Source organism: Paralichthys olivaceus, chromosome 19, assembly GCF_024713975.1.
Source record: "Paralichthys olivaceus isolate ysfri-2021 chromosome 19, ASM2471397v2, whole genome shotgun sequence".
Classification (NCBI taxonomy): domain Eukaryota; kingdom Metazoa; phylum Chordata; class Actinopteri; order Pleuronectiformes; family Paralichthyidae; genus Paralichthys; species Paralichthys olivaceus.
The window spans coordinates 1,132,674-1,276,852 of NC_091111.1; the positions used below are offsets into that span (position 1 = coordinate 1,132,674).

A 144,179-nucleotide genomic window follows, 5' to 3' on the forward strand; every position below is an offset into this window, starting at 1 on the left:
TCCCTCTAGTCAAAAGGAAGTCAGAAGTCTTTTCCAGTGAAAATAATGTCTTGGAGTAGAGGCTGTGCTTCTAAAATGTAAATTTTAAACCAAGGATAATTTGCACATGGTAGTGAGGGATGTAATTAGATTATTATTATTTTTTGTTTGGCAGCCCTGTTTGCTAGGTTATGGATGAGGAGGGGATCCATTAGGCTCTTTTGTGACTAAATCACATATCTGCACTCACTCTTTTGTGTGTGCAGAAATGAAGTGGTCAAATTATTATCCTGGACAAGTGTCATGATGTGTACTGCATGTGGAAGTAGCTTTCAGTTACCATAATATAAACACACTTCATGTGGCTGCTGCAGAAGTCCTGTCAAATAGAAGGCCAAGGGACTTACAAAGTCAAAGATATCAGAAAATAGAAAAACACGGGAGTTCAAACATACAAGGAATGTTCACCATCTATTCCTATATTCTAAATGCTAAATGATTAGCTGAGTCCATCATTCAATAATCTAGCATGTGAAACCCTGTAACCAGCAATGCAATGCTCAAAATGAGCAAACAGCCATGAAGACAGACATGCACCCATTTCAGTGAAGTTAGCGTAACGTATGTGCTGACCAAGGCTGATATTTGTCACACTGAAACAATTCCCCTTGTGTAGTATTTTCTTGATCCTACTAATTTTGGCACCCCTGGGACAAAGCAGAGAATAAACAATGTACATCACAGTCTAGAGACCCACACTTTTACTTCAGCCAGCTGCACTAACTGACTGTGTGTTTTTGTGTATGTGTGTGTGTGTGTGTGTGTGCTGTTTCCCTGTTAAATTGGGGATTATTAGCAACATTTTAGGTGGATGTGTAGTAATTTGTTTTAAGTTGGCCCATTCCAAACAAGACTGGCTGATAAATTTCTGTCCTGCTGTAGTTTTGTCAGCCCCCAACTCATCTGTACAATGACCTGCCTGAGGAGAGCAAGAAACCCAACTCGTCGTAGTGCTCTATTTATATAGCTGCTGGTGTTGTTTTTACAACAAAAGCTTATAAACCACTTTCACTCACACCTATACACACTGACGGCTCAGCCATTAGGAACAGTTTGGGGTTCAGTACTTCGCCCAATGAGGAGCCCAGGAACAGTTGATGAGGAGATGATTTGCTCTACCTCCTAAGCCACAATCACCCAACTTGTCACTCCTAAAACCTCACTTAACTTCCAATTCATTTATTTTATTTCAAACTCTTTTCAATGTAAAGTAAATTGTTCCTTGTTTTGAAAAGAGCGGTATAAATAATTATATTACATACAATAATGATAATAATAAACTGCATTTATTCAGTGCTTTTCAAAACAAAATGACAAAGTGCTTTACCTGAATAAAGGATCATATTTGCTCATATATCTCCTTCAGGTGGCAGAGCTCCCAGTGAGCCTCGGTGAGTCTGAAAGCAAACACATTATAAGATGGTCATGACCAAAGAGAAAATGTGTCATAGATGTTAAAAAAAGACATGAAGCTTGAAAATGATGTAGCCCACAGAGGTGGTGACATCAGTGTCACTGCTTGAGCCAAAAGTGTCTCAGCTGGGACCTGCTGGGAAGTGCACTTCATTTGAACTCACAGATCATCCCTTTGATATTTGAGTGACATTTTTACAAAAACATAAACCTGCATTTTCAGGTCAGGTTAGTAGTCTGGTCTTGTTTTAGAAGAACCTTGCAGGCTAGCATGACTAATGGATAACTGATACAGGGGCCAGAGACCTGAGTGCTGAGTACAGACACTGAAAAAGCATGTCACCATTTATTCAGGTCAGTCCTAGAAGACAAATATCAAAAGCTCAATGTTGGAGATAGCCATGCATTTTATATGGATTCACGGTCCAAGCACAATTACAGGCATGTGGTACAGTCTGGGCGATACAGCTAAACTGTTGTGCCATTATACCTCTCAGAAATTCCATGTAATGAAAGTGATTAACAGCACACACACACACACACACACACACATGTAAAATCTCCTTTATTCCTACACAGTGGCTATATTTACCCACAACAAAGAAAATAGACTTCAGGCATAAAACTATGTCTTGAGTCATGTCTAAGTGCACATAATGCCAGAGTAGAGGAAACATTCACAAGGCCTGTCAGCTGGATTGGTTAATATAGAAGCAAATCTTTTATGGCAGCTGTGTGTGAGATGAATGACTGAAAAACATGGCCCCTGTGCATAATGTGAGACTGTGCTGTAGATTAGAGAGAAAGGACACTGAAAACACAGCTCCACCAACATGAACATATTGGTGTTTGTGATAACACATTGTAGCAACATTGTTCATATTACAGGAGTTTGTCCAGCAAAGACTTAACAACCAGAGAAGGTACTGCATTCCTGAGGAGTGGTTTTTGACTAAAGGTTTGTGTGGGGTGTTTAATTTGTAGTTGTCAAATCAAATCAAATTAAATTTTATTTGTATAGCCGAAATTCACAAAACACATTTTGCCTCAGAGGGCTTTACAATCTGTACAGGTAGTGACACCCTCTGTCCTTAGACCCTCGGTTCGAGTGAGGGAAAACTTGCCCACAAAAAAACCCTTTTAACAAGGAAAAGAAGGTGGAAGAAACCTCAGGGAGAGACACAGAGGAGGGATCCCTCTCCCAGGACGGACAGACGAGCAATGGATGTCACGTGTACAGAACAACGCAACAGAAACATATTGTACAATTACAAAAATTACAATTACAGTAGCAGTCGTTTGCAGTGGTGGTAATATGTAACAATGCTATAATAATAAACAAGTTAATATTAATGTCATGGAATTATGACTAATAGTTATAACAAGAGTGGATGTCAGGCAGGGCCATGGCAGTAGTGGGAACCACGATCCAATACAGGGAGCAGCCATGATCCATGAGAACCTGCTGGACGAGAGAGCACAGAAACTCCAGGGAAGAAGTTTAGTTAGTAACATGCATTAACGAGACATGTATGTTTAGAGATGGGGATGATAATAGAGAGGGTGCAATAGTCCAGCCTAGAAGTAACAAATGCATGGACAAGTTTTTCTGCATCCGCTTGAGAAACAATGCGTCTAATTTTGGCCATGTTACGTAAGTGGAAGAAAGCAGACTTTGAAATTTGTTTTATATGGACATTAAAAGACAGATCCTGATCAAAAACAACTCCGAGATTCTTAATGGTGGAGCTTGAGGCGAGGGTGATCCCGTCTAAAGTAACTAAGTCTCTAGAAAGAGAGTTTCTGAGGTTTTTGGGTCCAATTACAAGAACTTCAGTTTTGTCTGAATTTAGCATCAGAAAATTGTCGGTCATCCAACTTTTTATATCCTTAAGACATTCTTGAAGTTTAGTTAACTGATTGCTTTCATCAGGCTTGATCGATAAGTATAATTGGGTGTCATCGGCATAAAAATGAAAATTAATGGAGTGATTCCTAATAATGTTTCCTAAAGGAATCATAGATTAACTGAATAGAAGTGGTCCTAACACAGTACCTTGTGGTGACAAACTTTGGTATGTACGGAGGATTCATCATTGACATGAACAAACTGAGATCGATCTAGAAAATAGGACTTAAACCAGCTTAAGGCGGTTCCTTTGATGCCAATTTGATGTTCCAGTCTCTGTAAAAGAATTTGATGGTCAATGGTGTCGAATGCAGCACTGAGATCTAACAAGACAAGTACAGAGATGATGCCATTAGGAGGTCATTTGTAACTTTGACTAGTGCAGTCTCTGTGCTATGATGCACTCTAAATCTTGACTGAAAATCCTCAAATAAACTGTTCTTAAGGAGTTGTTGGGTCTAGCTATAAGAAAACCCTTTATGTCAGACACTTCCAAGATAATGCTTAACTTAATCATGGATCAGAAGCTGCTTCTAAACTCTTCAGGTACAGAGCTGAGAAAAATCTAACAAAATGTGTGATCTCATCTCCTACTGCCACTACCTATTAAGGACCTTGACCCCTTCAGCAGCTCCAAGTGTATCCAAGTGGCATAACACTCTCAGACAATGAAACATGCCTTTCTATCAAACTGACAATAAAACAATCCTTGGTCAACTATTCGTGGAAGTATTCAATTATCAACCATTCCATCTCTCTCACTCACCTCACAGGCCATCTCCTACATTAAAACAAGTGTAGCTTACTTATGACTCCTTTGCCAATGAACTCTCCACACATAAAACAATGTTCCTATTGGCAGTCTTGGATTAGGAAATCTATGGTGCAAGAGTTCAACGCTTCTACCCTCAGAGACGTATAAACTGACCATATGTTTCTGGTTTCCCACAACCTACACCAAACCTTTAGCAGCTAAGGAAGCTGTTGATGAGCATGCACAGGTGAGGCCTATGACTCATGGCCTGTGTTATGTTAATCACTGTATTGCAACCTCTTCAATGGCTGCCTGATTATATCATGGACCAGTGCTAACCTACAACTAAAACTGAAATTGCATGCAATCAAAATAGAATCATGTAATATCTGACATAAACCAACAATGGAATTAGCTGAGATTATTTTTGTTTAATGAGAAATTATTCTTGTTTGTGTGCCAAGGAGTGGAGTTTTTTTTTTATTAAATAAGGGGAGAGGTAGAGATAACTTAGGAGGTAATGATAACTTACGTACCAACAACGCCACATGGGGCCTTGCACCCCAGGATATAATGTAAATCAAAAAACATTGTTTAATGAAAAAAAACCTAAAGGGATACAGGTTCGTGACTGAGGAGGCAAAGACAGCAAATAATATAATGCAAATAAGTTTATTGGGAAAACAATTCAAAGAAATCAGGACTGGACCTAAAAGAGAAGAAAAGAACTGGAGCTGGTGGAGACAAAAAGGAAGTTCAGACGAATATAAGGTATGTAAACAAAAATCACTATATTAACAAAACACAATATCTAAAATGTAAGCCGGCTATAACAATACTAAAACCCTAATGACTATAACAGAAAACTAAAATCATTCGGCTGGGGCCTCAGTGGGAGGCAGACTACTAGAGAAGTGCCCCTTCCCTCTAGCCTGGGGTGCAACACTACAAAAAATCACAGCAAACATGCACTAAAAGTGCCCCAGTGCTTACTTGCATGCAGCAGGAGTGAGGTCCTCACCACGGTGCCTAGCCCCCCCACCTGATGACACACAGTCCACACTTAAAATCAAAGAATGAAACAAAGAAACTCCCTGAAACAAAGAGAACAAAAAGTTTACGAAACCAACAACCCAATTGATAATTAAACAAGATCTCAAAACATACAGACTCAAAACAAGGAGTCAAACAGAAATGTACCTAAACGAAGCAAACTTAATCAATCTGGACCAAACGAGCAAATCAAAACTACAGAAACGAGGAAAACAGTCAAAAAAAACACAAACCTAACAAAAGCTGAACAGAACAACAGCAAGTGAGCCACCTTTAGTAGATAACCACCACCAGGGACCAGCAGGAGGCTGAATTGAGCCAGCTGATGCCTTTTATACTGCACCTAGGCAGGAGAAGGAGCTATGGGAGGAGTCCAAACAAATTCCATGTATGTGTAAAAAACTTAATTGGCAATAAAAGTTTTTCTGATTCTGATTCTGAATCTTGCTGGACTACCTGGGCTGTGTTCACAACGCTTCACTACATTCGCATACCAGTTGTCACACAATCACAGGACACAATAGTCTGTTTTTTACAATAGCAATAGAGTTTGCAAGATAGAAAAATCATAAAACACACTTTCAACAACCAGTCTCTACCCAGAAACAATCTCTCTACTTTTAGTTGCTTCTGAAAATAGTTAAAGGATGCATAGCTCCGTCTATGTGAAGATAACAGGTGTGGGCCTCCACAAGGAAAATTCTTTTATTTTGTATTTTTTATTCAGATTTAAACTGAAGGGAACAGGTAGGCAGTCAGATCAGGCAGAGGTAAAAAAAACAACAAGGCCACAACCCATGAACACTCCAATGAGTCCAACGAAAGCTCCCCAAAGATAAATCAACAGGTCCATACTAAGTTCAAAACAAACAACCTCAAAAGTTCATGAGTCTCTTCACAGGTGCAGAATCATGACACTGCTGTGGTGTCAGAAGAGACTTATGAAGAGACATCACTCAAAGTGCACACTCATCTGTGAAAATGGCCATAAGCACTGTGTCCAATTAAAAGTATATCAAGGTAGTTATATAATCAAATATGCACTAGAAACAAACAGATTGTGTATAGATAAACAGGTTGGTAAGAAAGAGCACTAACTAATCTGTAATACACTACAGAATATAAAACAAGGCCGTCTGTTGCCCCCCCCCCCCCCCCCCCCCCTCGTGAGGAATGGGTTTGATGTAGATCCGTGGCTTTTCAACCCAAACAAAGAAGAAGATGCAGAGGTATTAGGTCTCATGTCTACACGCTGCAAAACAATGTCACAGATAAAATTACAATGTAATCACCCGCTGACCTATACAATCTGCTGTTGTGATGAGTTGATAGCAGTCTGACTCACATATGCATTGCAGCTTGGGGCTTGACTGGGACCAATTGGGACTGCAGCCAGTCCAGGCTGTTAATTGGGTAAATGGTAAATGTAAAGTAAAGTAAGGTGATATGATTATGTGTGGTACATACACATTAGACATGTCCCTCCATACTGACAGACAAACAGACAGACAGACAGACAGACAGAAAGATCGTCAAAATATCATCCACCCTGTTTAAAAAACATGCTTCCTTCTTGTTTACCTTCAAAGAGACAGCTCAGTGTGGAAGTGACATTGTGACATTATGAAAGAAATGCTGGATCTGGACTCTAGTTTAATGTTTTAGACCGCCTGTTGGGTTCAGACTTATTTTAATTTTAATCACAACATGTAAAATTAATCTGATCCCAGCTCAATTCCCATCCCTGAGAGCAGGAAGCAAATATACCTGAAGGGGAAGAAGTCTGACAACATGCTAAGCAGCTGCCTTATCTTTACAATAAAAATGAGGTGCACAAAGCAAAAGAATCAGAATCTTGTTAAAAGACTAAGACCATCCGCAATGTGGTCACAGTGAGTAAATTCCACAGCAGGAGAATGGTGCCACTCTGTGGTGAAGCTGCAAAGACACACAACAGCTCTTAGGGAGGTTAGTATTATACTGTATGTCCCACTCCACAACAGACAACAACATACAAGGCCAGTTCATAAAGTAATGCTTCCATTCATCTCACTGGGTTCACTGAAAGCTCTGATGAGGATGAAAGCAGTTTGTCCTCGCGTCACCACATCTCAACCCAACTGAGCACCGAAGGGAGATATTATACAGCTTTATTAGACAGTGCTCTCCATCACCATCAACTACAAACCACATGAGGGTCCACAAGGAGTCTCAGGGGTAAATAGAGTTGCAGCAAAATCTAATACAATTGAAGTATATGGTCACTCCTCCTTCAGACATAATAAAACAGAAAACAACATTAATTGCCTCCATACTGCTCCTGTGGTGTCATCTAAGTGTCCAGGAGCTCAAATTCAAATTCGGCTCGAAACTGATCATTTACAGTGTTTTAAGCCTAAAAGTCTACTACTGAAAGTAGTGATGCTAGCAGATGTAGTGATGCTAACACACACCCTGCATGTGCCCTTCGGTGAGGGCTTGTGTGCAGTTCAGTGTTTCCAGTGTGTGCGTGCAAATGTGAAAGTGGCTCTGAGGAGGATATCAGAGGCTATTTAGGCTTAAAACATGTGTATATAGTGCCACTTCAAGTCCAGATTGAATGTCGGGGCGCCCGGACACTTGAACGACACCACACGAGCAGTATGGTGGTATGTAATGTTTTTTTTTCTGTTGTTTTATTACGTCTGAAGAAGGAGTGTGAGGGAGTTGATATGAGGCGATAAAAATTTAGTGAGTGCCAAGATTCACCCTGAGCCCAGAGAAGAAAAAGTTCATCTTTGTCACACAGTATTCAAGTGTAAATGTGACACTTTTCAACAACACCACCAGATGCCGCTGTTCTTTTGGGGTACCTCTGTGACTGCAGCAGAAATTGGGGTACAGCTGACTCAGAGAGGGGAAGCCATCTTGTTTTGCTGCAGTTGCATCCTGTAGTATGACTTTTGCACTAAATAGTAAGTGCTGGTTTTTAAAAGTGTTTGGATACAAAGATATTAAAAGGCCTAGTACTGTCTGATGCAATGTGGACTGGCCCGTGGCAGTGGAAACGTTTGTATTTTGTGTATGGAATTCTACCACCATCCTCTTAATTAATCTCTAAAGTTGTCCTAAACCGTTTCTATACAATTTAGTTTTTTTGAATTTAAAAGGTTAGTATGCTGGAGAAGGCGTAAGTGTTGTAGGACCAATGCAAACAGATTGTACTGATTCATATTGAATTGGGAAAAATACCAGTATCCATACTTGATTCAGCTTCATAGAGCCAGCTACCTAATATTTTGTTAGGATAATAAAGCATAGGATGTTAATCCACTGTTATAGGCAGACTTCATCAATCCACCAATCACAACCCCTTAATCACAAATCACAATTTGTCTCTAAAGGGCTTAACAAGGTGCAACACTCTCTGCACTTAACCATCAGCGTGTTCGTTGACTTCATATAATATATTTAAATGTACAAATTCTACATATTAAGAAATAGATACATATTTTTTTTTTATCATATGCGTATTCGCTGTTTCTATGAGCTGCCACATTGCACCTTTCATACATTTTAGTGCAGATCAAAGTGCTACAGACATCAGCTGATTAGCCAATGACAAGACAAAACAAGTGGAAGATGCTCACAAATTAAATACAAAAAATTGATTTTGAAGGATATAATATAATAAGTAGGGTGACAAAAGCTAAACATCATGTAAATGTTTGAGCTGTTTTACAATAAACCTTACAAGACAGGATTGAAATTACAGACCCTCCCTGCTCTCCCATAATGGTCTCTTTTTTTTTGGCAAAAAGAAAAGAAACCTATTTTTAACTGCCACCAAACATACTCATGGGTCCCTACAATGCATGTATGTGTTTTTGAGGATGAAATGACTGCGATGGGATTATTTTGTTTGTACATCACAGGTGTTTGACAGCATGCAGCCCCTTGTCACACACAACACAACAGATTTGTGTTGTTTATGAGATTGTTGCTAAGAATTTTAAGAAAGAATATACAAGAATATCAAAAAACATTCTACAGGAAGAAACCCAAATATTTTTGTTTTGTCATAAATGGTACAGGAACCGTCAGGATGGAGCCGCAGTAATCTTCTTTTCTGACAAATTGAAAGTGAGACTTTTGTTTACAATGGAAGAAAAAAGATCCTTCCACACTCTCTGCAAACTGCCCCTGGGACATGACAAGTCCTGGACACATCACTGGCTACAGCTCCATCTCTGTGGAACGATGCAAATGATGACAAATTCCTTCATCCCTCATCACGCGTGTGCAGCTAATCGGTGTAACACACAGGGATGGGCACGTCTTGGCACTTGGCTGAGGGGCTGAGCTGCCTGAGTGAATCATTCAGAAGTGGCCTGTTATCAGAGTGCTGTCAGGCCGCTAAGCGCTCTCCTCTGGCCAGGGCCTACGATCACTTGCTTTCAGAAGCAGTGCTCTGCTGCTTACATTATTCCCATTTATCACAGGGTGAGCTTGTCAATTCCATTCAGATCTTACATGTGTCAGTGTCTAGCAGAGGACTGTGCATTTCATATATCAGTGGCTGGATGATGGTCTGATGGAAGATATCACTTTTGTGTCCCTAACCCAAAAATATCACTCTAATATTCCCATATCTATGTCTACAATGATGCTTTCATATCTCCTGTAATCATTATCACACCAGATCTGAATTAATTTCATGACGTTATTTTATTAACTTTGTAAGAATTTGTCAGGTTTTGTCTCTAGCTCCCTGCAGTGCTCCTCTAATTGTAACAAGCACAATCAGTTTTACAAATGTGAAGAGAAACAGAGTTCATCCTCATCAAATTTCTAAATAAAGCTGCTTAGGGCCAAGTAATAACATTATGGATGCTGTATTCAACACAGGTGCTTCACCTGGTAAATCCTGTATCATCAAATTATCAAATAATTACAAGTCCTCCAACTTAACTGATCATAGAAGTGCTCATCTCTACCCTGTATTACAATGTACATACAGCATGAGATGTTACAGATACACTGTTGAAAATCACTGGAGAGAAATACAAATCTTTACCTTTTGACAATGTGACAACACTAGGTTATAGGAAAAATCACAGACAGGTCTTTCCTCAGACAGAGAATGTACAGACCCTGGATCTCTGCTATGCCAGCTTAAAGGTCCAGCGTGTAAGATTTAAGTGAAAGGGATCTAATGGAAGAGGGGTAATAATCCTAGCATTGTTATCACTAGTGTGTTTCATCTAAATTGTACAAATTGTTGATTCTTTATCCTAGAATTGCACCTTTATATTTAAATACTTTATATTAACATCAGGGGGGGTCCTCTCTACGGATGCCCTGTTTATTACAGTAGCCCAGACTGGACAAACTAATCACCTTTTGAGTTTTCATAAAAACTGAGGGTTTGGAAGGGGAGGGTGAAGTAAGTGGTATCCAGCTGGAACATGCAAATTCACCACTAAATTCTACACACTGAACCTTTAAGTCAGAGGCAGTAAGAGTCTGTCATACATGCTGGTGTTAAGCCTGATCCAAAGCCCTTTCCTGCTCAATGGATCAAAAGCCAATAAACTAAAGGCCTCCACAACATCTCCGATTAAAGTGATCTTATGTATCTCTTAAGAGACTGCCTCGCATAGCAGGTCTGGTCAGTGTGGATAACAGAAGCCATCAGGGATGGTAAACCCCTCCACACACTGTCTCTAATAACCTCTGACAGGTCCTTCCTCAGCTAAGACCTGAAGAGCTTGTGCACTTTTTCCAGAAGCTCTGTGCTTCCATCAGAGCAGTGCAGTTCAGCCAAAGACAGAAGAAAGATTAACAGAGATTAAAACATCAGAGCTTTAGCAGAAGATTGAGAAGCTGATATACTGGAACTCTAGACTCATTAGTACACATCCCATTCTCTAACCATAGTTTACTTAGGTCACATAGTTTACATAGTTTAATTCCTTGTGACCTAAACCATAATGTTGCCTTTTGCAGGTAGAGATAAACTTTAGAATATTTTTCATTGAACATAATAATAATAATAATAATAATAATGGCTTGAATTTATATACCGCCTTTCAATCGACCCAAGGACACTTCATAAGGTTGTGAGGACAAGACAGAAGAGAAAAGAAAAAGTAATAATACAAAACAGGATCAGATTTAGCAGCAAGGTAAAGCATTAACTGTGGCCAAAGGCCTTGGTGAAGAAGTGGTGCTTGATAATTTTTTTTGAAGATTTTGACAGAACATATCTTGTGTTAACAATTTTAATCTTTATAGCATTAGTCTTTATAGTGTGATTGCTTTGAGCTATTTTCCTGTATTACTGATACAGCATATGAAGACTATTATTCAAATCAATTACATTTTATCTATTCAATTCATTTCAATTGTATGTGTATATATCAATAATTAATTAATTTAATATGCAGTAATACTGTAAATAGGCTATAGATCAAAAGAGAAATATGGCTTTGATAATCCCCACACGTGTCGTGGCGAGATTGATCACCAGAGGGCAGTAGAACGTCATTGGGTGCTGCCTGATCGTCAATGTATCCCACACAAAGACATATCATCCTTTAGATTGGTGGAGAAGCAAAGCAAAAGTCTCATTACTTTACAACCTCTCAATAATTCGTAGTAGAAACATTTATATAATTTATTGCCCTATTCAAAAGATTGATGCCATTTACAACACTAATTAACAGTGGCTATAAAAGGGCATTCACGATTGCATTACTTCCTTAAAAACATCCAAAACACTTCGCTCTGCAACTTGGGAACTCTTCCTGTGCCCAGACGCTGCCTCCACCCTATCACCTCTCTCTTGTCCTTCCAATTAATTCTTACCCATGACCAGTCTCATCTCCTCCGACATGGCAGGACAGGGCCGGCCGTGATGGATGTGACATTAACGGGAAATGAAGCTGGGGAGATGCGACGCCCCAGTCCAATAGTGGCATTTGTCACTGCCCTGGTCATGCAGATTGGGCCAGCCTTGCCCGCTGACTAAGATTAATGATGACGGTGGCCCTGTCTTTGTCTCCCTGTGTGGCTTTCCCAAGCAAGGCACAGTCTCCAAACATGACCCGTCTCATATTAACCCCACACAGATCCGAGACACAACATGTAAATATGGGTTCCTATCTTAATCCCTCTTTCATATTCATTGAGGGTGAATAGTGAAGGGGATATGTTGGTTTTAATTAATTCATGATTGAATGAGGCAATTTTAATATGCTAAGAGTAAAACAAGGACAAATATTTAAAGATGTTTTCTGAAGTATTCTGAGTATATGGACTGGTGTACAGTACACGGGGAGGACCACATCCTGGCTTTGTAATAAAGAAATGGAATAACCTTAAGCATCATGCATGGCTGCACAGAAAATGTTTTTTCCCTGACAGATGAGGTAGCTGGGGCAGGCTCAGATGGATGGGGAATTGGGCTGGTTGTATAAGACTTCAGGGATGCAGCACATTCCCCTGGTCATCCATCATTCGCTGACACATCCACTTATATCCGCACCACACATACATACAGATGTAATCCTCCGTTTGATCAGCAATCTGGCAATTCCTACACAGCACACGTTCAACTCTGGTCTATCCCTGCGTCTCTGTGTTCTGTGTGTGCAATGCATTTATGATTTCATAGAAATTAAATCATTAAAACAGAATTTGTCTTGATGAACAGTAAGGTAATGATGGCTTTATAGTTTCACCAACAACAACTTTAATTATAATAATAATAATAATATTGATGATGATAAAGAAAAAAATGTATCTTTCTGTGTGGAGTTCTCCCCGTGTATGCATGGGCTTTCTTCAGATACACTAGCTTCCTCTCACTGTCAGAAGACATAGAGACTGGGGTTAGGTTAATTGGAATCTCTAAATTAACAATAGCTTGAATGTGAGGGTGAATGATTTCTTGTTAGTGGAGATTTTTTCAAACCAGCTGGTTTAGTTGGAGACCACTAGACAGCTGGCTGACACCTACAGAAGACTTATCTTAGACAAAACACAATAGGGAGAGAGGTCTGAGATGTTCAGAAAACTGTCACAAGATTGAACTCTTTCAGGGGTTTTAGTTGGTTTTTATATGACTTGTATGCAGCAGGAAAACAAAATGTAATAAGGAAATCTGGATAATTATATGACTTAATTGTTTGCAAAGTCATAAATCAATTCATCAGTTATTTTTATTTGCATGTGGTGCAAGTGCACAGACACTATCTGAGAGCAGAAACCATTCTTAAAAAAAAGCATGTGTTCACTGCAGACCCCATATAAAGAGGTAGGGATGGGCAGTATTTGTGATACATTTATTTCAAATACAAAAAGGAATTTTGTAATTTGTATTTGACAGGTTTGATGAAAATTGATAGTATAGTATCCTATAGGCCAAATTTAAATGTAGGTGTTTTAACTAAATATTTAACGTGAGTAACATTAGCAGCCCTCACAGTTACTGTTAGCTTGCTACTTTCAGTCTATGTTAAGTTGTTGTTGGTTGTGCTAGGGGAAAAAACTATAAAGCATTTCAGAGTTGTTGTACAACTTTACTTTATAATGCCACATGACGGTTTAACTTAATAAATGCACACATTTGGTTTGCTGGCTACTTAATAAGTTCAGTTATTACTTTCTGATTATATTTCAAAACATATTGATCATTTAATAATTGTTGATTAAGTGCTCAAATGTTTGTTTTCAACTTCCAAATAGGTAACTATTGCTAACTAAATAATTGATTGCTAAATGACCATACCCTAATTTATTTGAATCATGCATTTGCACACCATTGCATCATTATTTTTGTTGTTTATTTTGAAACATGGCATGGCTGCTGTATTTTGTAGTTTATTTTGATACACTTACAATTATTCCCTGCCGATCCCTGGGTGAGGGTCAAGAGCAGGTTGGGTCATAGCAGGGGGAGATGAGCAACTCCGGAGATCCACACCTCCCTCGACAGTGCTGTGTTTCTTTAACCAATCCCTGTCATCTTGAGCACCGCAAAACCCAGGAAGCAGCGACTGAAATAAGCACTGAATAGCCGATGCGGGTAGTCAGACCAATGTGTTAACAGCATAGAGACTTGCTGCTCCTCACAGCGGGGGAGGTATGCAGGGCAGATGACGCCTCAGCATCTGGGATGTGCTGGACACATGCATGAGAGGTTTACCAACATGCATGAATGATAATGAGTTAGTCGTCTGTGCAGCAGTAGTGAGGGCTCCACCCTCCTGTCACATAACTGAAAAAAACTCTGAAAGTGTGAGTTTGCCCCAAATCAGAACAACTTTGTTCTGGAGAACTGACAGTGTCCTCTGTGGACACTGGTCTTGGAAAGAAGAATATTTGCAGGAAGAGATGGGAAATAATATGTTTTTGTACATATTATTCAACTTTTTGTATTGGAAGAACTCAATTTTTAAAGGTAAATGTTAACAGTTATAATGCACTTTGAAACTGTGGATTTAGTCAGTTTGGTGATTTCAGTGAGACAGGCTTTCAAATGTATCCAAAACTTTCTACTGGGAATTATTGTTTTGTAACGCATTGGAAATGATTTGTCAATATGAATCATCATGTTTTTAAGTGTCCCACAACCATTATAGCAGTGTGCAAAGTTGCAAAGCAACAATAATAAGTAATATGATTATTGTTTATGAGAATAATTATAGGAAGAATAAGAATACAGAGACGAAAAAGAGATTGCAAATGAGTACATAAATGTACATAAATGACTTTAGTAATGAAACATTTTGTTTAATGTCTAGTTCTGGTCAGTGTAACACTGTGATTACTGCTGCCAATGAATATATATATATATATATATATATATATATATACAAACATCAAAACTTAACAGGAACGGTTAAGATTTGTTTCTTCTTTTGGATCATTTTCTGAACATCAATGTTCTAATCTCAACAAGCGTGGACAAATTATTGAGTAGACACCAAAAGAGGCTGCATGCATTGATTTTCATTTTATGCTGTCATCCGTAGACGTCTCTCAAGAATAATTTTACGGTATTATCAAACTACAAAAAGCAATTTGATACAAATTATGAAACCATTTTCATCAAACCTTTCAAATAAACATTTAAAAAAATACTATACTACGTAATTTAAATACATATATCAAAAATACTGCCCACCCAGGCAACTCCATCAGGGCACGGTAGTGAGAGGAGAGCCGCCAGGGGTGTTGCTATACTGTTCCTGACCCCTTTGTGGCAGGTGGATCGATCTTTTGCTCCCCAACCAACATTCCCTTGTGCGGTTAATTTGGCAACACCATGTGCAGTGCAGGACCCAATGGGGGGGGGGGGGGGGGGGGGGGGCACCATCCCCAGTGAAGTTTAAGAGAAGGTAAACAGTGACGCCTGCCAAGAGGGCCCAGGGGATGGATCTAATGTGGCCAGGGTGGTAGAGCAGTGAGCTCCTGCTCCGTCCCCAGGGGATATGAATGTTGATTAAACATGTGCTCAGCCTTGGATATTGAGTAATTGGACGTAGAGCAAATGTCAAGCGTTTGTTAATTTCAGCGTTATGCAGGGGTTTATAGTCTGTGATCAGTGGAGGGAGCTGGGCTGAGAGCTGATGAGGCGTGACCAGGAAGTTGAGGGTTGAGGGGGCCGACAAACACACCCTCTCTTTTAATAGGCAAATTGCTGTGTCCTTGGTCATTAAAAATGCAATAATAGCGCAACGATACTCTATGAATAAGAAGTACTTGGTGTGTCTTCGTCCACTACACCTTCATGCCCCAGCAGACCAGTTCACAGAGGTTCAATACCAATATCAATTTCAAGTCTGACTATAATGTTGGACTTTTTTTTTCAATTTGGACTTGGGGATGATACTGAGGATGAGATAAATTCACAAAGATGCTGTCAATCATCCATCACCACCACCGGTTCATTAGGAAGGGATCATGGCTTAGGTCAAAATAAACAAAATTTGACTGCCATATATGTTTGTCTTCAGTGTTTTAGACACATGACGTTCTGGGTTTGTGGATCTGTAACATCGTAATATTTTGGTGATGTCACACAGTCACTAGAGGTCAGGTATATCTATGATAAGTCATTTGTCTTTAAAAAATTACAACAGATGTAATGTTGTTGTTTGCTCTTGAGAGAACATCTTCCCTTTGGCTCTATTGTAAAAGATGTGCAAAACCAACAAGAAAAAAAGCTGCTTAACCAAATTATAACTAAAACCATAATGAATACATTTTAGCTTAACTGGCAGTGTTGCTCTTATGATGACAAAAATTGTTCAAGATTGTTCAGATTTAGGTGAAAGGGATCTTTTGGCAGAAATTTAATGTAGAATAATCCTCATGATGTTTTCACTAGTTTGTTTCATCTAAATTGTACAATTTAGATTAAACAAATTTTCATCACCACAAAAGTGGGGTGGCTGTGGCTGAGGGGTAGTGCGGTCGTCCTCCAACCAGAAGGTCAGAAGTTCAATCCCCAGTCTTCCCACCTGCATGCCAAAGTGTCCTTGGGCAAGATACTGAACCCCAAACTGCCCAATAGAACAACAAAAAAGTGCTAGCTATAGAAGCACTGTATGTACGAATTTACGTGTGAATGGGTGAATGGAAAACTGTAGTGTAAAGTGCTTTGAGTGGTCATCAAGACTAGAAAAGCACTATATAAATACAACCATTTACAAATTGTATATTTCTTTACCCTAGAAAAGACCCTTTATATTTAAATACTTTATATTTACATGGAGGGGACCCTCTCTATGGAGGCCACCATGTTTTTTACATTAGTCCAGACTGAACAAACTAAACACCTTTTGAGTTTTTATGACAACAGAAGGCTGCCAGAGGTTCTTTTTTAATGTTTGGAAGGAGAGGGTGAGGTGAGGGGTGTTCAGCTGCACTAGATAAACACTAGATATCACTAAATTCTACACACTGTAGCTTTAAGATATAAACATTGTATTTGTAAAATTTGTACATTGCCAGTGGGTGTCTGTGGTGTAGGAGATAGAACAGTGCATCTCCTAACAATAAGATTGGAGGTTCAATCCCCGTCTCCCCCATTCCCCATGTCCTTGGGCAGTGTATGATTAATGTATGATAAACACAGTATTAATGTTTTTGTGAATGGGTGGATGGCAGGAGTGCTGTAACAAGGTCATCAAGACTAGAAAAGTACTATATAAGCTCAGACCTATTAGTTATTTACTTTGTACACCCATCCATGGTGCTCAGTAATCACTGATCTATCAAGCACCATCAGCAGCTCAGACTTTTCACTTACTCACCAACATCTAGCAAATGGATTTGCAACACAACTGGTGCAGATTTTAATGATTCCCACATGATGAGTCCTGAAGTGTCTTTCATTCTGTGTGTGTCAAAGACACAATGTAAAAAGATGGCTTTGTACTTTGTTTTCGCTTTGTTTCATTCAGTTGAAAGTTAACACTATATTGATCTTTTACCTTGAATCTAGGTGATCATATCTCTGTCAAGTTCTGTCAGTACTTCCTCCATGGTGTTAAAAACTACTTAATGTGGCAGCACTGAACCTGCAGCAGTGCCCATAGATACATTGTAGGAGTTGTCCCTCTGCCTCCCAAGGTGCACACAACAAGAAGAAAAAGAAAAGCTCTGCTCCTCTTCTTCCACCAACAGAACTCTACACACCTCACATATCTGTCCTCTGCATTGTTTGTGTGCTCTAAATGTGAACCCTGGGCTTGTTTTATTTCTCCCAGTCCAATCTAATGAGTATCATTTCTGTCTAGGGATGCTGGCTGAGGCTCTCCAGTCTCCTTTGTGTGGCTGGACAGGTGTCTAACCGAATGATGAATGACCCTGTTTCTCCCCACATAATTGGCTCCTCGCTGTTTGGCCTTAGACTGGCTACATGTCTGCTGGGCAGCCACCTCCATCTGTCAATCACCAACCTGCTGCTGCCTGGCTGGACCTCTGATAGCTATGCTAATGCACAGTCCTCGCGCCCCATTGGCTGAACCTGCACTGGTCCAAGCTAATCCATTAAAGCTGTGACAGTAATAATCTCCCCCCAAACACAGGGTTCCCAGTGTGCTAAACGTTATTTGACCGTTCCTGTCACGTTGGCGCTGCCAGGCGAACCGGTGAGGTGATGGATGAGCCCGGCCCCAGCCCGCTCATTCATCACCTGCTGACTTCTGTTTGTGTGCTGTTTCAATAATTTAAAGCTTTCTGTGATTTTTGATTAGTTTCAATAAAGATGTGCACTCCTGCCTCCATGGTATCTGGGAAGCAATTTTTTGGTGAAAGCCATTATTTTCTCCTTAAAAAGTTAAGACTCATTCATTGTAGGAATATTTTATTTGATAGGAATAGATGTTTATGTGATGCAATGATGCCAAGTGGACAGGCTGATGTGTTTATTTTTAGGAGTAATTGTGCTGGCTCACTGTGATAGATGTAATCAGCATCAAACGGCCTCCTCTGACAAGACCAAATACACAGCCTGTGCACTCTGGAGCACCCCCATTAACTCCACTGGTTTATTTTGCTTTCTCTTTCAGCAGCTGTGGATGGACAGTTACACTCTTCTCTTCACATATTCGAAGGCAGCCTCCCGACTGTAAAGGAATCTCTATACTCACTTAAGGTGCCAGTTAAAAAGCTTGTGAACTTGCTAGTTCACCAGCATTTAGATTGGTTTCCTATAAGCCTCAGTTTCACACAATTCTGTCTGTCAGTTCCGTCCACAAAAGAATAAAGGGTGGATTTAGGAGGGACTATCTGAAAGACAGGGCAGAGTTTTCAGGGAAAACAAAATCTGAACATGACATGAAGAAATGAAGCCCTCAAAATCATGGTCTTAAATAAAGACAGGAGAGAAGCTGAAGTTTTCAGAAGTGAGTCCTGATTCCTTCATTCACACTAAGTTGTAAAAAGTTATGTCATCTCTCAATTCCTTCAAAGATGTAAATGAAAGTGGGATGTAGATCCCTATGTGGCTGGTTTATGTGTGGTATGTCAGATCACTTACGATTTGGCATCTTGATTTAAAACTTTATCAATAAAACAATAGCCTTTTCTCGCAATATTCTTTATTGCACAGATCCAAGTTGCTCAGAAATATAATTCACTCACAGCTCAACATGCCCATTTTCATATTTACAAATGAACCTACGGTGTAATACATAGATTAGCCCTGTAACTCATTTTCTTTCATCTGTTCATACTAAGACCAATGTGTAAAGATGTAGAATCGTGTTCTCACTACACTCTAAGAAAAACTAGTTCTTCACAAGTGCTCTGGAGCACTTTGAGTGTTCTGGGGAACGTTTTCTCCCGAGAGAACCTTTTTTATGCCTTTTGTGGTTGTTTGGGGATCTGAATTCAAAAGAAGAGTTTGTCAAAACATATCTAACTTCACTTTTGGTGCTTTCATAACTTTTTCAAGTTAAATCCTCTTTTTGGGGAGGACGATCTGATCTGGAGCTGGAGGTGTGTAGTCAGGGTAAATTCAGTCTAACAATGGGGTGAAATTATGTATCTGTGGTGGAGTCTTAGTTAACCATGGTTACATTTCAGACAGAATCCCATTACCTTATTGTAATGTTTTTGTCTCACATCGTTAAGTGAAAGATTGAACTAAACATTAGTCTGCTAGTTAGAGTTAGCCATATTAACTACAAATAATAAGTAATAAACAAGCAGGTCACACCAGATTTGTGGACAACAAGAGAAATATCACTAACCTCTTCATTTGCAGCACTACTGATCAATGAAGCTTTGTTAAAACTTCAAGGTAAAATTGCATTTGGAAGAAATAATATTGTGAAAGCTAATGTCAATGTGCTCTTGGCTCAGATTCTGTTGAAATACAAAACATCTGTGGTCTGGGACTCAGAATACAATCCATTGATTGTACCTCCGATTTTAACATGGAAATATTGCTCAGCTAATTCCTATTGCAGGTTTTTTCTGACAATTGGTATACTTCCGACTTGGCATTAAATAAATAAAAATATTCATGAGTATAATGTTATTGTGACCTACTTTGCAATGGTACAACTATCTAAAGCTGTTGAGTCTTAAAATCTTTTCATCTCTGAAACAGAATTCATGCTGTGCTATACTGTATGAAGGCAGCATGAACCCAGAAAACTGCAAGTAATATCATAGAAGACCTGACCAAGGTGTAATAATGACTACAGCCAATTGTTTCTATCAGTAATGATAGTAGTGATTATATTGTGTAAAATCTGAACTGACCATCACAAGACCTCTGAGCCCGGTTTTCTTTATGTATATTGAAAAATATGAAAACATTTTTTGCATCTGCAATTTTTTTAATGTAATTTGTGAGATGTTTGTTATACTGAATAACAGAGATCTGATACCATCGCCAGAAACCATGAATGACAAAATACTGAAAGGCAGAATGTGCTTTGTCAACAGATTCCTGTTTTGTTATGGCAAGTCGAACTACGCCACAATTCTGCGATCAGTCTGCAAAATGAGTGAGAGATTCTCACAGAGGAAGTTAATTTATTGTGGGGCCTAATATTTCCCAGCAGAACTCCTCCCTTGACTGCACAGGTCGAAGCCTGAGCAGCTCTGAGCTGTTTTCTGGCGGTTCTACATGTAGGAGTCCCAGTGCACACACACAAACACCACTTGTTGCACCAGAACCATCTAAAATCCAGTCTAATAAGATTTTAGGATTTAGTAACACTTCACTTCAGATGCTATCCCACTGACATGCAGGCAGTGCCATCAGCGCAGCAACACTGTGGTGTCAACCCTGTGATATGAGGGTCGAGGAGAAGATGGTTGTGAGTTTAAAAAATTGCAGCTGTATTCAGAGTCCTGTCCCCTGCCCCCCGAGGGGCCGTGCACATGTTGATCATCCGTCAGAGCAGACCCACTCTGCTGCTGCAGTGGACCAGATGAGCCCACCGAGGTCCCTTGTTCTTCTCTCTCTTACAGCCATCTGACCTGGGGGAGGATCACAGTGAGGAGGCCCGGGCTGGGATCAAGCATCTGAAGCAATGAGTTGTACAGTCACACATGTTTAGTAAGTAAGTTTTGGAATGCTGGATTTGAAAACACTTGTGTGGCTCATGATAATCAGCGCTGTGATGGTTTGGTTTGGTTTGTGTGAAAAATCACTGCCATGGTCCTTTCAAGTTGAAATGACCTAACATGGAAGGCTTTTGATCATAAAGTGAACATTGCAGCAAGTGTGAGTGTAACATATGAGGAGGTAGGGCTGTAACAGTTTAGATGTATAATCTCTCTCTATCTATCTCACTCTGAAAAAAAAAGCATTTGTAAAAAGTTTCAAATATGGATCAAATTCTGGATAGAGTGACTGGTGTCCTCCACCTTAAACCCTTGAAATATTCCATGGCCTGTTCATCATGGAGCAGGCGACAGTGTACCTAAACAACCCTCACGGTTGAGTCCCTCAGCCTCCCTGTGATTGGCCTGACAGACTGACTGTTTGTGACACGTGCAGCCAAACACAGCCGCCTGCTAATCAAAGTCGTATGTGTGTTCTCAGAGTTTGGCTTCAACCCTGACCTTTAATTTCTCATTAATTTATGCTGACATACGATATCTCATTTGTCAGTGCTTATTCGGGGCACAGCATTCCACATGTGGGAGTAATTAAGTTACATGTTAGATGCTAATTTCCAACCCAATTCAAGTTGCAGATTGCGATGTATATATTCTTTAAAAGCAGCCTCGGTCACTGAAGTCAAATTGTCCATCTTGTGCTTTAAATATTCTTTGTGAAGTTCTAAATCTGATGTTGTTTCAAAGTGCTATATAGCTACAAGATGGTGAAATAATTTACTTTTCAATCTGATGCTTTATTAACAACATGAGCAGATGGTCTCTCATTCAACAGTACACTCATTTTCTGTCCACAAAGCATCAGCTTGTACAACAATAGTCAAAAAAGCCACTTCTGAAACTTTTACAAATATATAGAAATGGGGTAATTTTCAGGAAAAAGGAGCCGGCATTAGCAGTTATATGTTGAAATGGCATCATTATTATATCACATCAGAAAACACGGTTATGGTGTGTTTCAAGAATTCGTAAAAGTTACTGAGCACAGGAGCAACCTCCACATGGTAAAAATCCAGATTTTCTGGGGGTTGGGGCTCTCCTTGTTCAGCCTGTGAGGGTCTCTGTGCCCAAGTTAAAGGTTCATTCAGCTTCTTATGATCATGTCGTCTCAAACAGCAGCACAAACCTCTAGATGCCTGAGGAAAAGCACCGTGTACATGGTCCAGGGAAGAACAGGGTAGATCATCATCACCACCACTGCTTGTGGGAGGCTGTGACTGTGTGGAGTGGAGATATTCCCTCAGTGGGGTGCTTGAAAGCAGCATACCCCCACTCTGTGATCAGCAACAATCACTGCTCACAGTCCTGGAGGGTTAGGCTCTCTTGATGAAGTTCTTAGACTGTTAGACAAATACTGGCGCCTCGGATTTGTGTGGTCGATAACTTTACACATCATTGTATGACAATCCACTTTAGGTTATTGACCATCTTGCATACACCACCATCTTGGATTTAGACAAGTCAATGAGGAAGTTTGCAGTATGTATTGTGGGATAGTTTAGAGAGATCGCTGCAAATGTTAAAGTGATTGATGGAGAAACAAGGAACACTTTTTTTGTTTACTTCTTTCTTCAGCCATCTATCCATCTTCTTTCTAAAGTTTGCTTCACATTTCCATCCAACAACCTACGTCATTGGCTTGTCAAAATCAAAGGAGGCAGGACGTGCAATATGGATAATGTTAATATGGATGGATAAAGTTTCCCACTGCCCTCGGACTTTCTGAACAAAACTTTCTGCTGCTGTAGTATGAATGTTCCACTCTTTTCAAACACCTCTGTAGTTAGAGTAGCACAAGCTCCAGATTTATCCAAACTTGATTTTATTTTATTTTATGTGAAGCAATAAAAGATATTAAAAAATAATTCTGAGATGACTTGATGCCAATTTTACCTTAAAATACCTATATTTTTGCACATAGTAATGATATTAAATTAGCAACTAGAGTGGCACTCAATAAAAAGCTTATTTAGAAGAAGGTCCCCTTTAACAAGCCACACCCTCATACTCAGAGATATCAGTCTCTTAAATCTGATTTTTTTTTCATCAATCAATGCGTTATTCTTGGGAAATCAGGGCAAATGCTAAATGTTCACCTCTTTGTGTGGATCAACATTTAATGACATCATTGAAATCCATCCAGTATTTTGTGTCTAATCCTGCTAATAATACTAGTAATAATGTTAAATAAAGGATAAACAATTTTGAAATTATTTATTTGGTTTTCCTTCAGACCCTGATTACTGATAACGATTTGCCTTTCTCTGGTGGTAAATAAATGTGCTGCTGCTTCCTGCCTCTACAGTACATCTCACCTGGGGGAAGAAAAGAGTAAGAAAGAAAGGATAAAGGTCCCTGAATGGAATTTAATTCACATCCTTAGCTTCTTTGCAGACTGGCCAGTAAACAAAACAACTAGTGTTGAATGTCTTCACATGAGGAAGAAGGAGGGTTTGATTGGTGGGTAGGGGCAGCAGGGTCGGGGGTTGCAGAGATGTGCCTAGTGTAGTGTGAGGGGCTGTCACACAGGCTGGACAACAGTGGCAACAAAAATGTCAGGTGAAGGACCTGGGACGACATGTGTCACTTTGATTCCGGAGCAGAGGCCAGTGCTGCAAGTCCAGTGTCCAGCGTGTCTGTCCAGATCCTCCTCTGCACCCCCGTAATCTGAAGAAAAACACTTACATCTAGAGTCAGATGGAAAGAGCTGCAGGGGATGAAGGGCCTGGCTGACAGAAAATACTGATTTCTTTGTAAAACTAAGAGAGTGGGACACTGATGGTCTGTGTCTGGCGAGAATATCTTCTACCGTGAAGACACTACTTCTGGATAAAGCTATACACTCCCAGTGCTTGTGTCAGTTCAGAATGAACACAGGATACTGAGGGTCTGACTGTCTTTACTTATTTACGCTTGAGAAAGATCCTGTTTCCAGGGGTCGAATAATGGCTGCTCCTTTGTTAAAAAACCAAACAACTTTTAAACTTTAACTAACTAGCTACTCTCTGACTCCAGAGCTGCTGGATGTGACACTATCCAATAATAATACAAATTTGTTTGGTCTTCACCATCTCCTGACCTCACTCTCAGGTGATCTGGCTGCTAAATGTTTCACTATGTTCTCCACTGCTCTCTAAGTTTGTCTGTCTAGTGTTTCCTTCTGTGCAGCGAGTGGACAGAGCACACTGTTTTTATTGACTATTAATTGCAAACGTCTCCACCACAGTATGATGGCTTTAATCAGAGTCAGTGAAGATAGTGTGTGTCAAACTAAAGGTCATTATAATGGCTACATTATGTGATCTGAAACTTTTCATCTCTTCAGGCTTCCAAGTTATTGTCCCAAATGTTACTTACCAATACCCTAACAAGGAGCTTTCATGGCTGTGAAACACATTTTGTGTGGTTAGAAGGTATGATCATTTTTCATAGTGTCTGCTAGGTATGGTTGTAGGAAAATATTTACCAACCAGTTCGAAAGTATAGTATATCCGTTTAGAGCTGCCTGCAAGAGACCAGAGGAAAAGTCTGATTTTCAACATGCTTCCATGTATTTTGGGGTACAATTATGTGTGTGTGTGTGTGTGTGCCCCAGAACCCACCTACCATACTACCATCATTTTAGTCCAAAGTCCTAGGTGATGCATGGTTCTGGTATACTTGAGAAACATTTCCTCTCTGTTAAGTGTGTGTAAGGCAATATTCCAGATGTAATGCAATTTAAAGGATTACAGCAGAGTGAGTGTCCACAAAAACTGACACATCAAACATTGCCATCAGCCTCCCAAGAAGTCTACAGGCTGCTCTGCCACTTTATCAGCTCTGACTTTTGACCTTTTCAGGGTATTCCCCCAAATACAGTTGGCATGAAAGCCTCTGTCTGCACCTGATTTTCCTTACTCCAACTTTAAACTGCAGGAAATCAAGTTGTTACTTGCATACACAATGAAAATGACACTTGACTTCACTCCACAAAAAGCAAATACATCATAAGAGGTGAGAGTTTACAGCTTCTCTGAATTTCTAAAACGCATTTTCTGAAACGTCTTCTCCATGTCTCAAAACCGTAAACAGAAACCCCAAAAATACAAGCTACACTAACGAAACCAACCACTGCCAACAGATAACACACAAAACCAGCAAATGCATAAACACTACTCAGCACTACACAACTACATAATCTTAACTGAAAAAACTGAAATTACACACCAATTAAAAATGTGTAAACAAGAAAACCGGCAGTAAAAATAAAACAACTGCGCTATGTTATTTTACAGTGCAATGTGAAGCATTCAGCATCATGGGCAGGGTCAGACCACAGGACTACATCTACATCACAGACAATCCTCTTCCTTGCTGAACAACAGGAGAATCCTTTTTTTTTTTTTTTTTTTTGTTGGAACGACAGTGGACACTCATATTTTCCAGATGAGTCAAAGTGGAGTCTCACTACCAGTGCTCCAACACAAGGAACATGTGGGCTGGACTAAAAACCATCACAGACTAGAAAAGGAAGACCAGCAGTGCTGAGGTTATGTCTGCATCTCTCCCAGATGTACTGATTGACTTTTACACTCGCTTTGAAAGCAACTCCCCGGCTGTGGAGGTACAAGAGGCCCAGGAGGACCATTGTCCACCTGTAATATCCAGGGCAGATGTGTGGAAATCACTTATGCAGATCAACACACGCAAGGCACCTGGACCTGATGACATCCCTGGCCGAGCTCTCAAGGTGTGTTCAGATCAGCTGGCAGATGTGTTCACAGACATCTTCAACCTGTCATTGCTCCAGTCTGTAGTCCTCACATGTATCAAGGAAACCATCATTGTCCCTGTTCCCAAGAAAAACAAAACCCTCTGCGTGAACGACTACCGCCCAGTAGCACTCACCTCCACCATCATGAAGTGCTTTGAGTGGTTAGTCAAATCTTCCATCCCCTCTCCCTCCCTGACTCACTGGACCCACTGCAGTTTGCCTATAGGCCAAATAGGTCAACTGCAGATGCCATCTCCCTCACCCGTCATACTGCCCTCACCCACCTGGACCAGAAGGACACATATGTGAGAATGCTGTTCATTGACTACAGTTCAGCGTTCAATACCATCATGCCCCTGAAGCTCGTCACCAAGCTCAGAGACCTTGGGCTCAACGCCACCCTCTGTGATTGGATACTGAACTTCCTGACGGGCAGACCCCAGGCAGTGCAGATAGACAGCATCACATCCTCCACCCTGATTCAGCACCGGCGCCCCACAGGGCTGCGTGCTCAGATCTCTCCTGTACTCCCTGTTCACGCATGACTGCATGGCCACCCACAGCTCCAACACCATCATTAAATCTGCTGATGACACAACCGGCATAGGCCTGATCACCAGCGACGATGAGATGGCCTACACAGAGGTCAGAGCCCTGACATCTTGGTGCAAGGACAACATCCTCCATCTCACCATCAGCAAAACAAAGGAGCTGATTGTGGACTACAGGAAGAGACAAGGAGTAAAACACCCCCCCCCCCCCCCGTCTCCATTAACGGCACTATGGTGGAGCGAGTCAGCAGCTTCAGGTTCCTGAGTTCACATCAGTGATGACCTGACCTGGACTCGCCACACAGACTCAGTCACAAAGATGGGATATTTAATCGTTCCTGTACCAATTAAAAATTGGTCTACATCACAGACAATCCTTTTCCTTGATGAACAACAGGAGAATCCTCGTGCTGAGCTCTATCCATTGGCAGGAGGAGGTTTTGTTCGGTATAGGGGCTCTGTTTGTACACTTTCTGAGTGTGTAATCTGAGTCTCTGTGGCGCAATTGGTTAGCGCGTTCGGCTGTTAACCGAAAGGTTGGTGGTTCAAGCCCACCCAGGGACGATTTTCTCTCCTTTACCACTCAGCTCTATGGGACTGCCTCAGCACTCGCAGTTGCTGTGTGTTCCAGGAAAACAACATCAACACGGGCATCTGTAACATCAGCAAAGGTATCGATGACCTCTTACAGACAGCCAGTCAGCGGCTCCTCTTCCTCCACAGGCTCAACATGGATCTCAGGATTCTGTGCAACTTTTACAGGTGCACCATTGAGAAGATCATTAAAGACCTTGATTACCCAAACCACAAACTGTTCTGTCTGCTGCCATCTGGCAGACAGTACCACAGCATCCGGGCCCACACCACCAGACTCAGGGACAGTTTCATCCCCAGGCTATAAGACTTTTAAACTCCTCCCATCTGCCATAATTTGTCTTCTCTGCACCTTATAATATAATATTTGCACTACTTAGGTTGAATACTTTATTGTTATTTTATATATTCTATTTCATGTTTTTATATTCTATTCTAATTAAAAAATTTATCCTGTGTAATTTTTCAGAGCATATCTAAAGGGGAGCCTGGGACTCAAGCATTTCATTGCCAGCAACTGCTAAATGTAGTTGTTGTGCATATGACAATAAACCCTTGAATCTTGAATCTTGACAACATAAACACGATGCTCTGCCTGCTCATGACCTCTCTGCTCATGTCTGAACAAATCAGTCCGTAGACCTTCAGAATTAATAATGCTTAGTGTTGTATGGTCCTAAAGTTACATGATTTAATATCTGAGTGATTGTGTGTTAATGATGACAACAAGAATAAGAATAAGATGACAATAAGAATTTGTTTTTGCAACAGGCATGATTCACATTTGCAAAGATGAATTGTGTTTACAGTTTGACCAACAATCTGATTGATCCGACAGTTGTTTTGCCAGTTGACTATTTTGTTCAGAGAGTGGGGGCTTAGTGTTTTGGCAATTCAGAAAGACTGAATCCCTAATCAAAAAATGGATAGCAAACACAGTGAAAACGTGTTGAGCCACTTTCCCATGTATCCCTATAACTCTTAGTTGTGACAACTTCATGTCCACCTTCTGCCTTCAACCATCAAACACAGAAACCTAAGACACAGTTGTAAATCTTCATATATTTAGACTGTCGAATATACTAACTCAGAATTACTTCATCTAAACCATCAACTTTCTCATACGTCATTACACCTAAGCTGCTCAAGGAAGTTTAACCCTTGTTCAGCAGTTCTTCACTGCATCTGATCAATCTCTCTTTATGTATCATAGTCCTTTAGCTGAGATTAAACCTAGTTTTAAACATTTAGTCCAGACATTTTAGCCGAGTGATAACCTATCTCCAAACTTCCCATTCTCTCTAATGTCCTCAAGAAAGAAATTAATTTTCATGCAATGGAACAATATCAAATTGTACTTGTGAATGAAGACAGAGGTATGTGATCCGGGGGCTTCACTTCCAGCATATCTCTAGGGCATCAACATCTGGACCTGACCTGTAATGTTCTGCTTGTACAGTAAACTCAGACAAAAATGTAGTTACTGAAGTCATTGCCCCCAACAGCTTAGCATTATTCTGTTATGTTGTATTATGTCTTCTTTCTCTGTCTCAGCCTCCCTCTCTGAGTTTGGTTCTGTTCAAGGTTTTGTCCTGTTGCTGTAAAAGGATCTTTTTTTCAACTCTCATATGGATAATGGGTTTGGTTTGGGTCTCTGTTAATGCTCTCATAGTATTGGGTGTCATATGAACAAATGTGACCAAAGTTGACTATAGGTTCATGTTTTGAATGCAGAGGTTTTGCTGTGAAACCTGGTTAACTGATATACATGCGGCAGACTGACATTATCAATCCTGATGAATGTTCATGTAAAATAATACATTGCTGTAATAGAGTCATTTGGAAATGGTATCTTTGTAAAGATCCTTATGGGAGGGTTGTAACAAGTTTAATGTATAAATGCTGACATGATGGTCACAGATTGCATATACAGTATTTTAATAGTATCTGCTGTCAAAGTGGTAAAATGGTTTGTATTTTATATATAACTTTTATAGTCCTGATGACCATTCAAAGCACTTTAATGTACCATTTTAGATTCACCTATTCACACACTCATTCATACACTGTACTATGTGCAGCACATTTTCTATGAGAAGAGGCAAATTGGGGTTCAGTATCTTGCCTAAGGAATCTTTGGCATGCAGACTATGGGGAAGACTGGGATCGAACCAATGGCTATCTGGTCAGAGGATGAGCACTCTAACCCCAGAACCCCACAGTTGAGAAGAGAAGAGATGAGAAAAGAAGAGAAGAGGAGAGGGGTTGTGGTGGTGCACACACAGCATGTATTAGGTAATGTGTGGCGGTGATGTCAGCAGTAAATATCTGGGACAGTGGCTGTGACTTGTTGACAGGATGAAGACAGGATGAAGACATGATTGAGAAGATGAGTGCATGTCGGAGGACTGAGCTACCAGCATCACCATCTCTCTGCTCCTCTGAGGACACCAGCACTACATGGCTTGCATTGAAAGGACGTCATTCCTTTCAATGCTGTTCATTCTACTGTTTTATTTTAATATAAGCTGCTATCACTGATTACATCATTACATCTATAAATATCACTCTTACAACGACAGTCGGTGCTGTCGGGGAACTGTTGGATTTGTCTGTGTTGTTTCCACATTTAAGGTGCCTTGAGATGATATATGATATAATATGATGAATATTGTTGACGAGTCGCGAATACGTTGATTAACGTTCTAGAATATTAATTATAGAACATTGATAAGCATGTCTGTAGGGACTGCAGCTTTATGAAACTCATCGGAGCTGGGCCAAACAGCACGGAGGTAGAGACTGTATGCGCCCGTCATGGATAAATGTAGCTTCATTCATGCAAAAACGAAAAAAAAGTCGTTGCTTCGATTGGTGTTGATTGATGACTGTTGATTTTTCTGTCTTAATTTGATTGTTCTTTTTGGTGTATATCCAGGCTATAATATGTCTGGGTTGAATACGAACATTTATAATGACATTACAAATAATATTACCAATGCAAAAGGAAAACTGAAATACATTTTTTTTCTTTTTTTGTTAAATATATCACAGTTGTATTTAAATTTAAGATTTCAAATATTCCGATGACGTGAGTTTGGCCCTGTGAGTTTTTATAAATGTAGAGATTTGATAGTGACTCATTTTTCATATCGGCCTGTCGCTGTAATATACTGCATCTTGTTTTACAGTAGGCCTATGAGTTCACAGTGACCTATATCCACACGATGTCTTGATGTCACGAGGAACCCAGTGTGTTTGAATGCAGCGTGCTTTGTTTCTCTCTCTCTCTGCTGTACACCTTCCGTCACTCACTGCTGCTGTGGTTCGGCGGGACAGAGAGTAAAAAGCAGACTTTGTGCATCATGTGATGAGCTTTCTGCTGGAGCTCTGACCCATATTTCATACGGATACGCGCCTGTTTCCGGCAGCCTTCAAAACGGATTTGTCTCCAGCGCAGGCGGCGGGGCTGAATGAATTAGGCCTGTTAGAGCTGAGCTGCACAATCATCCCTCTCCCGCAGTCCTCACTCTGCTGTACACTGGCTTCCTGCTCCGAACAAATGTCCGCTATTGTCGCAACCCAGTCTGTGGGTATTTATCGGCTGGAATAAAAGAGAGCTCTGCAATAATTATAAAGTGGGAAACAGACCAATGTCAATCACACAACACGCAGTGATGGATCATTTATTTTCTTTGAGACTCGAGTTGATTCTTTCGATTGCATTAGTCTCGGCCTGTACGCTCTCACTTTTTAAAAATGATTTGTATTTCTATGTTTTATTTTAATTATAATAATTGCATTGCACCTTTATGCGGAGCGACTATACCTGAGGCCATAGGCCTCGCAGCAGCTCGCACTAATGTGGCCTGCGCGCTTTCCTTTAAGCAACGAATATTTACCTCACGGCGTCAAATAGCAGTTTGCTTCAAGTGATAATTAAAAAGAGGAATATGGCGGGGGAAATGCCGTGTTTGTTTTATTTGAAGACAGTGAAACAGAGGGAGGGTGTCGGAAAAACGGACTAATCCTCATCCTCTGTAAAACTCAATAATAACAACAACAACAATAACAACAGCAACAACAACAACATAATTATTATAATAATAAAACCATAATAATAATAAAACAATAATAATAAATCATCTTGGTGTTATTGTTATTATTTAGACCTATATATCGTATTCATCGTCTGAGTTTAAAGTGATGGGGCGCGTGTTGCTGCTGATGAAAATGAATATTCATCGATAATAATGATGAAGGCTGGTGTGGACCTCGTGCAGCTCTGCAGCTCTGTGTGTTCTGCCGCCGCTCGTCAATACAAACCGCAGAGGATCGTTACAGGCTGACAGTGATAAATGAGCTCCTCGGCGCCTTTATTTATTTATTATTTCCTACTTTCTGTGTTTATTTGTTTTCTCCTGTGAGTGTTGGGGGCTAAAACTAAAAATCATCAGTGTTCCACTGCGACCAAGAGGTGTATATAGGCCTATAAATATATATATATAAATGTGTGTATACATATATTTCAATGGGACTTGAACACCGCTGTAACATTTTTTTTAATTCTGTATATTTTATGTCAGTCGCACACACACTCTTGCACGCACACACACACACACACACACACACACACACACACACACACACACACACACACACACTGTACAGGCTTTATAGAAACAACAGCAGTGAGTAAAAGCTGCCGCCGCTGCAGACTGGGCTGATTTTGTAGAATTCGGCGCCCGGTCATCCATCATCCCTGTCACCATCAATCCAATAACAGCAGACAACTGCAATCCCGTCCCATATCGAACCAGAGCTGGATACGTGACCTGCTCCAGCAAACCGATGTTGCTGCTTAAACCACCGTGTCTGACGCCAACACACAGAAGCACATTCACATAAACCACGCTGCTGCTGCTGCTTCCTCAGTCAAGTCTTTATTTTGGTTTTAGTGCAGACTTCTTCTCCGTGTTTTGGTGCTATACGAAACTATGTAAAACATTGTCAAAAAATGACCAGAGTCCTCCGCCTGGTCCTGCTCCCTCAGAAAAGTCTTTTCATTTCCAGTTTTTTTAACACACGTGGGATGAGATCAGCAGGGGTGCAGTGCATGGAGAACAGAAACTAAACATTCACATTTTTCTTTTCTCGGCCTCAGTCGGGACTTTTAAAAAAAAAACATGTCAATGAAAGATCACTCTAACTTCTAATGGTCACAAGCGCAAACATGGACAGAAATAAAGAGCACAAATCTATACAGCACAACAGCGAGTCCTCTTATTTTGAAGAGTTATTCCACAGTGTTTTCTCTTCTGGCCTATGGAGGAGAGGATGGTGGGCATGTTTAGGGGCAAAGCTTTACTTAGAAAGGAGGAGAAACACCGTCGTCCTGTGGTTGTAGAAAAATAAATAAATAATTTAAGAGGAGATGGACGAGTGTCACTCGGCTTCTCTGCGCTGCGGAGTCCTCGCTCGTCGCTTTATTTTTCCGTGCAGCAACGAAGCTCCTCGCCTCGCACGAGTCTCTTCACGTTCAAGTCCAAATCTGTGAGGTGAGGCGTTTCCATGGTGATCCTGTATACGCGTGCACCGTGCGGGCTCGGGCAAGGTGAGGTGGGAGTGATCAGGTGGGTGTGACGTGGCGACTGCGGCTGAGCTCCACTGCCAGATGGAGGAAGATCCCTGAGCCAACCATGGAGGCCTGGACACAGAGGGGACAGAAGACAGAGGGTTAGAGGACGCACAAATCCAGGCCTGCCCTCCCACTACCACAGGACAACATCCACACACATATATATATATATATATATATATATATACATAAATTACAGGTGGTTGAAAGAAAAGTGGACCCAGAGTTCAGACATTAAAAGTGAGAATATACTGTATGTCAAATAAGGGCAGCACAGGCTGAACCCTGCTCAGACAGAGCTCCTCCTGTGAGCCCTGATGTGGAACCCTGTCTGTAAAATCCCTCTTGTGTTCTCAAGACCTCCCTCCATATTTAGTGTGGGCCTTTGTGAACCTCAGGTCTACAATCAGTAGAAAAGGTAAAATATCCTTATGAACCCTTATATGTGAATAGAACTCTGAACTCAAGGTCCATATTATCTGTGCAATCACATCTTGCCATCTTCTGTTCAGCTGTCATCAGCTGACTCACTGTAAGAATATCACTTAAAATAGCATCATAATGCAATAATTCTGTTGTTGAGACCATGAAATGCAGTCGGAACCTCCAGAAAAACCTAGAACGTGGGGTTCTTTTTTCAAATCACTTGTTTTAAATGTCAAGAATGAACCTCCACACATTGCAATTTATACATTGCAATTTACATTTTATATTTTTACATTCCTCCTTTATCAGAATAATGTCAGGGAAAATGTGGTTTTGGTCTCGTTGCACTTCCATCATATGGAATTCTGAAATGAACTCTCACATATCCTCTTTGACAAACATGTGAAGCTGAGATATAACATATGGTGGAGCAAGCTGTGCTGTGCAGCAGAGAGGAGAGTAAAATAGTGCCGATTCAGTCATGTATTCCATAATGGCTAAATGTTATGGCTCGGGCTTTATCGTGCATGGAGAAGCCTTGTATGACTCTAAACATGGCCCTCTTCTTTCCTGCAGTCCTGGGGGAGATTTACAGCCGCTGTCAGCATACGCTCTCACCACAGATCAAATTAGGGGAGGCAAAAACACCCAGCTCTACTGAGCTATTACTGTAACTAGTCAATGATCATTCAATGAGAAATAATTAGATTAAACACCCTGAAAAAACATATAGGCAGCGTTAATTCAGACTGAGAGCCTGATGTCTCTGTGCAGATCTACATGTATTTATTTCTTATTTCTTAGATGAAGCATCACTATCTGCTCTTTGAACTTCATTAGCAAAGCTGAGGGAATTATTAGACAGGGAGGAGGGGGTTGTGTTACCGAAAATTGGCCCTGTTGAAAAAAAATGAAGCAAATGCGGCTCCTATTTACATATAAAGAGCTCTATTAATCAAGGTAAGTGTCATTACAGCGAGGCTCATTGAGCAGTGGAGAGTGGGTGTTAAATAAAATTCTCTGTGCTCGGGTGCCTCCGGCAGGCGATACGTCTTGATTTGAGAACTGTCAGCAGTGGTGGGGAGCTGATAGAGGCTGGAGGCGGGGGGGTACAGGGGGTGGGTGGGAGTATTACCCTGATTCTTCATCAGATTGCAGGTGGAGAAGAGATGAAGGAGAAGAAAAATGGAGGAAGAGGATGTTAGAGTGATGGAGAGGAAAAGAGGAGGTGGTGTGAGAGATAAATATGTTGCCCACTCACTGAATTTGTTTAGTCGACCCACACAGACAGATTTACCTCCCACCACCCCAGTGGCTCACAGCTGCCTATAATCTTAAATAAAAACATCTCATATACATATACAGTGTGTTTTAGTGCCCTGGCCCATTTGGAGTTCTGTGGTCTTATTTTAGACATGGCGTCATCTACATAGCTATTGTCCATCATGAACTCCAGAGAATAAAATAAGATAATCCTCGATCTAAATATGCATAATTTATATATTATATAAAATATTATATATATATATTTTTTTTTTAAATATTACAGCAGCAGTGTCAAAAATAGTATCAGTAAGAAATAATGAGTAACATGCAATACATAAGTATAAGAATAATAATACTTAACTTTAAGAATAATAATACTTAAGTGTAAGGAAATATAGAAAATATAAATACATGTAAATGGAATAAAAATTTATATATCCAGTGACAAAAAAGAAAGTAAAATATGTGGTGTGAGAATATGTACAGTGAATGGATTGCACATGAATCACTGTATTGTACAGACAGAATGAATATTGGAGAGTTAATAGACTTAAACTAGAGTTCAAGTGCAGTCCATAATGGGTACATGTAGTTCTACTTGTACAGTGTTACTGCTGAATGTCCACACAATCGGGTTCAGACTTTTCTGGAGGTGGCCTCTCACACATGAAAAACGCAGCAGGAGATTATCCACTCATTTACGTTCACAACAGCAGAGGACTCTCTGGAGCGTTCAGGTGAGGGGTGGTATAGCAGGCAGAGGCAGCATGTAAAGTATTTCATTCTGTTTTTGTTGACAGCACATCGACATCAGTGTATTTGTATTCTGTCTTTTTTTGCATCTGACAAATGTTCGAAATGCCATCAACACCCTGTAGAGGATCTCCCACATTCTCCAGAGTTTTTATTGTGGGGCTGGCCAGATAAACGTCTCATTCGGACATTTGCGTTCTCACATCTCTCATTGAAGCAACATCACAAATTGTGTTTTATTTTCTTAATTTTGTCCACCATGTCTATCAGTGCAGCTGAAATCTGTACAGTTACATGAGCTGAAAATAAATGGTCACATCATAAATTAAAACCCTGTGTGAATTCAGACTTAATTCTGGTGGGGGAATAATAATTATAAATTATAACTATTATAAAAAAAAAATTAACTGTAGAACCTGTCCAGGTTATGCTAAAACTTCCAAAGTCCCAGAGAAAGAGACAGAAAAGAAAAGAGAGGACACAGAGTCCTCAGTGTCTCAGAGTCCTGTGTTATTGAAAAGAAACGATTGAATTTAAATTAAGCTGTTCTAGTCTTATTTAGGCAATTTTAGGATTCTGTGTCTTGCCCACATGCAGACTGGAGGAGCTGGGGGTCGACCAACTGACCCTCAGGTCAGCAGATGAGCCACTCTACCTCCTGAGCCACAACTGCCCAGATAGACTACGCCAGATTTTAGAGCTGTGGAACACTGATGCAGAGAGCGTTGGACATGTTTCCAATTCTTTCTTCAGGCAGACACTTTAAAACAGTTTTAAGTGTATACGCCAATCATTCTAAAAATAACTTTCATGTTCCGAGAGAACTAATGCTCAACATTATGGAGATCATAGTAATTATTATTATTATTATTATTACATTATTATATTAATATAACTATTGAGACTGATTATTACCTTAAAATTGAAGCAGAAAGACAAAAGGAAACTGGGATATTGAAATAATTACTTGAGTGAATCTGCTTCTTTCATTAACATGAGAATGATTGGCTCGGTGAGGAGGGGGAGTACTGAGCAGAGGTACTGAGAAAAGACTACTCACTTCACCCTGTTGTTGAGGCTCGCCTCAGTGGAGTGGTTTTACATGTAGTGCCACTGCCCGTCCATGCCCATGTTCATACCCATGCCACCCATGGGGCCTGCAAACGAAGCGAACAAACACTGTTAAACACCAACAACATGACAGACCACTCAGACAGCACTGCTCTCTGACATCACTGCTGTAGCTTCAGCTCTGATGGTAACACAACCTAAGACCAGCCACACAAAGGTAAAGAAGCAGAAGCACATTCTCTCACTGAAGAGCTCATGTGAATCACAGCCCTCTCATCTGAGTCAAATTGGAACCTGCCATAGGACTAATGCTTTATAATGTTCCATGCAAGAGTAGAATAATCCTAATCAGCATACACAGAACATCCCATGTTACCTCATCATATTGAGTCATTCCTTTTACATTTGCAGGAAATGATGTATTACGTTTGTAGTAGGCAACTGCTATTACGTTTGTGCGATTATTACATTAAAAACAGATTTGTACTACAATTGAGGTTTATTGAGCGTGTGGGCTGTTATTATGTTCCAGCGCTTCTTTCTTGACTGGTTGGAGACTCAGCTAAACAAAAGTAGAAAGTGACGCTGGACATTTTGTCCTTGGTGGTTTGATACATGTAGGTCTTACCTCCAGGTCGGAGACCCATGTGCTGCTGCCCATCAAGAACAAAGCCTCCCATTGGCTGGCCATCTGGACTGTAAGCTGTACCCTGACTCACTGTAAGAGGAGAAACCCGACTGTCAGAGTTCCTTAATAACCAAACATTGTGCACATAAAGTTTCACGCTGCACCTGCACTACAGTATCTGTCCATTTTCTCACACGGTCTCTAGCTCCACAGTATAGAACAGTATAGAAAGAAATATTCAGTACACTGAAGAGTGAATGAAGTGCAGCTTTACCTGCTCTGTTGGACTGGTCAATCATAGGCTGGACTATTCTCCTCCTTGCATTAATAAACCTGGGAAAAAGAAAATGATCATGTTAATTCAGACTTAAGAAAATGAAAAGAAAATTGAAAAGCGTTCACATTTAGTACACATGTACCTCAGCGAAATTGTAAAGTTGGAACCCAGGTATGTGATAAAATTAAGGGTCATTTTATAGCTTTTCATTGGTTTCCCCCTGTAACAGAGGAATTCCAGTGATGGAAGTTACATTCATTCAATAAGGCCATGAGAAATAGTCAAAAGCCTTAAAAAATATTTGGTTGTCTTGTTATTTATTAGTTGTAGACTTAAATCTATGTTGTGTAGATTATGTTAATCAGTTCATTACAAAATTAAGGAAAACAAATATTCTGTCTTCCTTCTTAAATTCAAAAATTATTATTAAATTCTTATTAAAAGTGTGTCTTTGCTCTGTCCTTTGCTCCCCTGCCCCTAACATTATTGTATAAATCTAAAATACACAGCATTTACAAAAACTGTCCATTTTAGCTTTTGAAGAAGTGGAGCCTCACCGTGTCTCCAGGGATCTGACAAATAATCTACTTTATTCCGATTGACATAATGTGGGGTATTAAGAGAAAGTCATATAGCTGGAAAAATCTATTGATCTGGGTTAAGCCATGTAGCCTCAGGCTGTGATGGGGCTAACTGCTTTGCCAATGCTTTGCCAATGATACATCTAGCAGTCAGACAGTACGGTGATTTAGCATGCTTTGATATCTGTGTTGGATTAAGCCTTGCCGATAGACCTGTGAATGTTGGTGGTTATGGAAGTTAGTCTGTTGGAAAGATGAGCTATACAAATAAAATAGCCAGCCATGGATGTATCGATGCCGAACACTAGCCTCACTTTGATCCTTAAGAAAAGGCTTCATCTGATGATCATGAGCCACAGTTCCACAGAGCATATCACACTGAAAACAGCTAAATGAATGTGGTGTCTGTGTGTTTGCATCACAGCCCAGATTGAGATGAAGAGGAAATATGCACTTTGTAGTTAAGTCTGTATGTTTTTTTAAACTGTGTATGAATGTGTGGCTGGATCTGATCTTGAGAACAGTCACGTGTTATGTGACAATGCAGATATTCAGATCTGACTTACCAGTTGTTCACTTGAAGGATGGTGAGGCCTGTGTCTTGTGCTAGCTGCTTTTTCTGTTCCTCTGAGGGGTACGGGTGCTGTGGGCCACACAAAAATGCCACAATAAATAAATACAAGAGATAAATGTTGATGTTTGCATTAATTTAGAGGTCTCCACATGTATGATGACAGGAATCCTCCCACTCAGGAGGTGCTTGTCCCTTCCAGGAGCAGTATTTCCTGCAAGTGAGTTAACAGGTCAACTCTGGAAAATGGAAGCTAACCACAGTTGTGGCCCCAAACACTACAGGCTGAGAGCGCGTGGCATTGTGTGACAGTATTTGACATTGGTTGACAAACGATCGGGTGGGATATAAAAAGGCACAATGGTGGCTATTGTTTTGGGCCCCGATATGGCCAGGCCCCCTGTCACCTACAACCCCTCCCCACCTTGCTCCATCCCTGTCCCTGTCCTGGTCCCTCCGCTTACTCTGTGTATGAGACAGTGGGAGGGGGTGGCAGATGGCAGACAGAGGTGACCTGTACACTGAGAGCAGGGTCGTGCGCCAGTCCCCATTCTACTGCTGTCAGATCAGCGGCCGCCTCCTGTGGTCATCAGTGAAGGATGAGCTTCCAAGCACTTCATTCTTAGAGTCACACACACACACACACACACACACACACACACACACACACACACACACACACACACACGCCTCACTATAAGCGATCCTCCCAGCTCTGTGAAGCCAGACGTGAACTAAACAGAATCGGGTCCGGACTTTATCTGGTGGCTTCCTTGGACACATTGACATTGGTTCACTCTAGGAATCAAGGTTCACTCTTCAGGAATCTGTTGAGGCAAGGGGTGTGGAGCAGGCGGAGGCAGGATGCAATGTATTAATTCTGCTGCAGAGATCAGGTGTTTTTGTTTACAACACATAGACACCTTCATTGGCCTTTATTACCAAAAGCTCTCTTAACATCCTGCCAGTGTCTATATGTATGGCACTGCTTTTTCATTTTTTTATCTTTCTTTAAGAAACACACCCACTCGCTCATGGTGAATTCTGAGGACTATCTCCTGCTGTGTTCTCACATGGGCGCATTCGAACATTGTGCTTATAAGCGGGCTGGTCGGAAAAACTATTGGCCATTAGCAGCTATTTATATGATTGGACAGAGACCATAATGTTCCTTCAAGGAATAAGAGGACCATGTTGAGCCACTGTATTGTCGACAAATGTATTGATATGTAAACTAAAACAAAAAAAGGAATTGGGATAAATGCACTCTTTTGGAATGAAAAACTTTGTTGGGAACAAGCGGTACATAGTTTAGTTTTTCTTATTGGATTTTGGCATATTTGTATATAATTAAGGCATCATAGATGCACAAGAATCAACAAGTAATCAAAAGTTATATCTCCACAGAGAGAACAATCAAAGTCCAGCTCACTCTGTCAGGATACTTGTGACCTTTAGTGGATTCCAGGTTTACTCCCCAAACTTCAGTCTTTCAGTGTGGCTAAATGCAGGGTTGCATGGAAACCAACAGTTGCGACCAGGCTAATGGGCCAATAATGAATAATATAATGAATTGAAACCTTTCACAGCTGCTTTCTTTGTAGCTTCCTCAGAAGGGGATGTTTTAAGGGGTTTTCAGAATAGATGACAAAAGCATGAGGCTACAGCTAGCTGTGGACTCACCCCCGCCCCCAACTACACACACACACAGCCCACTGCGGGCCTCACACTGAAATGTCTGACAAAACATAATCCCGCTCCTTTCACACCCTCAACGCCCGATGAATGCCTGATCGCATGGGTGTTGCAACAGGCCTTTCAGAGGCCAAAGTCCCCATACACACTTTTCATAGGTACATCCTGCCATGGCAAACACTTGTGCAGAACAAATTAAGCCTGAAAGGGGATGAGGAACAGCGAGGGGATAATTCAATTATCCTCCTTTTTTATCTGGAAAATCTAAAGGTGGCCTTTGGAAAGGAAGGAATTACCCCAAGTACAGGACCTGTGTGGGCCTTTTACAAACCAAACAACTCAGTGGATATACGACATCTAAGAGCAGCAGAGAAAACGGAGGAAGAAGCAGTGGTGGTATCTTTTGGACCTTGGATAAAAGGTAAAGCTCTCCTCATAGGGACTTTCTCTCCCCCTTGTATTGAGCTCCAACACGCCGCGGCTGCTTCTGAATGGAATGCTTCTGATGTTGATTTCGGTACAAACGCTGTACAAACCCGAGACTGGTATTTCAGAAAGGACCTATACAGTTCATCTTTCCTTTGGTCTCTTACAATGGAACAAAGACAAACTTAGTTCCAAGTTGCTTAGGGGGAATTTAGCCTGAGCTCATTCTTGGCCGCAAGGGCATCATTTCAAACAACTGTTGCCTGATGGAGGGCCTTGGGTTAGACAACATCCATGTCTATCATTGAGGTGAAATCGGTGTTGAGTTATTGTTAGAGAGAAGATGACAAATCCTGTGTTTTGAATCTATAAAAAGCTACAGCTGGATTTGGCTTGAGTGGAAAAGGAACTCATCAGGATCCAGAATAGATTCCCTTACCGTAAGGTGCTGGAAGAGCCACGCTCTCATAATGTTTGTGGCCACTTTAGGGAAAATGCCTCGTTTCTTCTGCCTCTTCTTGTCCTGGTCATCCTCATCTCCTGTGCCCGGTGATGCCAGGCTGTTGTCGAGGCCGTCTCCTGCGATCAGAGACAAGAGAAGTCACGTTACGAGAAAGAATTAATTTGGCCCTGTCGCCTTCATCCTCCTCCGCAAAATTGTGCTGTGAAAAGGCAGACGGAGGAAAATTGCATTCCTCCGTGGCACGGCACCACAAGATTTTTCCTCTCACCTCTGCTTGACTCCCTGGCCACTGGATAATGAAGAGGAGTTTGTAGTGTGGAAGCTCAATAAAAGCAAGAGCTATTAATTCAATCTGAGCCACGCGTTTGACATGAGGTAATGACTGCAGGAGCTGTGTGCCTGTCATGAAATAATGAACGTTCAAACTGCAGTCAGACTCACTGCTATGTAGGCAACTCTTATTTATATGTGACCTCTGTTTGAGATAAGACTAATGATTTCCTTATACATAAAGGGGGGAAAACAACAACAAAAGTACAGCCTTTGAATGGAGTAGAAACCCAGGAACATCAAACCCAATGTTGTTTGAAGTTGGAAGCAAGATATTCGCTTGGGGTACTGAAGCAGAATGAGGGGGGTGTGGGTGGGTGAGTCTGTAGGACATGAAGCCATCACCCTTGTGTTCTCACGTGTTCACTGACCGACCCTCTCCCACCCCCACCCTCAAGACAGCGTCTGTGTTGGATTGTCTGCGGCGCTGCATCATGCCGGGCCCTGGATCCTGCCATTAGTAGCATCCCTGTTTGATTTCAGCAGGAAGCAGGCATGGATCGAGCCATAAGGCTTCCTTTAAGCTGAGATTTCCGCCCCTGCTAGCTAACTCTCTCCATCTCGCAACACAAGGGGCGCACCACTCCCTCTCCCTCTCTGCCATTAATTGTGCATCAGCCGAGATGATTTACTTTTAACAGTGGTGGTTATTTTTCTTGCCCTCGGGGCAGAGAAGCCTTGAAAGCCTGCCTGGAGGGCATGTGAATAATGCATCTGAGAGACTCCTCCCCCGAGGCGGGACAGGAACCCTACTTTTCTTAAGATTTGCCCTAGCATGTCTTTTTGTTTTTAGAGATGCATCAATCAAGCACGCCTATATGAGCCATATTCATACATGAATATTTCAGCTAATGAATATTGACATTAAAAAGGATGTGATCTAGGGTCGGGGCTGTGGGGGTTGTGGGAGTTTTGACTGATGGTGTCCAGCTCTGAGATACAGAGTACGGATTTCACACTGCCCCTGCCCTCCACCTCTTTCACAGCTTGTTGGTTAAGTTACGTCTTTCAGAGCGCAGGTTCCCTCAGGTGCTGCTGGGGGTGAGAGCGAGTCTTTTTTAAAAAAATAAAATCATCTAATTCCGCACTGTCTAGCAGTACCATACTTTTATTTTATATTCTGAATCATCTTGTTCCAGCTTTTCATTGCTTTACTTACAACCGCTACAGGAAGTGGAGGGTTTGAGCACAACGAGTTAAAGTGTTCCCAGACATCTGAATAATTCCTTCCAATCTATCGTCAGTCAGTCTTATGATGGATATATATATATATATATCCTTCTATCACAAGCAATTTCTGTTCATCATGTACACTATCTGTACACCGCCCACATCAATGTAATATATTGCAACAAAAGACAACAAAAAACAAAATGGCAGTTCAGTCTGAGGCTTTTTGCAAAATGAACACAGAAAAGTTAAAGGACATTTGATCTTTTTTCTAATATATTCTTCAAGACCTGCTTGATGTAACTGATCAGAATGGTGTTGAAGAAGAAAAGAAGTTCATTCAGCATAGCTATAATTGCATATATCAAAGAGAGGACGCAATAATAAATAGTGTGCTAATGATGGCTTGAGTGTTACTGTAGTGTGATTCATCATCAGACCATAAAGCTATACTGTGTGCAAAGAAAGAAAGAAAGAAAGAAAGAAAGACGTGAGCGGCCTAATTATATCTAAGGAATAGAATATATCTAAGGAAGGCATGTTGTTCTCCATCTCTACCCCCCACCCTCGACACCCCACCCTAGTCCACCTCCTCTCCTCATCCCTCTTTCTTCTGCTCCAGAGAGAGAGCCGCAGGGCACATCCTACGCTACACTAATCGCTTCTGACTGTTCCCCGGCAACTCGGCCAATCTAACCAGTGTGTGACGGTGCAGTCTCAAAGTCATACACCCATGCAAGTCTCTCATGCCCCCTTCACCTCCGCCCGCTCTTCTCTCTCCACATCCCCCTCCCCTGCTCCACCCTGCCTGCCAGTGTCTGCACGCAGGACACTGGAGGGGGTGTGTGTGGTGGAGGGTGGGGAGGTGGGTATTACCGCAGGGATGGCTAGAATATTGCCCCGGGGCTAAGAAGAAAAACACACACAAAAAACAGCACCCTGAGATATGAAGAGAAGTGGTCCTGTCCTTTCTCCCCTCCACCTCTGCTGCTCTTATACACTCTGTTCAGCTCTGTTCTTAAAATCCTCTTCTCTGGTAAGACTCTGCCAACCCTCTCACTTAATGGCTTTTCTCTTTTCTGCTCTGCTCCCTGCCACAATTAAAACATTCAGAATCAACCAGAGAAATCTCCATCTGAATTCACATTTTCCTCAGTTAGCTGCTGATGAATAAATTCAGACAGATTTTATGGTGGGCATGAGGTTAGTTCTGTAACATTCCAACTCTAAAAGCTTAGCCTGTAACTCTCTACAATCTCTTACTGACAAATAATAGTTCTGTCTCCTCTATGACCATTGTTTTTGTTTCTGTTTCTTCATTTTTTTATCTCATAAATGCTTATTGATGTACTTTTTGTTTTCCAATTAATTTAGCACAAATTCAATTTGTTTATGATCCTGTATTATGTCTTGCTCTTTGCTGAAGGTGGTGTGTGAGTTTAAATGGATTAGAAATTGGTGGATTAATGTGAGATGTATTTGCAATTTGATGTGTACAATGTCATTGTATAAGATGCATGCAAACTGTTGTGCATCAACATGTGACTAAGTTATTAAAGATAAAATAAAGAGATATTCATTATAAGTATTCAAAGCCTGCCTGCAGTCAGATCATTTAAACTGAGTCTAAGAAGATACTTATGCGTTTGAATAGAGTTTGTGAAGCAACTTTTCTTGAAATGAATAAAAAGTTTGATATACATGTATTTATGACTACAGTGGCACTCAGCTAGTAATAGAAAGGGCTCAGCAATAGAAAACTATGATTTGGAAAGATGTCTAAAAGTTTGCAGTGTAAATTTGCACTTGCATTGGATTCTTTTTCATCAGCAAAATGCTTCATCTTCTTTTTTGTTTTAATTATAGTTTAATAACACCGTAGACAAAACAGTAAGATCTGGACGTTTAAAACTATATTTCCAAATGCACTTCTATTTTCTCATTAGTCTCCTCTGTCTGTGGACCAGTGGCTGTTACGCTGGGCCAGGCAGTCAGCGGATGACGTGTCCATAAGACAAAGTGCAAAGCGTCTGGCAGAACTGATTGCCGCACCCCCAGCTGCATCAGTGATGCAAAGCCGTCGCAGTCTGCTTAATGAGCTCAGAGGGGCCCTGATCCATCATCAGTGACACCTTTTGGCTCCTCCCCTTATTAGACATGATACATACTAAATGCAGTGCTCTGGAAGGCTTCCAAAACAAAGGGAATCCTCTGTGTGAGGGGGCGAACATGATGATTAGAAGCTGTCAATGGGGAAATGCAACTGTTTAAAGCTTAATATAAGTGTCTGTTTGTGTGTGAATAATATTTTTATGCACGTTGGAAAATAAAACATAGTTCTTCACTTAAATCTGAACTTTGTTTATGGTGCTAACAGCACTGAAAATAGGTAAAAACAACATATCTATCCAAAACATTGTCCATTCATCTGCTTTGTTACTATAGTTTTGTACTATGGACAAAGGGATGATCTGGAACTGGACCGATAAATAATTGTGCACGTCATCTGGTGCCATTTAAAAATCAGACTTTATTTAGAAGTGTAGGCCACAAGTTAAAAGTAACACCTAAACAGCAGTATCAGGATTGTTTTTGTTGTAGTGTGTGTGACCACCAAATGATCACAAGCCTTTTTCAGACACAACCTCAGAGTAAAATCCAAACAATTGGGTCCGGAGTTTACCCAGAGTTTACCCAGAGTTTGCCTCCCACACACGGCCAACGCAGCGGGAGGTTTTCTGCACAGACGCGTTCACAACATCATCAGAATGATCCAGGTGAGAGGTGGAGCAGTCTGGTGCAGCAGACAGAGGCAGGAAGTGACAGATTAACTCTGCTGTGTGGATCATGCAATTTTGTTTACAGGACCCCAACACTGTCGTCAGCTCTTATCACCACAAACTCTCTTGACATCTTTGTCGGTGTCTTCTACATGTGTGTCTTTTACAACCAAATGGATGCAAAGAGTGGTGCAAGAACTTTGCAGCGGCTTTAATTCCCTTGAACAGGCAGACATTTTATTGTCTCTATTTCTTTACTAGGAAGCAGCTGAAATTAATCTATTAACAGTAAGGTGTAAATGTTGTTTTCCAAATGTCATTTTACGTTGTGAGCAGTTTGGATAAAATTCAGTTCACCTAAATTATGCTGGGGTCGGAATTTAGTTCGAAAACTAAAACAAAAGTAATGTGTGAAAAATATGCTTTTTGTTATTGGGGGAAATTACCATTTAATAATAAAATATGCATTTCTTGATAAAAAAAATATGATTTCTTGACATCTTCTTTTCTCTGAGACCGAACGCAACAATGTGCTCTACACAGCCAGCACTGATTTCCTTTTCCCCGTCTTCTCCCTCCCTTTTTCAAACATTTCTGAGATCGACAGCATGACAGATGCTATAGCAACATGAGCCTGCGCTCTATGTGATGCTGTGATGTCATTGGCATGTCAGCACCTACACTGAGCCTCATTCCTGAACCCGCACTGCAGCCTCGGGATGTGACAAAAAAAATGCAACACATCCTGCTCCTCACATTCCATTTCTACACACCAGTGTTCAGGATCTTTCAGGAGTCATTCCCATTGCCTTTTGTTTTATATTTGGCCCTTTGTGATGGACATTTCAAGCCTTCCCCTCGTCCTCCCCCAGACCCCTTCCAAACATTCCTGGGAGAGCTCAGCCCCTGTAGCTGTGGTCACCAGCAGTCACCCTGGGGGTTGAGCTATCAAAGACAAACCTCTCTGCATATCACACAGCTTACAAGGCAACTACCAGAACCCGAGAGCTCACGGGGGAGTAGGCAGCCATGAGTCAAACCACCAGCCACACACTAGGTGGGTCATCTAGCTGTGGTTAGCCTGGGCTGGAAGCCACAGCACCACTATTTTACTGCTCTCAAATGACAGTGGATTTAAAAAGGTTTCCTCAGACCATAGAGGCATGACGAATTCAACATACTACCGCAAAATCTTACATTTTAAACTTTCATAATCGTTCTGCCAAAGGAATATTTGGAGCAGTGCATGATTCTTAATTATTATTTATTTTAAAACTGGTAATTCAGTTTGATCCCTGAACATTTGTTATAGCACAAGGCTACAGACTGTGACTGTTACCTAACTTGCTATTCCTACAATGATTTGGTCCAGGGCATCACTGTTGGATGTGGTAAACTCCCAGTCCCGTCTTTACTTAACATGCCTTGCTACATACCAGGCACACTACTTCCAGTACTGCCAATGAACGGTGCAATCTGGTGCAACATCTGTGTAATTAATTTCATTGCTGACTTGGAGCATGAGAATTTGACTAAAACCACAGTCTTCACCAAGTGTTTCAGTCAGAAAAAGAATAAAACATTATCCTGACCATCAGTCCAGCGTAACTGTTTTCACGACCTCCAGAAGATGTCCAGCTTTTGCTTTTCTCACATGAACATCACAGAGAAGACTCTCTGCTCTGACTCGTTCTTAACAACAATGAAATCAGGTGAGGTGTGGAGCAGCAGGCAGAGGCAGCAGGCAGAGGCAGCATGCAGCGGGTTAATGCTGCTGCAGAGATCACATGTTTTTGTTTACAGCACATCAATACCAGCTCTCTTGATTTCTTCGTAAATGTCTTCTACATGTATGGCATCCTGAGATATTTGTGTATTTTTTTTCATGCTGCTGTTTCACATCCTCTCCGTCTGACATTCTGTTGACATTCTGCAGACTTATTACTAAGGGGCTGACCACAGAAATTCTAAACAAAAACTCAATCGTACAAAGCAGTTAATGAGAACATCAGATATCCTGGAAAAAGCAAACACTGCTGGGGGGCATCCAGGAAGCAATCAGGATTTCTGCAACAGGTTTTAGGTCTGGTAGATGATTCAAAAAGTATGAAGTCAGTGCATCTGTGCAAAGTGACAAGGGACACAAACCTAACAAGCTAGTGCTAAAAGTGAATGTTCAGGCCATCAATTTGTTTTCTGTAAACACTGATGCACTATGGGTAGTGAGTAGATGTGATGTTTCAAGATTGAATCACTAAAATATGCTCACATGAGTGTACCCCATTGAATTGGGTGACCATCCAGTTCTGAACCCATCATAAATGTCAAGATATCTGTAAACCAACATGATTGCATCTCTGTGTATCTACCTGCTCCAAATGAGATTAGCATGATATGCCTGTGACTGTCCTTTTAGGTTGTGAGTTTGACTTTACCCCAGCATGAGAATAGGGTGGAAACAAGGCAGTGAGGCCCGGGGAGAAGCAGCAGGAAGCATGCAGCAGATCCTGGTGCAGCAACCAAAGCTCTGATCATTCTGCCCTCTTCTCTCCTTTTGTTCCTCATACATAAAGTGCTCTGTCCTTACATCCCTACAGGGGGCATTCTGCACCCCCATCCTCTATGCATTCTCTCCCAGGTCAAAAGGGCATGGACCTTGGGTTTTCCCCCCACTGTTGTTTAAAAAAAGCCTAAAGGAAAGAAGCTAGTCAAACTTTAGTCTTTCTTGGCTTCAACATAGACTTCTGGACCAAATTTAAAATTTGCAAAGTATACATCACAATCTGAGTGTTTGTTAGGTGAAGCTGAGAAGCTAAGATGAGTTTGAAAAGCAGATCCAGAGCACTCGGTCTGTTTCTGATAGTCTCTTAATCTCTTGTCTTGCAAAGCATCCTCCTATTGTTCTCGTCAATGCTTTGCTCATTGATGCCTGATGGGCAGAGGGTGGAAAGTTGCTTTAAAGTCCATTCTATTTTTACTACGGCCAAAGGGGAGAAAAACAAAAACAAGCCATAAAACCCTTATAGCCTCCAATTAGCACATCAGAAATCACATTAAGTGCAGGAACACCAGGACAACACAAGAAGGAGCAGGGCTGGAAAGCAGGAGAGGAAAAAGAGAATACTGAGCTGCCACTGAGTGCGCACATTGACTGTAAAAAGAAAATTTGTGCACGAGTGATTTTCTTACTTGAAGTCAAAAGTTGGATCCTTAACATCTGTGTAATTAAAAAAAATAAAGAGGCATCCATGCACAAATCAGCATAGCTATTAAAAATAAATGTTGGATACATACTATAAAGAGTATCTTTTATATTTGTCTGACTATATAAATACAATCTTGCAATCTTTGCTTTCTGTTAACAACTTTCATTGACAAAAATTTAAACAGTCTTTCAACAGCTGCTCTGCACTTGGTCAGGACAAAATTCATTTTCTGAGCACCATGTGCATTGTTAAATATGTAGTCCAACCCCAAGTTGCTCAAACTCTTAAATAAGGTAAGAACATGGCAGAGTCTCTGAGAGTGTCTCTGACTACTTCAGCCCTACTCCCCAGCCTGAGCCAAGTCTATGTAAATCTTTCAAAATAGAATTTAAAAAATGCTAAGTAATATCCTTATTGCTCAAACAGAAGGTACTATTTTGGGAATATTTTCTTTATGTGAAGCAGTCCCCACTACAAGCAGTCCAAAACTCGTGTTTATGTGTTTAGATCAGTGAAGACAAGATGAAGATGATTCCCCAGCAGCCAGGCCACCAGGCAGCAGGGCTCAGAGAGAGGTCACAGGAAAGTCAAAGCTTTGATATGGAAGAGGACACAGGACAGGAGGCTCTTACCGAGTTCACTTGTGTTGTCTCCACTCTGGGAGACGTGTCCCCCGCTGGACGGTCCCGGGGTGCCCACGGAGGGCGTGGAGTGGGCGTCATCCAGGTCTCTCCAGGATGCTGGATTCTGTGAGGTCAGGGAGAGGTCCACACACCAGGGGACAGGAGATAAGAAAACAGAGGAGAGAAGAGAGGAAAGGGGAGAAATAGATGAGGAAGGTCCAGTAAGTCCAGTATGAGGTCCATAGCAGTTTTCCAAAGACACAAAGAAAGCAGCATTGCATGATTAGCATAGTAAAGCAGGAACTAGGTTGAGAAGAGCAACATTACCATTCTTTTCAACAGGGACGTTTCAATCTAGTTGCAGAAAGAGTTCAGAGGTTTACAGTTTAGCAGCCCTGCAGCATGTGGACCCTCCTGTATCTGTGCTGTGTCTGTGACCAGTGTCGGGGAGGAAGCCTGTATTTATCAGGCTGACTGGGCTGGCCACTCAGACTGTTGTAAGCCCAAAGCAAACAGCAGATCTCCCTCTTCAGCCTCTTGGCGTCAGCTGTTTGCCGGATGGTGATCAGATGAAGAGCTCGGCAGATGACAACAAGAAGTGTGGGGACAAAGGCGCAGCGTGAATGAGGCCTCTCACCGATGGCCCCTCTTTTCTTATCCAGCCACACAATAATTACAACTCTCATTACACACAGCTACTCAAAGAGGTGCCATGTGTTTGTATGTTTATCAGGCAAATGAAGGTCTTACTTCCTCACAGCCCATCTGTTCAAACCCAGTAAATAGGAATGTACATGTACATGTACCTGATGACGTTTCTAAAAAGCGACGGATGGAAAAATAAAAAAAAAACAAAACAAAACACATATCTCGGGATGAAAAAGGGAAGCCATACACGTAGGAAACACTGACGGAGATGTTTGCTTTTGCTGATAAGGGCCGACACTAGTGTCGATGCGCTGTAAACAAAACACGTGATCTCTGCAGCGGAACTAATACTGAGGATTTGTTGTTGTGAATCCATGGGAGAAGAGAATGCTATGTTGTTCATGTGTGAAAGAAAACCTCTAGAGGAAGTCCAAACCCAATTCTCTGAGTTCCTCTGCTTACTTACAGCAGTGAACCGTCAACATATGCACAAGCTCTGAGTTTTTATGGCACAGATTGTAAAGAAAAGGGTGTTTGTTCAGCACTATCAGGTCAAACTGGGCTTCATTACATTCAATTATTAATCTGCCAGTTGTAGTACTGTAAAAAAGACAAAATTGTCCTACAGACTTGTAACTCACCAAGGTTTGAAACTAAATCATACAGGAAGATTATCTGACTATGAAAATATAAATTACCGGAGCTCAACAGAGAAAATTCTCAAACTGGGATTTTTATTAGCAATAAGTAGTATGACGCCTCACAGTCTGAGGATTCACCCATACTAATATGTTTTTATTTAAAAATGCATCAACTCTGCCTGACGTCCACACTGGTCAGATATTTCAGAGCCGCTAAAAAAGTTTGTAATGGGACAGGCTCCATTTTAGTTTAAAAAATGCCACTAAAAAGCCCACAACACAGTAGGGTCAACTCATTTCTGCTGCTGGATCACAAGTGGGCACAATCATGTTGTCAGCGGGCACACAACTCGCCATACAAGTGGATGCCACTCTCACTTGACACAAAATGGCTACCACCATTAGGTGGACAATTCACAAAACAAAAGTTATTACATCTACCTAACACACGACACTAGCACAGCTGACCAACACAAGAGTGAGTGCAACAGCCACAAACCAAAAGGGTTACAAGTAACCCTAACCCTAACCACCTACAAAGTTGCTGCCATTAACAAACAGCTAATCACAAAGACCCCACACTGCTACGGTCATGACGTAGCTTTGGCTGATTTGTCAGGCTCCAATCACATGACCCCCATCTGGAAGAAAACAACCGGTTCGCCTCAGCTACCAATGTGGAATGCAACATGGACAACTGCTTCTATGAGCTCACATGCTGCTTTCAGGTCTGGTACATGATGAACATTGTGAAAAGGCAGTTCTAAGGAAGCCATTACCATCACATCAACTGATGGCCTCACACACACACACACACACACACACACACACACACACACTGTTAGGAACAAGGAGAAAGCATTAACACAATATTTAGATTAAATTTCCTGCCAAAATATTTAACAAATTATCTTTTGGCACTGAAAGAGCCGAGAAGTTTCTCGTATTTTCTGCAACATGTTTCTGGTATTAGACGAACATTTGTCATACCTGTGAGTTTCTATGTATATTTCTGTGGTACTTATCTTTTATTTTATGATTGAGGGAACTGAAATATCCTGTATCCTTTATGTCCATATATGTCCGTTATGTTATCTACCTACAAATTCCACAAACATCTTTCTGTCTGTCTGTACGTGGATTGCATGTCTCACAATCGGGGGGGGTGGGGGGGGGGGGCACCTGATAAGACCCCCCTCCTCTTAATCCTGTTGGTTGAGAAACAGCAGACTGAGAGGGACTGAAGCTCAACAGCAAACACAACACTAGCAGCTGCACTCTGGAGAGAATCATCATCATACTTTGAGAACTACTGATCAGCTGACATTTGCTAGAGTAAATGACACGCATGTTTTTGTAGCTGCCCCTCACCAGTAACCACAGTATGTCTGTTTTAGCCTGGAAACCAATTTAACATTAGCAAGTCATAGGAACTGCTCTGAGATATCTAAGGATTCATGCGGGTTGATGTAAGTTGATACTTAGTGTGAATGGTGACAGTATATATGACTATAGTAATACTAATAATTTACAGTTTTCATTCTTTTTCCATACTGTTTTAAATCACCAACTACCTCCACATACATCAAACCTTTTAAAGGTTCAAATGTCATAATGTTCAGCTTGCCAAGAAAATTCCTGCTTACATACAACTTTTTTTAGATATTCAGTTTTTCCTGCAATTTTGGGATTTTATGAAAGGTGTCAATCTTCAAACAAGGATGTGTTGACATTATCATGAACTTTGTAGTGTGATATCACATTCCTGTGATCTTTGTGGAGTAACATCATCCCCTATGAGGGTCGACTGATATCTTCCCCCTCAGTTACCCAGTATGAGGGCTGATTTTCTAAATGCCCAGGGTGTCTCACTGAGTAACGACACCATTGCCATCCAGGACCACAGTGATGAAGAAGTCAACCATCACTTTGACGTCCTGACCGTGAAACCCACCTATTGACCCACAAGCTGGAGGTGGTGGAGATCACTCTGGACCAGTGTGGCCCATAAATTGGCAGCCTGGTCTACAGTAGAGCATGGAATGATCCTGCTAACATGCTGTGAGGAATCCAAGACAAGCAGTCCACAGTGTGGTACAACCCAAGTGTTGTCTTCACTGACAAGGAGCAGCTGCAAAAACAATGGCCCTGTACACACCTGGTATTAACATGTGGTTTTTGTGATCTGATCACAAGTGGACAGCTCTAATTACAGATGTGAACGCACTCCGATTGTATAGTGATCCTCTTTGAGCAGTGGGAACTCAAATCTGTCCTCGGTTACATGAAGGACCTCCTACTCAGCTGACGTCCTCTGGCCCGCTGCACTATGAATCAAACAGATGTTTTCTCTTCTTGTGAATGATCACCACATAATGATTGAAACTGTCATTAAATTGGTCAAATCTCTCTTCACATCTGAATGAGATTCATTTTGACTCTCCTGACTCGTCTCTCTACCTCTCTTTCGCTCGCTTGCGCAGACACACACACACACACACACACACACACACACATAGACTCATCTGTATACTCAGACTGGCTCAAACCAACACTGTTAGGTCTTAACTAACACAATTGACATACGTGTTAATTTGCATGTAGAGCAGGGAAGTGGTAACAGGAGACACATTAAGTGCGCATTTTAATGAAAGGTGTGAACACACGTACTTAATGCTGGCCACCTGTGATCGGATCTCTCAGGACGGATGTTAATACTGGGAGTGTACAGGGCCGATGTATACAGGGTACTGCAGTGACTTCAGCCAAGCCCCCAACATTCTGAGCTATGTTGGCACCAAGGAGACATTACACCAAGGAGACATTACACCAAGGAGACGGTTCACTGGTGTATAGCAGTTTACCTTCCCACCCAGCCTTGTTCCCAAAATCCAGTGCCTCTTCACGTTGGGAGGATGCACTGCACCTCTGCCGCTTTGCCAAGGACCAGTGTTTGTGGGCATGTCTGGCAATGGCAAACATGGGGCTGACAACTGCAGAGATGACCTAAGCTGCCATTGTAGATTAACAAGTTTGCAGTATGTCAATTTTATAAAGAAGCAGCCATGGAGATGGCTGTCAAACACAAGACTCATGTGGACACCGGGCTGGCCCAAAGTGAGAAGTTCCTCCAGAAATTCGGCAGGAAGGAGACAAATAAAAGAATCCTGCTGTGTGGAGGGGTAGATGTGAACTGGGGGAAAATCCAGGTGAAGATATAAATGGAATTGTACAAAAAAAGAGAGAAAGCTACATATGCAAGGAGCAGCGTGGGTGCTCAAGGTTTATGTCTCTCTCTCTCTCTTTGCTCCAAATGATATTAAATTTTTTATTGCAAATAAAAAAAATAATAAAAAAGTTACAATATGATTTAAACAATAAATATCCTCTCTCCACATTGTGGAGATTTTCCTCAGCATGAATGACAGACTCACCATCAAACCACAGCAGCCTTCAGCCAAAGACATCACAAAACTCAACAACCTGCTTTATAGGTTTAATCTGTGAAATACTGAAGGAATCAGACTCTAACACCCTGTCAGTAAAAAAAGAGAGCATGGGCTGCTGATGTTTTGTCTTCAATGGTTCATGAACTCTCATAAGGCAGCTATGTCCTCTTGTGTCTCCAGTCGCTGTGCATATATTGATAAATTGTGAGAAATGTCACTATTCTAAATTCTTGCTCTATTTTTACCTGAATCATTTTTGACAAATGGATGGGGAAAGGTTTCTGGCATTTAATTTTAAATGAAAATTTAAAAAAATAATAATTCTATGTAACATGTTATTTTTTGTCCTTATGTTAAATTATTATTATTAAGACCCTCATGAAATTGAACTTGTGTGTGTGTGTGTAATCACAGTAAACGCGGCTCTAGAAGAGGATCTGCGCAAGGCTGCGCTTCTCTGTGGACTCGGTGGTTTGACTCACATGATCTGCGAGGTTGGTCGAGGACCCTGAGAGGTCGTCGAAGTCCGACTTGCACACATCTCGCTCCTCGATGACCAGGTCGATGGGCATTTTGCCTTTCAGACAGCTGATGTACCGGTGGCAGAAGTTGTCACAGAGCTCGTGAACCTGCGTTATTGAGAATGTCGTTGAGTTTGAGCCCCAGAAAGAACAGATGTGATCGGTGTCGTTAAAGGACTGAGGTCACCAGAGAGAACGTTTTTACCTTCTCTAATTCCAGGAGGTGAAATCGAAGGACTTGAATCGCTTGAATCATCTGAAAATAGAACACTTAGAAATCAGTCGCAGAAAAGGGTCTCGGCTTTATTATGGAAAGTGTCTTGACATAATGTATGTTACGATTTGGCGCTAAACAAATAGTAGCAATGGTAAATGTGTGTATTTATATAGAGTCTTGATGACCACTCAAAGCGCTTTACAGTTCAGTTTGCCATTCACACACACAATCATACAGTGCATCTATTAGCAGCGCTTTTTGTTCTATGAGGGGCAATTCAGGGTTCAGCATCTTGCCCAAGGACACTTCGGCATGCAGATGGGGAAGAACTGGAGGACGACCGCTCTACCCCTCAGACACAGCCGTGTGTTAAGTACAGACTGAAGCTGATTTGAATGGGGTTGGATTTAATTGAATTAAATTGATAATGGAACGGGGCATGGTTGAGACGGTCGTTATAAAGACGGTTTGTGTTTTACCAATATATTTTTTTCCCTTGATAACAAAAACCAATGCGTCCTGAATTGCCGCTGCGCGCACAAAACACAGAGTAGGACGCGCTCACCAAGTTATCCAGCTCCGGGTTGGACGAAAATAAAGGTTTCTCTGCGCGGATCTGAACAGAGAGAAGAAGTGGTGCTTTAGTTTAAATCAGTTTGTATTCCACAGAATAAATCACAACCCTTTCACTCCAACACTGCTGGAGTCTGGGTCGTTACAGCCCTGACCCACTGAGCGCGCTCCTACCTGTTTGGCAAACACGGCGATGTCTTCGTTGAAGGAGTCGGAGGAGCAGACGTCTCCCCCGGCCACCCCGGGTTCTCTGGGCGTGCAGGTCGCCAGCTCACACTTCTCGAACACCAGAGCCAGCAGAGGGAAGAGAGGGTGTCTGCAACACAGCGGAGAGCGGCCCGGTGGATTACGGTCAGTGTTGGGCCTGGACACAAACTACAGCACCGGTGGATAACATTTCATATGAAGCACAGCGACTTCATCAACAAAAATATAGGAAAAGAAAAAAATCCCTTGGAACTGTCGCAAATATTAACGTGATCCCCCTTAATTAAATTACATCATTGCGCGTCCAGTGTTGCATTAGCAACACAACAAAATAAATCAAATTGGAAATGCATGGAAAATGATGGCCTATAATTCCACATTTCCACGGTCAGAATGAATTGTTAATTATAAAGTAAAAGGAACAATTATACGAAATTTATATTAAATGTTTTTTCTTTCCCTCTTTTCTTCACAGATGAAATTAAATGCGTTGTGTGCCTATTAAATAATATCAACAACAGGCTATATCACAGTTATCACCATCAACAGCAAAAACAACAACACATAATAATAGTAATAATAATAATCATTATTATTATTATTATTGTACGAAACACACACATTTGTAAATATATACATATATAATATTTGATACGGCCCATTAATACATTGTTTGATATTTAATAGTTGATATACGGTATCTATTTCTTTTGTTTATGAATTGTGTGTATTTACTCTTGCACAATTCAATTGTTAAACTGATTATTGTTTTTGTAAGTGATGTTATCGGGCTGCTATAAATTCCACACCCGTAGATCTGGTCCTTGTCTCTCTTCAGTGCGTCGTTGACGGCGCTGCCCATGCTGCTGGGCATGATGTTGTGCGGTGCGTGGGCTCCGTAGTGCTGGGTCGGGTGCGGGGGCGGCCCGTGGTTCAGGTGGTGGACCTGGGGCAGGGGCCGGGGGGCGTGCGGGTCTCCATACATGGAGGTGGGGACGCCGACTCCGTCCATCGCGCCACCGTAATGAGCCAGCTCATCGTACTGGGGTGAAAGTTGCAGATGACATTTAGACATGAACAGGTGGCGGGAAACAAACGTCTCCTCAGTAATAAACAGGAGCCGACCGTGGGTTGAGCCGCCAACAGTATCAAGAGCATTCTTACGTTTACTGGATTCACCAAAGGCATCAAAGCTAGATCCCACACGGACACAGTTCCATACATGTTTTTATTTTACAGTGTTTATGCTACTTAATATTAAAGTGTAAATCGTTCTCAGAAATCTGAGAATTCAAAATAAATCGAAATGAAAGAGACCTACCCTCTGCGCCATCTCCGCGCTCGACTTCCAGCAAGTTAGGTGATGATGAGAAGTGAAGTTGATCAACTGAAGTCTGTTAAATCCAAGAGGGATTATAATCCGGTCCTATTGTGAGGCTGGAGCAAATCAATGCAAACGGGATGTAAGAAGGGTCCTCGCGCTCGAGAGCCTAAACGCGCACTGTTGACTGACTTCCTTCAGCGAGGGGATCAGTGGTAATCTGCCTCGTGTGAGTGTGGGATGTCAGTAACGCTGTGCGTGCTCTCACTGCGTCCTCGTGTCCATGTCTGTGCGCGCCGACACGCTCACTGTTCGCAGGGCTGCAGCGGAGACACTTATAGGAGCTGCGGGACGCGCTGATGACGGAGGGTGGAGTGTGTGTGTGTGTGTGGGTGTGTGTGTGTGTGTGTGTGTGTTGGGGTGGGGGGGTCATCAGCCCATGCCTGCTGACACGTTACTGTGGTTTTTTTTGTCATTACTTAAAAGACAAACACAAACCCTTCTGCCTCCGTTTCTCCTTTCGAGAAACATGGATCATTTCTGCATGTAAAAAACCGCATGGGTTAATTTAATTGTAGAAATTGTAGTTTTTAAATGGAGGCAGGTCACATGTTTGAATTTTCAATGGCTCTATATCAGTTGGCCTGTGAACAGGATCTCAGCCCACCTCCTGACTCCTTTAACTTTTCAACTTAGTTAGTGTTGAGTCAATGTGCAGAAAAACAAATACATGAATATTTTGAACCTTTCTGCATTTGAAAGAGAGATACTTTTTTATATTAAAATTTGACTTTTGAATTATAAAACATCCAGTTAAATTTCATCTGGCTTTAGCGTTCATACGGAATCCAGTCATTTTCAATTTGAGTTAATATTAGTTATTACAGTTAAACTAAATCTGTCAATGGTAAGATTTCAGCATGGAAGTTAGCTCAGTCACTCCTAAACACCTTCTCTGAGATATTAGTAAACTTCCTATGCCTTATTTTAGCTCAGAGGAAAGGAAGTTTGTGTGTGTGTGTGTGTGTGTGTGTGTGTGTGTGTGTGTGTGTGTGTGTGTGTGTGTGTGAGTGAGTTGAGCTGGCAGTGCTCCACATGACGTTCCCCACAGTTTGATACTTGTTTATTTAGAGGCTGCAAAGAAACTCAAAGGCTTCCAAGGTGAAAAGCTTCAAAAGCTAATGATTAATGACTATGCATATATTCATACTATATATGTGTGTGTGTGTGTGTGTTTATTTACAGTAATTGCTGCTTTTGCATGCTGTGACAGTCACTGTCTGAAGTCAGTGTACCCTGGAAATATGTTAGCAAACATTCCTCTTGTCTTCCTGCCTGAATGCTGGATGGTGTGTATTGTGTGATGTTCTATCAGTGAAGTGCATGTACGATGTCTGTCTGAGAAGTTGCTGACAAACCAGATGAAGATGACATTATTTTAAACAGTGCTTGAATTTGAAAAGAAAATCAATATAATATGATAATTAAGGCCCCTGTATATAGTGTGCAGACCTACATTTGCAAACAAACAGACAAAAGTCTGTGTGTTTTATTAGTTTATTAGTTATGGTGATTCTTCAGTGAAATGTAAGTGTGTTTGTGTAAATGAAGGGTTAAATGTCAGTGAACATCATGATAAACATTCTGTTGACTGCTTCAAGGGTATAGAATGCTTCCAGGAATGTGTAACAAGCACTCTTAAGGTAAGAAGTTGTGTGTGTGTGAGTGACCATGTGGATGAAAGAGGGCTGAAGAGGGATGAAACTGTGGCACACCATAGGCCTGCTTCTCACTTCTCATTGGCCGAGACACTACGTGACGCAGAGGAACTGTCAGAATATGTGAATGTAATAAATAAATCCATGAACAGGTTATAGCCTAAACTTTTATGTGTACAGTATAATAATAATATAATAATATACATTATCTCAAGGCACTTTACATAGAAGGTCAAGACCAAAAGGACGATAGTTACTTACAAAGTGTGAAAATGTTGTTTTATAGTTAATACACAGGTGATCACTTCATTTTACCCTTGTAACAAGGCCATGTGGTCAGGTATACATATTTTGCTTTTTTAATGAAAAGAATCAATGAATTTAAGAACCCTTTAAGTCTTATGAACCAGGTCTAAGTCAAGTCTCAACTCTAAAGCTCTGAATAAACAGAATAGCCGACAAATCTTTTCTCATAACCCCCCTTTTATTCATATTTATTTGGGCTTTTTTAAATGAGAATTATGTAAAACTCCTGAACACATAATTTAATATGTGACTACTGTAAAAACATGAATTTCTAGAATAAAGTTTTAATTTAACAAGAAAAAAGTCATAATGATGAGAACAAATAAAAAAACACCTTCATTCTGGATACCGTTTCTTGCTAAATCTTTTCAAAGTCCTTATAGTTATGATAATGTGATGTGCCAAAAGATTATATGTTAATATTTGTGAAACTTATACTAGAGTGTAACTTGACGAGATGCTCTACATTCTTCATTTCAATGCAGGGAGCCGGTTGATTTAAAACTCAATTCAGATGTAATTCTTGAAATCCTAAATATTTTCTTTCTCTTTAAATTACCCGAATACTGGTTTTATTTTATTTACTTTTGTTGCCCAGAATTGTATTATAGGGAAAAATTCAGCATCTGTTCAAATCTGCCATTTTCAATCCCCCCAGCAGATGTCTCCAGACTTTATCCTCTCTCTTACCCACATACTCACCTGAGGTTTGCTGCCCATTCACATACCTTTCCTTTAGCTTAGAATTTATAATGAACCTGGTTTTCTCAAGTGCTACTGCCAGATTATCTGTGTCTGTTCCTGTTTTTTTGTGTATTGACCATTCTTGCATCCTGTTTGCCTGTACTGGTCTGGTTGCAGGCTCAACCACAAACCAGTTACAGATTAATTACTGTAAGGTTCCCTCACAGCATCATTCGCTTCTTGTTATTGTGAGTTTGGCTCCTCCCTGTCTGCCATCCTACCAGTCACAAGTGTCTTGATCAGCTGTCTCTTCCTCTTCCTTATTCACACTGATGAAGCATCCACGTGAAGAGTGGAATCTCTCCATCAGGTTACTTTTTTAATCAGAAATATCAAATGTTCTTTCCTTTCATATATCTCATGTGAATTATTTAAGGCATATATTTGAATTATAAATACACTAACTATAGGGAAACAGGCAAAAACATGCACCATGCCCCAGGCTACATCTCTCCGTAATGCATATCATTTCCATGTAGTCTCCCTCTGTTTCCTCCTCTCCCTGCTTTCTCCTCCTTTGTGTTTACCCCTACCCCTCACCCCCTCCATCATGAGCACACACCCGAGCACACCCCCTCCCACCACTCCGGCTAGCCAATGTGATCTGAATGGAGGCTGATTTAGGCTGTCAGGCCCTGTCTTAAATGTAATAAATTACCATCCAGCCAAGGAACGGTGCATCCCTCCTGACACATTACCAGGGAAGGGGCCTGCACACCACCATCCTTGACCTCTTCCTCTACCCCTCACCCACCTCACCCCCCCACCCACACACACATATACACACACACACACACAGTCTTCACACTCTAATCTACACTCTGCCCTTCCGTCATCAGCCAGCCCTGGTCTGGCTGGCTCTGTCACCTGTCATCCTGTGCCCCAGTGAGAGTCATTAGCATTGTCGGAACTGGCTGGGAAAGGAGGTCAGCAGAGACCTGGGTGGAGGCTCTGTGTGTGTGTGTGTGTGTGTCTGTGTGTGTGTGTGTGTGTGTGTGTGTGTGCGTGTGTGTGTGTGTGTACAAAAGCGGTTGGGCTGATCAATGATAAATATCGGGCATCTGGTTTTTTGTCTCTGCATTTGGCGGTAAGCTGTGTGAGCTGAGCTCTGTTGATGAAAGGTGCAGAACTGGTGTGTGGGTAAAACATCCAGAGCACAGCTGGAGTTTTTACTGATGGTAAGATCGCTGTCATTTTTCTGATAAAAAAGAACTGTGTTCTCTTCAAGTTATTAATTTTTTTTTTTTTAAATGTCTGTCCTCAATGATGATTGTTAAGATATGGGAACATGCTAACATCACCACTGAGCTTGTTAGGTGTCTTTGACCGAGAATATATTCTGTCTAATCAGCTCAGTATGTTCCGATTGAAGTCAGAATGCTGAGGGAATTTGTATCCAGTGACAGCAAAGCTGTAATTCTAAATGTGGGTGATGGAAGGGTGTGTACACATCCAGAGTTCGTTCCATCACAATCTAACAGTTACAGTAATGTTTTCTATCTTAACTATAACATCAGTGTTTTTGTAACCTGTGTGTGATATGTGAGCTTGATGTGGACAGAATCATTTATCATATATGTTTTGAAGATATGCCTGAAATGCAGAGAACGTGATTAAGCTGGGATAGTTGGGTATGATAAGCATTGAAACAGTTTCAGTTATGAAGACCATGTGTGCTTGAGGCTGGTTATGGGTGATGGTTGCTTGGTTTCCCGGCAGGGGAGTAAATTGAATATTGCAGCTGAAACAGTGGGACTGTGTGGTAAAGCTCATAGATCGCATTCGAAGGAGAGTAAGAATCGGAATCAAGAGATTTGAATTTTGAAGGCAAATCAGAAGCAAACTGTCCTCCCCCATAGCAGCCACAGAAACTTATGGAATAAGTCATGTCTGTGTGAAGTTGAATGTCCTTGATGAAGTCATCATAGTAGAAAGAAATGCTGTTGCCATGTATACGTACATTCCAGTTTTACATTCATCGTCCAGGACGACTATCAATGAGAGAAAGTTCTGATGCAGCTTTTATTAAAAGCTTAACAGGAAGGATTTGGCTTGAGGAGTAATGTGGATGGTGTAATTGAGGTGGCCAGGAGGGGCCAGTAATTAGAGTTTGATGCCTCCAACTGCCAGGAGATTTGACAGTTTGACAGGAGCAGAGCTATGCTTTGAATTTCTCTGAAGGAATATAGAGTAACTCCTAGCTTAGTAACTTGGAAGCAGTGATGGGCTCAAACCAGAAGGTTGGAGCTTCGAGTTTGAACCATGATATAGAAAATGCTGCGGAGAAACTCCCAGCATAGGACATTTAGTAACATTTGGCGGTAACATTTATAGAAAATGCTCCACATGTGTGATGTACTGTATGAATGTGTGTGTGAATTAGAAAACTGTACTGTAAAGTGGGCGGCTTTGGCTTAGGGGTAGAGCGGTCGTCCTCCAACCAGAAGGCCAGCAGCTCAATCCCAAGTCTTCCCCATCTGCATGCCGAAGTGCCCTTGGGCAAGATATTGAGCCCCTCATTGCCCATACATCTACTGTATGAATGTTTGTGTGAATGAGAGAATGGCAGTAAACTCTACTTTAAAGTTATTTGAGTGTTCATCAAGACTAGAAAGGCATAAATAAAAAACACAAACCATATACAACAACATCTTGACCATTTAAGTCTCTTCTTCGTCCTTCGTTTGCAGGTCCTGGATGTGGCCACATCTTGGATTGTGATGGTGGACTCTTTTCATGAATCATAACCGTGACGATGGATTTTGATAGGGATGGTATCAGGATTACAACTAGAAACTAAACTAAACTAAAAAAAAATCAGTTTTTTACAGTTTCTTATGTACAAATGCTAAACATTGTTACCTCTATTCATTTATGTCAGACACTATATTTTTTCTCATCATTTTTATAAATATTGATAATTTATTGATGTGCTCTGCTACACGTGGCATCTATTGAACTTCTGTCCATCCTGGGAGAGGGATCCCTCACACGTTTTTATCCCCCTCTTTACCTTATAAATGAAACAATTCCCACAATGAGCAGCAATTTAGCGACTATATGGAGAGAAATAATAACAAGGTGCTACATGGTTTGTAGGAAGTGTTGATTTGAAAACTCTGGCTAGACAGTCCAGTTATGTAAGACAAGTTGGTTTTAGATTAGTATTTTCATCGTCTGTCCTGATGTTAAGTCAAGACAATGCCTGAGACCTAGTCAGACTATACTAGACTAGACTAGAAGGCCTCACGTAGAGTGAGAATGCTCTATTTCACAATGTTAAAGTAAAGGGGGGGAAAAAATCTTAGATCAGCCCCCTTAATTATATGTGCCCCAAAGTATGCATCCTTGTCTCATACCAAGTTTCAAGAAAATCAGTTTAGCATTTTTTTGTGTGAACCTGCTGAGACAAAGAAAAACAAACAAACAGCAATGAAAACATAATCTCCTTGGCAGAGGCAAAGATGTATAATTGTATCCTCCATTAGGATTCATCAGCAGCTGCAGCCTGGTTCCTCTGCAGCAGCACTAAGTTGGACTTCACCTCTAGTGAATGCACATATCTCTCACAGATATTAAGGCACTCATTGTTAAGCTTTAAAAAAGGGCAGCCATCATTATTTCCATAAACCATAAATCAAAGCTTACTTATTATAAATCTCTAATGCTCTAATGCAGCCTGTGCACACCATTAATCTTTCTGATAATCAATCCTCTGCATACTATTAGTCATTACACTACACCCTGAAAAACCCGAGTAAAACATTGCCTGTGTGTCTGACAGGTTTTGTTTTTATGTCCTTCAACAAGACTTTGATTCAGAGTTGGGTGTCCGTACAGATCTTCAGTCCAGCTGTGCTCCTGCCATGTCCAGTTTTCAAGTCATGTTGTGTATTGATGAACTCTTCATGTAAAGGTTTGATGCATCAGAGTCTCCAGATCATTTAAAAGGTATGATGGGTTAGGTTAAATAAACTGAACTATCCCATCACCAATCCAGAGCTTCAGTGTCAATTGAACTAATAAATCTTTGAATTGTGTGTCCAGCGACTTCCCCAGTGATTTATCTCTACACTTACTGTAAGTTTGAGGACTAGCCAAGCTATGCTGATATTTAGTCCCTTACAGGTCATAAAACAGGATTACACTTTTCCTACAATAGCATATTTCCATTCGACACCCTCTGGCAAAAATAATGCAATAAAGATATATATAAATACAAATAACAAAAACATTGAAGTGATGCCTCAGTTTTTATGCTGAATCTAAATCACTTGCCAGTTTCCACTTTGAGCCTAATTTACTATCCCACTGTCCTTTATGTTCCTGAAAATATATTTCCGGAATATCTTTTAGTGCCAGTCGAGCGTAAAACCTATAGATTTAAACATGGTGTGTAGTCTGTACACAATAAGTGTAATTATGAATATCCATTTGCTTCTGCTGAGATTAAAACCAATCAAAGAATATTTACATATTGTGAGCAATAACTCTCACGTTAAAGCGTGTGAAGGGAGTTAGAGAAGGTGAGGAGTCAAACGATGTGCAAAGGTTATTATTTAGTGCTCCAGTTAGAGCCTGTGATTACTTTGTCTTGCACCTATGGTGTGGGGGCAGAGTCATGAGAGGAGACCCACATTGAGCCTGTGTGTCTTCTCCTCTAATGATTAGCCTGTCATTGTTCAGTGGTGCGCCAAGGTGGCAGACCAGAGAGCTCAAGTCCTCATGCTGTGCGTGTGTGTGTGTGCGAGCGTGCATGTGTGTGTGTGTGTATTCATGCGGGTGTGTGGCTGTTTGAGAATGAGATGCCAAGGCGTGTGTGTGTGTGTGTATTCTTCCCCCAGTCTGAGCGTCAGTATTAATGAGCCCAGATTTCATTTCCGATGAGCGATTATTTGACTGTTCATTTGGCTAAGATTTATGATGAGGCCCTATATCTGTAGCCTGCAGCACTGCTCTAGTCTTTAATAATGGGAAATGAACACATTAATCACCCTGTAGCAGTCAGCCACAGAAAGCACAGGAGCACCGTCCAATCTGCATCACCAGACGAGAGAGAATATCACCTCATATTCATTCAAAAGGCTTATCTAGTACATGGTAGTAGGAAAAATTACCTGTCCTATTGAATATGATTTAGCATCCTAAAGATTGGACAAGAGTCCCCCCCACACACACATGGGCACACACACACACACACACACTCATGGTCCTGATGTGATCAAAGATTTGTTTGCCTGCAGTTAATCAGCTGAGGAGAGATAAACATGGTAACCACAAAAAACCTACAGAATTTACCCCCAGTGGAGCAGGGCTGCTGACCACAGGACCTCATTAGTCACTGGGCTCCCATTCACTTACCACAACTGACACTGGGCCACAGCTCTGAAAAGTGAACAAAAGATCACAGACAGCGCTGCCTTTTAACCGCTCTCACCTCGGGAGCAATGGCAACACTCACACAACTGAGTTATAACAGCGACTTCACCTTTCATGAAGTACAGCTCATCTGATTCCATTGAATCTTACAATCCAAACTGCATCGGATCATCTATGTGGGGTAACAACATTTACGAGTACTGATCGGTCAGTAGGTGGTGCTTTTATATATGCTGATCTGTCATCTCAGCTCTGGAGCAGGTTAGAGGTGTAACACCAGTTATCATGGCAACTGTAAGAAATGAACCACTGACTTAAACCTGAAAACCGAGAGTTAAACCTGTAATGGCCTCGCTAAAGATCCTGACCTCCACCTCTATACATTTTTACAGGATACATCACTTCCTACTTTGACACTGTATTTTGGCACTAGGTATAAATTGTTAGTTACAGATTAATCCAAAATGAACTTGAGTCCTTGTGAAAACTGTTTTGATCCCTGGATGAAGCAAAACATGATGTGAGCAGGTTCTGCTACCCTTGCCGAACCTGACAGACCACGTTGTTCTGTAAACCCCAGGGCTTATTAAGATGTGGTTGGGTGGAGGGTGGATGCCATCCCCTTTAAACCAAAATGACCAAAAAACAGACGATAAAACACTATCGATGAGTTATAAATTGTGTATTTTACCATTGTAATGGCAAATTCACTTGAAAAAATGCAAAATGCTGTGTGTAAGAGTGTGTGAGTGGTGTAATTATACCTTACAGTGGGAAACAATATGAACAGTTGATAAAAACTGATGTGTTTTGACTGATGAAAAAGTTACTACTCAGAGATCAACCTCATTTGAGCCACTTCTGGTAACATGAAAGCCCTCCTCTATGAGTGTTTACATTATTTTGTTCACATTGGCTGGTGGGTGAGACCAGTTCTCATCTTCACGTCATGCTGTTCAGAAAATGAAGAGTTATGTATAATTCATGCTAAATTGTTCACTGTTGGTTTTTTGTTCAAGGCATAAAAGCAACAGAATTAAGAGAAGCAGGCCTTGTTGCTTTATCTTTGGAAGAACTTTAGTCCAAATAGAGAATGATTCATCATCTTTTTACCCATATCAATCATGGATATTCCACATGTTTTACCTTCAGACTATAGTTTGTATCATATAAATTACCCAAAAAATCTTGTTTTTGTCTTTCATTAGTTTGGGGCCTGCTCCTCTGCTTTGTACTGTCACTAAAGATCTGGTTGGTCATTAACCATTCAAAGCATTGAAGTGTATGTGTGTGTGCATATGTGTGTGTTCCTTTTTTTCATTCCCTTGGGCATTGTGGACAGAAGCCAGCTAGCTCATTATGTCTCCTTTGGAGGATTTTAATTGTTAATTCTGAACAAAGATTTGGCTCACTGACCACTTCTGCACACCATCCCATTGTGTGTGTGTGTGTGTGTGTGTGTGTGTGTGTGTGCGTGTGTGTGTGTGTGTGCGTGCATGCACATCAACTCACATATATACTGTACATCAGCCATGTTATAACCTTGCTTTATGTTATGCTCACATTGCCTCATTTGTTGTTGCAGTGTCTTATCCCACAGAATATTATTTACAGAGTGGAAGGTTTCAAATATAACTGTAATTTTGGTTCAATACTTTACGAATTGAACCAAAATTGTTTATATTATCCAAGCTGCTCTCGGCACATGCTGTAAAATGACTCTGTTATCACTGACTCACCAGTTTACTTTAGACCATTTGATGACTTGGGATGACAGCACTATGAACTGTGTAAATACAATGGGCAGATCAGTCCTGGGAAGAGTAATATATTTGAGACTGGTCAATCATACTGTTAAAGACAAGAGCAGTAAATGTCATCGACACAAAGAAACATACTTAAAAGCTCATAATCGTTTTCCAGCCCCTGGCACAGAGAAGGACATAAATTTAGTGCTATCACAACCTGACTTGTGCCTTGCATTTTGATGGGATGAGTGTTCCCCCCTAATGTGTAAGTGCCGTTAAATTGCCTGCTGTGTCTGCCCCCTGCTGGATCGACTGCAAACCAACATTGTCTGGTTATTAAGCTAAACATTACCATCTACTGGACGTAAACCAGTAACACCAGTGTTGAGGGATGAGGCTCTGTTGCTGCTCCAGAGCTTATTCTTATTCTTAGTCAAGAATCAAACGTGACCAGATCAAATTGTAACAGTGGATGAGTTGGAAAGGAAAATGTGTTTGAGAAAATATTCTGTATGACTGTGGTAAGTATCATTACGAATCTGCTTCAGTGCAAGAGTGGTGGAAAACTCAGTCTCCACAATTTTTCACCAAAACACAGGTTATAATGTCTGTTCAATATTTTATATCAGGAACTCAATCAGCTGTGCTCAATCAAGTCTTATACACTTTTAAGGCAAAGCTTCAAAAGTGACTGGGACGCTGAGATTCCTGATTTAGACATGTGGACATTGAATGACATCTACACCAAACATTAAATTAAGAACTCGACAGAGATACTGGGTAGTTCCTTCCACAGCCCCATATCACGTCATTAATTCAAAAATAGGTTGGCAACTCACCAGCGTTGGTGAGTCTGTGTCAGCAGCTTCAGAGTTCAGTTCTTGACTGACAGGATTGGAACCTGGCTTGATCTTCTGCTATTATATAGGCCATCCACCTCAAGCCTCATCCGAGATGCTTTTCTGCTCACCACTGTGAAGAGTTATCTGAGTTATCTGAGCCTTGTCAGCTCCAATGAATCGGAGTTGATTCACAGAACCTCTTACTAGGTGTTTTTTGTTTTGGGCTTCATTCTGAGTAAAATCCTTTGAAACTGGTGTGAAGATGTCTTTGTGTACATTCCTTTTCAACCCTTTTGCTCTGTACTCATGTGATCACCAGCAGTCTTAACATCTTCCTACTAATTCCACAAATGTCTGTCTGTCTATCTGTCAGTCTGAGTCGGAATGCATATCTCTCAAACCATTTAACTTCACAGAGTCACTTCCCGTTCGGCACTTTGTCTTTAAAGTAAGAGCACAATGTTCATTTTGTTGCTGCAAAGCTTCATACTGAGTGGAAAAGCAGAGCTTTAATTTTGAAAAGTTGTGAACTTGGATCTGAAGACTGTGTCGGCTGATATACAGACCATGGAAATAGCCGACATGGACTGTATGAAAACAATTCAACTCCATCAGTTCAGAAAAACATTGTTTATAAAATCCCCATTGCAGATAAACAAGGAAGGATGAAGGAAAATGTTTCCAACTGCCCTCTGCACCATTCATTTTATTAAAACAAAAGCTCTCACAACACACAACATCCAGCAAATAACCAAAACAAAGAGACAGCATATTGTACAACTGTTTGAGAAGGACTCACTCTGAAGAAGCTCCAGAGCCAAGCGAACAGTCCATTCCAAACAGGCAGCTTTAGAACAGGCACTGAAGTAGTCCAATGCAATCAACAGTTTATTTGACCTTCTCCAGACCTTCTCATCTTTTAAATGGTGATAAAAGTCCTCGCCTAACTGATGTAAAGACACATTTAATAGTGAACAAGAGAAAACATATATACCTTATACCACTGACAAACCCACACCCCATGCTCTTTTAAGAGTGGGACATGTTTTGTTCGCAGCAATAGGACAACTCATCATTTAAATACATGTTGTTTTGAAGCCAGGAGAGTTTGACAAGAAATCTATGTGATGTGGTGAGGAAACCTCAGCAATGACCACCATCGTGTCAAAATAAATACACCATGAAATAACACCTTCATGTCTTTATTACATCTTTATCTCTTTGCTCTCAAATGTGACGAGGAGTCCCTGTGGATACCAGTGGGAAAGATCCAGATGTGTGTAAGTGCGGTGCCAGTGAGTGAGGCCTGCAGGCTCATGCTGCTGCCTCACTGATCATGGTAGTGACACTTGGCCTAATTAGGTAAATAGGAAGCACAGTGTCACTGTCCTGTCATGTTTCACTGTCTGAAGGAGTGCAAATGATCTGCATGTGTTAACGTGACAACCTGCCTTCAGCTATGTGTTTTAGTGCATGCATGTGTCTGTGTGTGTCTAGAAGAATTGCCTTTGCTGTTTGTCATTGTATTTGTGATAAGTGTTTTCTTATTGCCCTTCATTCAATCTGTTTTTGTTTCATAAAGTGAACTTGGGAAATAATTATCCCAAAGGAATAACATATCTTTATGCCACCTATGGTGGAAACAGATTTTCTGTCATCTGCTCCTCCTGTGCTGTATCTACATGTCTTGAGCTGCTATGACCCCAACAACCTCCTAACTTACAATCTCAAGTTGTTGAGTTGAATTATCTCTACCAAAGAATTCAAATGCACAATGCCTGGTTATTGTAAATGATCCAATTTGATTAACTATAGTTAAGAGGCCAAACTTACTTTCTTTATGTCTATTGTTGTAGCATCTCATTAAGTTTCATGTTCATTTCATTTTGTTTTATTTTGACAATGCATCTCTTGGTTCCTAGTTCATTCACAGTGCCTATGTTTTCCTACCAATAAACTCTTGATGTAGTATCCTCAGCCTCCTATTGTTGCCTCCCTGTGAATGAATTATGCTACCTGGTTTATGGCTTTTGGCCTGCCTCTGGTCTGTTTTAAATATCCCACTCAGAACTGATTCCTTCTATTACTATTTTACACTGCTCTTGTTTGTGAATATAATCATTCATATATGTTCAACTGAGTTTACACTGATGTTAAACATGCAATAAGAAAATGACTTTAAACTGATTTGTTGTATGTAATAAACACACAGATTTACACAAGTTGTGTCTTCACTCTTTCCGATGTGGACGGTGCAGGTATGGGGAATCAAGCCCCCTGGGGTCGTCTGGACGAAGGCTCCTCCTCCAAGGCGTCCAAACGTCACTTCTGATTGAGAATTCTTGCAGCTCTCAGATGTATGCATAGGTTTTTTCAGGGCATATACACGCTGTATCATATGGTATTCTTTTTACACAGCCTTCTGAAACTGAAATCACTATTTCAACCATTCAATATCAGATATGCATCTGAAGTATTTTGAGTGATGATTGTGCATGAAAATAATCACTTGCATACAATATATGGACTAAAATGTTGGAGTATCCAAAACATAAAACATAAATGTAACCCTTCTGCAGTTTTCCTTGTTAGTCGGTTTTGCTGGAAGTTGTAGTCAAGAGAAGAAGCCTTCTGCCACATAAACCAGGGTACTGAAAGCGTAGCACTTGCTTGAATGCATCAGAATACAATTGTAGAATGCCTCTAGAACTGCTGTTGATCTGATTGAGACATTAACATATGTTCAATTTTATAAAAAAGCACACATATCATTTTCAGATTTGTAAATAAATGTTGCAATGCGTGAGCGGGCCTGTAATGCACAGTCTCGTTGACTCCAATAACTGGAAGTTGGTCATTAGTGCTTTCTTTACTGCTCCATCCATTGTGTTGAGGCTGAACGCAAAGACATGATGAAAATAAAAAGTAAATGAAATAAACATGATTCAACATAATAGCAAAAGAGAAATCTATAACATACATTATTCAGCACTGTCATCCCTCTGTCTGGCATCTTCTGATGTGATTCAGTCAATTCTATAATAACACACCTATTCAGGAAACAGTACCTTAATAGAGAGAATGCTAAATAGTAAAATATTATATTAGGAAATACAACTTACACGATGTTTAAAACATCCTCTTTAATGTCTTCCTCTACAATGGTCATAAGCTGTAGAACACAGATTACACAGATATGTAAAATACAGCATTTCATTATGCCCCCACTTTAAATTGCAAAGAAATATTTAAAGTTTTATATTAAGGTTTGGACTTTTTGGGCCGACACAGGAGAGGAGATGAAGGAGAATGTTTTCTAATGGTTTTACTATGAAAGGCACAACAAGGCATGAATGAATCAAAGCAAACAGAGGTCAGAGTTCCATTGTGTCAGAAATTTTAACAGGCCAGGTTTAAGAGTCCAGGTTAAGTTTAGAGAATATGCGGAGCAAGAGGCAGGTGTCCAAATACACTGTTCAAAAACACTTAAAGGAACAATCTTTATTGATATACATGGTGTAATAAAGAACAAAGTAAGTTAAAATCATTAACCCCTTGAGAGCTGAATTCAAAATCCCACTGAAATCAAAGTGAACATTTTAAATCCCAGGCTGATCAAACTTTGAAGTGAAAATTTTCATCACAACAATTTGTAAGGTTGTTCAGTTGTTTATTCGGGCTCTGCGTGCCTGTATGCAATCCCAACATCGTCTGGGCATGCTCCTGATGGGATGGCAGATGGTGTCATAGGGGATCCCCTCCCAGACCTGGTTCAGGGCATCCGACAGGGGATCAGGGGAACGTGAGGGTCAGTCAATGGCATCAGTGCTTTTGTCATCCAGGAACTGCCTACACCAGGGGTCACCAACCTTTTTGAAACTGAGAGCTACATCATGGGTACTGAGTCATACGAAGGGCCACCAGTTTGATACACTCTTCTGAAATAACAAATTTGCTCCGTTTGCCTTTAGTTATATATTATTATTAATGATAAAAGATACTCATCTATGTGAAGACACTGATCACATTAATGATTTCACACAATAATTATCAACAATGACTTCACAAGGTGTGAAACAGATAATATCAATATTCAACACTTTATTTCTATTAATCTCAGCAATCGTTTACATTTTCAGGTGATGACTTCTACAACATTTCATAAGAAAAATGTCCCATTTTCATGAGCCACTGACCAACCCTTTTAACAAATCAGAGTCAATTGTCAACTTCAATATGAGAATACAAATTTGACAGTATAAAAAATAAGTAATTTAATTTAATTATAAACACATATCAAGCTCACTGGTAAATTGTGTTATTTTTAGAACAGGCCTGCAGGCGTTTCATGTGGTCCTTGGGGGCCGGCACCGTGTTGGTGACCCCTGGCCTCCACAGTCTGACCACAGGGTATCGCTGGCTATGACATGGAGGTGTGTGCAACCCTCCAAGGATATGCCTCCCCAGACCATCACTGACCCACCACCAAACTGATGAAGCTGGATGATGTTGCAGGCAGCATTACGTTTCCCGTGACGTCTCCAGACTCATTGAGAACCTGCTCTCACCTGTGAAGGTGATGGGGCACCAGTGTTGAACCTGCCAATTCCATTGTTCTCTGGCCAATGCCAATGAAGCTGCACAGTGCTGGGCTGTGAGCACAGGTCCCACTAGAGGACGCTGGGCCCTCATGTCACCCTCATGGATTCTGTTTCTCACAGTTTGGTCAGAAACATGAACACATGTAACCTGCTGGAGGTCATTCTGTAGGGCTCTGACAGTGCTCCTCCTGTTCCTCCTCACACAAAGGAGCAGATACTGGTCCTGCTGCTGGGTTGATGCCCTTCTACGACCCACTCCAGCGTTCCTTGTGTAATGGCTGGTCTCCTGGTATGTTCTCCATGCTCTTGAGACTGTGCTGGGAGACTCAGCAAACCCTCTTGCGACCGCACGTATGGATGTGTCCTCCTGGAGGAGCTGGACTACATGTGCAACCTGATCCGGCTGCAGGTACCACTCCATGCTAGCAGTAGTGACAAGGACTCTAACAGAACACAAAACTAGAGAGGAGTCAGTCAGGAAGGAGAAGGCGAGAGCAGCTGTCTGTGGCCACCACATGTTCCACTACTAAACACAGGTAACACAACAAAGGCAGAGAAGCTGGTCAAGTTGTTTCTATACTCCAAGTGTTAATCAATGATCTGGCAGAGTTTTGGTGGAGAAACCAATCCTTCTAAATAGCAGCAGGTTGAGGAATTGATTAGGTGAAGCTCAGATGTCAAGATGATTCGGTGGGAAGAAGCTACACTCCCATGACCACATAACGACACACAGTAAAGACCAGGAAGAGGAAACAAAAATGCAAACAAAAGGAGGAATCCATACTAACACAAACAACAGTAACAGTAAGATCAAGACAGAATGGTACATTCTGCTGTCTGAACAGTGTGACCATTGCCCACAACTAACGTTTTTTATTTTTTCATTCTGGAAAGTTATTTTTTTCTTCATTTTGAAACAATGACAGCTCAAATTGTAGGTTAAACAGCATATAATGGAATGTAATATAAAATGTCCTATGCCTGTCACTGTAACAGATTTGATCTTCTAACCTGCAACTTTGGCTCAACTTTTAAATTATTCATTTGATTCTGGCAACTGTGGAGGGAAAAAAACTTAACTGAAGGAAAACTCCAACAGAACCAGACTCCAGATGAATGCCAAGAGAAGAGACTAAGAGACCAAGAGCAGCTCAGTGAAAAAATTTGTGTTCAAATGTTTATTGCAGCAGTAGAACAGGTTTGTGTTTGGCATCTAGGCTCTAAATTAATCACTCCCTCAGATATGATTACATAGATATGATGGGAGTGATGAGCAAATACTTGTACCTACAGATGGATGCTGTGGTGCTGGAGGGGCTGAAGTAACTGGCAACAATACTGACCCAGCAGCAAGGACAGGTAAAGGGAGTGATGGAAAATGTTCTCTGCTTAAATAGGTCGCCTAATAAGGTGGGTGTGTATAATAAATGATTGTGGAGTATGAGGTGTGTCACATGATGTATGTCACATGATTGGAGCAGCGCAGCTCTTTTTTTATAATTGTTGTAATAGGGTTATTAAAGGGCAAAGCACAAAATATGGTTAAGATAATATGCAAAGTTAAAGACATGCAGTAATGTGATATATGGGAGATAGAGAAGTGCTCAGGGCAGAACAATCATAATAAACTTTATATAGCAATATTGTAATTCCCTCAAAGCATGGGCAAACATGAGTGGTTTCCTTGCTGGGGAAAAAGAAGTGAAAAAAAAGGCAGTGTAGGGAGTTCTGGACACAGTCAATGAGAACGCTGCGGCTCTCTTTAGATTGTTTTTACTGTAATGATGTAGCATGAAACAAGGACTGCTGTTTACATCCTCTCCCCAGACCACTGTGCAATTCAGGACCATAGAGCAACAAGTCAGGGCTTCATAGATCAAAATACTCAACATATTCATATAAAAATAAAGATACATAAAATATGAACCCATTTGTCAGTAAAGACCATGTTTGAACATTATTAGAACTGATTTAACATAACAATTGAGTTTTAAATTTACACAGGTACGAGAAATCCATACTTCCCCCTCCATCTATTGTGAGCAAATGGAAAAATCTCATAACACACATATCTTTGCAGGATGCATAGCAATGAGGTAATGTTTTGTAATTCACATTCTGATCACATCCATCTCGTTTGCAAAGACGTGGGGGTGGTGGGGAATGGAGTGCTGGTGTGCATTGGTCAGCCTATAGCGTACGGCCAGCGACAGACATTGAGAATAGTTTATAGAAAAAGCTCATTTTCACCCTGATTTTCTCATTTGCTGTTTGTCGGTCATAAAAGGGCAGCAATACTAAAATAAGATCGTTTTATAACCAGTTAAAAACTCCTTGCATGAGCTTTAAATGTGATACAGGATACTCACAAGATATGATACTAAAAGCAATGTTAAGATCGGGATAAAAGGAAAAAGTATATGAAATTGTGTAAAAATTTAAAAATCTTAGGTGTGTACCTGAAAGCTAACTGTTTTTTTTATTTTTTGCACTTTGTATGTGGCACCTGTAAGCAAGCCAGTATGGGCTAAAACTTGTGTTCAATTTGGATCAACCTGAGAGATAAGACGGTGCCAGAGAGATTTTTGCTTTAAAAATAAGTAAACAAATTTAGAATGTATCGTCTGTGTTTCAGGCTGCCTCTGAAGTGACACTCACACTGGTGTGATATTTCTCTTTTTCTGGTTTTGGTTAAGATGCCAGCTGCAGCCAATCAATCTCTGTAGAGAGCATCCAACAGTAATTAACTTAAATTTGATTAAGCTGCACCAAATCGCACACACTCATAGATATCAGTCCCCTCAGTGTGCTTATTTTATCCATGCATTCATTCTTAGGAAATTCACAAAAATGTTGAAAAACACACTTGCCTCATGAAATGTTGCAGAAAGTGAAAACATATCCAATCCACTTTCACACCAACTTTTAATGACCACTGACCAATACTGCACTCTTCCACCTGGTTTTGTGGTAGTTCTGTGTAATCCGGCTTACAAACAGTAATCAAATCCACCAAGGCTGGTTATATGTTGCAATGTCAAAGCAGTGTTTCCCATGAATTATCGAGATGATTTGTCATGTTACAGTTTCCTAATGAACCAATATAATCTTTACAATTCTACTACAGATCTCTATCTTGGTGTTTTGGCGCTGGTGCTGCATTGTATAACTGTGCGCAGCGCTGTTTGTTCCATTCTTGCTCATATGCTCGTACAAACATCCATAAAGTTTTTACCGTGCCTGCAGACAGGCTCACCTTTAGCTGCAGCAGATGTTTTGCACACACCAGCAAGTGGCAATGCAGTTCACAGTTCCACACACAACTTCTCTTTCACTCTTGTGTCTGTGTAGCTGTCACTCAGAACATGCTGTCAGCCCTGCAGTGATCTTGGTGTGCATGCACCTCTGCTACAACCATCTAGTTTGAATAAATTACCTTAGAAACGCTGCAAAGAAAAAAAAAATTCTGAATCTACCATTTTCATTAAATGTGGTTGATTTTGCATTATCCTTCTAACACACGCATTTGCTGGTGGTATGCTGGTAACACAGATACACTAATAAAACCGTCTCCTTAAACAGCCGTCGGAGAATTATTTCATTTCATTCCTGTACAATATATTAAACGCACAATGCTGACATTAGTGGATGTTTAATTCCAGCTCTGAACTGGCTCCTTCCTCTCCAGTGAGCTGACGCCGTAGTACGCAGCAGCCTGGTAAGCAGGTGCGGCGTGGCGTGGATGCCACGGATCCTTTAAACTGGCAGTATAGAGTCGCCGCTCAGGCAGACTGACGTAATTAGAAGAAGAAGAAAAAAAATCTAGCACAATGTAAACGTTTCATTCTTCAATGGACAACGTCTCCCGGTGCGCGCGCCCACGGTGTTTACTACTCCACAATGCAGCCGGGGATGCGGCGATCAGAGGGTGTGAGCTCCTGAAGACAGAAGCTGCATCCAACCAGCCTGACAGACATTACAGCAGCAGCACATGCCGCGGATGATGTGTTTTTACACCCTGCCGTTCTCCATCCTCTCTCGGTTAAAGTCGACTGACGGGACCCTGAGAGATTGAAGACGTTTATTTTCCCTCGGCAGCAGCAACGCCAGCCAGAGAGACAAGATGAAATTTCCGACTGAGAATCCAAGAAAACCAGGGAACATAAACCCTCCACCAGGTTAGACCATCAATTACTGTGATAGTGCATTGTTTTTCTTTTCTGCAAAGGCTGCTGTACGGTAAAGGACCGTGGTTCCAGCTGAATTCCCCCCATTCGATTCTACAGTGTAATGCATGGTTACAGTTCATTTGCAGAGGATCTCATGATGTGTGTTTTCAAATGAAATGCTGCAGTCTGTCTAACTACATTCTGCCGCACGGCTTGCTCCTACAGCATCGCAGACAGAAAACAATCCATGCTGACCACAGTTTGAATTTGCAGGGAAAACACGGTACAGTAGAGGTGGATGCTGAAGTTGCACTGAGGAGGATGACCACGGTGACACATCAGGCGGAATTAACATTAGTAAATCATGGCCACTTTGGAAAACGTAAACAGGAGCTGTCAGTCACCACACGCTTCAGTGTGATGCAGTGGGGGGGGGCACGCAGGGTCTGAAACATTACCTCATTCAGCGGTGGGGAGATGCCCACAAATCCTACATGTGTGTCACGTCCTCCCAGCGCGTCAGCATCGGCACATGTTTAGCCCGGGCGTTACAGACTGCAGCTGGTTTACAAGGTCAGCACATGGCCTTCTGGAGACATGTGTGATATTCAGATCATTAATGGTATCATGTCTGAAGCCTGCATGTGTGCAAAGGGCTCTTCGTCTGATTGGTATCATCATTCAAAGCACTCCTCTGGTTTACAAGTGTCCCCGGTGTTAAGCGGGATGAGGCGCAACAGTCACGATTCCCCCCAGCCTGCTGTTACATAACATGATTTAGTGAGCAGATGATAAAAAGTATCCTGTGTTTTGGGGGTAAGTCCTCTGGGAGCTAATCAACACTTACTGGCGTCTAGGAAGGAGAAGGTGTGACATGTAAGGATGTAGATGAACACCGAACAGGTACACCAGTGAGATACAGCCATTTCTATCATAGCAGTTATCAACTCAGGGTTGCTTTCTCTGGAGCTTCCACCTGCATCTCACAATCTATCCAGCTGGGGTTTTTTTTTTTCACCTGTACAGAATTTCTGTTTTGTCTTCATCTGCTGACGAAGATTAAGAAATGCTGTCATATTTCTGATAAAAGCTAGTTAGTAGTAACTGAGGTAAGATCGTCTGCCTAGAAAACCTATTTGCAGTTTTTCTCGGAATGTACTGTCCTGCGCAGCTATGATCGTTTTATTCTTGACTGTTCCATCACTTATCTGCTTGATTAACAGACGAGTCATTTAATTTATAAAATAATTTAAGCCCAAGGTGACTTCTTCAGAATGTCTGATCAACTGTCCAAAACATAAACATTGACAGTTTGTTAGTCCAGGTTCTGTGGGTATTTGTTTTGATGGTGATTCTGTGGATTACTGGGTTAAATGGACTGCATGTATATAGCACTCTTCTATTCTTTACAATCAAAGCACTTGACACGATAAGTTGCATTGACACACACCACTTCCATACAGCATTTCTGTTTCACTCACAAATTCTACTCACACTGAAGCGACAGCCATCAGGGGCAGTTTGGAGTTCAGTGTCTCCCGTTTAGTGGATGATCTGCTGGACCCTCTGAGCCACTGCCACCCTATGGAGCTCTCCACTATTGACTAAGCACTTCTATAAAGTTGCAGGACTTGCAAGAAAGATGTTAAAAATGATTAACTGGTTAAAAATGATGTTGCAGAGGCAGGATATCATGACCTTTTAGTGCAACAGACATCAACTTCAATTTGTGTTTTGATGTGAGTCATATCCCTTTACCATAAGCCTGTGCTTAATAGCTGTTGAATCACATTAGTCTTCCATCTACTGCCTGTCTGCTCTTTAGATCCATCAGTTTTGAAAGAGACAGACATCAAACAGGAACATATTATTCCTGGGGAGAAATGGCTTTTTGAGATTACATGGAATTAGTGCAGTGCCAACTTTAAACATACCTGTAAGAATACTGGTTGCAGCCGTCTTTCTGAAACTTTTGAAATGACCTGCAGTAATTGAATTGCAGCAAGTAAAGACAGGCTGCTGAACTCCGTCCACAGAACCCTGAAGCTGCACCACTAAGACTCTACGCAAAAACCCTGAACGTAAGAATCAGCTGTCGTTGCCATTGTCTTGAACGTGACTGTTGTTATGATCGACAATGTCACTTACACTGATGAGTCCGGGCTGCCGCTGCTAGAGTGCCACTCACCTGTTTATTGAAGGGTATTTTTACTGAACAGTCACATCTAAATTGCACCAGCTTTGATACCGCTCTTTCTTGGTCCCCAAACAAAACATATGATAAGTATGAAGCTGATAAGATGAATGGCCCTCTAGATGTGCATTTCACATACAGACAGACAGATGGACACACAGTAGATTGATAGGTTGTGTTAAGGTGTAACTGTCTGTTAAGATGAAGTCTGTCTCTGATCACTTTATAATCACCATATGGACTATTGTCTTTTTAACTGACGGTGGCAGCAGATAAGATTGTCATTACCAATTCTTTCATTTAAGCTGTTCATCAACATCAACACAGAGTTTTCTGTCTGTCCTTTGTTTCAGTGGCAGTACAGACCAACCTGGTCCCTCCGAAGAAGGTGCAGCCAGGCATGCTGCAGTCCAGCCTGGTGCACGCCAGCCTTGCCACCATGCAGAACCCGATGGGCTGCGCAGTGCCGAGGCTTTCTGTCTCGTCCCGCCCTGCCAGCATGGTGGCTAGCATGGAGGCAGTGGCTGATGGCTCAGCCCCATTCACCATGATGAAGCTGAAGACGGTGCTGGCTGTGTTTGTGGTGGTGGTGGCCTACTTGGTGGCAGGGGGCCTGGTGTTCCAAGCTCTGGAGCAGCCCTTTGAAAACAACCAGAAGATCACCATCACAGCAGAGAAAGCAGCCTTCCTGCAGAAACACAAATGTGTGTCCCCAGTTGAGCTGGAGGCTATCATCAAGGTAAGAGCATCTGGCGGTCGATACCCAAGCCTTTCCTCAGGCCTGAATGTGGTCCCCAGTGGGGACTCAGGTCTACTGAAACCTGAGTTCACATTGATCAGACGCCATTCAAGCTCCATGCATACTCCACACTCGGCCAGACACCCTGAAACTGGATACAAACCACACTGAACTGTCTCGTACATACCAACGTCTCAATGTATTAATGGCTCCCATACATCCTTGAATCTCCTTGGTGTAATATTGCCTGAGATGTTTTTGTGTGGCAGAAAGAGTTTAACTTCAGCTCTGTTGAGTCTATAAACGTGTTTACATGGAGACCAATATTCCATCTATTGACTTTATTCAGAATAAAACATTATTTCTATTACGGTGTTTACACTAATAGAATATTCTGTTCATCCCTGTTTACATGTTACAGAGTATAGCCCCATGTGACTCACATCATTCCGTCCACTACGCCTCAATGTCCAACGTTATTCCACCGTTTTAAAACCTCAACCTGAAAAAGTGTTCATTTACCATTTTGGATGTTTTCTGGCAAAAGCTAGAACTCCTTTTTACTTGTCCATCTTGCTTACATCCAGGTCATCAAGCAGTTGTCAACTGCTGTTTGTCAATGTTGCACAAAGCTTTGAAATAATTAAAGGACATTATAATGTCATTGAGACATATACTATACATACATATACACATATACATAATGTGACTAAGATCGGTTTAAGGTCATCAGAAATGGCTGTTTACATGGCAGGGTCTTATTCAGACTATTATCTTAATCAAAATATTGGTGTCCATGTAAACTTAGTTTATGATGAGAAATTGATCAGCTGATGAACTGTGGGTTTTGGTTTGCTGATTCAACAGAGACAACCGTGCTGTGAAGATTTTATTCTAGTTTTGAAAGAAATGCAAAAACAGACAGGATGAATGAGTAAGAACGCAGCTTTGCAGAGAGGTTATCCAGTCTGTTGTTTATTTAAGCAATACATCTAGACATGAAAGAGAATGGAACAATGAAGTCAGAGTGGATGCAAATCAAATGCAATTTAATTCTTGTAATATAAGTCAATGATTGAACTTTGTTAGACAAACCTTGAATATCCAGAGGAAAGAACCTTGTACAATAACCCTTACAATATATTTTTCTTTTACAATGCTCAGTCAGGACTGTGGGGTTTACAAATCTACAGTAGCAAAATACTATGGCAATAAAACTCTGTGGCATAACACCAGCCAAGTAGTTCTAGCTGCAGGCTGCAGCACAGAAGACGGATCACTGCTGCATTGAAAAGAGAAGTTTATATTTTGTCTTGCAAATAAAAATTAATAGCAATTTTGGTAAAATGTGAAGAAAGTTATATAGAATATGGTTGTTATCTGACCTTAACACACACCACATTAGTATAGACAGAAATAAATATATAAATTGATTTGTATTATTGAGTCATTTTTTAAATATTTTTTTTATTTTTGGCAGTTTCAGTCCATGATAGAGTGGAGCCAGGAGCTAGTGCTGCACACAGCTTTAGGAAATGTAAAAAAACGATGTGTGATAATGGCCACAAATAATCTAAGTAAGTCTAACATAACTAGTGAAACAATTCTTTAGTTGATTGTAAAACTGGAGCAGGTCAGAGGACTGGTCAGCAGAGCATGGGCAGTTTTTCAGTCTGGCCCAGGACACATTTTGTTCACACAGAAAAGAAACCTCTGATGCATCCTCAATGTATCTTGCATTCACACCTGTACTTAGTGCTGTCTACTGGATCACTCCTGACATATGTTAATACCATGTCTGAAAGGGGCCTCTGTCCGTGGAAGCATGCTGAATGAAAACCCCACCTGGGGTCTGGTCTTGTGACCCCTCCATGATTCTTGATTATGAAGTTTGGCTTTTTTCTGAGTCTCACAATAATCTGTACAAAGAGAACAATGGGCCTCATTCACCAACTGTTCTCTAGAAGAACCTTCTTCTTAAAACCAACAGTTTTTACAAAGATTCTGACATTCATCGATGTTTTCTTATCTGGGATTTGTTCTTATCTAAGAACAGAATGTACACAATGCTCAAGATCACTCTTATGCACACTTGAATACTGAGATCCTAGTGCGAAATAATCGTGTTTTTATTCTGCAGTTGTATGATAAGATTAAAATTACCATAATATTTAATGATTTTTATCTCAAAAAAGGTTTCATATTTTTTATTGTTGCAAATTTGTATTTATTTCTCTAAGTCTCTCAGAGATTTTAGACGCATGAATATGTTGAAGAGGAGAACACAAAAATAGACATTACATCTTACACACTGTTTACATATTAAATGTGTCATATGTTCCATGGTTTTACAGCTTTTAGTTAAAACTCTAAAAAAAAAAAAGTAGACTTTCTGACTCTGGGATGGGAGATGCTCAGGAGAGGCAATCGTACCATACGGTCGCACGGGTGCAGTGGGCACAGCGGTGTACTCAGCTCTGTCTGACCCGAGCCCGATGCAGTTAATGTAAAATGAGATTGTGCTACTCTGTCCCTGACACAGATGGCTATTGCTTGTTTTCCCAGATTACCGATATGAGCGATCTGACGCAAATATTACTTAAAACATTTTGTCCAAACCCAATGATGTGCTGCCTCAGTGCAATAGACACCTCTGTACAGGTACCCTCACGTTTGCATCTAGAGGGACCAATTACTGCAGAGGAGCTGATATCCAGTTTGTTTGGTGAGTAAACTTTTCTTAACATGTTTTCCCTGTTTCCACTAAAGTTACTGTGTGTTTCCATGTGTTCTGACCAGAGAAGGTGTTAGCATACTAATTACTGTCACAGTGATTGTGAATTATGACGCTAACCAAGCTAGTTAGTTAGGTGATAGCATTGCAATATCAGTCCCCTCAGGGCTGCTAACCAGAAGGTAAAAGATGAATTGAACTAACATTTAGATTACGATGTTTGTTTTGTTTCTGGCACACGTCTAAATGATGTGAGCTGCATTAATGGTAGTTATTAAAAGTCAATGAGGATGTTGTGATAGTTCAGTTTAACATAATGTTCAGGTAACATAATGTTCAGGTAACTTAATGTTGTTAAACTGTAGAATTAACCTGTTTTATGTCCAGGTTGTCTTTATTTCTGCTTCAATCTGATTTAATGTGCTAATGTTCACTTGTTATCTACTAATTATTGCATACTTTTGCTATATCTCTGTGCTCACATGCTTTTGCAAGTTTTTTATTATCCACCAATCTACCAGAGGCTGACAGGCGGAAACAATGGTTGATGATGATGAAGTATGTGATTCATTGTGATCCATCACGGCTTAACTGAGGTGTTTTTCTGTTGCTGTAATTTGAAAGGTGTCCTCACTGAAATCCAAATGATTGGTGTCAACAGAAGGAAATCCTCATGTATGGAGCAGCATATTTGGTGCCATTCATCAGGATGTGGAAAAGAGAGACAGGATTACTCCCTTCTTTAATGAAATGTGAAGATAATGTCAATAAACCACCTTCAGCACAACTTCCTCTGATGAGATGAGAGACGGAAACAAAACTTTGTGTATCATTCTCTGTATTCAGAGGTTCAGTTTGATTAAAAATACACCTTCGAAGTGTTCTTGTTTGGTTTTAATAATGTGCATGTTATTGTTACTTCATACCAGATGTGCTCCATAAAATCAGTAGTAGTAATCACTTTATACCACATTAATTAATTTACATTCAAACCTAAAATTTAAATATTAGTGGATAAAGGAAGACAGGATCTTAACTGTCTAAAGATTTAAAAATTGGAAAGCACAATAGCAAAGCCTCATATAAACCTCACAGTTATTGGTGCTGTCATCTGTGCACTGTAAAAGTCCAAAGCCTGAGTAGTGGAGCAGAAGTTGCTTACTTTTAAAATGAGCAACAGTAGGTTGGTTGTATATTTGGAAGTTCAACTTCCTTCACATTTGTGCTCGGGCTGCAGCTGAACCCTCACTACACTGGAGAGAATACCACAGAGGAAGACAAACTTCTTTTGCTCCGATCGCATTATTTCCTGTCTGTTGGGAAGATGTGTGTTGCACATGTTCCTGCTGAGGTGCTTCAGCGCATGCGCTCGCAGAGGTCCATCATTTTGGCTGCAGCTGGGTACTCCTGGAACAGCCAGTCCCCCCTCTCCTCAGTGTCTGACGATATTTCTTTTGGCTTCAGATTTGAGATCAATGTATTCTTTTACTTCAGCTGTGCGACTTTCACCGACAGCTTTCAGTCAACATGTTAATGTATCCCATAATGGTTTTTTTTAATTTATTTGGGAATTAATTCTAAATGTACCATTTCTAAATGAAAAAAAAGAAGCCATTCTGCAGGAAAGGAGGGAGATTGATGGACATTGGAAGATAAGTTGCACAGGGTGATATTGACTTTCAAAACGAGTCTGACAGCGTAGTAAGAGCAGCTCTTGTTTAAAACTAGTTTTCCAAAATGCTATGATGATGAATCCTAGTTGTGAGGTGATCCATAGTAAGTAAGAACCTCTGTATCAAGTGGATGACAGGTGAACCATATTAACAGATTGCCAAGTATGCGAGGGTCCCGTATGCGAGGCCCTGCAGAAGGTGTGTGTGTGGCCAAACTATAAGGCAGGGGAGTTCAATTCAATTCCAGAAAGAGGGGTCCAACATTGTAACACCTAACCAGCGTGAGGAACCAGTGAAATTATGTTTAAATATAAGATGTCTCAACATCTGTGTAGTCAACCACTGACTGTCTAATCAAAGAAAGCATAATGAAATAATATTTTAACAATATTGATCTTTACTTTTCAGACTGAGATGGAGGGACAATAAAGAAGTGCCCTAATGAAAATGATCTTTTCTCATGTCAAGTTAAATTAAAATATGCTTGTTTAAAAAAATAAAAATAATTAAAAGTGTAAATTATATTTCAACCAGTTTTCTAACAATGTCACACATTTACCAACTGAACAGCTTTAACAGCTGCTTTTATCTTCCTATCTTTTCCTCATATATCACATCCCCACTTGTTTTGATAATTAATGCAAAATAAAATGTATCTCAAAGACAATTATCGAAGAGTTTTTCATGGCCAAATGCTCACAGCCACTTGTGAAGCAGCATAGTAACACCCAGTTGTTTGTCCTGGGTGGTTATTGGCCTCAGCAGCAGTGAAACCCTGTAGGATAATGGACAGGATAATGCAGAGCACAACCACTGCAGCTGAAAGTAGAAAGCTGCTGTGGATTAGTGCCAGCTTTATTCAACTGCCTTACACACTCAGGGGCTCAGAGAACTGCACTGTAAACATTCCCATTTACAACACTCACTATGGCTACACTGCACTTTTCTGTTTCCTGTGCCCTTGAATTATCTTTCTGGTGATACTGCGCACCAGCAGTGCCACAATGAACGCACCGACAGCAGTGCTTCACAGGACCTAGCTAAGAACTCAACTTTTAATTGTTAAGGCTTTTCTTTTTCCTTCTGTCTACTCTAGCCATAGTGCATGAGTTAGATTGCATTTAATTATTTTGTTACTAAACAAATCAGATTGTCTTGTCCCTTTCCCTCTGCCTTTTTCTATAGCCCTGAATCTAGAAATAGCTGACAAAGCTCGCACTATCTCACTTATGCCACAGTTAGGGTCAGTTTCGCAATTGCATGTTGGTTCTAAAAGCAAACACTGACGTGTTCATTAATCTTGTTTAGACCAAGTAAGGACATGGCTTAAAACCAGAGAGCTATCAGGTATCAGATCAATTGTAGAGAAGATGAGTTGGGGAATGAGCTAAAGGCTGCAGCCTGCAGGGAAACAGGCTGAGTGCGGCTGCTAAGGCTCACTGATTTCAGATCATTGCGCTGGGAGGTGTGATGCTGCTACATAACAAGCATGCTCTTGCAGTGAAACAATGTTAAAATAAGGAGCTGCAGTTTTAAGGGCCTCCATATCTCCTGTGTGCTGCAGTACAGCGTTAGTTTTTTTCTGCATATACTGTATCTCTGGGACCACAACATTCTCTGTGCACCACCTGATTTATGCACAACTCTTATCTTGATCTTGAAGAGATTCTCTTGCTGTTTGCTGTGATGCCTAAGGCCTACTAACACTATAACTGATATAAATAGTAATAATTGCAATTTTTTTTAGCTCAAATAGGCAACATCAAGCCCTAAGGTTATGATGATTCTGCCACATTATTAATTATTTATTATGTGGTCCAGCGGTAATAGCAACAACTGTAGAAATACCCTCAAAAATAAGAGCGCTTGCACCCAAGAAGAAGGATTGACTTGAAATGACAGGCTTTCCCTATGCTTGAAGGAAACTAGATAATCTATGTCTGAAGTGTTTTTTTTTATATTCTGGATAGATTGGGGGCTACAAAGGCTGCTGCCACAGCCTCCTCCTGGCTGCATCATTCTGCTCCCCCCAATCTTTTTCCAAAAACTCTTTCTTCATCGTCTTTTTAGTCTTAACATGAGGAATCCTATTGTTAGTGATAATGGCTATTAAAGGTTTATACATAATATATCACAAAACACTAAGCAAAAGGCCTGAACACAAACATTTTGCATGTTTATAAAACCCAACCATAATGTGCATACAGCTAAACAGAAACAGATTTGTGGCTGGCAGTCCTGTTCAGGTAGAGCTCTCACTGGCTAACCCTAAGATGGTATCTGATTAAGGAATGACTGGCAGAAGACTACTGCCTTGAAGAGTTTTGTCAATTATTAAGTTGTTTTCACTGTTTTAATTAGGAATCCATTTTCATTGTGCGTGTGCTAATATGTGAGACAACATGAGACCCTGGTGACAGTTTCCTCATCTAAAATTCAGCACCAATATTTAGGAAAATAGCTAAAGGTCAAATGAACACGGGAATAACCATGTCATGTAATCATAATAATGCATGCTTGAAGTGCATTGAACTGTGTTAATGATTTAAATTTTAATATTTCCATTTATTTTTTATCTTTCGTACAAATAATGTAGCTGTCTTTTAGGGATTGTGTGCTTTTTGGCTGCATTATAGAAATGTATTAGTATGGTTTCCAAAACTACACTCTTGGGGTAGCAAAGAGGACAAACACATTTTAGGGAAAAAATAACAGGACTGTCTGGATTGATATTCACAAAAAACAGCTTAGCTTGATGCAGTTTTCTTGGGTTGCATAAACTCTGCCCTGCAGGCCCCTGGACTTGTTGACTGCTTCCTCTAGAGCTGGACTCTTTTCATGCCACAAACAAAAAAAACAAGTCTAGAACCTTAGTCTGACTCTTTGTAGACATAAAGCAGTCTGCTCCTGAGTTTGTCAATGGACCCTATGTGGTTGAAGTGACCTAATCGATCTCTGGCCATCACAGACATCACTGAAATACACACAGCTCTGCAAGTCCCTCCTGTAATTACTGTTAGTTTGCATCATCACACTGTTTCCTTTGGGACTATGCAATGAAGTTGATGATTCATTATTCCAGTATATATTCTCCTGAGACCTGCATAATAGAGCAAGGCCGTTCTGCTAGTCTGTTTATATTAGATGCTGATGTGAAGCAACATCCAGCTGTGTCCTCCTGATTCATTGTTGTACTGAATACTAGAGGGTAACCAGGGGGCAGTGTGCAAATATAGACAATAATGTAGACTCCTATCATGCATAGCGTGTGAGCTTTGTATGGGGGGACTGCAACTGTAAAAAAAAAAAATTCCGGACAATTTTGCTGAGAGCTATGCACTTAAACAATATTTTTAGAGATGGTCTGCAAGCACCATTCCAGTTGGGGATTGGGATCCTAAATTATTTGTGTTAAGAATCTGGGACCCCCAAAACATTTTTGCTTCATGGTCAAAATCAACATTCCCTTGCAATGATGTATTCTGGTGTTTTTACTTCAAATGTAAAATGTATTTAGGGTTATATATGTCAGTTTTTAAAAATTAATCAAATAAATAAATACAGACCATTTACAAAACATACCCTGATTCAGAGCTCAGTCAATAAGAAAGAACTTATTGGAAATAAATAAAACACAGTAATTCTTAAATTACTGCTTGCCTAAATCATTTATTGTGTAGATCGAAATTGCAGAAATTGTGCAACATGACAGTAAAGCACTGGAGCCTTATGAATTTCACACTTTTTTTATTCCTGTCATCACCTTTTTACAAACAAGCCAGTGAACATCTCACTTAAAAACAGAGATACCACACCAGCTGAGCCCATCATATAACAATACACTCAGTTACTGTTACACACCAGTTCAGCTGCCAAGTTTGACTGGGTCTTGTAAACACACACACACACACACACACACACACACACACACACACATGCACTCTCAAGGTGAGACAATAACATAGATTCTTGGATAATAAAATGCCATGTCTTCCATAATCCATTCGATCCAACCCGATTTATTAAAGTAAATACTCATGAAGTTATCCAAACAGAAAAGTCAGACGGTTCAATTTTACACTATTCAATTATTCATTTCTTTAGCAAACAGAGAAAAGACTTTGAATCTCTTTTCCAATGTCATCAATAATTGGCAAAAATCCAAAAAGGTGACATTGCACAGAGGGACTAAGCACGAGTACTGAACCAAATGCACTACCCTCCGTCCATCAGCAAGCATGGAGCAACCCATGCACCACTATCTAGGGCCTTACATTTACCTGTTTATCAGAGCAGTGATATTAGGGACTGCTCAATATCAGAACTCACTAGACCAGATTAAATATACTCAATCCATCTATCTATCCATCTATCTATATATATATATATATATATATCTATCTATCTATAATCCAAAAAATATAACAGCCTTTACTTTATCAAGGTGGCCCCCTGCCCCCCCTTGGCAGCACCACTACTTTACTGGGCGCCGATCAACAAGCGTCATAGTTCCTCTGCTCATCTGCTTCTTTCTTATAACTCACACGAAGAGCTGGTCTTTATAATAACCTTATGAAATATTATATATGTGGCCCTGGATTTGTGGGGTGTCGTTTCTTATTCAACAATGAAGTAACAAGAAACATGGAGTACTGAGAGAAGTACTACCCGTCTGCAGCCTGTGTATGTGTGTGTAGCTTTAGTTTATCAAAGAAGGACATCGAAGAAGACACGTTCAACTTGGGTCCAGAGTGACCATTAAGGCATGCTTTCCCCCCCCCCCCCCCCCCACTGATGGCAATAGAGTGCCGGGCACATTTTTATTAATATTGAATGTATCGCAGGTCCAAGTCACACCAAACTCCCCACTGCACTCCATGACCACTAAGAATACACATGCCAAGTGTTAAATTTATGAGATTAACTGTTTGTGAGATTTGCTTTCCACATACAGACAGAATGACGGCGATGTGTTGAATTAGTAGGTAGATTATCAATTATCATTATCTGATATTCAGGTCACAGGGTAACAAACAAAGACTTCATTGCTAATATATCTACTTTTATTGTTATTAATCTTTATTTGCTATGATATGTGAAAAAGCCCAAATTGTGTGTAGCAGATCTACACACCTGACAAAGTAGAACTTTTGATAAGAGGCTGACTTTCAGTGAATGAGGCAACTCAGTTATGTCCTTGTGTATTTGCCCTTCAGCCAGCCACACAGCGATCTGTCCCACGCTGAGTGGGACTCATCACACTGAGTCTCCATCTGCTAGGATGGACACTAGGTGTGATATCAGTGATGTTTTCGACTCTGCCCCTCCTCACTGCACCTCAACTAAACCCATACGCTGTGCAGGGGCACACACACAGAGAGGCAGCCAGTGTTATGTAACAGGAGGAATAAGCTGGCAGAGAAATATGAGGACTTTCCCTTTGCAGGCCCTTGAAAGGTGTGACCTCAGTACAAGTAGAATGACGATGATGGTTATGTTCAATTCAGCTAATCTAAAACTTTTTTCAGCTCTCTATAAGTAGAGCTTTATTTGAACATCTCAAACCAGTAAAGACAGGATTGGACAAAGACAGAGTGGCCCAATTGTAATCAAAGTCGTCTTATGTTAAATATATCTTATACACATACTTTGTGGTTCAACAGAGTTGTAATAAATGTATGTTTGCATGGTCATCAGTTTACAGTGATTGAATGTTGAGCTGAGTGAGGAAAGAGCTGATTTAGTGGAATGTAGCTGAACGTTGTGTTGGAGGAAACAAAAGTCTACAAAGAGAAGCAGAGGTGGCTGAAAAATGATCACAACACACCAAACCAGATGAACAGTTGGAATCAGTAGAGAACATAACAGTTTATGGATTATGATGTTATCAGTGAGCTAAAATAAAATCTTTACAAGTTTTCCTGTACAGTCTACAAATCTTTGAACTGGACTAAATGAAACAATTCAACACAATTCATCCGTTTAGTTTGGTCATTTCTGACATTAGGCTGTAAGAAAGAAAGAAACAATTATTTCAGCCAGAGACGATTCAGTGACGGAATCAACCATTTATAACAATTGGTTGTGCAGTTAGATTTGGAGCCTCTTTTTTGAGAAGTTCTCAGCCGATATGCACAGCCTTAAAATGCTTGAGTGGTCGGAGACGGTTTTCATCATTTTCAAAATCCTGAACTTGTTAGTATGAGCAAAGCCTTAATGAATCTGAACAGTGACAAGCATTCTGTTGACAGAGCTCACCAATACCAAAACAAATACCAAAATCTAGTTCACAATAATGTTCTAATAGCCTTTAAATACCATCAAAATTCAAGATTCAACACTGTAGTTATCATGTGCACAACAATTACATTCAGCAGTCCCTGGCAATGAAATGCTTGGGTCACAGGCTCCCTTCCAGCAATGCTAAAACTTGCAAAAACATTCAAATAAAAAATAGAAATTATATAAAATAAAATCTAAACTAAAGTATTAAAATCAAATAATATAAAATATACACCTAAATATACATTAGTAAAAATGAAGTTTTTTACTGTTAATCTTATGTGAGCATGCAGCAAGGTGAATATAACTGAACCTAGGTTCTGCAGAGAAGTCCTTACAAGCCAGACCTCCTCTCTAGTTAACCACATGCAATAAGCAGGAGTTAAGCTACAGATCCAGTATGACACATACAGCAGCTGTTATCAAAGTGTGTGCAAAGTATTCTGTAACGGTCAGTTTGAGACTGCATGAGCTGGAAGAAATCACTCAGAACAACTTTAAACCACCACAGCAGTAAAAGGTCGATTCAATTTAGACCATACAAATGCATTTCCTGTTGGTTAGGGATTTAGCAGCACAGCAAACCGATTGGTCAGCAGCAAAGCATTACCTGTAAGCAGGCAGAAAAAATCAATACCCATAATTCATACTCAACACATCAGTGACCGCACAGCAGCAAAGCTGACCTGAGAATGCAGTCGTCTCTAGCTCCTTTGCATTGCCAAGGCAACGCTGCCATTGCTGAGAAAAATATTCAATGTCACCATCAATGAATGAGAGTATGAGCAGCACAGCGGCAGATCCTCGTGGGGAGACAGCATCTGAACGGCCAGCTGTGTTTATCAATAATATCACTGATGTCATTTACTCCTCAATAAAGTCATCCAGAACAGGAAGCATGGACTGTGTCAGAAGTAACATTAATATGAATGTGATCAGTTTTGACTGAATGTTAGAGTCACACAGCTGAGAGTGAGCCAATGATTGTGAACCTTTGAATTGAGTGGTCTTCCTGAATACTTCTCTTGACAGTTTAATGAAAAGGTCAGTGCTTTTTTAACCTGCTCAACTGATTGTGTTCCTGTTGTTCTGTCCAACCCTTGTGGGCACAGCTGCCCTCCATGCCCCCACCCCTTTAATCTGTCAGACATTATCTTAAACATTGATACACCTCTCCATTAGTGTTAAACATTCCTCATGAATCTTGTAAACATAGTTATTTTTTGTATGTTATGTAATAACAACTCATCATGTAATAAGAACTCATTATGTAATTAAAAATGTAATACATTTTTACTTCATTATATAATAACCCCCGCATTATTTAATGATCTGACACATTTCGTAATAAACAGCATGACCACAATATGTAATAAATGTCTCTCTTTTTTACGGAAATGTAATAATATGGTAACATTATGTAATAACCAACCAAAACGGATGTCTTCATTCATTGTTTTATAACATTGTTACAATTATTTTATGCATTCTAGCATGAATCATAGTGACTCAAAATTCATTTTAAAAACATACTATTTGTATTACCTTTCAATAAGTGTCACTGTATTCACTCTCACACACACACACACACACACACACACACTCCATTAAGCCATTATGCAATCAGGGTTTTGAAAATTCTGTACAGAAAAAGACAGAAAATGGTTGCATAAAAAGACCAATATGGAACAGTACATAATTACTGCTTGTCAAAAACATGGATGAACATTTTTGAACAACAGTAATTTCTTTTATTACTTCAAACAGGCTATGGCTTACATCTTACAAATAGCCAGAGATGTTCTATCTGTAGAAAAAAGTAGTAAGCTTAATTGAATATGCCTGGTAACTCCTGTGAGCTATTCCAATGAACACATACGGTTTAAACAGAGTGAGTGAAAACACAATTTTCTTCTCAGAAACTTTCTAAAACCAAGATAGGTTAGCTAGTGCTGTGGCTGTTAGCATAGAGATTTCAGCTTTAATATGAATCTCTTTAAATGAGTTGAGAAGCTAGCTTTCTCTATGGTGAACATGTTGCCTTCCATCAGTGACTTCTGCATACTGCAACCAAAAGGTGTTCTATACAGACAATGATGTTGCAGGTAAACTTCCTGTATATTCGTGGGTGTGGTCGCCTTTTCTTATGTTGCTCTGTCTCTGATTTTCCTCCCAGCACTCTGTGGAGGCTGTGAATGCCGGAGTGAGTCCCATTGGTGACACGTCCTACAACTCCAGTCACTGGGATCTGGGTAGTGCCTTCTTCTTCGCTGGAACGGTCATCACAACCATTGGTACTGTAATCATTATTGATATATATTTATATTTTTTGCTTAAGTTATATATCAGCAAACCAATTTTCTATATGTGGGGCACATGCACTGAATAGCTGAATGTGCTGTTAAGGACAGGAGTTACCTTTCTTTGATCCGACATCCAAGGCCTCTTTCATATGCTCAGTGTTAATACAAAATATTTACCCTGAACAGAAAACCACAAAACACAAAAAAATTTAAAACAACTGAACTTCCCTTCAAAGCCTTTTTCCTGAAAGTCGACTATTTGTGTGTTTTGTCTTTATTTTCAACAATATTCAGCAGAATCTGCAGATCTTTTTCATGTTCACCAATTAAAACATCATCTGTATAAAATATGTCCACACTCTTATCATCAAAATTAACTCCTTACCTAGAATCATTGTTTAAGGGGCAGCTGTGGCTCAGGGGAAGTGCTACATCATGAATATAAAAAGAACAAGAGAGAAAATATCTCCCTTCTGCTTGAGTCCTGTGTGTAAACCTCAGTCTACTCAGAAACCAGGCATCCTTCACAAATGACTAAACAGCTGAAACAGTGCTTTACTGCCATCTCTGGTTTGTTTCACCAACAGCCAGCTGTGGTCGCTTTGATAACTTGCAACACCCAATAGTTATATAGGGGGCACTAGAGTACTGCCCTTTGCCTCCCTGGAAGACAGCTCCATCTCCTGCTGCATTCGCAGAAGTAGATGCATTACCTGGGCCATAAGGACACATAACCCAAAATAATATTAAGTCTGCCTCAACCCTGCTCTCTACCTCATATGATGCTATTTTTAAAACCAGTGCAGTATCATCAAATTGATTTTATAATTTAATCCGATTCAATAAACACACATATTGATTTTTACCAGAAACTTATTTGTTTAGCATATTGTGGCTGCTGATGAATGAATGTTTGCTTTTTGTTTCCTGTTGCTCATCCAGGTTATGGTAACATTGCCCCAAGCACTGAGGGAGGGAAGATTTTCTGCATTCTGTATGCAATATTTGGCATCCCATTGTTTGGATTCCTGCTGGCCGGGGTTGGGGACCAGCTAGGTACCATATTTGTCAAAAGCATTGCCAAGGTGGAGAAGATGTTCCGGGTGAGTCACACTGTAAATGTCTTATGATCTATGACTCAGCTGTGTAGAAAGTCTACGGACATTTTTTATTTGGTCCATCTGTTTGCACAGTAACACACAGCGGGAAAACACATCCAGTAATAATTAACTTGTGAGACACACAAAGCACAATTTGCTCAGATGTCTCTGCGGGCTACTCCTACTGTAAATATAAGGTGAGTTTGAAGTGACAGCTGTGAAGGGGACATGTGAAAGACTAAAAAATTAACCTGTCAATTTAGCACACATGGTGGCAGATACAGTTCCTTTTGCACTCTGGTAATGAAACAATTCAAAGCCGTTCTAAGTCATGGGCAAAGAGAAAAAGATGGTTGTGAAGCTGAAGCTACAAATGGAGTATGCAGCCAGCTGTGTTAATTCAAGCTGAATCTCTTCTGCTACACAGACAGCTGAACTTGTCATCACAAGTACACAAAAACAAAACTGTATGATCTGTGTCTTTAGTTTCAGAATCTCATTTTACTTCCAGCAGAAAAAGAAGACAAAAGGACAGAACAGCTAAACATAAATAAAAGGTCTCCTATTAAATAAATGACTCTCATCCTACTCAGGGACATTTTCAGTATCCTCCTCTCATTGTATTCAGTGTTGCATCACTGACCTCTCTCTGGGAGACCAATCAGAGGGCTTCTGAAAAGGAGACTGATGTCATGGTTTACACTGCTTTATGTGTGTCTCTGACTCTCTCTGATAGAATAAACACAACCAGATCAGTCAGACAAAAATCCGTGTGGCCTCCACCCTCCTCTTCATCCTGGCTGGCTGCATCCTTTTCGTCACCATCCCTGCAGTGATCTTCAAACACATTGAGGGCTGGACGGCATTGGAGTCCACATATTTCGTGGTCATTACTCTGACAACAGTTGGAATTGGTGACTATGTGGCAGGTAAGGACTGCTCTGTCATTGTCAACATATTCTTGAATTGGCATGTCTTGACCTTGAAGTTCCTGATTACAGAGTTTTATTTTGATTTGGGATTAATCTATTTATAAAATATTTTTATTTGACAATAACAGTAGAAAAAAATCTAATTAAGAACATATTTGATATAGTTTAGAATGATAAAGATGCAGTTACGAGCCACCCTTTTCCTTGTATTTTATGCTTTGTTATTGGTCCCTTGACGCGTTGATTGTGTGTTATTATAAGTTAAAGTTCTTCAGGCACCCAGCCACCCACCCCTGAGCTAAACCACAATAAAAAGATGGACAGATAAGCTCATGAATGGAATCAATCAGTCTTGCTTGTTCACTTGCTTGATGAGTATTCATGTGAGCAGGTTGAGACTAATGTTACAAGCTAACTGTTGTTTTGTGCACTATGAATTGTAATCCTGGCAACGCCCCTGCTTTCAAATACTATGACAAGGATGAAACCTCTCAAGCATGTGTGGATTGTTTAGTTCTAAACCGTCCGGGTTTTCTGTACAATTATGTAAATCATCTACATGCCCCTTTGTGTTAATATCAGAGCCCATGCATTTATTTTATACAGCAGCTCAGCTCAGGTTTGGCCTCAGTCTCACTGATGATGTGTCCATTAGAAGAAGTTTGTGTGTGATGAAAGTCTCACTGCACTAGTGTGACATTCAGCTGATTATTGAAGTATTATTAAAGTAGAATCCAGTATTGGCATCTCTAACCTGTAAAGATGACCACTCAGTGGTGTGATGGAAGTTTTCTTGAAGCTCGTGAAAGGAGAACTCAGGCAGCAGCTGATGTCTTATGTAGAAGATTTGAATGTAGTGTGGTGGAAATTTATCTCGAGATGTGAGATAAAGAGTTTCTCAGACCGGAATTATCTTTGGGGGTTTAATAGGGCTCTGCAGAGGGTTTCACACTCAGCATGAATGCTCAGAGTGGAACAACCCCGAATAAGGAAAGAAGAAGGTTTTATACAGTCACGTAAACAGGAAACATAAAGAGACCACTGTTTCTGAGTAATAGCATGAAAAACTGAAGCCACCTGTAGTGTAGTTGAAACAGGAAGCTGTCTGCTCTTGCTTCTGTATGAAAGAAGTTTGCTAATGCCCAGTTCAGGGTCAACAAGAGGATCATCATCAAGAAAGGACAAGAACTCTGATGTTACATCTGCCAAGTGCATAGCAACAGTCATGACATTGGATAGTTAAGTGTAAAAATGTAAAAGTCTAGTTTCGAATCGTCCGTCCATTCTTTATTGAGGGATTCTAGGGCAGCAATGGCTCTGGAGACAGAACCATCGGGTGTTGTGTTGTTTGGGATGTAAGTACAACAGGCATCTCCGAACATGAAACATACACCACCTCTTTCAGCTAACAACAAATCAACAGCCATCCTATTTTGCTAGGTCATAAGGGAGGTGGGGGACAGTTGCTCTGCAAGACCTGTTACAGCAGCAGTAGTGAAGTAGTGAGGTGATGTATGGTAGTACCACAAATCCAAATAAGATTGGGATACGGCCCAATACCACCATCAAAAGCATTGCGTTTCCATCTTCTACCATAACTGCCATCCTCTTCAATTTCCAGGCCGACCTTAGAGGACTGGGGATTACTAGCGGATTTGGGAGGGTAGAGAGGGTGGATTTTGTGACAAGGTAATGAAGTGGCACCTACTTGTCTGTTACCGTAGGTCCGATTGAAGCAGGTGAATGTCGCATTGGGTGCAATTGTAAATTTACTAGAGGCCATCTGTGGTGGTTTTGGCATTTTAATTGACGTCAGGGCAAGTACGGAATAGAGTGCTGTTATACCGCCAATGTGTCTGTCTAGATGCGCGCACAATAACGCAGTCTAGGGGGCAAACTGTCTTGCCTTTCCCTCCCTCAGATTTGCACAAGCCATCATCATGGTAAGAAACAATAGTCAATGCAGTCTTATAACCTTGACAGACCAAACACGATGAGCTAAATGACGTGCGAACAGTGTAATTTATGTGTTGAAACCATAGGTTCCTTTCTATCCATGACAGGGCCCAAGTAGCACTGTACAGGTCAAGGTGTCTTGAATAACTTCTCTTGTGTCTAGTCAAGTGTGTGTGTCTGGTGTAATTTTGTCCTGTAGGGAAAGAGAAGTTCATTAGATCATCCGACACTTCAACAGGGATATGTCTTAGCAGGATAATGGGCAAAACAACTATCAAGGAAATCACAAATATCATGCAAGGTGAGCCCCTGATGCCACAAAGCCATGGGCATGGTCTGTCCATGGTTTCAGTTGTCAGGCAATTTCTTCCTGCTATTGGAGTTGGGTGAGAGCAGTGTAATTGCGTACGTTCTGTTGTGGCAGAACGCTCATGTGCTAATCACATTACACTCTCAGTGATTCTCAACCTGTGGGAGTATCAGTATGTGTGGTTTCAGCTGGAGGCGTCAGCTGTTCAGATGGAGCTGGTACTCTTTTGCAGTGGTTAGCATGGATCCAGGTGGCTCTCTCAGCAATTTTCACTGCAGTGTTGGTTGTGAGCAGCACCTGGTAGGAGCCTTGCCACCTGCGTGAGCACCAGTTCTTTTTCTGAAAGTCTTTGACCACCACCAAGTCGCCTGGATGGTGGTTGTGAAGTGGTTCGCTCGCTGGATGAAGAAAGGAAGATGTCACCTGTTTCCTGATGTCTGAAAGAGCATTAGTCAGTTTAGAACAATAGGACAACATATCATGATTACACAAGTCTGTGGATGGAAGAGAAGAGGGTGAAGGACCCACACCAATGTGGGGAGGAGTTGCAAAAAGACTCTCATAAGGTGAAAGATTAGACCTGGTTCGTTTTCTCATCCTCATATACATCAGCACCAGAGACAGGACCTTTGTCCATGTGAGACCTGTGCTTTCACAGCACTTTGCAAGCTTAGTTTTGAGTGTGCCATTCTCTCGTTCCACAGCTCCACCACTGGCTGGCTGATATGCACAGTGTGTTCGCACATCCATTCCAAGATGAGGGCCGAGTTGTTTGACAGCTTCGTTTACGAAGTGTCTGCCATTGTCACCTGAGATTCTGCTAGGAATCCCCCATCGTGGGATGATGTCTCGTAACAGTGCTTTGGTGACTACACTTGCAGTTTGTTTTTCGAGTAGGTGGCGGGTGTGCCGCTTGGCTGGTTACAGCCACTGGTCTGTGTGTGGCACAAATAACACATGCCTCACAGTGTTTTTGAGGATAGGTGGAGCAACCTTTTGTAAACCAATGTTCCATGATCATATCTAACATCCCCCCTTTTGACACATGGTCTTTACCTTGAGTAAACCTAGCATAATGAGGGAAGAAATGTTTAGACAAACGGGGTTTGTTGTCAGGACCATACCACACACCAGTTTGAAACATAGCACGGGAAGCCTTCCACAGGGAAATCTCAGGAGGAGTGGCAGTGGACTGAACTGCAGAAAGAGAGGAGGACATGTCAGATGTGAGTGCAACAGCCTGTGTACTTGAAGGAGGAAGTGGTAAGTGAGCTGTAGCTTTAGCCGCAGCATCACCGGTGTTTCATTTTCTCGAGACCACCACATCCATGGCACGTGTGTGTGCAGCACATTTGCATACAGCAACAGCTCGAGGGAGCTAAATGGCTGACAGGAGATCTAAAATGAGGCCATGGTGAGCAATCTTTTTACCTGAGGATGTGAGGAAATTTCTGTGCCTCCAGAGAGCACCAAAATCATGAGTGACACCGAATGCATATCTGGAGTCTGTGTAAACTTTTACCAGTAGCCAATTTACATGCTTCAGTGAGTGCGATGAGTTTTGCTGCCTGGGCTCAGAGGTGATGAGAAGGAGGACCAGAGAGGAGAACATCACTATCAGAACAGACAGAAAAACCAACACAGTTAGTACCAGAGACCGGGTCACGTGAGGCGGACCCATCTACATACAGAATCAAGTCTGAGTTAGGAAGAGGTTTGTAAGAAAGGTCAGGTCGTGGTGAACACTGGACTTGTAGTTCAGCGACACATTTGTGTTCCTCCCCGTCATCTGGAAGCGGGAAAAGCGTGGCTGGATTCAAGGTTGAACAGCATTTCACTGTGATGTTGGGCTCATCAAGAAGAACAGTGTGATGTGAGGTCTTCTGTTCTGTGAGGATGAGAGACACAGCATGAGGAACAAGAAGTGTCAAGTCAGAGTAGCCTACGATGTCACGTGAGACAAGAACTGCTTTTTCACAGGTGGCCACTGCACGCAAGCAACATGGAAGGCCAGCTGCCACTGGGTCAAGTTTGGCAGAGTAGTAGGCGACGGGACGATATTTGTCACCATGAGACTGAAGGAGGACGGAAGTCATGCAGCGACCTCTTTCATCCACAGCCTGAACAAAAGGTTTGTCAGGGTTGGGGAGAGCCAGAGTAGGAGATTGCTGCATTGTCTTCTTCAGTGTGACAAATGCCTCCTCTGCCTCTGGAACCAAACAACCTGGTTGTGAGGAGTGAGTAACTTGCCATGGGACAATGCACCTAAAGGGGCTTCAAGAAGAGCAAAGTCGGGAATGAATGTCCTGCAAAAAGATGTACCAATGAATAACATGAGTTGTTTTTTAGTCACATGCTTAGGTATGTTAACAATAGCTTCTATACGCTTATCAGACAGGGATTTGCCGTCCTTGGAGATGACATGACCCAGAAACATGACAGTTTGTTGAACAAACTGCAGTTTACTGAGGCTGACTTTATGGCCCTCGCGAGCGAGATGTGTCAGCAAAGTGATCATATCTGTTTCACATTGCTCCTGTGTGGGACTGGCAATGAGTAGATCATCAACATACTGCAAGAGAGCTGAACCTGGAAGGAGGAGGAGAGGTTCAAGACTGTTCCTATATATTATATAATGATGGAGACTCACAGTAGCCTTAAAGCCGTGTGAATGTGTAGGCCTTGTTTTCAAAGTTAAAAGCAAAGCAGCCTGCAACAGAGATTCAAAAACAGGGCGTATCCCAACCACAGCTTCCTGTCTGAGTGGGTACTACTGGGTCACAGTTTCTGATGAGACCCACATCGTATTTGTCCTTTGCCCACAGTGTTTCTGGCAGGTTTTTCAGGAAAAACACCGATCTGGAGAAAATTTGAAACTGAAAGCATTCATGCAAGGTGAATACATTACACCAGGCCTCATGGTTAACTGCCAGTCACTGACTGTCGGACATAATCTGACAAATGGTTCAAGGTCCCTCCACTGGTCATCATGTGATTTGGAGAGCGAGATGTGAGGGCTGGAATTCGGAATGCAGAAAAGTGTCTTCTGTTGGTCAGTGAGTGAGACAGCAGCTGCACTCTTGGAACCAGACCAGAAGATGTTAGACACAACCAGAGAGTCCTCAGGAGAGGAGAAAAACACAGTTTCATTAGCATGATCAGATGCATCTGTCACATATGAAGAACAATGCAATGCCTCTTTGTGCATAAATTTAGAAGAAGTGACAAGAGAGTGTGACATAGAATGCAGATCAGTAGAAGCATTCATGGGGAGATGCCACTGATACACAAACAGCAGCTCAAGTGTGGTCTGTGACATGAGGAAAGGAGGTTAGGAGGAATGTGTGACCATCACGCCTTCATGGGAGGATACCAGATTGAGACCTAGCACAATCATCAAATCTCTTCCCAAGAGGGGGAGAAAATAAAAACTTATGATTGAAACTTATTTGATGTGTGTTGAACTGAGCGGCGCATTGGAGAGGCTTTGTGAAATTCTCTTTTACTGTTGCACCGCATGCGCCTTGAGAGATGATAAAGCAACCACTCGTTTCAGGAAGTGTGCGCAGATCAGACATCCTAACCACAGAATAATCTGCACCAGAGTCGACCATTTGAGTTTGTGACCATTAACACATAGTTCAAGTTGAGGCATTTTCTTGAAAGCATCGCTATTGTATTTAACATAAGAGCCAACAGCAAGTGTGTATGTGTTTCACTTCCTTTTCTCTGCTCCTACGGGGTAGAGTCGTCTTCAGAGAACCTTGTGATTTCTTTTCAACTTACTTTGTCTGTTCTGTTTCTTTCTCATTCTTTTTCATGTTAATTTTGCTCATTTGTTTGAATGTTTGTTTTCTGTCCCTACATTCTGCCTCTTTTTCCCACATTTCAAGACATTTCTTATGTTCTTCTATTTCTTTACACATTGTAACTTTGACCTTTTTCTTTCAGGAGTTTAATTTTGTCAATACTGAATGATCCATTAGGAGGAAAGCCAAAGTCCCTGGACCACACCAGAAGCAATGCCACACTGCCCTGTACCCATTTATCACCTGTCTTGCTTCTGATATAATGCAGAAAGGAGTTGGAGTTGGTGCCTCTCTGTCTGGGGCATCTGGATTAGATATGAAAGCATAGACACTACAATGTACTGCTGGTTGGCCCTTTATCTATAACCTGACCTCGGTTACTGCTTGGAGAGAGACATAAGTATATGTGGAATGAGACGGGCTCCATTTTCTTCAAACACAGTGAATCTTTGTGTGATTTTGTGACTGTTTAAGTTTCTTTGAGATTCACCTGGGAAGTGATATATACTTCTTCACATATTCATACCTTGTTTTCTTATTAGGTGGAGACCGGAGGATTGAGTACCGGAAGTGGTACAGACCACTGGTGTGGTTCTGGATCCTGGGTGGTTTAGCTTATTTTGCTGCCGTGCTGAACATGATTGGTGACTGGCTGAGGGTACTGTCCAAAAAGACAAAAGAAGAGGTATGCTCACATAAGAAATGATTAATACTGAACCATGATAAATTAAACCAGGGCAGCGCAATCTTTGACATCTTCTGATTTATTAAACTGGCGATATTGTGACTACATAATACATGATTTGTATATTAATATTTATAATGAAATGATGAAAAATTTATTCTGTGATTTTATCCGAATCATATTCTATTAGTTTCCCCAACCAAAGTTCTCAGTGGAAGGGGGGTAGCACTTATCCTCATACTGTTTTACTAATGTGGGCCATTTTCACATCAGCAAAGCTGCCTCTCGATGACTCTGACTGTCACCTCCACCTTGCAGTGGGATTCTTGAGAGTATCCCACTGAGACACACCCTGTTTGTTGAGGAGGCCATCCTGGCCTACCCTGTTCAGACCTGGTATAAACATCCATCTCTGGTGATCTGATCACAAGTGGATAGCTCTAAGTACAGTAGTGAACTCACCCATTGAGGAGGCATTGTCAGACCACTTGCCATCTTTCTTTTGGCTGTGTAAACACAACTTCCTCCTCAACATCCTCTGACCCACTATAGTTTCATAATGAATCAGAAATATTTTCGGAAATAGATCTTCGTATCACATACATTGATTATTTTTGGCCGTAGTATCGACATTGACCACCACATAATGTTTTTTTTTTCTCACTCACACACATTGAAAACTGAAGTGAGATCTGATCACAATTGGAGACCCATTTGGAGACACATTCTAATGCCAGGTGTGAACTGATGTACTTGGGTCCACATGTGATCTAAATTGTCAGGACAGATGTTAATACCAGGTCTGAACAGAGCCATAGATTATTGACATACATTATGATGATGAATTATTAAAAAAATTACTCTATAAATTTAAATATTTGAATTAATACATGTTCTATCAGTCTTTCAGTTACTATATGTGGGAATACTCGGCCCACTCCGGGTTAACAAGGGAGGAGAGAATGGCGTTTGAACACTGTCTTTATTAATGGTCACCTCCCTGGTAACCACACATATATATATTCACAGGTTTCTCAGCACACGTTAACACACGTTCACACACGTCCTCACACGTCCTCAGGCTGCTCCCGTTCCAGGAACCCAGCTTACTGCAAGAGAGCAGAACCAGGTTACCAGCGCGCTCTTATTGATTGCCTGATTACCTGATCCTGCCCAACTGTCTGATCACCGGCTGAGCCACTCCTCCCTGTTGTCCAGCAGTTGGCACCCTGACCACACCCCGCCATCACACTATAGATTCAGTATTAACAGACCTTTAATTACAATATCTGTCATGCTGTTAAGTGAGGCACAATCAAAAAGGGATTTCAGCTTATTAGTTGTAAATGCTTTGTAGTTTTATTGTCATTTCATTATACCATCTAAAACAAAGACATTTCTCAATGACCCATTACTGCAAACGGTGTGATTATGAGCTGTAAATAGCAAAGTAGATAATGAAACTATATAATTTTGTGTTGCAGAAATACAGACTACTGTATACCCAGTATATTGGAATGAGATAATTTGTTACTTTATAAACTTTTATTGAGTTTTAAGGTTCAGGAAATGTCATAGATTAATTTTTTTTTTTATTATTTATCTCAAAAATTACCTAATTGGACTGCAGCATTATTTTTGGGTTATAATAACTTTCTGTTCCCCTTGTTTTGCTAAGGTTGGAGAGATCAAAGCTCACGCAGCAGAGTGGAAAGCAAATGTGCGAGCAGAGTTCAGGGAAACGCGCCGACGTATGAGTGTCGAGGTCCATGACAAGCTGCAGCGAGCCGCTACCATCCGAAGCATGGAGAGACGTCAGCTGGGCCTAGACCAGCGTGCGGTGTCTCTGGACATGCTGTCCCCAGAGCGCCGTGCTCTCTTTAACAGTCTGGACACCAACAACTATAAAACCTCTTCGCAGGAGAGCATTGACACCAAGCTGAACAACCTCCGGTTACGGGGAGCCGAGCAGTGCGACCGGCGCACTAACCACCAAACTACATCCGAGGACAACATTTTCAACCGCCTGGGCTCTGTCACTAAGCTGGCCAAGCGCAACAGGAATCGTGACCTGAAGAAGAACATCCCAGACGAGACTCGTCGGCCTCACAGTGAGGCCTATGGCTGCAGCACACCCACTTTTGACTGCAGCATACCCTTTGCAGATGAAGGAAAAAGGAAGGATGAAGGAGAGGGTGAAAATGAAGACAAGGAGTGCAATACTAGCTTGTCAGATTTTCCACTGTTTGTGGAAGTTTGCAAGCCACAGAATGGGTTTATATCAGAGCAGACCAAAGAGAATGAAACACTTGAAGCAACAGAGCTGCATATTGAGATGGGCCCATAGACAGAATGTACTCCTACAAGAGGAGATTTTAAGAACCGCCGGTAGTGCCTTAGGTCTTCCTTATTCCTGTGTGTTCTTAAGTAGGGACTATACTTTTGTCCCATTGTGTTACATATTGTAATGTTCACAGAATTCACTGTGCCCTATGGATCTGATGGACACATATTGTGTTTTTTAAATGTAAGACGTGGTGGGGTCTCTGCAATTGTGCTATGCCAAATCGTGGTCATATTAAAAAAGTCATCAGCTAATAGGTGTTTAAATGATAATAACTTAAGTCCAAGCCTTGCAACTGTGGCCATTATGTCTATCAGTTATGCTAACATTGTACTGAGCTAATGTAATCTCAGTATGATGCACTCACATGTGTAAGTCAACCAGCAACAATGAACACAACTGCGCCTGTCTTATGAGCCCTTGCCAAAGTTTTAGGTCAGTTCTGAATTGTCTGTATCAGGCACGAAAAGCGATTTAAATGAAGATGACACTCGCTGTTTGTCCACACCATTGTTGATTCAGTGTTATAATAAATGATAAACCTACCTTCGTGACAGCTGTTGTTAATTCAAGTATACAATATACCTTGTCCATCTGTGTAGCATCAAGAGTGTGGACTGTATACATGCAGCAAAAATGTATGCACAACTGTACATGGCAACAACAAGGAACATCCATTTAGACACAGAGTTTGGTATTAAAATGTGTGCTTGTCTGCTGTCCATGTTCAAACATCTTGACAGGTGTTTTTTTTATATATCTGGAGAAGGATCTGCCGTTCAACAATGGGTGAAAATTTCACAAAGCTGTCTCACTTTTAATTAACAAGGTTATGCTTGTGTTGTTGCTGGAAATGCAGACCTTGCACTTTTGAAAAAGTTTGTGTGTGCACTGACCCATGCATTGATTATGCTATACATACCTTAAAGGTCCAGTGTGTAAGATTTAGGTGAAATGCATTTTTGGCAGAAATTGAATATGAAATAATCCTAGTGATGTTTTCACTGGTGTCTTTCATCTAAATAGTATGAATTATTTTTTTTTACCATAGAATAACCCATTTATATTTAAAAACTTTATATTTACATGAAGGGGTTTCTCTCTTTGGAATCCGCCATGTTTTTTACTTTCTTCCAAACTGGACAAACTAAAACCTTTAAGTTTTCAAGACAACTGAAGTTCACCACAGGTTCTCTTTCATGTTTGGAAGGGGAGGGTGAGATGAGGAGTATTCAGCTGCAACATGCAACTTCACCTCTAGATGTCACTAAATTCTACACACTGCACCTTTAATGCTTTGTGTTTTGTGTTTTACTATACATCCAACATGTAGCTACTGGTTATCCTCTCCGGACCTGTTAGCCAATCGTAAATGAGGTAGCAATGGAAGTTTAGAAATAAATATTGGGTTGTTTTTCCAGAACTTGAACCAGTACTATATTTCAATTTCAGGAGAAAATAAGAGCCTAACTTAGACATTGGATTGGTGGTCCCTTCTAGATGGTGTCAGGCTGTTTATTTTAGTAGCAAAGCTGAATAGAATACCTCCTCTTTAATATCTGACAGACTTCCCGTCATGTCTTCAGACTTGTTGACATGGTCCCAGATTTTAGCATTTCAATTGATGAGTGCATTGTTATCATTGCTGATAGAAATGATGGCCAAAACTGTTATGTCCAGATTCTTAAAAACTTGTATCGTGTTGCAATAAAGCTGGAATTATCCTTTAACATCAGAGGAGAGGCTGTTAGTCACATCCAAGATGATGAAGCTCCGCAAGCTGTCAGCCTGGTGTGAGACTCACATAAAATCAGACAATGCTGGACAGAAATTTGAGAAAGAGGGTCTGTTCTCAAAGTGTTTGCATAATGAAGTGGAATTCATATGCCATTGCTGGATGTGTTAAATGTAATGGATGACAATGAGATAAATGTAAATATTTTAATAAGGTCTGGCATAGTATGGACCTTCAACTTGGTGCTGTGACTCTATATGTGGCTCAAGTCAGAAGACAAGTAAAAGACAAAAACGATCATGACCCAAAAAAGCTCCTGTCAAGGCATAACATAGTAACATGAGAGAAGCTAGACCTAAATGTGACAATTCCACTATTTGTTGATTATCATGTTGTTTTTCATGTTGCCTATTAAAACTCAGTTGATAGAATTTGGATTTAAATGTGAATGAAATGGAAAATTCCACACGTTATCCGTGCATGGTCCCTAAGATGAGCTGTTTTCTCAGTACCTTGTCCAAAAATGCCACTTGGATCATGACCTCATAGAACACAATCTCAGGGCTTGTTGTCCTAATGTCTGTTGATGACACTGTTTGAAAAGTGCTGCATTCACACTTTGAGAGGATAACGGGACAATGACTGCACCGATGCTCCATGAAAATGGATGACAACAGAATGGAAGATAAACCATAATGCAAGAGAAGGGACTGGTCCAGACTATACATGGAATACCAGTTAAGCAAGGGTTTGAGATTATAAAGTGCACTGTGAGCATGCCCTGTGTACTTTTCATTGAACTTGAGTCAATCATATCAACAAACACATGAAAGTAAGACTCAGCCAGAAAGTGCCTGAAGGGTCTTTCCGGAGCATGGATTTGGGTTTACCCCTCGGTGGAATCTTAATTGAAAATTTCAATATGAACAAAGTATAAGGAGCCTTGATGGAGCTAAGCTGGGACAAGCAAGTACCAACCACCATGGCTTACATGCTCGGCAGGCTGTCAATCAAGCAAACACGCCACAAAATATATTTCTGTAAAAGCCTTAATACCGCTTTGGTAAATTTTCACACTCACCATGATGTCACAGAGAAAGGGAGAGTAGCTCTGTAGACCCAGATTTCATGTGATAACAATGTATTCTGTAGAAAACAGTTTTATCACATGTGGGATATTTTGGATGGAATTCTATGCAGTTGGAAATTTTTCACAGCCAGCATCAAGGGTCATTTTGTTTGCTTTGTCTGCAGCCATGGTGGTGGCTGTATGTGCAAACAATGTTCTTCCCATGACATGAAGATCATTTTCATACCATTGAGGGAAATGACACCAAATGAATAAAAATGTGTCACTGACTGAGAAATCACATTCACCCTTTCACCTCAACTCCCTTAAGTTCATGTTAATGTACTCACTATCTGTATATGCACATATCTGTCTGATCCTACTGTTCACATTACTAAGTGAAACTCTAGGCTCGTGTGAATGCAGCAAAAGCAAGAATTACGTGTGTTTAAAACGCTTCTAAGAGCTACAAAACTGTCTAAGTTTAAAAAGAAAACCAAGACATGGAACAAAAAAGGCATGCTATGTTGCAAAAATATATTCCAATGTATATGGTGTTGATTGTATACCACTAATTGCTTCACAGGATGATGCTTACTGACACATTTTTTTTTTTTTTTTATGTAACTGCCTGTGTTAAGACGCACAAGCTGCTAGTGCTCTGTACTTGAACGTTGCTCACAGTATTTCTCATGCGACCATTACATTAAATGTACTGATTGCCTTTTGGAAATAAAGATCACTAAATGAAGTGCTATTTCTGAGTGTGGAGAAGTACATTTCAAGGTCCTAAAGGTGTTTCTGAGTCTCATGTGCCTCTTTCATAGCACCTATCAGTGGCTTTCATCAGGGCAGTAAGAGGAGGATAGATCCGTTTCACAGTCACTGAATGTGACCTCTTGTCACTGACATTATCCCTGGGTTTCTTGCAGTTATTTTCTGTTTGCCTATAAATACTTATGGGAAGATGTGTACAAACTCGCCTACAAACACACTATTTGACTATGTGTTGTATTCAAATTCCCTATCGGCTGAAGAGAGACAACACAACAAAAGCTGAGCATTGTGTTCCATGGGGGAAACATAATGTAATTTCTATTTCAAGGTTTATACTACTGTAGTTCTTCTACATGCACCATGACAAGATTTAGGCAATAGTGATGCGGAGCAAGTAAACCATTTCTGTTCCGGCCTTTGATTTCCCTTGGTCTGTCTCATTGTGCTTGGTGTTTTATGCCTTAGCCAGCCAGTGGCCAGAGGTGTTATGTTTTGGGGTTGACCGTTTGTATGTACGTCCCTTTCTTGTGAACGTGATAGCTTAAGAACGGCTGGAGCTTATTTCTTCAAATTTGGTACAAACATTCAATTGGAGTGAAAGGTGAACTTATTTTATTTTGGTGGTCAAAGGTCAAGGTCACTGTGACCTCACAAAGCACATTTTTGCCTTGTGAACACAATATCTCCCAAATACCTTGAGGGAATCCTCTCATAATTGGCATTAACATTTATTTAGACTCAAGCATTAATTAATTAATTTTGGTAGAGAAAGGTCAAAGGCCAGGGTATATATATATATATACATATATACACAACTTAAAAAGACTCAAAGTGTGACGTTTTGAAGTGTGTAAAAACCCCAAGGGTTCAAGGGGGTCTTATAATCAAAATAAACTGGATCGTGATGTTGTATAGATGACGGAGGGCGATAATTGTTATGACTCTGAGTCATATTGTGTGTGTGTGTGTGTGTGTGTGTGTGACATTGCCATTTTCTATACATTTGTGCATGTGTTAAAGTGTTTCTGTTTATTACTATTTATGTCAGAGGCAGTCCTAACTGCTTGTTTGTGGTACCTTTTTCCAGGTAAGATCCCTGTATCTCCTTTAGTCTCTTTTTTTTCGAGTGAAGTTAGTTTGCTGTGATAGATTGTTTTGTCTGTTATCTTGGCTGTGCTCTTCCTGACGTTCTTTTTTTTTAACAAAGGATCTGTAAAAATAAATCATTGTTTGGACTGCAAACAGTGTCAACTACCCAGAAAAGCAGCTCCCACTATGCATGAAGGAGGGAGGATGGGTTCTGGAACCTTTGCTGGGGTTCTTGGGGGCTATCTGTATGGAGAGGGCATCCAGTTTCTGGTTGCAGGAACTGGGTCTGTAAGTCAAAACCCTCCCTAGAAAAAAGCCTACCTAGCTTGTCGGGGGTCTACGTAATCTCTCGGCTGACTGAAGATAGACTAGGTTTGTCCACACAATGAATGGATGCTCCGCCCCCTCCAAGCAGTGCCAGCACTCCTCCAGAGACAGCTTGTTCGGCTTGAGAGAGGCAACAAGATCATCAGCCTCCAGCACGAACTGCTGAAAAGGTTGGGTGGATAGACAGATAGACAGACAGACAGACAGGTGTACTTTATTGATCCCAATTGGGAAATTGTTGTATCACAAGAGCAGGTCAAGGACATTCTCGAGTAAAGAACAAAAAGCTAAATGCAAAGACTACAAAGAGACAAAAAATACTATGATGACTTCCACACTAATACTGAAATTGCAGTATTCTGGAAGAGACAAGGCGCAAAATTGCAGCATTTGTTTGAAACATGACTAAAGTAATAAATATGACAATATGCAGTAAAATGAATATGAATATAATATGTGCAAAAGAAATTAAAAAAATTTGTTATTGTACTATCAGAAGTGATAATTGTACAGTCTTATTGCTGTGGGCAGGAAAGACTACTTGTATCTGTCCTTGGGGCAGCGGAGCTGAACCAGTCTGTTGGAGAAAGTGCTCCGTTGTCTGTGCAACAGGTGGTGGAGAGGATGCTCTTGATTGTTCATGATGCATAGTTTCTTCAGCGCCCTCCTCTCCAACACCACTTCAAAAGAGTCCGGTTTGCAGCCAATGACGTAGCCAAGCTTAATCACTTAAGTCTGTTAGTGTCACCGTCTCCGATGCTGCTCCCCCAACAGACCACAGCAAAATACAGTACAGTGGCTACAACAGACTGTTATTTCCATCATGTGATAATGAACACCCCAGTTCTAGATGGGGTTCCGTGAATGGAGGATTGTGTCTGGCTCAACAGGGTTCCTCCTCTGCCTGATGAGCCTAATCTTTTTAGCACTGGGCAATGGTGTGGCCAGGCTGGCCACAGTAAAGACAGAGACGCTCCCTGAATCTCTACTGTTGTTCTGTTGCTGTGAGCCGAGCCCTCCCCAGCTGCATGGAATCCTCAGTAGGTTCGGCAGAGGTCAAGCAGGGTAAAAGATCATCAGGGGAAGATTGTATACACTTGCAGAGTGAAGAGAGACATGGGAATGGGGAAAAGCACTGGAAGGCAGAGAGGAGCTGTGAACACATAGTCTACAACAGTAGCATTACATTCTATCAACTGAAAAGGGGATCTCTTTTTTGTGTTTCCGGAAACACAAGAATGTGAATGTGAAGCTTTATATTACTATTGATATATCTCGTGTAAGATAACAGTTATTCGGAGAAATGTAGTGTAAATTAAATGTCCCCTCATTCCACAGCAGGTAACAGGAGGTAGAAAGAACAAAGTTTCTGGTCTGAACAGTCTGAAGTAAAGAGAGGAGGTCAGTGGATCTTGTGGGGTATTTTCTAATATCTGATTCCCAGAAGAAAGCTCAGGCCCGAAAATAAACTCCTACAGTTTAAAGTATCTACAAGTGTTTATATTTCCACTCCTTCCAGAAGCCATTTTACAGCCCTGACATGTAAACACTGATGTGGGAATCACATGTGGTAATGTAAGGTCATGTTCTCACCAAATTCTTTAACTGAGCCTGAGAAAAGAGCAGATAGAGTGCAAACAGATGCTTAGGGTTGTGATGACTATCATGCAGGATTCTTTAAGAGTTCCTCATCATAAGGTCGCAAAATGCAGGGACTGAGAACAGTTCATGCTAGAGGAGCCTGAATGACAAAAATGTAAACACCTATTTTTGGCGAATTTGCGACATTACTGGAGTGGAACAGCTGGATGAGCAGCAGTGGTTAAGTAGTGGGTCTGAAGCAGTTTCAGCTTCAATTGGGTCAGTGTGTGAGGTTGCAACAGAGGAAGCATCAGCAGTAATGTTTTGCTAGAAAAGAAACTCCTGATTAGAGGAGAGTTTTGTTGCTTATTGGACACCTCGGAAGATCTTGAAGAGATAGGGACTTGTCTCCTGTAGAGCCCAGAGCTGTCAATATGATCAATATGTTGTTCTGTCTGCTGAATGTGTAAATAAGCAGCTGGTCAACAGGATAACATCAACAATGTTACAGCATCAGCAGTTACCAGTGGTGTGTCTCGAGAGGTGGGTGTAGGCCACAGTTTTTTTTAAAGCAGCCTGTCCTGCAAAGGATAAATGTTATGAACAGTGACATCTAAGACTACTCTTCGCTCAATACTGGGCCAATATTATTTGCACATTTTTATTTAATTTGTGATGCAATGGAAATTTTGTATCAATGCTGGCCCACACACTTTAGGGTGAGAAAACTACATAATTATGCATTTGAAGTCAACTCAGTTCATCCACACATGCCAATTGGATTATTATTCTCTTGTGTGCATAATGAAACACTTTTCTCCAACTATTATGGAGCCATCTCATTAACGAAATGTAAAAATGGCATCAGATGATGGACTTGTCTCTGTACTCATCCTGTTGGATCTTAGAGCAGCATTTGACACCATAGATCATAAGATTCCTTTACAAAGACTGGAACAACATCAGAGGATCAGCACTAGACTGGTTTAAATCATATTTAAGATCATCAAGGCCTGGATGACCTAAAACTTCTTACTTTTACTGAGGTCGTTGTAATTGTAATTGTCCCTAAACATCTTAGAGAATCACTGTCTGAACAGATAGTTACCTTGGACGGTGTCAGCTTGGCCTCCAACTCAACTGTGAGGAACCTTGGAGTTATGTTTGACCAGGACATGTCATTTAACAAACACATAAAACAAGTCTCTAGGACAGCTTTCTTCCACCTGCGCAGTATTAACAAAATTAGAAACATCCTGTCTAAGAAGGATGCTGAGAAACTAGTCCACGCATTCATTACCTCTAGATTAGATTACTGTAATTCCTTATTATCAGGATGCCCCAGGAAATCGGTAAAAAGTCTACAGTTGGTCCAAAATGCCGCAGCATGAGTGCTGACAGGAACTAGAGGGAGAGATCATATTACTCCTGTCTTAGCTTCTCTACATTGGCTCCCTGTAAAATTCTGAATAGATTTCAAAATCCTGCTCCTCACATTTAAAGCCCTTAATAATCAAGCCCCTTCATATATCAAAGAGCTGATAACACCATATTATCCAAATAGAACACTTTGTTCGCAAAACACAGGCTCTCTTGTGGTTCCAAGAGTCAGTAAGATTAGAACAGGAGGTAGAGCATTCAGCTACCAGGCTCCTCTCCTGTGGAACCAGCTCCCACTCTGGGTTCAGGAGGCAGACACCATCTCTGCATTTGAAGTTAAACTTAAAACGTTCCTTTTTGATAAAGCCTATAGTTAGTTCTGGATCAGGTGAGTCCTGAACCCTCCCTTAGTTATGCTGCTATAGGTGCTGTCTTTCTCTCTGCAAAAAGGCTGCAACTCCGATGTGCAGCTTACAGTAAGCTGAAGAGAAAAGTAGTTACCATAAATTTGCATCCTCTAACCCATGTTACATGTGTGATGACTATAAATATTTTTCCACTGTAAAACGCTGTGATTGCACAATGTTGGGACTGAATTGCTTTGTGTGTGTGTGTGTGTGTCTGTGTTGTTGGTCAGTGCAGAGTGGTGCACCTGCAGTTACAAGTTCATTTGCATAAAAGTGACATGACAATTGATAAATGGGTGAATGTTGATGCATTCTGAACATTTACTTCAGCACTTTAAGCCGAAGCTAGGCCCATGGCTAAAGGGATGCTGTTCCAGCTCCAGATGTAACTTTAGTCCCAAAGACCCTCCAAGCATTACAAGACCCAGGTCAAACCATCAGAACCTATAGTATACTAGGAGCACAGAACAAAACCTTTATTTTGAAAGTTCTTGTTACCACTGCAGACCTTGACTTCTTATATTTAACCGTAACATGGTTCAGAGCAGCTACGTGAACTCACAAAGGTCACCAAGGGCAATTGGTCTAGAAGGAGGCCTAATTTTCAGAAAACATTTGTAGCCATATTTCTGTTAATAATGTAACTAGCTTTGAGGTACTTGTATTTAAATTGAACTCACTCCAGTTCGCTGTATTGTTGAAACTGCTTCTTAATAAATGTTTAGAATTCTCTCTGGTTCTTACGTTTCATGTTGACTAAACCCAGTTTTTGAATGTTACTGAGTCCTATTATTTTTTACTCGTTTCTTCGAATACAAATGACCAGTTAAAGGCCTTCAACCAATTCTGCTTATCCACACTGGAAATTGTTCCTGTGAAAAAAGAAGTAAACTTCTTCATGGATGAAAGAGGAGATCCATAGCCTGCACATATGAGAAAGGTCAACACAGGTGATCATCTCGCAACTTCAAACAACTGCAAGGTAAAGGAAGCACAGGACCAGTATTTCTCCAGCTAATCCCCCAGTTTAATACAGTTTGTAAACTCTCCTTCACTTACTGCAGCTGATTGTGATTTTATCTCACCTCCTTCATAGAAAAGATTGAACATATCAGGGGTAATATAAATCCTGCTGCCTCTGCAATGGACCCCATGGACCCCATAGACCTGAGTGTTTGTTGAGACAATCAGAGAGACAGACACACAGAAATTTCTGGATTTATTAGCAACAAAACCTTGGCGTAATGACCCACCGATTAATATATTAACTTCCTATATATGGCAACATCTGCTCTGGTCGGTTTTTAGCTTTTCTTCAGTTCACTTCAGCCACACTCAGAAAGAGAATATGATGCAAGGGCCTTGTGCAACTCATCCATGTCCACTGTTGTCCTCATTTTCCTGTTTCTGGAGCTGTATAGCATGGCCTCCAGTTTGTTTGGACCTCTGTGGTTTGTGCAGCTTCTTCCAAATCATTTTCAGAGCAGAGGGGCGGAGGATGATGAAAACCCACGGGTTAATGATGGAGTGAAATGACAGCAAACGGAGAGCCCCGAGATCCTCTGTGGCAAGCTCTTTATGGGTACTTCTTAGGTTTATGTACACCGTGAGCTTGGGGGGGGGGGAGAAATACAGTATTATAACAGAATACAATCAAAAGTGAGAACTGTGCAACAATGCATAACAACAAAGCTTTACTGTGAGGACAGTTTACGGTGTACTCAGAGCCTATAGACTTTAAAGTGTTTTAAATGCAGTTCCCCTCAGCTGTTATATGTTTCTCAACAATCCAGCATACAGAGCAACATGCACATTGTGTGGAGTGCAGTGTTATATTGCGAAGGATAGTGTATGATATTATTGTTACCATTTTATATGCAGTATTAAGCAGTATTGTCATGTGGGAGCTGGTAGAGATGGAGGTGCACTTTTGAAATTGTTGCATAGGTTCATCTAATAATGTGTTAAATGTGAATTAAGCAAATATTTAGTAAGTGAAATCCAAATCTGCAAACCAATAATTATATCATCATATAACTTGCTCTAGTATACATTTCTCTGTGAGGTAGAGTGATGAAGCATTAAATGCTAATACAGCAGCATATAAACCTGGAAAAGATAAAACAGAGATATCTGTGTTTCTTTTGTTTCCTGGCAATATACTCTATACCAGCAAGAACCATAGGCAAGAACAGTCCGTGTTTTATTGGTTTCTTGTTGATACCTATGGATGAATCACACTGTTGTTAAGATGTTAACCATTAGAGCTCTTACCACTATGGGAGAGGTGCAGCAGATGAAGACAACAGTGATGACAACAAGTGGAAGCAGATGCGCCACCTCCTCCGTCATGGACCTTTTGTGCCGGGAGGGCGCAGACACGCGGCGCCGGCGGAGTTTACCCCTCCTGTGCATCATTATCAAGAGGTAAATGACAGATGCATTGCACACCACTGTCGTAGAGCCCATGATGACGATGAGAGATGCGTAAAAAACGGCGTAAGTTTTATCCTTTCCGACAGAGTCACTCATCTTTAGGAAGCACCAGGTCCCCGGGCAGTACTGCACGTATTCACCAAAACCCAGGAAAGGAGTGATGCTGAAAAACATGCTGCCCAGGTAGATGAGCGTAATGGCAATGTAAGTAGAGCGTGTGGTTAAGTGCTGCTCGTAAATGTAAGGGTGGCCAATGGCGAGGTAGCGCTCGAGCGCTATTACGCATAGGATGCCCAGTGTGGATAGGCTCAGAAAGGTTATACTGAAGCCAAAGTAGAAGCACAGCTCATTGTTCGCACTCATCCCCACCAGTGTTTTCTTCTGAACATGAGCGGACAGCACAACAGGGCTGACAGACAGGGAGCCGAGCAGGTCTGTCACGAGAAGCGCAGTGACCAGAACCTGGTAAAGGGACCGGTTGGTCCTCCGGCGCCGAACCTGTAACAGGAGCAGTGCCACGATATTGCCCACCACAGCGGCCGAGAACATCGACGCCGACATAATAGGCTTTCCAGAATGCACGACGCCAGTGTGGAGGCAATGGATGTGATCTGTGGAGTTGTTTCCCGGAGACATTAAGAATACACGAGGAGAGCGAGTGTTCAGCGGTGAAGTCCTGGAAGTCAGCGCACACGCTGCAACCACTGAGCTCGCGTCCCGCCCCTCAAAGAGCTCTCAGGCTCTAACCCTAACCCTAGACTCACTCTCTTCAAGTTTAGGCTTAAATCGTGGTTCATTGATAAAGCTAAGAGTTAAAGGTTCAGTGAGTAAGATTCAGGTGAACGGGATCTATTGGCAGAAACTGAATATAAAATAATCCTAGTGATGTTTTCACGTGTGTAATAATCTAAATTGTATGAATTGTTGTTTTCTTTACCATAGAATGGATCCTTTATATTTAAAAACTTTAGATTTACATCCGGGGGGGTCAATCCACAACTCTGTTAGTTAGATACCTGTAAGTGGAAGTCCATGGCTCCTAAATCACCTTGATTTGTCTGCACATTTGAGTACATGGAAAATGCTACCACTCGTATTACGATGTCAGTTCTGTCTATTCATGTAGTTTTGTATATGAGTTGCAATTTCATTTTCAGAGAAAGAAATGATTGCTGTTTTTGTGGCAGACTGTGTCCTCTGGATGGCGCCATTGACCAAGATTTTTGCAGCACCCAAAATTTGCATTGTAAGCTAAAAAACTGAAATAGGTCTGGTACTTTGAAATTATTTAAATGATTGGTAAATCACAACCAGTGCTACAGAATGCTTTTCACTGGTTATAATTAAAGGCATGATACAATAATTAAAGTTTTATTTTGGGGGTATTCAAAATAAAGGGTAGGCAACTGGACTTGCTTGTGTTTCTTGAAGATTCTTCACCTCTCTTCCAAGAGGCTTATTCAATTTAATCAGTTAGAGCTGAAGAAGCCCCTTGGATGAGAAGTGAAACATGAAGAAACACGAGCAAGTCCAGTTGCCTACATACACTTGTACAACTTCTGAAAATACAATGGCCTGGATGACTGAGAATCTTTGTTGTACTTTGTTATCTACGACCACAGGATTTTGCTGCAGTTGCTATTTATCCTCTTAGAATGAAAATAGGTCTTGAAGAACATAAGCTCAGAGGCTGAATACTCTGACCACATGAAATAGATTGATTTCCTTTTCTCATATTACGCTTGCTGCCAAGACACAAAGAGGTCCAACCACCATACTCTAGAACCTGACGTCTCAGCCTCTGTGTCCCAACACCACCTTTCCATCACCCAGTAATGGGCCTGCTCTCCTCAAGAGTTGTGAACAGTGCTGGAGGAAGATTCCATTCTGACTGGATCAGTGAGATCGTCCAGCTTAACTTGAAAGAAAGTGAAAAAAAGTTTGAATTCACCCCTTAACTCTTATCCAACCTAAAAGGTCAGGAAGAGCTGATGATATGGGGCTGAGTTTCTTTGTCCACAAACTATACTTTTGTACTACACAGTATATACACAATACATTTTATAGAAAGAAAGAAATAATCATGCGTTTGTCATACCTTATCCTTTTTCATTGCTATTTGTTATTGCGCAAATATTAGAAAGAAGTGTCAATGTGTTGTTTAAATGCTCTAAACACATATATAACGCATGTATTTTCAGATTCCAACTTCAAAACAACTTATGAAATGGAACCTTCCGAGGAGCTTGTCTGTTTGGGCATAGCCATTCCAGTCTTTCCTGCTTGTCCTGGATCTACACTCCAGTCTCCACCAGATTGCTCAGTTCACCGATGTGGTGCTAACACAAAGGCCTTACACTTTTTTTTTCTAGCTTTGTTTTGTTGTGTTTGCCTGAACTCAGCCTGATCTTGTTCTTCCCTGTACCTACTCCATCAGCCCTCTCACTCCCAAACTGATGCTAACCCATTTCTGCAACAAATCTGCTTCTCAACATTTGAATACTTTTTCTCTGAGTTCTGCTTCAGAATCAAAATTTTACTATTTCATCAACACAGGACCTCTTTGGCACAGAGGTATGAGCAGTGGCTTAATCTTCTGATGCACTTCCCTGTCCACATATGGATGTATTTTTGAGCAAATCACTGAACATGCAGTTGCTTCCAATGCACCTTCAATGTGTTATGTCATTTATTTCCCCACATTAGTCATTCTTCATTTGTCCATCAGATATCCCCTCACTTTTTCCTTGTCTCATTCACCTCATCCACCTGAGCCTCCCTACCTGTTCCTGGTCCTCTCACAGACACAGACTCATGGTTTCAGTCTTTCACAGTGGTCTGCTCACTATGTAATCACCATCTAACAGTGAGATGGGATAGTGAGATGCGGTTCAGTTTTTTTTTAGGACTAATTGTATTTTTGAGAACTGTTCTGCTGGGCTAACTGTAGGGGGCTCCCTCTGAAAACAGTCAAAAGGACATACTCTAATTGTGGCTTTTACAAGATAATTGTAATTATTCAATATGTAAAATGTTTTTTAATTTAGCCCAATAAAAACGAATACTTAAGAATTCAGTATTTCTCAACTAAACTGACACAAAATATAATTGTAGGAGCTGAATAAGTAGATGTGGAGAGTCTTTTAATGGTGTTTGTAGGTAGTTGAAGGTATTTTTATTCATGAGTCCACTGCTTCTGAAAACCTTGACTTTTGGTTTAGCCTGTGTTCTGTGCTATTTTGCTCGTTTTGATATATCTAATGCTTCATTAACATTCAACAAATAGAAAAATAAAATTCCCTCCATAATGATTTAGACACCTCTCTTCCTTTGTGTCGGGGGGACACGGTTTGAGCAAAAGGAACAAAGATAAGGCAGCACACCAGTAAACAAAAGCAGTCACATATGGGAGTGCAGTATAAATAATCAGATATCTGCTCATTAAATGCATAGCTACTCTGCTCCCTCCCTGCTGTGCTATCAGTCCCCCATGACAAAAACAGCGAAAGGGGAAGAAAAATTGGTAGGATTTTCAAAATTCAACCACAAGGTGCTTTGTTTTGCGAAATATCACTATGTCAGGGACCCAGCATTCAATGCTTAGGTCTCTGGGATCTCATGACACCCAACATATTGGTGGGAGGTTCAGTAGAGAGAGAGGCAGAGAGGGTAAGAGAAACAGTCCATTATTAAAAATACTGCTCCATGGATCCTCATTTCACAGTTATAAACTCCTGTTCCCTCCACCTCAGAGGTGTTATTTGTTATACTAATCCTGAAATCCTTGTTTTAACTGACATCAACCTATATAGTCACTCATTCAGGACCTTTACTTTTTAACTGATTCATTTTACGCGTACCTAATGTGCTGGGCATTTTAGTACACTGTTAGTCAAAGTAAATAATTTAAAAAAATAGTTTTAGTCCAGACCAGTCAACAAATAAGTATTTAGTCAAACTTCAGCAAACTTCTTTAAAATAAGATTGAACTTTAAAAGATGCAGCAAAATTAACAATTTCAATGGAGTCAGACTTCTGCAAATTGAGTCAATGAGAAAGTAAACCAGAAAGAAGAAGTCTCCACAAACACACTGAACTTTGTACAACAGCCCAACAATATAACCTGAAGTAATGTTTGGCTCTGTCAGTACTACAGCTGTTCATTTTATTAAATTATTCTGTAGTTTGTTGAGGTTGAGTAAACTACCATTCAAATAAATGTGTAAATACTGTATGCACTGGCCTATGCCACGTTACTGAATTGAAATGAAGAAGTAATAGTTGTGATGTTTGTTAGTGTGATAAACTCTCCCACTGTTTATCAGATGCTCTGTAAATCAGTGGATTAGCGTGGTGGATACTTTCTCGTGAAGTACCCAAAGTTAGAAGGTTTGATGGAACAGTGTTGTGTGATAGATAGATAGATAGATAGATAGATAGATAGATAGATAGATAGATAGATTACTTTATTCCTCCCCAAAGGGAAATTAGGCAATTAGGTTTATACTGCAAATGTGTAAAAGTGAAAGGAGCCACCTTGACCACACTGATCTACTCTAATCAGCCATATGCACTTTATTGTTCTGATCATAAACCACATAGTATTGTGGGACTAATAAAGAAAACACGTCTTATCTTATCTTATCTAAGTTGTGAGCCATATCAACCTCATAATGCCACAGGTGGGAGTCTGTCTGCTGTGTTGCACTTTTCGTATAGGGTCTATGGTTGCACTGCGTTAGCCTCATATAGCAGCACACGTGTGGTGTGTATCTTTATGCGAGGAGAAGGAAGGGCTCTTTATTTGAGAGTGTGCGTCTGTGCTGTCTCCCCTGAAGCCCGGATCAGACACTGGTGCAGGGGCGTCCTGCAGGGGCGCTGTGTGCCCCTGCAGGACGCACAGTGGACCCGCCCACCCCGCAGCCATGGCCGCCGCCTGCAGAAAACGAAGTGCGCAGTAGAACGACGCGGCAGAGGGGGGGCTCTTCACGGAGCAGTGAACAACCATCAAAGTGAAATAGTACCTCTTATTCTCCACCAACAAAACATGACAGCCACTGTTATATCTCCTTTCCTGGAATACGGAGAAGTCTCCAACAAGGTAAATGACGCTTCCCCGGGAGCCGGTCTTTTCTGCTCAAAACATGCTAACGTTAGCCTAGCCACTTTTCTTGCTGCAAGTTTGACTTGAAAGTTTTTCCGGCTCGTAACTCGTGTCAGCCGCTCGGTTGTTGACTCCTCACGGCACACGCCGTTCATCCGCTCGGAGGTTTCAAACGCGTCTTTGCACCGCTGGTTCACTGGCGTGTGTTAGAAGCGTCATCTGGGAGGTGATGTGAGCGTGGCGCACACCGAGCAGTCGCAGACTAAAAAGTTAGCAGGGTCACCATGTCTGGTTACGTGATTGAACTTTGCACCAAACAGTGTGAAACGTGTGTAACTACAGATTAAGCTGTTTCTATTTAACTTGCGTTGGCTCCTCTGTGTCAGTTCAAACAGCGTCCCTGTGTAACCCGAGGTAAAGAGTTGCAGCACATGGCTTTGTTTGTCCCAAGTTAGTTAGGAGTGAATTAGCTGCGAGTCCTCTGCAATGGTGACACTTTCCCCACGATCTGTTGAGCTGCAGCTTTTATGTGATAGTGTGACACGGACAGTGGCACCACCATAATAGCTGTATCAGCCGCTGGCTTCATGCAAGGTGCGCGGTTTGAAAAGAAAAAAAGGAGCAGCCCAAAAGTAGCATCTAAGCTTAAAGGTGCAGTGTGTAGAATTTAGTGATATCTAGTGTTGAAGTTGCATGTTGCAGCTGAACACCCCTCACCTCACCCTCCCCTTCAAAGCATGAAAGAGTACCTTTGGTACTCTTCAGTTGTCATAAAAACTCAAAAGGTGTTTAGGTTGTCCAGTCTGGACTAATGCAAAAAACATGGCGGCCTCTGTAGAGAGGGTCCCCCCCATGTAAATATAAAGTATTTGAATATAAAGGACCTTTTCTGGGGTAAAGAAAACTATAATTCATATAAATTTAATGAAACAAACTAGTGAAAACATAATGAGGATTATTCTACATTAAATTTCTGACAATAGTTTCCTTTCACCTAAATCTTACACACTGGACCTTTTTAAAGGGATAGTTCACCCAAAAAGGAAAATTCACTAATTATCGACTTACCCCTATGTCAATGGAGGGGTGGGTGAAGAGTCCACGAAACACATTTGGAGTTTCAGGGGTAAACGGTATTGCAGCCAAATCCCAAAATTTGTAAATGGTGACCACAAAAAAAACATAAAAGGCCTTCATACTGCTCCTGTGGTGTCTGTAAGCCCAGACATTCAAACTCGACCTGATGACGTCATTTACCTGTGGGTTTAGCCTAAATGTTCGCTGTTGCCTATCTCCTACTTACTCCTGCAGTAATTGCAGCTATTGAGAGTTCTTGCGAGAACTTGCAGTAGCTGCAGTTACCCCTATGTCGGCATAGTGGTGAGTAGATAATGAGTGAATTTTTTGGGTGAACTATCCCTTTAAGGAGATGAGAGGAGTGTTGGAACCAGACAGGGACACGGAGGCAGTCACACGAGAGGAAACTTTGTCGACTAGGCTTTAAATCACTGGCGGCCTTCCGATGCAAAAATACTTACTGCCACAGTTTCTGGATCAGGGCAGAAGCACCTTTGGCCCGCTTGCATTTTACCATGCCAGAGTATCCTGTTGGATTGTCCTGACTCCACACTGGCCTACACTCCCTTTTTCCTTTAACAAGTAAAGACCAACACTAATCAAATGTTATTAGGGCCTGCACAGTACTTGAAGTCATTACTTTGGGTCTGTTTGATTAAATCTTGAGGTACGCATTAAACATAATGGAAAAGAAAAATGATGCACACTCATCACCTGCCGCATACAACACGAGATTCGCACAGCCAGGACATCAGTGTTAAAGTGACCGAAACGATCCAGATTCATGATGCACGCAATCCATTAATAACTAAATAATTGTATTGTGTGATATGTGAAGAGTGACAGAGACAAGCACACACACACACACACACACACACACACACACACACACACACACACACACAGGGTGTAGATTATGTCATAATACAGTATTCGTTTTTACTTGAATGTTGCTGAGAGGGCTTTACCCAACCAAGAACTGCCAGTCAAATCAGATTTGACTGTTCATTAAGACTATTCAAGTCACACTAAAATGTCCTCAGAAGTAGCTGCCTATTTGGCTGATGATATGGATCTCTCACTCTTAGGGGGTGACCTCCCATTGTACATTTCATACTCATCAGTTCTGGTTCTTATGGAATAACATTTCTGAATTAAGGGGGGAAACAAACAGTTGAAGAGCTTTGGCTCAAGGGGAGTATTAAAACACATTCTTATACCATGCTGAATGAACTTCACACTACACAAGTATTTGTGTAAAGATAAAGTCTTAAGATACAATGTTTTCCAAAAGTAGGATTAAAATTTTTGTTTCTAAAAAATTTTTATTCAGTTTTAGGGCCGCACCGAATATCGACTTATTACATGCTATTTTTAGAGGAGCTTATAGGACTGAGCAATACCATTTTCATTGATATAAAGCCATGCCTGTATTTGCATATTTCCTGAGGAGAAAGGAGGGGATCTCTCTCACACTCCACGTGACCCTGCTCCCTCTCCCCCTCTGTGTGTTCACGTCCTGCAAAATGGAAGGAGCCACAGTGCTGGTCTACACAACTTACTAAGACCTGGTTTGTAAAAGACTGTGGGGTGCCCTATGAAATAAAAAGTGCCAAGTGGTACGATTATAACCAATGCTCCACATCCATGAATTTGGAGTGCGCCCCCATTTAGACCTCAGATCATGAGTGATCATTCCGGTCATTTTAACCCTGATGTCCTGTCTGTGCACGTTACGACTTGTGTTGTGTAGTAGGTTTAAACATGTGTTTCATAAACACGAGAGCGAATCAGGCAAGTAAACGTCAGTATCCTAATCACCTGTGATCAGTGATGGTGTGGAAGTGTAAAGTGAGCGCAGGTCAGAGGGGGAGTGAGGAGGAAGCAGACTCCAACATATACAGTACGACCGGACCTTTAGTGTGCGTCTGTCCTGATTCTGAAGCAGAGCTGGTTACAATAATTCAGCTGTGTGTTTGTCAAAACATGGATGGGATGAGTTCGACCACGTCTTATAGTTCTATCGAGAAGAATTATCTTTCTGTTTTTAGTCCAAGAATAAGCAACAGACAATTACTGGTTTAGACAAAATACATAATATGGAAAAAAAGATTGGATTATGTTCACTTGAAGTGTAAAAAAGGATACCAGTATATTAAAGTTATCAAATTTTAGAAATATCAACCTAGAAATCCCACCACTATAACTTGAGCCACCGAAATGTTAGTTGAGAAAGGGGAACTGACTTAACGGCCTTATTTCTACCGACGCTGGAGAAAAACTCCATTGGAGGAGTTCACAGTGAGAGGACAAATCCTTGTTTACTTTCGGTTTCTGACCAGCTCCGCATGGGCGGCTGACACACACAGACACATCTCTCTGTCACTCTTTCGCCCTCTTCCTATTAACCATTTTAGTAAATAGAGGTAATAGTATAATAAAGACATGAAGAATGTGGCTTGAACCAGGACAGTTTACCTGTTTACTTTTTTACGTTTAAGTAGTCAGTACTTCGCTCCATAAACAGAACAACTTCCATTGGTGACCCTTCACATTAAATACAGATGCACTGCTTACGATGACAGGAAACAAATTCACTGACCAACCTTCCACAATAAGAAAACTATATAAAATAGCTTGCATAAATTACTTTTTAAATAGCCAAACGTTACACTTTCAAAAACTAACTGGATATTGTTGAAGATAATAATAAATTTTTTAGTTCATTAGCTATATTATTAACTATATATTCGCTATATGTTGTTGTGTGTCTTTTTCCTTCTATAGTATCAATAATCATGAAACTGATATTTCCTCTGACAATAATTGTGGTACCAAAATTTTATATCGTGGCATCCCTACTTTTGATCTGCAACCTACTAGAGAGCAAAATTTTGTTTATTTGTCTATTTTTTATGAGCCTTATGTCTGTACCTTTCCACTTATGGCTTCTTAACATTCATACTAAATAGTTTTTTAAATTTATTTTATGTAATTTTTCATTTACTTTTTAAAGGAAAGCCTGTCTTAGCATTCTGTTTTGATCACAGTCTGTTTTTTATAAAATATATATATATATATATCATGTATAACCATTCAGAAAAAAATAAAGATATGATTTTTGGTCTATATTGCCCAGTCCTTATCAGTATTGAAGGTTTGAAGCTCTATGGTCTCAAACCTGCTTGTGACAATGTTGACTACTTTCTGATTGCTTTATCCAGAGAGTCTGTTCAAAACGGATGCACTGCTCAGAAAGGATTCATAAACACAGCACACACTAGTCACTGATCATTCATATTACCAAGGTGGAAATGGTGCACTTACTCAACTTTCACACATTTCTCTCTACAGAACAAGAAGATGTTGAACTACAGCAGCAACAATAGTCTTGGTGGAACTCAGCCGACGTCTGCCACATGCTCCAGTGCCAACCACTCCTGCACCCCCACTGAGTCTTTGCTGGACAGGAAGGTGGTAGAGGCCCCCTCTCCAGTAGGCCTTTTCCAGCGCCGTCACTCAGTCAGCCTCCCTAGTACGAAGTTCATTCAGAATCAGTTTGTCAACAGCCTTAAAATGGATCCCTCAGTGTTGCTCGGTAACAGCTGCAGCGGCAACAATAAGGAGAACCATTTTCGTGAGCGCTCTTACTCAGAGGTTGGGGACAGGCTGCAGCCAGGTAATCAAGTGTGTGTGGGCGTAAGTAGCCAAGTCAACACTAGCCGTTATAAAACAGAGTTGTGCCGACCCTTTGAGGAGAACGGCTCCTGCAAGTACGGAGATAAGTGCCAGTTTGCCCATGGCTTGCATGAGCTGCGCTGCCTCAGCCGTCACCCAAAGTACAAGACTGAGCTGTGCCGCACCTTCCACACAATTGGTTTCTGCCCATACGGCCCTCGCTGCCACTTCATTCACAATGCAGAGGAGCGCCGTGGGCCCCCTCCCCTCTCTGCTTTCAACAAGATGGTTCGCCCTCGGCTGCAACACAGCTTCAGCTTCGCTGGCTTCCCCAGCTCAGGCGGCTTGGAGGATAGCCCTACCTCAGTCACACCTCCACCAGTGTTCTCCACTGAAAACCTGACGGTGTTGCAGAGCAACCCCTTGACCTACTCAAGCCAGGAGCTTACTAGCCTGTTTGGTCCAAGCTTGGAGCACCCACTTCCATGTGACCCTCAAGGTCTGTTCCCCCCTTCTCCAACCACTCCCTGCTTTTTTCAACCCACATCAGAGAGCCCCCCTATTCCCCCCGACTCTCTGTCTGACCAAGAGGGGTACCAGAGCAGCATGGGCAGCCAGAGTGGCTCTGAGTCCCCCCTTCTGGATGCCTCGCGGCGTCTTCCCATCTTCAGCAGGCTTTCCATCTCTGATGATTAAGGTGCACCCCGGCATTCTTTGATCTGAGGGAGAGCAGGAGGGACAGAACGGGGAAGATTGTGACCATCAACCTCAATAATTCCCTCCTCCTCCTCTCAGCCTTGTTTACAGGAGTTGGAGAACATCGGATGCCTTCTCATTTCAGGATTGTCTCTCCTTTAAGGACCCCACCAAACACTGATCAAGTCTCATCAACGTGATGAACAGTTGGTACACCAGAATCATCTTCATGTACAGGCCCTGCATTGGGGTCATGATGACTTGAATGTGAATGATTTTGAAAAGAAGAGGTCAAAATATAAAGTAGTTAGTAGTTTGTGTGTTCATTGTCCAGTATAAGGTTTTTACCTGTGCTGCAATCTTTACACCTCATTGCTTATCACAGCTCAGTGATTTTTAGTTACCACAAAGTGAACGGGAGAACGTTTCTCAATTAGTCTTCTCTTCTGGTCGTGTCCAGCTTCTTGTGCCTTGCCGACTTGGATTATAATGTGCCTTGTTTCACTGAGCTGGTGGTCACTTACCATTCTCTGGGGGTTTTGAGTGCACAAAGTCTTTGAACAGTATTTATTCGAATTTGTGAAGTCAAGGGTTGAATTAAAGGGTAGTTTCGCCCAAATTACAAGAAATATTCTTTCACTGCCCTTATTTATACTTACTTGTGTAGTCAAGGTTTTCTTTTTCCAGTCTCTGAGATTACAGCCTCCATCCCAAAACATTGACGATGAGTGGAATTTAGTTTATGTTCAAATAATTCAAATAGATTTTCATAAGATCAACAGCAGCATCTCTGAACTAGTATCTCTGGATCAGCCACAGAAAACACTGGAGGCTGTTTTCTCACAAACTAGTCTTTTTGTAAAAAGTCGGTTCTATTGACTTCTGTTCTCACCGAAGTCTCTCTGGAAAAAGACAACACTTAAGCAATGGTAAGAGAGAGAATGTATTTTCTTTGGTAGTTTGGGCGACCTGCCAGCCGTTGACAGGTTCCTGCTATTTATTTGCCACTTCAGAGTCAGAGTTCAAACTCTGCTGCAAAGTTAATATCATCAATTCTCAATAGTTGAGCTTTTTCAATCCCACACCTTTCCAATCCCCGTCAGATCAGTTCTGTGTCTGAGGTGATATGTTTGACAGCTGTCTGAAATCAGGTGAACCTGAATGCTTCTGTTGATTCCACCATGTTCAATTATTATTATTATTATTATGATGGTCATGTTATTTTCTAGTTTGTTTCTCAGAGTCTTTAGTGTTGGGGCTCTGGTCATCACTGCTTATTTATCAAAATGTATTTATTGCTAATCTTAAGCATTTTTTATTTTGTATTTATCTGGTTAATTAAACAATAGAATATATATTTTCTTTTATGTTAAATTATGATCTTCCTTATCAATCATAGGATGACTGTTTATTTGTATTCACAGTTAATATATTATTCTGCAATGACTTTTTTTCTTAACACTTGATTTATTTTGAACCTGAATCTTAATTTAAAACACAAAGGTTTAGCATTTGTATTTATTTTCAGTTCTTTCCACATGCACCATCAGTTTGAATTTCTTTGTGGCAATCTGAAGGCATAGGACGAACGCATTGGAAGAACGCATTGGAAATGCCCAAGTTAATGCCCAAGTGCAAGCTGTATGCCTAACTACAAACATTGTCTTTTCATTATAGGGGTAAAAATCTGTTGCTGCCATTATCAGTTTCAAGTGATGAGAGAAGCAAACACAATAGTTACCAACTAATTGGATAACAAGGGTAGAGTCATAGTTTCTGATGGTCTGGACAAAGTATGAATGCACTTAGGGTGCGGGTGGTGTTGGTTTTACAAGGTTTTTCCAGCCAACATTCACAATATGTGCCTCTATCACAGCTGCTGGAGACCCCAATATTATGTGTGTCTGTGTGTGTGTATGTCTGTCAGTTCCAGGGTAATGGTCCTAATTAGGTGTAGGTTTATGGGCTGGAGAATGCATTATCTCAATGAGCGTGTGTGTGTGTGCGTTTTCTGCCTCTGTGTCTAAGGCCTGTACTCTGGAGCAGGATTAGTGTTCAGTGACGTAACTTCAGGTTTGACCCTTGGTAAATAGTCATGGTAATTTGTGCTGCACAGCTACTTTGAGATAACCGCTCAGCATTTATATAAGTGTAGCCGGACCAATCCGTTCTCTAGGAAAATTGAGTCACTACACACTATTTATTTATTTGACACCTGGGACTGCAGCTAAAAGAATAGATTTAAAACTGTCATACAAACCCTGTGAATTAATCTAATCAAACATTCATTTAATGGAATACATAAATGTATTCAGCCAGTTCTTCTGGTGCTGTAATGATGAACAATATTATCAGCTTATTAACCTGCACATTCACACAGTCTGGTTTTCCTTCTTGCTACTCCTGTTTCCCCGTCACTGTCTTAACATGCAGGGTGTATTTTTGTCAGAGCACCTAATGGCTCTGAGATGTTAAATTCACTGTGACTGTATATAAATTTATATTTATTAAAATGATTTTAAGGGCTTTCAGCCTCAATTGGAAATATGGGGATATTAGGTGTAAACAATATCTTCATTTCTTTCCCTTCCTTCTATGATAAGTATGCCACTGGGAAAAAAAATTCCAAGAAAATTGGCACAAACAATATTGAACATAACGATATTCAGAAATTATGGTATTAGTATTGATCTGCTGAAATTGATTGAATTCCCAGTGAGTCATATACTTGGAGTGTTGGAACAGAGCTAGTGTGTACATATCCCTTTACCATCTCCTTCCTGCACTCTACAAAATTCCTAATGTCAAGATGGAAGTGTTGCCCACAGCTTACAATGAATCCAGGCCTCCTATCTCTCACCCTGCTGCAGTAGTGGGTAGAACTAGCATCTCTACCCTTAAGACTGGTTCTGGAATAGTCTCGTCATCATACGATGGTGAATTCTCATTTGATTATCTGTCACTTTTACTGACAAAACATTTTTAGGTTGTTGTTTTGAAAGGCTACGGAAACGTGTCTGTTTCACAGTATCACCCACAGACTTAGTAGGTCACGATGATCAGGATTATGTAAATCTTATTTTTGATTTTTGACAAATAAGTGCCTATAAATACATTCCAGGTTCCCCAAATGTTGTTCCTTCATATGTTTCTATATAAGATGTATTCTTGTCATTAAACAGGACTGACGTGAAAAGCAACTGTTGAATGTATTCTCCAGGAGATTTTGCTGTCACAACAGTAATTCCTCAGTTTATGGTTTATTTTGTAATGACAGAGTGCAGTTACAACCAATAAAAATGTCTTTATACTGAATATGTGAGTTGATCTTTGAAGCTGTCATTCATGTTTTTTTATTCAGCATGCTGTAGTGCAGTTTTCAACCTCTGAGACTATCAGACAATAGAAGTCTGATAGACTTCTATTGTTCTCTGCAGTGTTCAAAGTCAATACAGGATTCAGCAGACGCTTGTTATCTACTGATGTACCAAGAAGTAAGTATTTTGTTTTTGAAGTCAGTGAACTTCGTCCACAGACATGAGCCTGGATGTGAACTGAGTGCTACTTTCCTTCCATCCATGTAATGTTGATCTAAATGAATCAGCAACATATAGGCTATATTAAATCAGTCTGCGAAGTGCAGGTTGTTCTGCTCATTTTACTAAAGTCTCAGGTTCAAGTCTATACTTCACTTATAGGTAGTGACTGGGAGGATAGCACTATATGATTTGTCAGTTAAGGCAGACAAAAACACTGGAATGGTCCTTTAGTGTGTAGCAGTCTGTTAGTTTTATAGGCTACTTTCTTTAACATTGCATTTTTTGATGTTTTCGCCAGTTTTACAGGGAATGATTCATAGATCTTGATGAAAGAAGTAGCCACATGTAGGGGACTGATCAATGCTTGACTGAATTTAAGGGGACGGTTGGGCCTTGGCGGAGGTACGCACTCTTCTGAATGCTAACCTAGCTGATATTAACCTCCCTGGCTTATCAGAACCAACAGATGGTCTCCCTGCAGCTCAGCTGTGCTCTGTCTTTACTCTGCCAGTCAGCCACATGCAGTGGACCGTAAGAGACTGTTGTTCCTTTATGTCTGCAGGTTGCACTGACTGCCTCTTCCTGCTCCCAGCTCCTTACACACACACCTCCCTGACAGATTCCTGCACAAATGTGTTGTGTTTAATTGAAAATGTTTGTATCATTGAGTAAATGTGCCACCCACATTGTGGGGCAGTTGGTCATGTGATTGCTTCGTCTGTGCACATATGCTGTGGGTTTCATGGGCAATATCACATTGTAGCATGCTAAGATATAAATCTGTGATGAGATTAGATTGTGGAGAGTTAGCCTGCTTCACAGGGACAGCAACTCATGTTAAGTATTATTTTTGACAAAACAATTCAAGATGTTCATTGTCATATACACAGCAGTTTACAGCATGTAATGAAACTCTTTTGTTTTTCAATCTCCAGGAAGATTAAAGAAAAAAAAGAAATATATATTGTCTTTTGCTAACAATCTCATCTAGAAATATCTCTAATTATTGGAATATAATATAGTTTTTTGTCCCAGGACTTAAAAAAAGAAAAAAAAAACTGTATTTCATTGTGCAGTTTGTCAGTTAGGGATCATTCCCTACTCTGAGGTATTTGATAAATACAGGTTGTTGTCAGGGGCCTGAGTCCACAGGGGAAACATTAGTAAACATGTAGCCACGATTCTGTACGTTTTTTGGACAGAATACAGTAAAAGACACATATTTTGTGTTATAAACACCTAAACCAGGCAGTAGAACAAATCTCTCATTGTCAATGCCACCAACTTCAAGGGTTGATCCTGACCAGTGTGCTCTAAACACCTAGCACTGCAGCCATGTATTCTGTGAGTGAGGACTTTGCTCTCTGCAGAGGCCTCATGACTTTGTTCCAGTTCTTTGCTCACTATTATAACACACATTTCCAGACTGAGCTAATCTAACCTCCAGGTCTATGTATCCACGGATTACTCTAAAAACAAACATTTACCAATACACAGCTATCCCTCTAAAAATAGCACTGTAAGAGTATGTATGTTATGTCATATAGTGCAGTGCCTGTTGTACACCTGCCTGTTTGGATTGGGCTTTTTTTCTTGACCTGTGGTGATGCTTCAGAATTCTTCCTGGTCATTAGTGAGTCCTTCAACACTTCTACAATATGCTGTCACTTTTTTATTTTTGTGTGCTGGACGTTGTGTGTAGAGCTTTTTATTACCAGTCTATGTTGCAGACTGAAGTTATAAAACTTTGTTTTCATCCTGATCGTCCTAGTCAATGTTTTTCATTGAATGAAACTGAATTTGCCACCTAAATTAATAAAATCGAGAGTAAACAGGAGGGGGAGTTATATATATATACAATTAATACAACTACTATATTAGAACCAAAAAACAGAATAATAAAATTGGATCTTTATTAGGTCACTCTAATCTAAATCTCTTCTTGACAATGATTTGATAACTGATCATCTATTTAATTTATTCTATGTGACTAAAACCTGGCTGCAACTGGATAAATATGTGAGTTTAACTGAAGCAAGGCCCAAAGCAGAGGTGGAGAAGACTTATCAATCAAGCCTCAACCTAAAGGTACTTAAAACTCATTTGAAAGCCTCATCCTCAGTCCAATTCATCACGTTTCAACTCGTTCCTGTCGTCCACCTGCCCCTTACTCTGAGTTTGTTTCTGTATTCGGTTAGCTCTTAACAGCACAGATGAAGTCACTCTCCTTGTTATTATCATTGTTGTTACTATTATTATTAACTGGTGCTGCCATAATTATTAACACTATTAATAATAATTATAATCATGATATCAATATCACTTATTATTATTATCGTTATAACAACTAATACTAGAGTTTAAATATGATGGTTACACAATTGTTCTGGGTCTGTCGGGTTTCTCTAAAATGTTAGAGGTCTCAATCGTACAATAGAAAGTGCCTTGTGATAATTTATGTTATGATTTGGTGCCATACACCTGAAATTTGAATTGAATTATATAGGATGGTGTAAGATGACTTAAACAACAACTTTTAAAACCTCCCTTTCATGACAATTAAACTTCTCCTTGTCACACCTAGCAGAGCTTCTATGTCCAGAGCAACATACTCACTAAAAGATGTCAGAGTGAATGAGGAAGTTACACTAATTGGCATTTTAGTCTGATTATCAGACTATACCAAACAGGAGCTTAATGCAAAGTATTTTTGCTCTAGACTTATGCAGTGAACAGTGCTGGTGTGACTTTCCCCTCAGACTGACTTTGGCAAAACTAGCGTCAGAGCACAGCATGAAGCAAGAACCACCACGCTGTGTGCAGCCTGAGGCACTGATGCGGCCCAGAGGTAATGAAAGGATCTGAGATGAGTAGGTCCAGTCAGGGAGGGAGCACACAACAGAGACACACCATCAGCTGACCTGTGGGAACATGTGCTTAATGAGAACTCTCTGTCTGGGCAGCCTCGCCTGTCTCTTGCACACACATATGGTTTACATATGGTCGAAAATAACTTCCCATGTCTCTTATGAACCGCATGTGAGCAGTAGGAATACAAAAGTGAATGAATATCTTGTTGCTTTTCCTTTAATTAAGACTAAGCTGTAAAGTAAATCTACACACACTCACACGCACACCATTGGTTTCATGCTCCTTGCAGCTGAAGGCTCTGTGTGTTTTTCGGGTCTGAGTAACCAGCAGGAAACACCAGAAATAACACTATTGTTCTCTTAAGTGGCCAAACTTCCCCTGGAGGCTCTTGGACATGGGAGCAGAAGTCATGGGAACGGGTGCCATGGTAACAGCCTGTCAGAGTCTGTTAATGACCTGCAGGACTGATGGGTCATGTTCCGTCCGGAGCATTAGCAGCTTATTCAGGCTGCTGTGTGCTGAAGCAGCTGATCTGTAGAGGAGTAAACAGACGCAGCCACCTTCCTCCGGCCTCAATGCCCCACCACCTGGAAACCACACTGCAGTGTTTATCATCACACTGCACTGTGTACACTAATGTAGGACTGTCAGGACCCATCTGTGCAGCACAACAACCAAATGAAGAAGCTTTCCATTTGATATAAGTGGAACATAATCAGTGCATGCAGACAGCTGAAGGTCAAGGTGGTTAAATTCTGATCTTCCCACTGATCTTCAACTGAATTAAAGGTGTTAAAAACTGTTTCCACAGCTAGTTTAAATTTACAATAGAGATAAGTTACAGTGAACCAAGTAAACCTAGTGAATCATTGGTTCTATCACATCTTTCTGAGGTCATTATATTGGACGATGTTATATTAGATGGGAAAAAAGTTGTGTTGTTTCCTCTGACATTTCACTCACAGTATTAGCAAGTGAACAACGATGTCCGTGTCTGTTAACATTTCAAGATCAGGGCAATGGCAGAAGTTTGTATTATTTCTCAAACTATCCAGTCCACGTGACTGATTTTTCATTTTCAACTTAGAGTGAACACAGGGAAATTATATTACCGTTAAAATGACAGAGATCCCCATAACTAAAACTGTCAGCTGTGCAAAAACTAAACAGAACACAAAGAAATTGCATCTCAGAACAGGTTTCTGTGTGATGTTTACACAATGCTAAAGTTTGCAATTCAATTCAATTTCATTTGTATAGCTCCCAACCTTAACGTACATTATCTCAAGGCACTTTACATAGTAAGGTTAAGTCCGTAAGAATTATAGAGAAACTCAACAGTTTTCGCAATGAGAATCACTTGGTGACTCGGTGACTTGGTGGGGAGAGGACAGAGAAATGTGTAAGTAATATTTAAGCTCTGTCAGACTGTTTGTAATGAAAATAATAAGAGTAAAGATTATGAATGCAACAACAGTAATAATAATAACAATAATAATTGCTGCGTAGTGTCAAATCTGGAACACAGACTATGGAAGAGAATAAAAAACAAAGTTTCACCTGAGTCAGACCCAACAAATATGGTTACATAAGCTGTCTGTCAATGAAGGGGCTGCATCCTTCGGAGACTGCTTTTGAAGACCGAAGCAGTGCAGCTAGGCTGTCCCATTATAAAGGCTTCGACAAATGCCACAGGCAAATGCATCCTTCGAGGGCTCCAACTAGAGAATCCTTACTTTAGCAGTTTTAGTGAAGATGTGAAAATGGGAGTTATGAACATGCTGATGTGTGGACAATATAATGTTCACTATTCATCCTAGTTGTGTTACTTTGCAAGTTGAGGCTGATGCAGTAAATGGTCAATAGAATAGGGAGAAGCTTAATCTGAAGCTAATAACACTCACTTATAATTTTTACTGTGTCTTCACAATGCTGGTGGAACAAGTTAGTGAGCACTTTGATATAACTAATCAACCATCTTTGGCAGTGATAACCTCCAACCAACACTTTCAGTAGCTGTGGATCATGGGACCTGTTTCAAAAAACAGTATGTTCACAGTGGGTGAAATTCATCATCAGTAGAGCTCCAACTGTGATTCAATTCATCACAGAACAAGACTCTGCAGCTCCAGGGGCAGCGGGTGACGCGAGGAGAGGAGAGCCAACTTCTTAGCATGCATTTAACATTAAAGGGAGATGAATGTGTACAGCAGAAGAGAGGAGGACAGAGGAACTCGGGGCATCATGGGAAGTCTGTCAGCACTCTAGGACTATGGCAGCATATCTAAGTCAAGTCTGAGTGAGCCGTAACTTTTTGTTTTAAACTTCAAAGGTTACAGATGATGTTCACTGGATGTTGCACCAGCATCACAGACCATGCACAACACGGCTTCATGTTCTCAGCGAGGTGTTGCTATTATGGTCAATGGGTGTTACAAAGCCGTTGAAACTGGCCCCCGAGAAGCACGACTGAACAAAGTTATAGTGTGTGCTGGAGAACGGACCAAAACAATCCAGCTCGCTGCCATGCAGAGTGGTTAGAGGATCCACGGGGCTCTGAGCCTACGTGTGAAATGATCCAATCTCTCAATGTGTGTTTTCATAAGCGCAGCACACTCTCAGTGGACATGCATTTAAACTACTCATGGCTAGCGTGGTTAGCATAGCATGCAGCACTGTGTGTAGCTCATATCCAGCATGAAAATAAGGTGGAGGCAGGGGTGTTTACAAAAAAGCTTGAAGCTCTGAGAAAGATAGATAGATAGGTCATATGCAGCAAGGGAGTGACTGACTGAAGGTTGATATTGATGAAGAAATAGTTGGAGTCACTTGGTGAGGGTTAGTCAGTGAGATGAGTCTGGTTTTGCAGTCGTTTTTAGGTTTCTGTGTTTGAACATGGTCGAGGGTGGGAGGTGGTGGAATGTCTTAGCTCCCACAGCCATATCAGCAAAGATTGAGTTTGAGATGGACCACAGGCAGCAGAGGAGTCCTTTTTATATTAACACGTAAACTACTATTATTGCAATACCTCTTACAATTCTCAGTTGCCCCTCCCTTCATCTGTGTCAACAACAGTGATTCAATTCAATATTCTTTAGTATATTTCTTAATAGGTCATCTTTGCCGCAGCTTATTATGACCCAGGACAGGGCTCCTCTTTCTTGTGGAGAAAGGAGTTAGTCATCAGCTGCTCCACAGAGTTGCAACATGGAGAACATGAAAATGAGAGGTCCTTTATTCATCTTCGGAGCAGGCTCCGGCCGTGACTCCTCCCTGTGTTTCTCTGTTCTTGCCTTTGTCTCTTCCTCTTGTGTCTGTCTCTATGTGAGTGTGTGTGCTATGTGTGGACTTGTTCCCGGCTCCTTGAAACAGCAATCAAGTTCACTCCTCTCCAGCAAAAGGATCCGGATCCCCAGTCACTCATTGCTTCATGTTCAGTTATACTCAGTAGAAGTAGACACTCTCAGACCTTCTCGCTAATATCTAGTTTATGTTGTTTTGCATCTATAACTGCCTTTTTCTGTGCCCAGGATCCAGTTGCTTTCTCCTTTGACTGACCTTGTGCCGCCTCACTCTTTTGATAACCAGCCATACACATGCTAGTCTCCATGCCATTTCCCACATCCAGCTGAAAGTGTCCCCAGTCACCTGCTTGCTCCTGTCTATCAATCCTAATCCAAACCATTTGATTTATTAACTGAATCTCTAACTATGTTTGCACTGTTGAAAAGCATACATGTCGCTACTGCTTTAATAATCCAACCCAGTAAATGATTTGTGATTTGCACTTGAAAAATGAAAGTTGTAGACTTTTGTAGTAGTACACAGTGAGGTGAGTCACAGCAATGTGTGTTCAGCTCTGTCAGATTGTGAATTTGGTCAGATTGTATTTAAATCTCATACGGGTCCTGATTGGCTGGAGGCCTGGATCTGTGCCTTCTTCCAAGGATGCGTTTCTGAGAAAGCACAGTGAACAAAAACAGAGACAGAGTCAAATACACTATCACCCATCAGAGTTCCTCAGACCAAACCAAACATGGTCTGGTTATCACTTCCATTTCACTAGATTCAACCATTGTCTGAGGCCCACAGAGAGGATTTCTATGAGCCACTTTGTGACTCTGACTACTGAATAGTCACATAGTCAACTCAAAGATCACTGCAGAACCAACATAAATAGTCTTGTTTCTCAACTTGCTCTCACTAAGATGAGACTTAAAGATCCCCTCAAGATACCTTGAGCCTGTTTGAACACAAACATAAGTAGAAAATTCCTAAAATTACATTTATACTATCTCTTTTACTGATCTAACGACCATGCATTTTCTTTTTGCATTTTAGAAAGTTTAACAGCACATCCTTCACTGAAGTGCACAGCTTTCCAAGCTAGAGCCTTCGGACACCTTATCCCACACCAACCACCTCAAGATTATGGAAAACACTACAGAAGGCCAAACTCCATCAGGTGGACATGCTATGCAGGGTAAAACAGCCAATTATATAACAAAAACTTTATATGTAACCTGTCAGGACAGCAATCTTTGGAAGATTCAGAGGATATCTTTACCTCCTACATCAAATTCCTCTAAACCTCAATTTGACTCATTAATGCATGTTACAAACAAGGCATTATGGGCAATTACCTTTATTACTATAGTTCAACAACAGATTAATTAAACCCCAATTACTATATATTAAATGGCTGTGTGTATTGTGCTCTTTCCGGCTGTGGCTGGGGCAGCTGTGGCTGAGGGGTAGAGTGGTTGTCCTCCAACTAGAATGCAACATCGTGTGAAACATTGAATACCTTTGCATTGAATGTTTCACACAATGTTACCTAGTTCAGTAAAACTATAATCTTCATTAATTAAATTAGAATAATTAGAATAATGTTAAACTATTAATTTTGTGGTTTGACCACTCGTAGAATCCTCATGCCTCTATAATCTCGCCCAAGGGGGACGCGATGACATCATGTAGCTATGCAGCAATGCTACCGCGTGAACAAGGAGCATCACAGAGGACATTTAGGATAAAAACATGGAATTTGGAGAATTTGAATGTTGGGGCTTATGGACACTTAGATGACACCACAGGAGCAGTGTGGAGCAGTTTTATGTTTTTCTTCTGATTGCTTTTTTGTTTGAAGAATCGGTCACCAGTTACTTCATTGTATTGGATTTGGATTTTGGCTGAAAACTCCAAAAGTGTTTTGTGGACTCAAACCCTCCATCGGCATAGTGGTGATTAGATGATGAGTCCATTTTCTTTTTCTGTGAAAATTCCCTTTAAGACTGGGCAGCCAGCTGGGTGGGACAGTAACAGCTCCATTAGGGTCTGAGCTGCTTGCATCTGATGTTGGCTGTTTGCCCCCAGGTAGGTTACTGCAAGCGAACATGAACCTATAATTACTGTTCTTTGCTGACAATAAACTCACAGTGAACACAAGTTTACATGGCTGCTGTGATCGCGATTCATTCTCGTGGAGTTTTTACATCTTCTTGTACCCTGAAGGAAAGTTCGTCTTTATCTTTTTATCAAAGCGGTCAACACATTGAGTCACTGACATGGACAGGGCCTTGGTTTATTTGTGGAGGCTCTACACAGTGAGCTTATAGGAAGGCCCAGCTTTGCTTTGACTCCTCAAGCCATGTCCCAACAACTGTGTGTGAATGGGTAAGGGCAAAACTGAAGTGTAAAGTGATTTGAGTGGTCTTCAAGCTCTGTATAAAATCTGCAGAACAAACCAAAACAATCCAACGTTGTCCAGGTTTAGCAAAATGTCATCTAATCAGAAGGTCGTTGGTTCGATCCCAGTCTTCCCCTTTCACATGTTGAAGTGTCCTTGGACAGGATATTGATCCCTTAATCCTTGTGCTATTCTCATACAAAAAAGTGCAGCACAAAGAAGAGCTCTCTATAAATACAAATCATTTACAGACCATACGCCATAGTTTGACACACACCAGTTTCACAGTTCACACTGCTTGTCAGGACAAACACTAAGCAAAGCATTCCAATTAACTCTTTAGATCTGTGTGATAACAGTGAGGCAAAGATCAGAGGGGCTACAGTTTTTAGCAGCACACCCTCAATCAGGTCTTTAGAGCAGATAGTAGGATCAGGGAGACTGGTCAGAGATAAGGGAAGGATGAATGCTGCCAAATGTAGAGTGGTGGAAAACAGGCAATAATTTTTACCTTAATAAATAATAATAAATAATTGGTTATATATTTAAAGGTACAGTGTGTAGAATTTACTGATATCTAGTGTTGGAATTGCATGATGCAGCTGAATATCCTTCACCTCATCCTCCCCTTCCAAAAATGAAAAAGAACCTGTAGTAAACCTTCAGTTGTCATAAAAATTCAAAAGGTGTTTAGTCAAAACTGTCCCCATGATGTGAATGAGTTTTAAATTCTCTGCTCATTACACCAGTGCAGTCAACATAGAAGGATTCTTCGGTTACCTAGATGCACATGTTCCCACCCTCCACCATATCTGGGCAACACATGTTAAAGAACTCCTATTTTCAGCAGGTAAACTGATCCACTCACATACTGTTTGCTGATAGATTACAAGATGAGAGCAGTGTCCCTGCACTCACCTGGGCCTCATCTGTCTGAATGGAAACAAAGAAGGCAGGATAACTCGACCTCAGGGTTTAAAGAGACATGAAACATAAACCAAAGTTACAGATGTGAGAGAGGATAGGATACTGGTTACTATGAGTAACACTTCATTCATGCTTCATTGCAGGAAAGTATCTTTTATTCTGCCTTTGACACGTAAATAGAAAAGGTGAAGTTACTTTTACAGTTAGATTTGACTGAAAAGTTATCGTGGTAGCAGTTGATCATGGATTATGATTGCAACTAGATTACTTAGATTTACAATATTCATACTCACGTATACTACTATTATTGGCAATACCTCTATCATTACAATTGTCACAATAAACTGATCAACTCTATGGGAATGAGATGTGTCGCACTGCGTGAGGCAAATGGTGGTTGTACTAGATACTGACTGGTTATCTGTGTGTGTGTGTGGTTGAATTGCTGATGGTGATGTGCAAGTGTGTGAGAGAGATGGAGAGGGAAAAAGACAGGGAGCGAGGAGGTGTAACACTTGCACAATGTTATTTCACTGATTTTTCTACCCCTGGATTCTGTCTTAGCTTAACACACACACAATTTTACTTAAGTCACAGCACTGTGATGTTCATCATTTCCGTTGCAAACATTTGGTTTAAGGGTTTCATTATATAAAAATAGTACCACAAAAGTATTACCTTTATGTAAAATGTGGGAAGATGGGCCAATAGGTTTAAATATACATTTTACAGAAAGTCCATGATAACCCTCCTTCTCTCCACATAAAATCGTAACGTTTTTCTGAATCAAAGAAAACTATAGTCATCACTTCTTAGTTAGAAAGTATGATAATCTGAAAACAGGAGGTTAATGCAATTGATCTGTAATTTTCAGTATGAGACAAAACATTTCTTGGTTTATCTATAAAAGGTAAAATGAATGCCATCCTCAGTAGTGCTCCTTCTGTCCATATCCTATTGAAAAGTTTCAGCACTATGTCTGCTGTGTCCTCTGGCATTTCTTAGGAAATAATCATAGGAAATAATGTAGCATAACTGATCTTGTCCCAGAGCAGTATTCCTGCTGCCCTCTAGTGGCCTTCTCATTTTCCTCCAGGTAAATTCCATGTCCATGGTTGAACTGAATTCCTGCTTTTTATCATGCACCATTCTTCCCATAAGATTTGTTTTGTCCACATCTGTCATTGAAATAAGGTCTCCTCAGCAAGTAAGTGTATTTTCATTTTTTATTAATTTGACATGCTTTTGCCCTTTTTTGTTGTATTCCATTAAACTGTTTAAGTTCAATTCTGAAGTTTCGGAGAGATTACTTTCTTTCTTTAATGGTCAAACAACGTTCATCATTCCACAAAGGCACAATTCTCTTATTTCCTATTATGACAGTTTTAGGTATAGAGGCAGCTTCAATCATTATGTTTGTAACTTCATTAGTGCATTCAATATTCAGGGTCTCACGTGATATTTCCTTGTGTACTGTTTTTTTTTATTGTTATCTTTTTGATGTACAATGTACTGTTCTGCAGCTGCTGTAACACTTTGGCTCAATAATGATTTCCCCATGGGACAATAAAGTATATTTGATTTGATTTGATCTACAGAGCCATCCATTTTAATGTTGTTAGTTAATTCCCAGCAGCACTCTTTAAACTTGTCCATTGAGCCTTATTAAAGCACCACCTATATAGGAACACTTTCATGAGTATATTTATCAGTATTTTAAGGACACATGATGGGAAAATTATCACTATATGTTATTATTGCATATTGTCTATTCACATAGGCCAGCTATATTTGCAGAAACTATGGTTAAATCAACACATGACCTCTTGTTTCTATCTATCTAATCTTGTACCCTTACCATTGTTTATAAGAGTCCTTGTATTTTACATTTCTTCAACCACTGTACCATTATTATCAGTATGATCACTGCCCCATAGACTGTTGAGTGCATAAAAGTCACCACACAAACATTCCTGTCCCAATATCTCCTGAAACACTACTCCTGTTAGGGCCTGACATGGGTTGTAGAAATCAACTATTTTGATGGAATCTTATGCTCTTAATACCTCAACAACTACATTCATGTCCAACAGAAGATTCATTCTTCTGAATGCTAGATTTTCTTTAATGAATGTGATGCAATCAGCCACTTGATTATTTGATATAGTATCATGTCTGACTGAGCTATATCCTGCCAGAACATTAATCATCCAACCATTACATCTGGTTTGTCCTTAACATCCTTTATAACTTTCTTAAAGTTACAGTGTGTAGAATTTTGTGATATCTAGTGTTGAAGTTGCATGTTGCAGCTGAACAACCCTCACCCTCTCCTTCCAAACATGAAAAAGAACCTGTGGTAGACCTAGTTGTCATAAAAACTCAAAAGGTGTTTAGTTTGTTCAGTCTGGACTCGTAAAGAGGACCCCCCCTACCATGTAAATATAAAGTATTTAAATATAAATTGCCTTTTCTTGGGTAAAGAAAAATAAAATTTGTCCAATTTAGATGAAACATACTAGTGAAAACATCATGAGGATTATTCTACATTAAATGTCTGCCAATAGTTCCCTTTCACCTTAATCTTACACACTGGACCTTTAAATATCTGTCCATTTGCTATGAGTCCTCTAGTATTCCACTGGAAGATAGTGAGTTCCAATAACTAAGTGAATCCTAAAGTGATGGAAGTGAAAGGATTCATTATTTCTTGTAATTCTACAAGAGAAATAACTGAACCTTGCATAACAAACTGTAGAGGGCAGCATTTCGCCGGTTACACACCCGATCTTCCGAAGAAGAAGAAAACGTCACTGCGCTCCTGTCCAATCAGCGAGCTACGTGTCACGCTGTGGGGGTTCACAGGTCAGGGGTTGCTAAGGCGAAGGGAAGATGGCGGAAGGCGGAGCGAACATCTGCCGCCGCTGAGTCAGATGTAACAGGCAGGCAGAGCGCCCATGCTGCACATTTGATCGCTGTCAAGTCAGACTTCACCCCGAAGCAACAGAGACGCTAATGGCGCTGCTGTACGGCCTGTTGTGGCGGTTCTTGCTGGTGCTGGTCCACGTCAACAGAGCCCTCGTCTCCTGGCTCCGGGTCCGGCTTCGGGGCTGGAAGGGCCGACTCTGGGAGCGGGCTATGACCGCGCTGCTGCTGCCGGTGGCCCTGGCTGGGTTCCCCGACCACCAGAAGAAGTTGAATCGCAACCCCGGTGCTAACGCTAACCCGGTAACTGGAAACTACGCTGCCAGTCGCCGGTCACGGTGTCTGTCCGATGGCAGGTCCCTAGAGAAGCTGCCGGTCCACATCGGCCTGCTGGTAGCCGAAGAGGAGCCCAGCTACACGGACATAGCTAGCCTGGTGGTGTGGTGTATGGCTGTCGGTATTTCTTATGTCAGCGTCTATGACAATCACGGTAAATATCTTTGCTGCCTACGTTCGGTGTCACTGACTCAGGTTTACTCAACTCGTATGTTGTTATTGCTGCTAACTACTCAACACGTTCAAACCAGTGAGATTCCACTGCTGTATTTATGTTCGACTGATCCAAACTAATTAATAGTTATGATCACTCCCAGTATATTGAAGCTGCTCCTCGTGTTCTAATCCCCTGTGCACATTTGCAGTTCAGTGCACCTGCACAGTAATCTCACAACAAGACTATCTAATCTACACTGTTGTTGTCTCATCACATTATTTCCTACCACCTTTGTGTGTTTGTTAGTTTAAGATAAGTTTATTTGATTTCCAAGGCCCATCTGACGTGGTTTATACAACTTGAAAAATGATCCTCCCTTCCACTAGAGACATGATTCACCCACTCCCCCCCCCCTGGTTTATTTCAGTAATGACATGTGACTGTGGAGGTTATGTTAGTTTGTTTCAGATGATATGTCTCAGTACACCAACACAGAGATTATGGTCATGTTCTGTGCATGCTTCTAATGATAGAGATCTATACAATGTTGGCAGGTAGTTAAAAACCTCCACATGTGCACGACCTCAGTTTAGGACACAACACTTGTTTGCATTAGGGATCATAAGGGCACAAACACTTTGATTTGAATCGACTGGTATATTCCAACAGCAACCTCCTCCCACCTGATACAGCTGCCCTTTATTATCTGACTGACATTACAAGGCTGTGTGGCTTTAGTTGTAGATAATGATCATATTGAATGGGGAAAACAACTATAAAAGTAGACTGATACTCTCACAGCAAGCTCTGAGAGCCGGCTTATCTTTTTTTCTTTCTGATTGTGGATGAGCAGACGAACACATCCTTTTTTTTCCCCCCCTCCTGAATGTAATCATTCCAAGAAACAGCGACAGAGTACATCTGTTATGGTTTATCTTGGGCTTGTGGCCTTTGCCGCTTTCTTCTATTGCTTAAACATTTTTCTGGATTGTCAATTGAATGAAATGCCCATCACCCTCGCTGATGTCTCCCTTAGGTATTCTCCGAAAGAATAATTCTCGTCTGCTGGAGGAGATTGTGAGGAAACAGCAGGATTTTCTGGGTGGAGATGGATCCAAATACAATTTAGAGTTCCTGAGCAATGGTACTGACAAACACCAACATCATGGTAAGTCCTTCCAGCTCTTTTGTTATTTCAGTCAGTGTGATGTTATAAACAGCCTACAGTCATCTTCAGTAACCTGATTTCTTAAATGTAATGTAAAGGACAAACCTGGTTTCTGAAGTCAGGGTAGGGGATTAAGGAAACCTGATTATCCCAGCTTGGTTTCTTCTGGTAAATGTAGATTCTTCCTTCAACACTTAACCCAGTTTCTAATCAGCTTTTTTCCAAATCCGCTTCTGTGTGGGAAAAGACTACAGACAGGGAAAGTAACAGTCTGCAGCTGAATGAAAGAAAAGATCATACATCATACAAAACATTGTACTCCTATATTAAAAATGACTCAAGAAGATTCAAAACAAAACATCAGTTTCACTGCTTTACATTACACTGTTATAAATAGAGTAACACTACCCTGTTAGTACAGTGAAGCTGTGAACAGGGAGCACAACTGATACTGTCGGTATGATGCAACACACCTCATCCTTACTGTTATTTCACAATTGTTTCACAAAGCTGGAGTGTCATACTGAGGTTTTCTGACCATATTCTGAGCGACAGGGGTGTCTACTATTTCACTAGCTTTCGAGTAACACAGACTTCTAAAAACTAAGCGTGCTTGCCTGGTACACACCGCCATGAAGGTGATGGGTAGGAATGACTACCAGTCCCTTCAATCAATATATGAGAGGTCTGTACTTAGGCAGACTCAGTGGATAGTGACTGACCCATCACATATCTTCCATTAAGAATATCAGCTCTTGCCCTACAGAGTCCCCCACTGTAAACTCAATTGTTTTAAAAATTGTGCAATAGTTTTATGGGGTTTTATTGTGGGATTGTGCAATATGTGCTACGTGCAATACTCGGGTGTGTGCAATATTTTATTTATAAAAACATTTTAATGAGCATTTTAATGTTGTGATTGACACAGTTGGTGCTGCTATGGAACTTGTTTTGTAAATATGGAAGAATAGGTCCACAGCATTTGAGCCCAAAACAAATGTCCCTAAGGGGACAATAAAGTACATCGTATTGTATATCCTTCTCCTTGACAACAGCCCCTCAAAATATTTTGGATTAAATGTTTTCAGATCTGCTCAAATCATCTCTAACCAAAATATTGAGTGGAAAGGAAATACTTTAATGAAAAGTATATGATGGAAAACATAAAGGTTGTATTCATACACTACAGGCTCACTGCTCAGAATTTCCCCTTTCTATTGTCTTTCTGTGGGATGAAAACCAAGACAGGAGTCCAAGACACTGCACTCCTCTGCTGTTACACTCATTTTCCAGAACACAAAAGACAGAAACTGACACTGCCAGCTAGCCCACAGAAACCCACATACACACGTTTCTGTCTCATGTAAAAGCCCCAAAAAGTTGTCTGTCAGTATTACGTATCAGTTATTCATCAAGGTAGTTGTATTAGAGTTTGAGAGATCTTTGAACACACAAAATCTTCAAATCACATCATTTTCCATCTGATATTAGTGAGTCTCATTAACCGTGAATAAACTGGACTCTGGACGTATCGGCTAAATAAATGGACCATGCAGCTGGTATTTTATTTCACCCTCCGTTATGTTGGACCTGTGCCCAGGCTGCACTGGATGTGTGAGCGGAAAGTCTTGCTTTTCATTTCGGCGCCCATCATCTTAGAGCAGCCACACTGCCCGTGCAGGCCCGTCTCACGTGTGTGAGCAGCATTACTCTTCTAGAGAGTCTAGAATTTAGAAAGCCATTGAGAAGTGGAAAATAATTGCAAAGCATGCCACAATGGCAAGACAACTGCACTGCTCTTCAGCAGAGACTGAACGCAGACACATCTAAAGTTTCTGGAAACCTGTAGAACAGAAACACGAAACCTCCACTGGACATTGATTTTAAACTGAGACAGGAAGAAGTGAAGAGGAACATCTGTTTTTATATTGAATCACTTTGTTATAGTCTTCCAAA

The 144,179-nt window shown here is 40.9% G+C and overlaps 5 protein-coding genes, 1 long non-coding RNA gene and 1 other non-coding gene across 7 annotated transcripts in view; 5 read left to right on the forward strand and 2 right to left on the reverse strand.

Moving 5' to 3' along the window:
* The first annotated feature begins 27,102 nt into the window (after nucleotides 1-27,102).
* Nucleotides 27,103-27,176, forward strand: trnan-guu (transfer RNA asparagine (anticodon GUU)). Its single transcript has one exon. It is a non-coding gene; the product is annotated as a tRNA-Asn (tRNA).
* Nucleotides 27,177-31,750: 4,574 nt separating this feature from the next.
* Nucleotides 31,751-57,000, reverse strand: meis2b (Meis homeobox 2b). Its single transcript, XM_020091503.2, has 13 exons — nucleotides 56,688-57,000; nucleotides 56,176-56,408; nucleotides 55,334-55,475; nucleotides 55,152-55,202; nucleotides 54,575-54,625; nucleotides 54,331-54,477; nucleotides 49,120-49,234; nucleotides 40,978-41,117; nucleotides 38,413-38,489; nucleotides 37,263-37,321; nucleotides 36,989-37,078; nucleotides 36,350-36,446; nucleotides 31,751-32,913 (listed from the first exon to the last, which is right to left on the reverse strand). Exons 1-12 carry the CDS (start codon nucleotides 56,697-56,699, stop codon nucleotides 36,388-36,390), a joined length of 1,176 nt encoding a protein of 391 aa, XP_019947062.1. The 5' UTR covers nucleotides 56,700-57,000; the 3' UTR covers nucleotides 31,751-32,913; nucleotides 36,350-36,387.
* An 18,700-nt stretch (nucleotides 57,001-75,700) lies between these two features.
* Nucleotides 75,701-106,770, forward strand: kcnk10a (potassium channel, subfamily K, member 10a). The gene is made up of 7 exons (XM_020091676.2): nucleotides 75,701-76,203; nucleotides 78,742-79,127; nucleotides 91,993-92,110; nucleotides 93,062-93,222; nucleotides 93,956-94,148; nucleotides 100,769-100,911; nucleotides 102,590-106,770. The coding sequence occupies exons 1-7, from the start codon at nucleotides 76,149-76,151 to the stop codon at nucleotides 103,256-103,258; spliced, it is 1,725 nt and encodes a 574-aa protein (XP_019947235.1). The 5' UTR covers nucleotides 75,701-76,148; the 3' UTR covers nucleotides 103,259-106,770.
* Nucleotides 106,771-112,822: 6,052 nt separating this feature from the next.
* On the reverse strand, nucleotides 112,823-114,798 carry ptger2b (prostaglandin E receptor 2b (subtype EP2)). The gene is made up of 2 exons (XM_020091696.2): nucleotides 113,895-114,798; nucleotides 112,823-113,231 (listed from the first exon to the last, which is right to left on the reverse strand). Exons 1-2 carry the CDS (start codon nucleotides 114,690-114,692, stop codon nucleotides 112,992-112,994), a joined length of 1,038 nt encoding a protein of 345 aa, XP_019947255.2. The 5' UTR covers nucleotides 114,693-114,798; the 3' UTR covers nucleotides 112,823-112,991.
* On the forward strand, nucleotides 113,911-117,367 carry LOC138405638 (uncharacterized). The gene is made up of 3 exons (XR_011239435.1): nucleotides 113,911-114,047; nucleotides 114,143-114,260; nucleotides 116,258-117,367. It is a non-coding gene; the product is annotated as an uncharacterized lncRNA (long non-coding RNA).
* Nucleotides 117,368-118,945: 1,578 nt separating this feature from the next.
* On the forward strand, nucleotides 118,946-127,926 carry zfp36l1b (zinc finger protein 36, C3H type-like 1b). The gene is made up of 2 exons (XM_020092020.2): nucleotides 118,946-119,157; nucleotides 123,592-127,926. Exons 1-2 carry the CDS (start codon nucleotides 119,104-119,106, stop codon nucleotides 124,609-124,611), a joined length of 1,074 nt encoding a protein of 357 aa, XP_019947579.2. The 5' UTR covers nucleotides 118,946-119,103; the 3' UTR covers nucleotides 124,612-127,926.
* An 11,824-nt stretch (nucleotides 127,927-139,750) lies between these two features.
* nus1 (NUS1 dehydrodolichyl diphosphate synthase subunit) overlaps nucleotides 139,751-144,179 on the forward strand; it is a 9,499-nt gene continuing 5,070 nt past the window's right edge. The window contains exons 1-2 of the mRNA XM_069514838.1: nucleotides 139,751-141,052; nucleotides 142,092-142,223. Of these exons, the coding sequence (XP_069370939.1) occupies nucleotides 140,653-141,052; nucleotides 142,092-142,223 (532 nt within the window). The 5' untranslated portion in view covers nucleotides 139,751-140,652. The remainder of the gene's footprint in view (nucleotides 141,053-142,091; nucleotides 142,224-144,179) is intronic.

Coding starts and splice junctions, on each gene's coding strand:
- ptger2b (XM_020091696.2), bottom strand. CDS start 114,692: ATGTCTCCGGGAAACAACTCCACAGATCACATCCATTGCCTCCACACT. Junction 113,232..113,894: donor GCTGCACCTCTCCCATAGTG/GTAAGAGCTCTA, acceptor CCCCCCCCCAAG/CTCACGGTGTACATAAACCT.
- zfp36l1b (XM_020092020.2), top strand. CDS start 119,104: ATGACAGCCACTGTTATATCTCCTTTCCTGGAATACGGAGAAGTCTCC. Junction 119,158..123,591: donor ACGGAGAAGTCTCCAACAAG/GTAAATGACGCT, acceptor TTCTCTCTACAG/AACAAGAAGATGTTGAACTA.
- kcnk10a (XM_020091676.2), top strand. CDS start 76,149: ATGAAATTTCCGACTGAGAATCCAAGAAAACCAGGGAACATAAACCCT. Junction 76,204..78,741: donor GAACATAAACCCTCCACCAG/GTTAGACCATCA, acceptor CCTTTGTTTCAG/TGGCAGTACAGACCAACCTG. Junction 79,128..91,992: donor AGCTGGAGGCTATCATCAAG/GTAAGAGCATCT, acceptor TTTTCCTCCCAG/CACTCTGTGGAGGCTGTGAA.
- meis2b (XM_020091503.2), bottom strand. Junction 54,478..54,574: donor ACCTCCTGGAATTAGAGAAG/GTAAAAACGTTC, acceptor TCAATAACGCAG/GTTCACGAGCTCTGTGACAA. Junction 37,322..38,412: donor ATCCTTCAAGTGAACAACTG/GTAAGTCAGATC, acceptor TCTTTTTCCCAG/GTTTATTAATGCAAGGAGGA.